Below are 144,179 nucleotides of genomic sequence, written 5' to 3'. Positions count from 1 at the left end.
AAGATGGTTGCCAAGCAACTAGCGACACTTCGTTTTCACAAATCTCCAATGGCTGGAGTGAACCTCCACTCTCCTCCATGATGAACCAACAGGATTGTTTAATTTTGTTCTTATTATTTCTTGTGGGTTATATGTTTTAGGCAGCAACAGGAGCAGCATCTATTCCACATCAGGGAATAGAATGTATGCTATTTGGAATAGAGTAACAGGTCTTAAAGTTGGAAATAAAAATTTAATTAGTAAAATAATTATTTCAAGGCTGGGATGAGCAACAAAAAGTGTGCTTATCTCTGCTTTCATGTGCATGTAGGACCCAAAACTGTCTAAACTCTGAATAAGAATTTAAATTAGCCATGCTACTGAACAAAATTTACAGAGGTGAAAATTATTAGTATGATTAAAATTCTAAGGTTACAAGTCTCTGGTTGAGCATGATAGTATATTATATTAGCAATTGTGACAGCGGTCCTCTTAGTTGAAAAAAAGTTTGCTAGGATGCACAAATTAATAATGGCTTTGGGTTGAATTTCGAACCTCACTCAGTCTTTTGTGGTTTGTGCCAATAAGAGGAGACAGTTTTCTAGATAATTGAAGTAGGAGAATGTAGGACATCAACCTGGGGGGAAGTGATTAAAAGTGGGGAGGTAGGAAATAGATATGGCAGGCAGGGAGATGGTCCCAGGGACATTGTTATGAGAAGTGAATCTTCTTCAAGACTGTTAAAAAGTACTTTGTGTGACATCTATAAAATCCCCAAATGCTTGGTGCAAATGACATTTGTAGCTCATACTGAAGATTAAGGACTAAGATTTATATTGTATCACTGTAGATAAAGACAAGAAAAGGAGATCTTAGACATCAAGAAGCAGAGAAAGCCAGAACATCACATAAGGGAGACTTAGTTCTAATATAATAAAAAGGACAGAAAGGGAAAGCTCTTGATGTAGGTCATGGTGGCTATGGAAGTGCTTCACTTCTATCTCTTTCAAGGGAATCTGCTTCTGCGAGTATAACTGACTGATGGCCTCCAGCTAAAACCTGGGCTCTTCCAGCCATTGATGGATCACAGCAAGAGTGTTATTACTGGCCCACCCCATCCCAACATGACACTCTTTCAACAGGCAACCTTCACTCAGATACTCCACAGAGGCCTGCCAAAAACTTCCTAGGAACGAAGCTTTCTAACCAATTCTTTTTTCCCTCTCTCTATCCAAGGACATGTGATTAGAGGCTTCCTTTGACTTTCTGCCCCCCTCCCCACACTTTACCTTTTACAGGAGTTTGCCTAATAAATCTCTTATATATTTGTTCCTACCTTAGCGTCCTCTTCTCAGAAGACCGAAAGTAGCAGAGGTTATTACCCTTGAGTCAAAAAGTTGGCAGCTACTGTAAGTAATTTGCAGAGCCAGTGTTTTGGTTCTGTTTGTTTATCTCTCTGTGTGTGTGTGTGTGTGTGTGTGTGTGTGTGTGTGTTTTAGCAAACTGTATTCTTCACCAGAATTAGGCAAGTAATAAAAAATTATGCCCCCAGACACCAGGCTCTGTCCGAAAGGATATGCCTGCATAGACGGTGAGATTTTTCTAGGGTAGATTGTAGCTGCAGAGGGTTATTGGGGTAAGACACTAATACTGCTCCTTTCTTTTCCTTCCTGTCCATACACCCAAATCAAAGGGACTTTTTTCTCTATCTTTTTCATGTCTGGTATTCATTTGTTAAGTCAATTGAAATACATAAGTAGCTTAGAAATATTTAAATAAATAATTCTTTTGTGTTCATTTTTTTCCTATAAACTATTCTGTAACATGGTAGCACACATTTCTCCCAGTGGAGAAATCCCACCAGATTCTAGTTTCCTCTCACACAGTTCAAATACATCTTTGTCAAATAGTCTCAGCATCAATGTATTTCCCAAGGTCTGCTATTCAGTTTTATTCATTTTTATCTTGTTATAAATGTATAGAATAGATGAGGGGATTTTTTTTTATTCTACTCAGTACACTGAAGTTCACTCCTTTTGAAATACTCTCTGCAAATATTCCAATTTCATTTTTTATTAAAGTGCATGTTAAAATATAAAAACTGTTTCTTTAATATAAACTAGAGACAATTTAATATATTAAAATATGAACCATATAAAATATAAACTATATTTAAATGTAAACTATAAAATATAAACTAGAATATAAACTATATGGTTTGTAAAATATAAGCTATATTTATTTAAACTATATGATCTCACTAAAAGTTCAAAACTAAATGGAGCTTTATGAATAATGGAATAAAGAAAACATCATACTCAATAATTCCTTTTTGAGAAAGAACTGTATGGTTTGGGAATAAATATTGTGACAATATGCTCTGGGAGTGTACATACCACAAAACTGATATAATACTAATGACCTTTCAACTGCCTTCCAAGAGAAATAGAAACACCTTTGTCTGGCTGAGTACCTAGAACTAATTATACTACAGAAGTATTGGGATTAGGAACTGAGTAAGGACTGAGTGGCCCTAAATATCAAAGACAAGAACATGAAGTATTTAAGTGGAAAATCTAGGATGGAGCTAAGAATATATATATACAAAAAAAAAGATTCCGCATTGGAAATAAAACAGGAAGAAAAAAAATTCTTGATAGCTATGCAACCACAAGGGACTTTGGAAAAAATAGTGTTTAATTGAGCATTTTTTACATGTATCAAGTGTGTGATATAAAAAAATCCACCCAATTCCCTTTCAATGCCTGTAATAACAATTTTAGTTAGAGTATCATGCAAAACAAGGTAATTTCAGGCTGTCCGTCAATGTTAGGCTCTTTTTTTTCCTGTAAGAAATCATAATTTATTAATTAATCTCATATAATAGAAGGTCATTTAAAGAATTTATCATTTAAAGAAAAGAAAAATTTTAGGAAATCTGAGCTAACACCAACACCTAGCTTCACAGAATCAAATATATATGAAAATCAGGAACCAAAAGTCTCAACACAGTTCTAGAATTCTCTTTATGTATCTTCCTTACATCAGTAGATTTGCAATCTTTGCCTCTCCTTTCCTTTGCTTTCTTCTCCTTCCCTTCTTCCCTCTCTTCCTCTTGTTCTCTCAACACACACACACACACATAAGTAGCATTCACAAATTTATTTAGCGTATGTGTTGTTCAATACCCACCTCCAGTGCTTCCAGAGCCAAAATATAACAATATAACTCAGAAACAGAGTTTGGGAAAAAGAGGAACAATGCCTTTATTGCTTTGTCATGTAAAGGAAGCTGAGGCAAGCTAAGTCCTTCAAAAACTGCAAGCCCTCAGGAGGAAGGGGGTGGAGTGAGGGGTCTTATAGAAAATAAAGGGTCTAACTGGTTTTGACAGGAATTGAGCATCTGCTGCTAGCCTTCTTTGCCAGTTCTTTCGGGTGGTATCATGTTCCTGAAACAAAAGGCTAAGAGGGGAGGAGGGGAGGTCTGCTGAAGAGAGGAAATGGTTACTTCATTAAGCTTCAGTGACGCATAAGTGCAGCCATTTTGATTTCCGTTCAACTTTATGCTTTTAAGTGGTTTCATATGCATATTCTTTTGTATTTTCTTCCTTCTTTTTCTTCTATTAATTGATTCAAACTTTCTTCACATTCCTCATTTTACCTTTTTTTTTTTTTTTTTTTTTTTTTGAGAGGATGGAAATCTAATAGTATTTGCTAAAAGTTACCATCATGTTAGGCAGATATTTTGAAACCAGATCAACTTACAATTTGTTGTCCGAAGAGATGAGGGCCAATGGTTAAAAAAAAACAAACATGGCCAACTAAAACCCCAAACTCTTTAAAGAATTCAAGATGTGACAGTTTACCTTAAACGAGGAATATGGGGATAAAGGATACCATTATTGAGAAGAAAGGGGCATTGCTCAATGTCATACTGAACTGATAGGAATGAGAAAATCTTGAAAGGTAGAAGTACTGTCTTCTTCTGAAGCAAAGGGTAGACATGCTTACTGACCAGTATAATAAATATAATATGTCCTTCTGGAACGAAAGACAGTCAAGCTGAATGCCTGTTACCAGAGATTCAGGGTTCCTTCCCTGTAATACACTGCACTGTGTGTGTAGGGCTCGCCTGGCCCTCTTTATAACACCCTCTGGGAATTGGAGCGTGAAGAACTGGCACAATGATACCCTAATACTTTGGATATGGCTGTTAGTGTGAGTAATAAAGTCCTTTGCCTTTGACCCAGCACTCTCCTGTCTTTTGCCGTCATTCATGAAACTGCAGCAGCCTGATGTGTTAGCTTGTTGGTCAAGTAGATTCTCGGTCCTCCATAGTTCTTAGCAATTTTGATCACAAGGATGCAGTGCTGAGAGGGACGTGAATTTCTAGAAGTGAAGGGTTGAGAAACTCACGGGCTGATTGGCATAGCTTGAGGAAAGTCCATGAGAACTAGTAGTAAACATGTTGACCAAAATGTCTAGTCAGTCAGGTAATAAGGTGTCCTCTTGATGAGAGATGTGAGAAGGTATTTCAGAGACAGTGAACTGCATGTTGTCCTGCTTGTTGTTCACTCCCTTTCGGGTGAGTGAAAGCCTCCTCACCAAACTTCCAGGTGGCCCCAGGGTCTCTCTATTTTACCAACAGTGGTAAGACTCATCCTGGGAGCAGAAAGCTTCCAACTCCTTTCAGAAACAAACATTAAATAGATGAGCGCCGAGAATGGATGGAAACTTGCAGCCGCTATGGGCAGTAATCAGGTGCATTATTAGAGTTTTGTCTGGTTCCATAAAGAAATGAGACAGTGAGGGGATTGCTGCTTGTTATGGAAGAATGGCAACAGTGAGGCCATCTTATGGCTCAGCCCCTCCTGCAATCTACCATGCCAACCTTAGATCTACTTGCCACTTACAGTAAAATGTCTCAAGACCTTCTTCTTCTTCTTCTTCTTCTTCTTCTTCTTCTTCTTCTTCTTCTTCTTCTTCTTCTTCTCCTTCTTCTCCTTCTTCTCCTTCTTCTTCTTCTTCTTCTTCTTCTTCTTCTTCTTCTTCTTCTTCTTCTTCTTCTTCTTCTTCTTCTTTAATGAGTCTCTCAGGAAGATTTCCCAGAAACACACAAATTTCTACGTAAAATCATCAATGACTAGCCATTGACTAGTGTTCAGCCTTGCAGTTCTGTGGATTGTGTTTACAATGCTGATGAAGGTGAGTCACTGGCAATTGAGAAACTAAACCCAAAAATTATACATAAAATGTTGCTGTTGATTTGACTCCTCTGGGAAATTCCCTCAGCTCTTAAATTGAATCCAGGCATAAATTTAAGAGATGTTATCATGCTAATAAGATAGCAGATGCCTCAGATTAATGTGCTAATGTGAGCTCCCCAAAGAACAAGGTGAGAGTCACATACAGGATATCTAGAGGGAGCAAACTCCAAGGTCCTAGGGGGAAACTGTGGTGTTTTTGGCTGTGATTGCTGAGTCAAGGGGCTCCTAAAGGTAAAATACAGCATGTCTGGAATGACGATGTTACCACCCACCTACCCAATATATGGGTCTGGAAGCAATAAAAGCATTAGAAAGTTGTTGGCTGAGCTGCAAGCAGCCACCATGTTGCCTACAATTGGAAGCGAATCCAGGTTGCTCACTGAACAGGCCTGCTCTCTCCCTCTCTCCGGTGATACTGCCCTACCTCAGCTGCTTTCAGGGAAAAGACAATTCAAGGTGAGTCTAAGGTCTCCTGTGTTCATGATGAATTGAAGGCTATAAACATCCATCCCCTAAGCTAGGGTAATTAGATGTGGGGTAGAACTGAAACTTTTGTGGATTTGTTGGAAACAGGTGTATGATTCCTCATCCTACCTGATCCTGTTAGAAGTGAGGTGACTCATGTTCAGTGTACTAGGGTTTGGCAGGTATCACAATGGGGAAGGGAAACCAACATGACAGTTATTGCTTCTACCTCTAAAAGTAGAGTAGGAATTGATACATTCTGTGCTTATACTTCCCCATCCCATAAGTTAAATATAAGACTAGATATTGTGGTTTAGTTTATTATATTTTATATATATATGTACATATATATATAGTTTGTGTGTATATATTCTCCAGCCCAATAAAAGTAAAATAAAATGTCTAGTTTATTTGAAAAAGGAAACATATTATATGCTCTCCAACCAAATAAAATATCTGTTCAATATGGAAATTGAACAAATAAAAGATTAACTTAAAGTGTCTTGTTAACTAGATGGCTGGCCTTCTTTTTAAAATATATTTAAATAAAACCAAAAACCAATCCCTCAGGTCATTGTATGACAAAGGTCTTCAAATCCTCTGCTAGTTCATAATACAGACCATTAGGTTCTCAAAATATAGCTGGTCAATAAGCATTCAATAATTATAAAATAATGAAAAGGAGGTCTAAGCTCACAGGGGATAATTTATTGAGGTAGCCGCTATGCTGGCAAAGCTCATGATGACTGTACATCTGGCATTACTTACTGTGGGAAGCTTTCCCTCACTCACCACAGAAGTTAGTGCCCTTCCTCAGTGCTCACATATGTCCCTGTTTAAGTATTTATGACTCTGTCTTGTGATAACATTTCTCCTTAAGCAAACAGCTTCTTAATGACAGGGGCTTCTTCATATCACATAATATTTTGCCACAGATTTATGCAAAGCTTAGCACATAACAGGTGACACTTCTCTTTTTTTTCTGGAGGAATAGTGAAAAAAACAAATATGTTTAGGAAGAATGTGTTCTAAACCACCTTGAAAAAATATGATTTGTCAAAGTAGCTGAACTACTGCTCCCTTACAGTCTATTAAATCAGTATTAGATGGGTTCCTCTATCTAGGCAAATATCTCATATATATGTTAATACAGAATAACAGCTATATCCCAAAAAGATATTAACAGTAAGCTTGACTTTTTGAAAATAAATGTAATAAAAAATTCAATAGGTTTATTTCGATTTGCATTTATGGAAACAAAACAAAACAAAAGTCTTTGTTTTGCTGTCAGTAAAAATGATGTCCTGCAAGTCTTTGTAGGCCACACGGCTGCGTCTTGTTACATTTTGAAGTAGGAAGCTTGCTCCTCGTCACTTTCAATTTGACATTTTACAGGAACTAGAAACATAAGTCATGTAGGAAAACATGTTACATATTGTTTTTCCCGCTCTAGCTGACTACCAGTAATCTTAAAAGTCAACAATGTCAGATTTCAATTTTGTTGTTCACTGAATTACCATGCTGTGGATTGAAAAACCAACCTCCACTGCTTTTATTGTTCTAAATCTTTCCTATGTGATGATTAAAAGAAGAAAGAAGAAAAACTTAACTTGCTTGACAGCTGGTCTTATTTTACCTCTGTTTAAACATAACATCTTAAACTCCTTATTGAGTTAGACAGATACAGCAATCTCCTGCCTAATATAATATGTAGAACCGAAGAAGGAAATCAACGCTCTTGATTGGCATTTATTCAGTGATTTTTTTGTTGTTGTTGTTGTTTTTAGATGCCTCCTATGTAAAATGTACTGTATGTGTTGTGAATTGGTTATAAAAAGTGGATGGCATAAATGCCAGTTCTGAAGAGTTTCAACAGATCCCCAAGTTTGGGAAAGTATTAGCTATATTATTGTTCATGGTAAAATAATACGAATTTCTTCCCCAAAACATGTTGATGTTTACTATGGGAATTTATTTCTAAGTTTATAGGAAAAAAATACAAAATGTCTTTTTTCATGCATTTAATTTGCAAGCATTGCCTTAATCATATGTTCGATTAAATCTTTACTAATATCAACAGCAATGACTTAGTAAATCTCTATAAATGTTCACACATTATATCCAATTAACTAAAATGCATAATTAGATTCAGATGTGATGTAACGTCTTGTTGATTCATTGAGGCAAAGGTGGAAAATTCTCTAGAAAGAGATTATATTATGGCCCAAGCCCCCCACCCACAACTTTCACTTATAATTTGTTGTACAACCACCAGATAGCAGAAGAGTCCTGAAGGAGAACACTCAATAGAAATGCCAAGAAAATAAGAAATATAGCATCATTTATAAAAACAGAACTCTTGTGTTGAAAATAGTAGTTAATTATAGGAACAGCTAGATTAACGAATGTGGGACTCATGTTACTAAATTGCTTTACAAAGTAATTGGTGTTAAAAGAGACAAATATTCGGAAAGTATTTCATTCATTTAAGTATTCAGTAAATATGTGTTGAACACTTAACAGGTTTCCAGGCACCACCCTGACGTCTGGGGAGAATGAAGAACAGGAGAGAGGTGGTTCCATTCTCCTAGGGATTACATTTCAAAGTGTGTGTGTTTATGGGGGGTGGAAGCAGGGACATTAATTTATGATTATTTAAAGAATTAGTAATCATAAGTACAGTACTCTGATAGAGCATAGCAGTGAGGGGCTCTAATTCACAGGGTGATATTTAAACTGAGACCTGGAAGAAGAGGAAGAAATAGCCAGAAAAAGGGGACGGAAGAGTATCACACCAGGAATTCCATGAAAAAAAAAAAAAAAAACAGGGTTTGTACCCAAAACTGATTTAATATTTATTAAGAGGGCGGCCTGCCTGGCAAGAATCTGATCATTTTCTATTATGAGACTACCCCTGACAAACCTTAGCCTTTAGACAGTTCCTTTAGAAAGGCAACAAAAAGCAGTTTCAAAATAGATAATAGAGGGTATTGCTAAAAAACAAAAGTCAACTGAATACATTTAAAGATCAAATTGGCTTTATTCAATGATTCATGAACTGGGCAGCATCCCATTGGCAAGTAGAAAGGAGCTCTGAAAAGCTAAACAAAATGAAAGACTTTTATCGGCAGAACGGGGCGGGGAAAGGAAAGAGCAGATTCCCTCATCTTTCTTTGGGAGTTGAAAGGGGTCAGTTGGGTGAATTACCAGACTTGTGCTGATCAGGAATTTCCAGATTTAATGTTTTAAGATTCCATTCCTGGAAGAGGTTAAAACTACAATTAGGTTAGGTATTAAGTCTTGGTTTGCTGATGTGGGGCTTAGCACAAATGACTCCATTTTAGGCCTGTTGTCTTTTTTGTTTAAAACAATGTCTGCCTTTTGATCAGACTTTCAGCGTAACTGAGAGATATGGTCACAATGTAAGGCGTTAGCAGCTACCTCTCTGGAGTTCTCACGGTTTTTGTGTGGTATTCACAGGTTGTAATGATTTTTCCTTAATCTCTGTGATCTTCACAGGCCATAGTTTTAGGTTCACAATTTTAAATCAGTCATTCTCTTTGCTCCTTTTATGACATTTCCGTCTTAGGGAGATGTTGCTCGGTTGTTAACAGCTGCAAACCTCCATTTAAAACTTTTGAGAGAATACGGTATGCCAGGGAGACTAATATGATTATTGTAAGCAGGATAATTCTCAATGTTTGGAGTGTACTTTGGAGCCATGGTCCCAAACCCCAAACCAGTCAAAATTAAATAAGTCAAAGAAAAACCCCATCAAAAGAGTTGCCTTTTTCATCCAAATGGCTTGCTCAGTGATCTTATGGAACTGAGTTTCAACTTCCCTACAAGTGTTAACCCAGGTGCAGCAGATTGTGTTGGCTATAACAGAGACAGCTTCTTGCTCAGCTAAAAGATAATTAAGGGTTGTTTTATTATCAAGAACAACTTTAGCCAGAGAGTCTAAGTATTTTTGTTGAACAGCTATTGTTTTACCAGCAATTCCCACAATGCTTTCAAAAGTTAAGGAGAGGTTCCTGATTAGAGCCTTGTTCGCATTTATTCCTAGCCAGTGGAACAGTGATCTACCAAAGGAAACTAATATTGAATCATGAATGCCTCCTGGTAATTCCTATTTGAGTCTATGACTGAAGACTGGAAAGGTGACAACCATGGAGTCCAGTAAAATTTAAGGGTCTTTAGACCACACAGGAAGTTTAGCTCTGGTTATCCTTGACCATATTCCTTTCTTTGTACAGGTGCAAATTTCCCCAGGTTTAGGGTTGCTAACGGAGACAGGGAAATGGAACAGGGGGTCTCTAGCATCATGGACAGATCAGCATTTTTAATGAAAAATCTAGCAGTCTAAAATGTCCCCCCCCCCACCTTAACAATGGCCTTGACATACAGATGATGGTATCTTTCAGGTAGATGCCAGTGTAAAGAAAAGAAATAGAATAACAAACAGTTTCAGGTTTAGTTATAATATGAAGTCTTGATACAGTGTCGCAGTCTACATCAATGTCAGCTACTTCTCATCCTTGTCAATTTGATTTGAAGGTCTCCAGTGTTTGCATAGGACCAGATGTCAGGCCAAGTCTTCTTTCACTGTAAATTATGTGTCTGAGGTTCTAGTCCCTGAAGTTTGGCTGCTCTCGGGGTAGAGAGGAAAGCTGGTGTAGTCCTTTTTAAGGTGTATAGGTAGTCTTTGTTCTTAGTGATTGAAAATCAAAAGAGTGGAAGAAAATTGGAAATACTAGTTTGGGGATTGTAGCCAAATATTGAGGAAACTGGAAGAATTCAAAATCAAGTTCAGTTTACAGGTATATTACAAAACCTCAAAGACAATTAACAGGATTAGAATCTAGTCTCTACAAAGGTATAAACACAATATCTCTCTCTACAGTTAGCCCCATTTTCCCCAAAGATAATCACAGCAAAACTACTTTGGTTTGCATTAAACTTGGCCTGATTATTTATGTAAATGCAGCAAGAACAGTGATTGACCATATAACCTTTTTTTTTTTTTTAAAGACTCATTTGCTGGCACTTCGTGAGCAACGTAGCAGGTCAGTTTTTTCCAAGGGATTTTATTGACTCCATAAAGTCAACCTTAGTTCTTTAAAATGGCCTAGTTATATCTGAGTCCGTGCATGTCTCTCAATCATAATATTCCAGTCAAAGCCTTAGTAATATAAGTAGTTTCCAATTGTGTCCTGTTATATGGAGAAGAGATTCTCATTGAATCTACGTAAATAACTATTTTGCCAAAAATACTCTAGATTTTCTCAATTGTGGAGAGGTCAGGTAGGGAAAAAAAGTAAATGTTTCCTCTTTGTTTACACGGGTATACTTACTAAATTGTTGTGAGACATACATAAAGAGAAGAGATTTCCTTAAATTTGGAAGAACAAAACATTAAAGATCAGCAGTGTTTCAAACAAGAAGCCACAAATATTATATCCTACTCTTCAGTTCATTCAGTCACATATTATTAATTTTTGTTCTGCTTAAAACAAGGTTTTCCCATAAGCTCTGGAGATTTTTATCCAGTTTATTTTATGATCTTAAAGGACTCTGTTTGCCAGTGTCCTTTCCAAAAACTTCCTTGAAGAAGCACCTTTGCAGGAATATTTTTGCAAAAAAATCTAAGTAAAATATCACTGTCTGTATGTGACTAAAGGACTCTTTAAAAAAAGTCTATTATTAAATATTTGATCAAAGTTCATTAGAATGGACTTGACAAGGAACTTGGTTATTTTTGTGACACTTAACATTGTAAAATAACTAGAATTAGGCTGATAACCTTATGCTAGAACATATTGGACTTTAGGAATTTCATCCAGTTTCTGGAACACAGGTATCTATTCAAATACAACCACATTCCACCACACAGTCCCCACAGCCATTAGAGAGGTCAAGGTGCAAGTAATATAGGTAGGTTTAAGAGCTATTCCACAGTGCATGTGAAGATACAGGATGTGTCCTAGGTGGGCCATTTTTGGCTGGAGACATTATCTTTGGGGAAGGAATATATGCAGGTGGGTTTATATTTTTCCCCCAACCAGTCTATATATTGATTGAATTGAACATTTTTAATCCCAAGATTTTATAAAGAAAAAGTGTCTTCTTATATCAAAAAAAAAAAAAAAAAGAAGGAACCAGTGACACCAAAACCCAAACATTTAAACATTTAATTTTTTCCCCTTCATTCCAGTTTTAGGTGTTATCCTTTAAGTACTTGAGAAAATGCTAGCAGCATCTCCAGGATTGAGGCATTAGGGTTATTTAGAATGGAAAAGATGCATAGCTTAGATGGTTATCAGTCTCATACAAACAAGCAGGGTGTTCACAGCAGTGACTGTCACTTTTGTCATCAGAGTTCCATCCACATATAGTATCATCCCCCTCCCTGACCCCAATTCTATTTTCAGAAGCACCTGCTGAATCTTGCTGTTATATTTCCAAGTAGTTTTACGACAGAAACAGGTATATAAATTCTCATTGACTTATTTACTCCTAAATTCCTCATTTTAGAAATATAATACTAATTGGGCTCAACAACGTTGTCTAGGGGGATGAAGTTTAATAACATTGAGAGCAAAACAATTTATTATTGGCTTCTAATACAATAATTTGTATGGGGCTTTAAGTATATCTTTCGTATCATAATTGAAATTCCTGTTCAGTTTCTAATTTATTCTGCTTTTATTATTTATCAGAGTAAGAAAACACAAACAGAACTCTAAGAAATTCCCAGTGTGTCGCTTATGAATTTTTGGTTAAAAGCAATTTAGGGGAGGGGGGTGGGGGAATGGGATAGGCCTGTGATGGGTAGTAAGGAGGGCACATATTGCATGGTGCACTGGGTGTTATACACAGCTAATGAATCATCGAGCCTTACATCGGAAACCGGGGATGTACTGTATGGTGACTAACATAATATAATAAAAAATCATTATTAAAAAAAAAGCAATTTAAAATCAATGTGGTCAATATAAGGGGAAAAAAGAAAAAGATGGAGGGAGAGGAGCAGCTAGTATTTATAGGAATAATAACAGTTATCTTACTGAAAAGAGAGAGCTGACCAGGCAGGTAACAGAAAGGACAGGAATTAAAGAATTATTCTAGATTTGGCATAAGGCACAATTTCTAAAGAACAATAGGTAATTAATTCCTTCAGGATGGCAATATGCAAATGAATTAGTTTAGGGTCTTGAATCATTATGCCGATGCTATAAATTCTAGACAGATAATCTGATTAATATTTCTACCAAAATTAAAAGCAATGTGAAAAATAAAAGTATGATTGAAGAAAAACTTGGGTGTTAGCCAAAATGAGAATGAGAATGAAAAATCAACATAACTGTCTGCCTCTGAGCCATACTCAATGCCTTAACAGTTTATTACATGCACCCTAATGTGATTAAAAAAAAAATCACTTAAGAAAGTCATTTTAGGCTAGTTGTGTTTTAAACCTTAAGATTAAACCTCAATGTTTAACCATACTCCCTTTGTAAATATTTTAAGTTATGAATTTCAGGTGACAAAAAATAAAGAAATTTATGCATACTCGATTTATTTCTATTTAAAAAGCGTATAGTATAATATAATACTGATAACAGTAGATGGGATTCAGCAGGCATTTTTGACATCCAAACTCAAGAGTATCCGGTCTCAAGAATCTCTGCCGCATTGACAAAAGCTGTGAAGGGTCAGATGTGTTGCCATACGTGAAGGGTGATATGTTAGACTGCCTCAGGTCCACAGATGCTGGCAGAAGACATGAGATCCCAGGGTCAGAAATGAAAGACAGTATAATAGCCACAGAAGTAGAAAATCACTTCCAATAAAATGAAACAAATAGGGCTAGATGATGCCTGCACACATAGTGAGCTGGGTTACAGGACAGGATCCCTGCATTTAGAGAATCCAAATCTTATACAGTCAGTAGTAAGCATGCCTGACCTTTAACCTAAAGAAAAGCAATATCTTTATGATATTGGACATCAAACAGCCTGTCTTTTACTCCAGAAGGAGACACTATTTCTAATGTACAAGGATGTTTGCCTTTCAAGTATCCTTGAAAAGGTAATCCAGAACAGAGGCAGTCTTTGCAAGATGTGCAGAAACTTAAGACGTCCACAGAGAATGATTGCCCCTCCTCTAGTCATAGAGCATCTTGTGCATACCCCAGTCAAGAAAACTTCATGCACTGTGGTGCAATTTTCTGTTTCTTTGGCTTTGTTATCTGCAACTACTACTTATGTATGTCTTCTTTATTTTCAGCTAAAACCCTGACACTAAGTGGCTCTAATTAATATCTTTTAACAAGTTAATTTAAAAATGAGTGGTGGATTAATACTTGGCAGGGGAAAAAAAGCAATATATAAACTTGCATTCTCCATGGTGTGTGGGGGGATACTTTTGAAAAGAGGAATCCAGGCTACTAGTGAAAAATTTAAACCATAAATTGTATATAGTCTCAATAAAAGTAAATTTTTAGCGCCAAGTCTCTGGTGATAAAAGACAATCAATACTTTCAATCTCTTTTGATTACAAATACATTAGCAAAGGCTATGTTCAAAGATACAGAAGTCTTCAAAGGAAAAATTCGGTTTCAAAGAAGCATACATAGAGAGTCTTATTTAAGGGTTTTCAAGTTTTGGATGAGTTTCATAATATGAAATCAGTCTTTTAAAGTTAGTGAATAAAAGGGAAAAACCTTAGAAGAGAATATGTGCTTTGAAATGCCCCAGAGGGGTACCATAATGCAATAGTAGTAAAGTATAAAATAGGACATTCCTAGAAAATTTTATTAAATAAAAAATATTGAATGATTTGACGAAGGTCTGGGACATCACTTATTTTTTTCCTTCTTTATATATATTTAAATATCTCAGCAGAAATAACAAGACAATGGACCCCAAACAGTTTCTATACAATAAGACCTTGTTAGTAGTAACCAGTGTACTGCCAAATCCAAGAGTTTTCGGCATATGCCGCATAGCGCAAGAGCAAATTATGCCACTTGTTTATAAGTGAAAATTGCCATTAGTATACTAGTCCAATTTTGAATATTGATTAAGTTTTCTATGATTAAACGTATTCATCCCCTGCATTACTTCATTTCCTTACCAGAGGCACTTGTCTGAATGTCACGTTCATTATGGCCAAAGATAGATCAATGGATTTGGGTTGGTGGGGAGTTATTTTTAAGTGCCAGTTGCTATTGGAATCTATAAAAATTGGGTACAATATTTCAAAGAACGATCTTCAGAAAACTGCATTTTTTAATGTACAGTAAAGAAAATGAAGGTAGGCTCATTTTCAAACATGCCTATGCTAATGTGTAAAAGTGGTTAGAGAAGACATAGCTGACTGTGCATGACATGCTCATCGTCAGCACAGAAACATGGCGTACACATGTACTTTTCTGATAGGGAAGACATTTCACTTTTCAATTTGCCCTTCAAAAAATAACACAAACAACTCAAAATAATTCAAAACCCTCCACACTGAAACATATATATTTTTTTGTTCCTTATGTGTATTCTGGTGCTTGATTTGGTCAATATTAGGAAGAGCTAAGGGAAATAAGATTTGAGCTATATTAAAGGAACAGTCATATTGTCCAAAGGAGTCTTAACCAAGTCAATCTGTGATAAAATTTCCGGAGAAGTCAAAAGAATATAACTGTGTGAGAAACCTCTGTCCCCATAGACTTACTTATCCTTGGATCGGGAGCTCCTATATTTAACCCAGTGGAGAAAAAGGTGACGATAAAATCAGCTATCACTGGCTTTATCTTTCCCAAACTTATGGCTAGTTACTTTTGAACATCAAACATTATTTTATGTATATTTGATTTTTTTATAAATAAATCAACATACATAAAGTTTATTATGCAAATGGCCATCCACCATTTTCAAATTCACAGCTCAGGAGGTTTTGAAATATTTCCATTAATTTGGAAGTCTCTTCTACTCTGTCAGAGTTGTTTAATTTTTTCTGAGATTATGTCTTATTAAATTAAAAAGGTAGTCACAAAACTGAACAATTTTTTAACCGGAGAATACTACCCCTCTCCTGGCTCTCTTCAATAAAATCCCATATAAAAATAGCTTTAGGGTGATGGAGAGATCTAAAAGTACATTTTAATCATTTCAAGCAGTGACAACTAATAATATATTAAATGTTATTTCCAAATCTTAGGCCTGAATTTGTACTATTTTAATACACATGCACACACACACACACACGCACACACAAACACACAGATGATGGAATGGTATTAAGTCAGAGAAAAAACAAAATTCTACCATTTGCAATAACATATATGGAATTTAGGGCAATATGCTAAGTGAATTAAGTCAGTCAGAGAAAGACAAGTACTGTATAATATCACTTACAGAAGAAAACTTTTTAAAAAGAAATCTAATTCATAAAAACAGAGTGGAAAAGTGGTTGCCAGGGGCAGCTGGGAAATGGAAATGGGGAGATGTTGGTCAAAGAGTACAAACTTCTAGTTAGATGATGAAAAACTTCTGGGGTAATCTAATGCACAGCATTGTGATTATAGATAACAACAGTGTACTATGTACTTGAGAGTTTCTAAGAGTGAAAATCCTGAATATTTTTACCACAAAAAAGAAATAGTAGTGATGTGAGATGAGGAAAATGTTAGCTGATGCTAAAGTGGTAATTATATTGCAATATATAAGTGTATTAAATCAACTTGTTGCATACCTTAAATTTACACAGTGTTGGACCTCATATCTCAATGAAGATGGAAAAATTATATGCTTTATCTCATTTGTTTTACATGAATGTCTAAGTTTAGAGATTCTAGGCAATAATTACTACTAGGTCATACAATTTTTTAAGAGTACAGGATAGCAAAGAAGTTGTATATTTATGTTATTTCCCCAATCCTCATAAGTTTTTTTTTTAATCATTCAGGGAATATATTATTTTTAAAATCTAAATATTGTTTATATGTTTACCAGGGATAGATAAAGGAAAATTTCAATATTAAAAGGCATTGAAATAAAAAGGTCTTTGGGGACCTGGGTGGCTCAGTCAGTTAAGTGTCTGCTTTCAGCTCAGGTCATGATCTCAGGGTCCTGGGATCGAGTCCCTTGTCCGGGCTCCCTGCTCAGCAGAGAGTGTGCTTCTCCCTCTCCCTCTGCTCCCCCCCTCCGCCCCCCTGCTTGTGCTCTCTCTCTCAAATAAATAAATAAATAAATAAATAAATAAATAAATAAATGTCTATGGGGAAAGTTTCTTTTGCTTTCCATGTGCGTCTGCCGGAATCTGTGCTAGAAGCAGGCTTGTATTCAAGGACACTTCATTTGACTGTGAATTGGTGTCAGGAGCGAAACTTGATGTGCTCTCAAAGCTCTAAATAACCTCTGATTACCAGATCACAGGTCTTCCAAATTGATAGGAGGAGCTTTTTTTGTTGTTGTTGTTCTTTTGTGTGAGGATTCTTAGCTGTTCCAGAGTGAAAACTTTAGGGTATAAACTGGGGGTCTCTATCTATGTGATTCACCATGAAGAATCAAACTTGACCAAAAAGTTTTATTATTTTTGCACTCAAATTAATTACTGGGGAATCTTAGCACAGAGACTCAAAATCTAATGAAGGATTTGGTGGGAGAAATAAATGTTTTTAATAGAAATACTATTTCTATTGAAGAAGAAGAAATAGTAATAAAAAATACTTTGTTTCACTTCGTTTATTTTGGTTTCTGTGGCTTTCAACTAGAATACACACGATATCTCTAACACTTTTTGAGAATCTGCTGTTGGAGATTTTCTAAAAATTAAAACTCGTGAGGGGCGCCTGGGTGGCTCAGTCAGTTAAGCATCCATCTCTTGATTTGGGCTCAGATCATGATCTCAGGGTTGTTAGATCAAGCCCCATGCGTCAGGCTCTGCGCTGGGTTTGGAGCCTGCTTAAGATTCACTCTCCCTCTCCTGCTCCCCCCCCCCCCCGCCCCAGAGTGTGTGCCCTTGTGTTCACGTGCACTCTCTCTCTCTAAAATAAACAAATAAATAAATACAACTTGTGGTGCCTGGCTGCTCAGTTGGTAGAGTGTGCATGTCTTGATCACAGTCATGAATTTGAGCCCCATGTCGTGGATAGAGTTTAGTTAAAAAGATTAAAATTTGTGCCTAATTTTCACAAGAATAATAATGAGTTTTTCAACATGAGGAACACACTTACACTTTGAGGGGCTACAATTAGAAACTGGGACCTAGAACACTATAACCATGCTATGTAGAACTCTAAATTTCTCTTGAAATGCAATGTGAACATAAATAACCAAAAATGATAGACGTTTTAGTACAAAGATACTACAACCAGCTAATTTGTGAAACTACTATATTTCATCATTGTTGATTTCATGCAGAGAAACCTATGTTTTCCCAGAACAGAATAATAGAGTGCATAGACATACATACACACACACATATGCAAACTAGCACCTAAAGTCATCAATTGTCTTTCTCTCACACAGACACTTTTGTACAAGCATACATACAAGAGGTCATTTATTTAAAAAAAACCTGACTTTAATTCTTATGGTCCTACAAAAAAGTGTAATAAGTACACACGCATACACATACTCACCAGAGGAACAGGTATATGGACAAAATTAGCAATGGAGGGCCAGAGCTGTAATTGGGAAACACTTGGGAAAATGGAGGAGCAGAGTGACAGAAGCCAGATTTCAAAAAAGATTTTATTACAAAGCAAGAAATTGGCCAAAATGAAGCAAGATTCAGCAATAAAATGTGTGGAACACCAAGCAGGCTGATATTTTGACAACCTAGCTATTGCTATTTGAATGCTATCCAGCACTGCCACCTCAGAAGTGTGTATGTGTCTTGGGAAGAATCAGAGAAGACAAATCTAAAAGAACTGCCTTCTAAATTGAGTGACACCGTGCACCCTTTCAATAGGGAGACATAAAGGAAGGACAATTATTCTCCTGCTCAATTTACCATAGTTCTGGTCAGTGTCAGCATTGAAAGTCATGGTAGGCATAATGACTAGCAAGGATCTGAACTTTTATTTTATATTTTTTGCTCAGAACTGTGGAATCAAGGAATAGTCTAGGTTGGGGAATTAATAGGAGACTGGCGGGAAGAAATCACGTACTCTGGTTCTAAAGCTCCATTGGACTTCCAGAAGTCCTAGTATAGAGAACATTGAAAATTGCAGTTATCCAATGCATTCTGCTCATTAATTTTAATTGGACTTCATTAGTTCCTGGAGACTAGTAAAGCCTGAGTATTTATGAAGACCCATCTATAGTAGTGCAGAAAACCACAACTTCAGTCCAAAGCTTAATGGTTTCCCCTTAGAAATTAATATCTTAACGTCGACTTTGAGAAATAAACAGGTGGCATGGCGGCATAAGTGTAGAACTCATTAAAGGTTTATGTCACTTTGGTAAGTTTTAGTGGCTTGGTAGCCTACTATTTAAAAAAAAAAAAAGTTATGGGGTGCCTGGGTGGCTCAGTTGGTTAAGCGTCCCAACTCTTGATCTCTCTCAGCTCAGGTCTTTATCTGAGGGTTATGAGTTGTTCGAGCCCAGTGTTGGGCTCCACGCTGGAGCCTACTTTAAAACAAAAACAAAAACAAAAACAAAAAAGGTAGGAAGTTTTGTAGAAATCTATGCAAATGATAGATGGATCTTCTAGAAAGAGTTCCATTACTGAAGATTCACTGTTAATGGGTATGCAATCTAGTAATTCTTCCTATTTTGACAAAAATACTACTTAAATCCTAGACCTTTGAAACAAATAAATTATGAAACTTTATAACTTAGCAAAAAGTATGATCATAGAACTTAGTTAGGCATCAGAAAGTTCTTTAGTAAAGAAATAAACCACCTTTAAAGTATGCTTTTTTTCCTTCTTTTTTAAGATCTCAAAAGTCAGGAATTATGGAAACTCTCTGAAAAAGTGTACATATCTAAGTCTGGAAAAGTCTGTGTGTAGAAAAATGTAAACAAAACAAAACACAACTTTCATACAAATGTGCACATGCACACACACACACATACACACATCCCAACCCAGACACTCATTTCTTTTTAATCTGTGCATTTCGGTCAGGAAATAGGACTAAGAAAGAACACTTTCAAGAACAAATTCAAATAGAGAAAAAATTTTAGTTTTTGGTAAAATTAATTTCCTTAAATATACTAAATATTTAACCAGGAAGGTATCAATACTTTTTTCTCTCATGGTGTAAGATTGACTTAGTGAAGGAGCTGTGCACTAATGACTTGCCTGTAGCAAATGAAATAAAAGTAACTGAACAGAACACTAATACTCTTCACCTCAGGTAATCAAAAGGTGTGCATGGGACCAGTTAGGATTGTTCTTAGCAGACTGGTGTTCTTTGTTTATAGAATAGAAGATGTATTCTTCACCTGAACAGGAGGGCAGGAATTGTCTCAGAAGGTGGAGAAGAGGCCACAGAGATGTATGTGTCTGTGCAAAAAGAAGGACGGCTACCTGTCCAGAAAGTGGAAGGAAGTGAGAGCATGGGCTGGAGGTTTTCAGTACCTTTCCAACAAGAGAAAAGCCCAAAAAGCTTTTCAAAAACAATTATGAAATTATCTAGAGGTCATGAAGTATTCCTTCTTGCAGAAGTGACTAATATGCATAGAATAGTGTCTAGTGTATAGGAAGTGTTTAATTTATATTTGTTAATGAATGAATAAATGATTACTAAATATATATACTATGTTATATATAATATATAGTGCATATATGTCATATATATAACATATTACATACTATATAACATATTAGTATATAAAATACTTTACATAAAGTATACATGTGTGCATATATATAAATACATATAACATATATGTAGTATTTAAAACGCATCCCAAGCAGTTTTATTTAAATCAAATCTATTTACATTAGATTTATGACAAAAGCTCTATAAAGAACTGCCCCCATCTGAAAAAGTGCCTTACCACCTTTCATTATAAATTAGTAATGCATAAGAGGAGGGGTTACAGCTTCCATTATTACCTATAAATTTTAAAGAAGTCTGTTTTCCTAGTTGTTACTTATGATGATATCATATTTTCTTACAGTTGTAGATATGGAGCATAACATTATGAAATGTCAGAACTAGAAGAGTTCACAAAGATCAATTTGTCCAAATCTGTAATACAATTAAGAAACAGTTATCAACCCATTTTCATTTTGGCTGTTCCATACTATACATGACAGAGCGAAGTTTGTTAAGTTCTCCTAATTTTTCAACTACCCCAGAACACTGAATAAAGATTTTCAAAAATATTCAGACATATCCCATTCTTAATCTTAAAAAAAAAAAAAAGAAAGAAAGAAGAAAGAAAAAGAAAGACACTTCCTTTAGAAAAGAGGTCCTCATTTCATTAGGGAAAGCCGAGATTCATGTTTTCACTTCCGTTTATACTTTGGAACAGTGATCTCACCCACAGAAAGAGGAACATCACTGCAGTATTTCCAAATGCAGACTCTTTCTATGTATTTTGTTAGGATAGATTTTTCTTCACTCCCTCATGCAACTCCACCACTAGATAAGAAGCAACCTGAACAATTTCTCTCTTCTTTTTCATGTATGCCATCCAAAGTATTTCTGTCTGGTTGTGGTTGCTGTTTTATTTTGTTTTAAACCTATTAACCTGCCATTCTTGCTTATATTCACTTTATGTTTACTTATATTTACTTTAAAATTTTGTATTAGTTGGAATTCAGAATCAATTGCTAATGAATGGGCCCAATTATAATGACTTCAGAAATCACATTTATTCATTTATATAAAGGGAGTCCAGAGGTAACTGGTCAAGGGCTGGTATTGCAGGGAACTCTGTGAAGTTGTGAACCAAGAAACTTTCTATTTTTCTCCTCTGATATCTTTATTATTTGGCTCACAAGGCAAAGGTTATCCTCTGATATAAAATGGCCACTGGAACTCAGGTCAAGTCAACTTAAGGACCATAATTACAAATTTTCCTAAGCCACAAGAAGAAACAAAGAATTTTGCTGCAGAATTCTGGATTTTATTGGATATGTATCATTTTGCGTTACAGATATGTAGTCTACTAATGAGACTCAAAGGAAAAAATGTTAAAAAGCAGAATGGTAAAAGTAAGATTTAAATAATCTAATTGTGTAAAATTATTTGTTGCCTTTGAAGGACAGTAAATCACTACATAATGCAATGTAAGAAGGGTTTTTCTTTTTTTGTTTTTCAAAGACCAACAAACGACTCAAAAATAAACTCAGTAAAGATTGAAAACTAGGCTTTTGGCAGACTCAGAGTTCAGGTAGATTGAGCAGCTTCAATAAAAGGGAACATGAGCACTCTTTTCACAAATGAGCTCAAGTGTGAAAAAAGAAGTGTAGTCAGAAAAATATAAATTGAAATAAAATTTACGATTTGGAAAATAACCAAAATTTTAGAGATCCTTATTAAAAAGTAAACAACTTTTAACTCTAGAGAAAACAACCAGATTATGAACAAAATAAAAGACCAAATTTCCTGTTTTCTAGAAATTAAGAGCCAACAGATGAGGATACATGTAAATTTATTGCAAGCAAATGGCTATTAGAAAAAAAATCCAGTTTATGATATTGATAAGAAACACTTGAACGACCATCAAAAACTATTCAGTTATGTCCCTTTGAGGAAAAAAAATAGTACTCAAAGAACTTCTTGTCATTTTTCTAAACTTCCAAATGGCATTATCTACAAATATAGGTGTACGATAATATACTCATAAATTTAGAGTTCACACTGTCCACAATTAATATGCATTTCATAGAAGAGTGTGTTATTTAAAGAATATGTTAAGATTGTTTGGGAATACTAGGAATGAAGACAAATTGTGATAAGTATAAAAGGAGAAAATAGCGTCATTTTGTTTTAAAGTAAAACATCTGTTTGTACCAGAGAATACAGGAAAACAGCAAGTGACAAATTTTTATGTATAGAAAGTCTGGGGAGAAATGAACCTGTAGACGGTAACTTCATTGTCTCTAGTTTACTAGAACCACTCAAGTAATGGAACTGTCTAACAATCCTAAATTATTTTCAATTTCTAACATGGACCTTCAATTTGAGGACTACTATCAAAAGAATATTTCTTTCTTCTTTTTGATATAACCTGTAAAAATTTAATAAGCAGAATTTACTCTGCAAATAGAACTGCCAGATAAAATATATTAGAACTTCCTTTAATTTATCTGCACATAATCAGATTATAGCTGATCTAGGAATTAGAATGCTTACATTATGCATGAGACAAAAAATAATGAACAGAAAATTACCCAAGATCCCAGAATCCCTATTGGGAAAAAAGCTAATGGGACATAGATAGAATAATTGGAACAAAAAACCACAAGAATCCAAATTGATTCTTCTTAGATTAATGTAAATCTTTGATTTGCATGAATATAAGGAGGTTTAGATTATGCTTTTAGGACATTAACTCCAGGCCCACATCAAAGACCCATTGTCTGTGAAAACTGACCCCTGATCCAATAGCCAAAACTTCCACTTCTGGCCTTAGAGCAATTACAGTCCTCCACTAAATTAGTTAAAGCATTCTCGTGTCTTGTACTAGGATCATCTTTAAATCCAGAGCTTCTATATTTAATGAATTTCTCTGGCTATTAAAACATGCACAACTTTTTTTCTAATTAATTAATTAAAAATGATTATTACATTTTTCTCCTATTGCCATTCACTCGTGTAATACTCTTAATCAAGCAACTCTGTAAATCTTACACAGTGAAGAAGAATCTCATGATTGTGATTTCGTAGAGAGCTATCTTGCCTGGAAAAGATGTGTTCGTCAGCACACCAAATGAGTCTTATAGCTTTTCTTCATGGCAACTATCTTAAAAATAAAATGAGTTGATACCAGCCTGGCTACACATAGTTAGTCTCTTGTAGATTTCCCTTCCTAACCAGGAACAAAATAGGTTTGAATCAGAAGTTGCCCTTTCTACAGTATGTCCATTTGCTGTAAATTAAAGGGAAGTGTATATACTGAAAGTAAATACATTTGTAGTAATAATTATGTGACGATGCCTTTTGTCATTAATGTAAAGGTCAACAGTGAAAAAGAGAAAAATGGAGTCTACACACAATGTTTTTAGCAGATTTTCATGCTAAATAGGCTACTCTAAGTCCTTATGCAAGAAACTTTTATAGAATATAAACACTAACACATGGAAGGGATCACAAATTCCATCATAGATGTATGAAATGTGACCCCTAAATTTGAAATGATTGTGTTGTAAAATCCATTAAGATAAGATCGGGCAATGATAGAATAGCTATCTGATTGCCCCAGATTAAACCTCAAATTGACATTTGCTGAAACCGTCCTTGAAGCAACACAGTAGACTAATTGTAAATTCTAAGTAAACACTGTGAAATATAATTTTTCTGAGAGCAGAGGATAGGAGTTCATGACTTTACTGTGACTGACATAATTCAGGAAAAAGTAAGAGTGTACTGGAGCCATGTCCTAAAAGATCTTTTCAGCCTCTTCAAATAGATTTTATATAATTTCTTTCTTTTATGGTTATGGCAATATCCTAATAATAGTTTATTATCTGGATTGGTTGGACCATTTTTCTGTAGAGTCACAATGCTCACAATGGCTAAACCACCCCTCCCCTGCTCCCAGAAGAAGATTTTGCATTTCCCAACTGGGGCATTCAAATATATCTACCCAGGGATAGAGGAACATATTTTACTGTGACAATTGTTTATGAACTATGAAAAGATTTATCACTGTCTCACAAAATTTGTTGTCCCACTACTCCCAATACTAGGGAAAAGTGAAAAAAATAAACATTTAAGCTTAAATTAGCTACCTGATCAGATACCATTGAATTTCCATGGCTTAAAGGACTACCCTTAGTTCATATGATGCTGTGGTGTTGCCTTTCAAGCATTCATTGATTGTCTCTTCATAAGTCAGTCAAAAGCATGCCCCTGCAATAGAAATATTGCCACTCATATTAGATTCCAGCAACTTAAATATTGATCTTGTTAATCATTGTAGAGGGGTAATCAAATATAATTGGTACTACCATTAACAGGTATAGGTTGCCTTTCCTCAAAAATCACCTAACCAGCCCCACACATTACCTAAGACCAGGTGAACTAATATCCTGGAGAAGACACAAGAGAGAGATTACCTTCAAAACTGCTGAAAAAGACCTTATCAATGACTCTTATCTCTAACACAGAAGTCAAATACTGAGAAGTTATTCCTTTAATACCTATTTCTCAACTAAAATGACCACACATCCAACAAGAATTGGAAGTTGCACCTATTCCACATCTTAAACTTGTTTGGAGAAGTTTCAGAAGCAATTGGTGCGTAGAAATGAACTACTCATGCAAGGTATTTGGAAAATGCGCAGGAGCACCACATAGAGTTTCCCCCGAGACCACTGGGAAAGTATTCTCCTCTATGCCACACCCTCATTTGCTATACATTTTTTTAAAAAGTATACCTTTAGTCATACATGACCTCTTTACTGTCCTAAGATTATATACTTCTGACTTTGCCTTTTTTTCACATTATTACTAATTCCTTCCTTAGGTTTAAGCTTTACTAGAGAAAATCACTACAGTAATTTCACTTCCCTGAGCTATTGTAGGCACCAAGATTAAAAAGAATCTAAAGTTAAGTTTCACTAACTTTACAAATAATGGTATATTTGAGTTAACGCACAAAGACACGCTCTTGATCTACATAAAGGGAATACACTGATTCTTGGGCTGTCATGCAACGACCGTCATGATGACATCAAGAAACCATACATTATAGCTCCTAAAATTAATTGCATCTCTTTTTCAGCTTCTGGATTATCTATGTGGGAAATTAAGTTCTTCAGTGCAAACTCAGGATTAAGGAAAGTTGTTTTGTGGAGCTAGTTGCTAGACCACTCCAGCACCCTCACAAGGAATCCAAAGGGATGAAAGCTTTTTAATGAAATAACAATTGGTGGAAATGATTTGTAAGAAAATCAATTTTATCCATAGTAATGACCATGAGACATCAAACATTTAAAAGAAATGGGGAATATGTGAATGAGTACAAAACTGAGAACCGTTTCTTTGTGTGTTAACTCAAAAATATCATTATTTGTAAAGTTAGTGAAACTTAACTTTATATTATTTTTAATCTTGGTGCCTAGCAATAGCTCAGGAAAGTGAAATTACTAGAACCATCTCTGAGGATAAGAGGGAAGAACTTGTTTTTTTAAAAATTTTTAGTATATTAAGACCCATAGACCGAGTGCCCCATGAACCAGAACTGATTCTGGGGGCTTAGGGTATAGAAATCCTGCATCCATATCAGAGATTCTATTTTTAGTAAATGGGAATCCCTTGACTTCTAATTATCAACCAGATCTTTTTACCCATCAGAGCACCTGGCTGTGTCCTGGAGCCTGCTCGATTGACACGAGACTCTTCAAAGTCAATTATTTGCCCTAAAATGGATTTTTCTTATTCTTTTTGTAACACTATCCAGGTTGGCTCCTAACTTACCAAATAAAACCTTGCTTCTGGCCTTGCATTAGACTTTTAAGAGTTGTTTTCTGAGAACAAAATGAAGTCATCACAGGTAAGAACCTGCAAGTTTTACTTTTACAGAGAGTCAGAATGTCACTGGGAAAAGAAAATTGTTTAATTACTTCCTATCAAATTTGATAGTTTAAATACTTAAATAGCAGATGCTATTTTAATGTATTCTGTAGTTTTCTCTTGGTATAGTTTGCTGATCATGATTTTTATGTGTGGGGAAAAAAGCAATTATAATGAAAGAAAATTTAGTTATCCTTGTGGAAGGATTTCACTGTTACTAGTTTCACATGAAATTTCCTCTAGATAGTGTTAAACTTTTAAAGTGGAAAATGATTGCTAATAAACTGTAATATCCTTCTACATGTTTTATAACAAGAAAGAGCTTTGGAAGAACAGAAGGGTCACCATTTCAATGGTATCAATTATACATTCATGACCATCAATGCATGTTAAATATTGAATTGTGACATTCACTTTAGGGCTTCATGGAAATATGAGCAGCTTAGATAGAAGGGCTCAGAAACCATTGACTGCATCATGATTACCTATAAAATAAAGGTTAAAGAAATGTGAAAGAGATTGTTTCTCTTTTCCTTCTGTGGAAAATGCCTTTAAATATCTTTGATATGCTTTGTAATTTATTTTGTCCTTTAATGAAACTCAGTAATATATTTTAAAATTTGGAGTATGTCACATATCCCCAAATCTCTGATTCTTTCCAGGCCAGTAGCATGCCAGGAACTATTTTTTTCAAAAGGTGTACAATTCTCTATCGTGGATGGCATGTTCTAAATAAAAAACTCTCATGGTCGATGATGTGAATTATTCCATTAGGTTTTACTACATGTGGCATCTTTTCCCATCATTGATAACATGGGGTCCACCATATGGTCCAAGCTGCTGTATAGACCTGCTGTGGAGTGCATCTGGCTGTCAGCCTTTCACATCACCCACCACATAGGTCAGGACACACATCTAAACGTGAATCACGATGTTTCCAGAACACGAAGAAGTCTATCAGATAGTGTGCTTCCCTTTTATTTGTTGTGGGAGGTTCAGGATACAATAATTTGTCTTTACACCTCTTGGTTCAAATGATCAGGTCACCAAAAGTTTCACCGTCACACGTGCATTTTAATTAACAGAACTCTTGGATTCGTAATGCTTTTATAGACTTCTGAACACATTCCCTTCTGAAATTAAAATGGTAAAATAATAAAAATGTATTTAGGCAAAATATATTTAAAAACTATAGTAGTTTCTCTATAAATTTATAAGTACAAATTTCTGTCTTTAGTCTGATTGTTAAGTCTAACCCCTTTAACTTTCTGGAGGTCAATGGATAACTGATAAACTTAATGTGTATTAGTTCTCTCATTGACATGATAAAAGAGAATCAGAATTTTGGAGATGATCAAAAAGCTTTATGCAAGAAACAGTATAAACTGCAAAGCCTAAAGGATATTAAAATATTTGTATTGTGAAATTAGACAAAAATTAGATGTATTATTTGTAATCTATAAGGTTCTGCATTAAACTGCTAATGATAAAGGGTGCAAAATAAACAGGGAGATATTGTTTCAACTTGCATCCTCTGGTGAATATGATTGCTTGATGGAGATTCCAAAAATGATTGCCAAGACACAAAATATTTGGATAATCTGGAATAAATTTAATAATATATTAAATTCACTGATGGTTAATGCAAATACTAACATTTTTTATTTAAAAAAACACTAAAAACAAGACTTTAGTTAGACCAGTCTACTACTGGGCTTATGCCATAATTAAGCAGAAATGGTATGAGAGTCATTTCATTTGACAGAATGATTTGTTCTGTATTGCAGTTAAGAAAAATGATTAAAGCTCTTTGATTCAGTTGTCAAAGAGATTTTGAAAGCCTTTCAAATTTATTCTCCTGTTTTGTGAAACTCCATAGCTACTTCCTGTAATTGCCCACTAGATTTGCATACTAATGTGAGAAAACAGTAAAAACTTTCAAGTTAGATCATCCAGACATCTTTAGTTCTAACCTCGATATATTTCCTACTGAACTTCAAAATTGTTATTGATCACTCAATATCAATAACAATGTTGCTGCCTTTGTCTTACGATGAAATTACTCTTGTATTTCAGTAGACTGAGTTCTTCCTCTTATTCTTTATTCTTCTTCCTTCTTATAAATAACCTTGGGTGCATATTATTAATCACAATAACAATTCTTATTTTATGACAAATTCGTTATTAGTCCACACATATCCTCTCTTTCCTTCTTTCTTTCCCTTCCTTTCTTCTTTCCTTCCATCTTTCCTTCCTTCCCCCTCTGTCTCTCTCCTCCTCCCTCTCTCACTCCCTACTCCCCTTTTTTTGTTCCTAAAATTAATATGCTGAACATCTGAAACCCATGGCCTTGCCCAGTACTAGAACATTAACATTAAATTATGTCTGGTTTCCTCTTTTCTCTCATTCTTTTACTCCTATAATATTTGAGGATTAACTAAAGAGAAGAGATGGCAAGTGTAAAATGTTAAATTTGAAAAAGTATCAGAAGAGAGAATATTTAGAGGTAAAAGATGAGGGTGAGCTGGGCAGATGAAGAGGGAGAAATGAGATCAAATCAAAACAAAGAACAGAATGGACAGAGGAGAAATGAGAGGCAGAGAAGGGTGCGTTTCTTTTCTCCACACTCATTTCTATCTGGGCAAGTACTGATCAGAGAGTGTGAGCCTGAGAAGTGAGAGCTGACAAGTGATTCAATTTTCTGGTTCTGGGATGGGTTTTTTGAAAGATCTCTTCCAGCTGAGATAATACTACTCTTATCACTTCTAAATTTCTACACCTCATTGTGGGGGGGGGGGTGTTATTTGGCCTTGTGTGACTAGCTAATAGGAAAAACTAGTGAAAGAGAGGAGTTTAAACTTTCCCTGAATGTCAGCCTGGCATTTGCTAGGCTCACCTAGAAATAATGATATCTCTAAGGCTTTTCCTAACTTGAATCTTCTTTAGGATGGGATTCACTCTTGAAGTAACGGACTGTAGTACCCAGCCAGGTTTAGAGATATTTAAATTTAAAATTGATTTTTCTTATTCATGAATTTTGAATGAAATTGAGAGAAAAATTGTGTACCTCATTTTCTTCATTTCTCATTGATGATTATTAGTGTATGTTGGAAACAATTCATTGGTGCTGTCTCTGAATGATATTGGTATGGCATTCTTTATTTAAACTTGAAGCAGATCCCATACCTTTACTTTCAAACACTCTGACCTTGTTTTTCATCACCTACTAACATAAAACATAATTTACTTACTTGATCTATTGCTAATTTCCCAATCCTTTAGAATGAAGGCAGAAATCTTTGATTACTAATATATTCCAAGTACTTAAACTTCTCACAGGTAGTAGGTGCTTCCTTCATATTTGTAGAATGAGTGAATGAATTCTATTTAGAAATCATGTATATTTCCACTTTAACAGAATCTAATATTTTAATACATAATTTCTTTGGAACTTTTCCCATAAAAAGAAAAAAAATGTCCTCAACTACGTTTTAAGGAATAGTTTTCCAACCTTTCATTACCCATTACTCATTAACACCTGTTCAAGTAAATATCAGGTAGCAATTTGTATAATTGAATACAGATTAATATAATTGCTTAACTATTTATAAGTTCAGATGTTTTTGACCACTACATTCCTTATGCTATTTTCCTGATCTTATAAACAATACGTAGACGTTAAATTTTTATTACTGAGTTTGCAGTTTACAATCCAATATCAGATCATGTATTAGTTCCTAATTTGCACACCAGAATCCTTTGAGACAGAGAGGAGGGGGGAATGGAGAGGTAGAGGGGAGAAAGAAGAGAGAAGGAAGAGTGGCAGACCTCTTTTAAAAGCAACACAAAAGGGGCAGCTGGATATCTCAGTAGGTTAAGTGTCTGCCTTCAGGTCAGGTCGTGATCCTGGGGTCCTGGATCAAGCCCCACATTGGGCTCCCTGGTCAGTGAGGAGTCTGCTTCTCCCTCTCCTTCTGTCCCTCTCTCTGGCTCGTGCTGTCTCACTCGCCACATAAATGAGATCAGCAGTGCTATCCTTGCGGTAAAAGAGGGATACAGGTTTACAATCCTTGTCCAAATACCTTGCAGCCAGATTGACTTCAGAAGTGCAAACGTTTCACCCTTAGAAAAGTAATCCAATGCATATATTGTTGTTTTGTTACAACTCCAGGAAGGTCTAAGGTAGTTCCCTGTAATCAGGTGCATCAATGTATCTGCAGCAAAGGAATATGATTACTAATTTTAAGTGGGATCGACATTCTCTAATATGTAAAAGTACAAATATAAGTGCATTGTGCATGCATGAATTACAAGTACAGAATCTATTACACTTCATATATATATATATGAGATTGTTAATCATTTCTTATTATCTCTATGGATGCATATTGCTTTGTAAAAATATGTGCTATGAATAAACAATTCCTCAAAGTTTATTCAATTCAGTGAGGGCAAGAATACTAGATAAAAAATTAGAATGACCTGAATTGCTGAGACCTATGAACAAGTTAAAAACTCTCAAGCATTGTATGTATGTATATATGCATGTATTTATTTATTTACACCCTCAAGGATTTTAGAATGTATTTGGAAAAATACAATATATAACTTAAAATAACAACAAGGAGGCCATTAGACTGGCGTGGCTCTAATGCCTTGGTAGACTACCTAACCAAACCAAAACCTAAGCCACCAGAGTCAATGCTTTCAAGAAAAGAAAGTAAACATTAATAACCAGTCACAGTCAACTAGTCTTTCCCAAATAAAGCAAATGCATAAACTATAGACAATCAGATAGGGTCCCTTCTTTGCTTCAGTTCATTTCTGTGAAAACTTCCCCCCCTAACTCCAGTCCCTGGGGTGCCCCTCGTCATTTTCCATTTGGTGCTGCCTGTTTCAATGTTTGCTAAAAAACTACTCAAAAGTTTTATGTGCCTCAGTTTACCTTCTAAAACACACACACACAGACACATATATAGATAGATGATAGATAGATAGATAGATAGATAGATAGATAGATAGATAGATAGCTATAGATCAGTTTAACAATCAAATGTACTATGGGATTAAATGCAAATATTAATGGTACAGATTATAAATGGTATTATTTTCTTAGAGGTTGATTAAGTAAGTGGTTAAGATAGGATAGTAAGGAGAATGTACAAAGTGAACTGGATAGATTAAGCATCAAAAGGAGAGGTGTTAAGACCAGGGCAAAGGGATCATTTCTTGATAGACTGAGTCCACGTGCTGCATAGGGGAGAACCCAGACTTTTGCCCTAATGCATGTTTATGTTGCTATTTCGATACGGCTGGGTCAAAACGACCCTGCCAAAATGAAATCATTCGGGGATTTAATGCACAATCATGTATGAAAAAGACATTTTGATCCTTATTTCACACTAACTTCTCCCATTACAGCAGACTTTGCTTCCCACAAAATTCATTTTAATCTTTTTGCTTTTATGAAGATGTTGCTTTTATAATTACAAAAGACCCAGTTATGAAGCTTTTCATTCCTCTTTCACCTAAATTCCATTACTAATCCACCACATGTATTATTAATTAAAAGAGCATTAGCATAGCAGATTGCAACGAAACAACAAATCAGAATATATGGGTTATTCAAAACATTTATACGCTCAGAGAATGAGCGTTTCTTTTTTAGATAATCAGAAGAGGCAGGTAAGTCATGATTACATCTGACTACCTGACAGATACTGCCAAATCTCATAACACTTCTCAGTGTTCTCATCCACTTCCCATAGGTGATCCTTTACTGGCTCATACCCGGTGGGTAATATTCAGTATATAAGTCATATAGGTCTGTAAAAAAAAAGAAAAAAAATATATATATATACATACATATATATATGCTTTATAAAAAGATTTTAAAAATATACCATACATATTATTAAGCTTCTTACTAAGTGGTAAGTTATAACACAAATTGTCTATCATTACCTCTTAAATCACTTAGTAATTTTTTAAAAAAATTGTGCATGTAATCTTTTGTATGACCTGGCTGTCACTAGCAAAAGACGATTGTATCTGAGGTATAGGTTGGTATAGGTAAACACATTAAATTTTTTCCCAAGATTTCCACATTGCACTTAGAATGGTTAGAAAACAAAATGTCTTAATGCAAAGGATAATTCCCTCATCATCTGTGTTATTGTATTTTATAGAATTATTTCATATTCTGTAAGTATAAGACACATACATTATTACAGAATTACTTGTTGTATAAATATCGTATTTTATTACATTATTAAGAGCTGAGTCTGCCCTTAGTTTCTTTTGAAATAACAGCGAGAACACACAATGTGTATACTGTGTGTAAATATACTTGAGTGTTTAATATTTCCATCATTTACTAAGTCACAAAAATTATATTCGTGAGAGCCTTTTGTTAATGATTGTCTTAGTTTTAATAAATTTTTTCACATTATACACAGGAGCTCGTAAACATCATTTTGTTAGTCTTAGGACTAAGTAAAATGAAAGAGCCTAAATATTTATTAAAATGTACATGTGTCTCATGAGACAATGAATGTATTTTCACATAATATTAGCCAACCTAATAGCTTTTTCTTTCTAAACTGTTTTCTTTTTTTCCCAAGCATATCTTATTTCCCTATTTTCACAACTTCTGCTTTTCTTTTCTTTTAATTAGTTGTATAGATAGCCAATCACTTATCGGGTTAAATTGATTTTGAATAAGTGAAACATTATTTTTTAAGTAAAATAGATAACTAACTTTTTTAAATGACAGTTGTTAATTTCTTTTTTTTTTTGGACTGTTCTTAATTTCTAAAATTTTAAATATATAATCTTAGAAATTAAGCTTTCTTAACTATATGTATAATATATAATTATTTATAATACTTATGCACATATTTCTGCAAAGTTTATTACTCTGATTTCACATTTTCTATTAAAATATAAGGTAAAAGAATGTTTTCAAACTGTTTTTGCCTCTCTTGATTATATAACTCTACTTGAGATATAAACAATCTTCAAATTTATTATTTCAACTGTCAACTCTTTGGATTTATCATTTAATAATCTGATATTTACTTGATGTGTTACAGAAAAAAATGTACAATTTGTCAAGATAGGATTTTGTGTGATTTTTCTGATTTACATCTTTTATTGAATGATCCATACTTAATTGATCATCGTATGGGAGTTAATGCCAAATTAAAAGATCCATTTTTTTCCCTTAAATACAAGCTTTCTTCTGTCATTACATCAGCACAATCTATGAAAATGTCATAAGGACTTTATATGAATATTTCATATTGAAACATTTGTCTTCAGTCCTAACAATATAGTTTCATCTATTATTATATTATCTGTTCTGGACACAGGAGTTAAATAAAAATAAATACAGTTTCCATTCTTCCATAGATTCAAAAGATTTATTTTTATGATACTTTAAAGAAATACTCATAATCTTATCCAAGCTTTATTGCCTTTTTATTCTGTGTTTTAGTTTTTAATATTTTAGATTTCTCGAATTTATACATTCAGAATGTAATAAATTGTATTTATTCAAGAATTGCCACATTTGCAGCAATTTGGAAACGAGAACCATGACCTGTTTTGTGAATAGTAATACACTGACAGTTCTCCTAAAGCAGTGTCCCGAAAGAATGAACAGCAAAACAATACTTCCCATATTGACCCCACAAACTCTCTTGTAATGCAGAACAGAACACATACTTTGATATAGCTGTGACAGAGGACCTTTATGGGGTCCCTGTGACATCCACATCTGTTACCATAAAATACATGTTCATTTGAGAGTTTATTTCATTAATATTCTAGCTTAGCACAGGTTACTGTTGTTTTTAAGTACAGGCATGGATTTCAGCATTTTTAAATTGAAAGAGCCATGTCAATGGGTACTAACTCTGTTCATCAGCGATGTCCCTAAAGGAAAGGGGGTAAATTGGTGTATAAGGCTCAGGGTGTCTTGTGAGTAAAGTGACAATGTGTCTTTTGCTCCTGGTAACTTAAAAGGATAGAAAGGGGGATGCCTGGGTGGGTTAGTGGGATGCCTGGGTGGCTCAGTTGGTTAAGCGTCTGCCTTCGGCTCAGGTCATGATCCCAGAGTTCTGGGATCGAGTCCCGCATCCGGCTCCCTGCTCAGTGGGGAGCCTGCTTCTCCCTCTCCCTGCTGCTCCCCCTGCTTGTGTGCTGTCTCTCTTTCTCTCTCTCTCTCTCTCTCCCTGGCAAATAAATAAAATCTTTTTAAAAAAAGGATAGAAAGGAATATGAATATAGCTATTTATTCCCTGGCAAAACCAAATTTTCTCTTCATTATGTCAAAATGTGCTTGGTATTAAAATGGCTGTGTCAGAATATCAAATACCCATAGGAAGTGTGAAGAGATAAGATCTAACAGGTAGGTCAAAATCAAATAATATAAGTCCTTAGAGTGCGTTGTAATTAATTCTATAGGACAAGAATAATTACTGAGATTTTTGTCAGGGGGATGGTATGGTAGAAATGGTGTTTCGGGAAGATTAACTTAATCCATAGTTAAATGGTAAAATGGAGAGTATAAAAAAATGGAGAGAGTTTAAAGGGTATTTTAAAATGGAGAGTATAAAAAAAGTTTAGTTAATAACTGATTATCATTATACAGGGTGAAAAATAAAAGTCAGATAGGAGTGGAAATGAGAAGAGCTATTTCAAAGGCAGAAAACAGAGGGTTAGGAGAATCATCATGCATTGGAGCTGTAGAAAAGCAAGGAATATTAAATATAAAGTTCCAGTTTGGTTTTTTCTCATATAAAAAAATTCAAATATGGTCAACCTGGGCCTGGTACAGCTGTACAATGTTCCTGCCACAGACCTTGGTTCACAACTGCTTTCCAGACGGAAAGAAGAGTGAAGGGGAAAGAGCTGGAACAAGGAGCGTTGGTACCATTTATCAACAAAGGAAAATACTTGCACAAACATCTTTTGTTCCCCCTGATTTTCTCCTTAGATTTCTCCCTCATTCATTAGACCTACACCACACAACCACTGATTGCTGACCTCTGTGACCACAATGACCATATCGGCAAGCTCCCTTGCATCTTGGCATTTGTCAGATGGGGCGGTGGCAGGTGCCAGCAGGAGACTGAGAGACTGGAATACCCATTTTCCTGACTCTCCTGGGTGGGCCCCTGGCTGGCAGTGGTGAATCCTGCCTGCAAAGGCCACAGCTCACGTCAGGTGGCTCTCTCCTACGGCTTCAGCTCTCACGGAGATGTATGGCAAACACTATCCCTTCTTGTCTTTGGCTTCTCTCTTTGGGTTCCCTTAACCCTTTGTAAACAGTTCCTTTATTTTTATAGTTAATCCTTTTGTGACTGATACTATTTTCCTCCAGAAACCCAGACTAATATATGGGAAGAACAAATAATTTTGAATACAAAATTGTCTCAGTAAAATTGGGGAAAAAGAAGTCAATAGATGTTGGGTAAGAAGTTAACAAATAAGAAATCAGTTGGTTCATACAAAATTAAGAAAACTCTTGAATTGCATGAAAAATATAACCTAAGAAAAATTTTAAGCAGCCAATAAATTATTCTTCTGTGAAAGTGAATGACAGATTTTATGATTGTAAGGATTTAGATATAAGAGAGATCACAAAATCCACCATCAATGTGTTCATCCTTTAAAAAATACTTAAAAGTGTGTTCTTATCAAATGGACATATTGTGGGCTTTGAAATCAATTAAAATGGGTGTGATTGAAAATAACTGCAGGAAAATAGGATTACTAAACTTCATAAAATGTCAGTTTTTTTCCTGTAAAAACACATACTATTCAAATAATAGTTCAAAAACAATAATCAAGATTCCACATTTGAAATTATAATGACAGGACGAGAAATGAGAGGAATGTTGCTTTTGAAGAAGTTTTCAGAAGTCAAGTACTATCCTGTTTATCACAGATTGCTAGAATTATAATCTCACTTTTTAATCAGATAATTGATAAATAATAGAAAAAGAATCAATTTGAAAAAGTAAAAGAGAACCGCAGTAGAATTTAAAACATAATATTCACCCTCCAAAACATTGGGGAAACAAAAAGTAATGCAAAGGAAGTGTCTACGTCAAAGGATAAAAACAAAGGAAACCTAAAGAAATTATAGGTTACATAACTGTGATAAATAGTCCAGCTATAACAATGGTTGTAAGTAAAATAAATCTTCTCGTCAAACAACAAACAAAGAGACAAATAAGAAACTCTGACTCTGATGGCGTCAAACAAAATCCCAGTTCCTGAGACCCTTTAACCAGACACTAAGTGACACTAAGTGACACTAAGTTGCGAAAGGAACTTCATAGGCAAATCATATCAGGTAAATGCAAATAAAGTTCAGAGCAGAAATCATTAAGTGCTAAAAAAATTAGTCATTCCCAATCAATAGATTTCATACTATAATCAATTTGTACTGGAACTCTGCGAAAAATGAAACTGAAAGAAATATGTAAATTCTAAACTGTTAAAAATTTAAAGTAAGCCTTGATATAAATTCAGAAGTTGTAGGAAATAAATTGACTGTCATGTAGGTTAACATGTAAAACAGTATACAAGTCTGAATATTAATTTTATGCTATATGGATTGTGTCTGCAAGATATAAGAATATATTAGTATTAATAAAATGCATTTTTGAGCTTTTGTAACAGGAGACTAAAAGGAAATGCCTGCACTAAATGACCTCAAGTGCTCTTGGAGTTCCAAAGAGTGAATCAATTTTTTTTCTCTGCTGTATTCCCAAACTGATGCATCACTTGGCAAGTTACTCCCTGGATGGAAGTGAGTGTTTTTCTTCTTTGCCTTCCTTTTGAACATGCATCATGTCTTCCGAGCCACTTAGCAACATCTGAAAAATTATCACTTCAGTGACTCCTCATAGAATGTACTTTTGAGTCTTACTTCCTGTACTATATTCTGGGAAACTGCCAGAAAATTACAAGACTCTTTCCTTGTAGTATTTTGTCATTTTAGGCATCTAGTCTCGGCTGAAAATCCAAAGAGGTCAAATCTGTTAACATTGAGGAATTATAAAACTCGAGGTAAAAGTTAATTCCCAAAGCTCTCATAAGAAGTAAGCACAACAGTTATGTCTTGACATATAGGTCATACACATATCAGTGGAACAGAATGGAGAGCCTAGAAATAAATCCACACTGACACTGTCAATTAAGTCGAGTTTATTTTTAATTAGCCAACCAGGTTTTGTTGACCCAAATTGTCCACTAAATAAGATGCATTAGAAAAACCATTGAAATCTTAACAAAAATTACTTTGTAAAAAAATGTGCATTTTTGTTATCTGCAACATTTCCCTCACCACCAGAATTTCCTATTTCTTACCTTTGTTTGCAATTTTAGGATGAAAATATGCTAGAACAATGGATCTAAGTGTGGCAATAAGTGTTATCCATTAGAATAGTGTACCCTCCTATAAGTAAATCCAATAAAAAAATACAAAAGTTTATGTGGTTGAATTATGTATAATTATGGCTATTCAAAACTGTGTTACTTATTACATCATATAATTAATTTTTTCTGTGATTTCCCCCTTCTTTTATATCTAATTCTAAAATATTGAAAAATGTAATAGATTAGTAAAGTACTTTTGAAACAAAGCATGGAAGGTGCAAAAAGGAACGATAAAATCAACTGTACTGAAACTTAAGATTTTATATTTATGAAATATCACCATAAAGAGTATAAAAATACTAGACAAAAACTCAGAAAAGTTATTCACTATCCTTAAACTGACACAAGATTTATGTACAAAATATATAAGGAAGTTCTATGCCTCAATATTAATAACACAACAAAATTGTCCAAAGTCTTGAAGAGGTTCTTCACAGAAGAGTAAACCCAGACAACCGTGAACATATGAAAGGAAAGATGGTTAAACATCTCACCAAGAGGGGCACCTGAGTGGCACAGTGGCTAAGCATCTGCCTTCGGCTCAGGGCATGATCCTGGAGTCCTGGGATCGAGCCCCACATCAGACTCCTCCGCCGAGAGCCTGCTTCTTCCTCTCCCACTCCCTCTGCCTGTGTTCCCTCTCTCGCCGGCTGTCTCTGTCTCTGTCAAATAAATAAATAAAATCTTAAAAAAAAAAAATCTCACCAAGAGAGTCCAAATAAATACCTGATGAGATATACTTCAATACTCTTCAGTTTGGCAAATGTAAAAAAGTCTGGCAATATCAAGTATTGTGAGGATATGGAACAAGACATATTTAAGACATACTTTCTTTGTTGCTGGTGAGACTACCAATTACTGCATGTGTCTTTGGTAACGTTTTGTTTTAGCCAGTGTGGTTGAATATGTTTGATGTCCTAAGATCCAGATATTGTATGCCTATATGCCCTCAGGAAATTCCATACAGTGCTCAGGGAAACATGTTAAATAATAGTAATAAGAAGATCAACAACAAAATTGCAAATAATACTTGTATAAGGCTTATAAATGCAGAAGCTAATTTTAAGTGTATTATAAAAGTCACTTAGTCCTCAAAGTTATCTTATGAAATAGGAAGTGATCTATTCCTTGTTATTAATAAGAATGCATATGTGGAAAAACGCAGAAAATAAAATAAGATAAAGTAAAATAAAATGATAAAGGAAAGATTTAACATGAATCATAATAATGGTTATATGTTTAACGGTCAGTATGCGTGTGTTTTAGATGGTGGTGTAATGAGGCATTCATCTAACATACTGCAGTGTTCTATATTTTATTCTATGACTACACATATTTGCTACTTTATGGTTAAAAATATATACTGTATGTTCATTTTATACATGTTCTGATATAAAATATATATTCTAAACGTATAAATGAATACATGTTTGTTTGTTTTTTTTTAGACATAACCAGAAATGAAAATGCTAGTTAATGGAATACACTCTTAAAAATGTGTCTGACTTTTTTTTCAGCTCAGATCATGATCTCAGGGCTGTGAGATTGAGCCTTGCATCCAGCTCTCTGCTGCGTGGGGAGCCTGCTTAAGATTCTCTCTCTCATTCTCCAGAAAAAAGAAAGGAAGGAAGGAAGGAAGGAAGGAAGGAAGGAAGGAAGGAAGGAAGGAAGGAAGGAAGGAAGGAGGTATACATCAATTCACAGTAGTAAATTGCCTCTGGGAATATGGAGAAGAGTCAGGAAATGAAACTTGTGTAATGTTTAAGAAAAACATTAGTTTGTAAAAGTTTATCTTAAAAATCAGAAAAGGATATACAAAATTAGCTTTTTAAACTTTAGGTGGGGAGAATATGAATGTTTGTTTAAAGATTACATGCATATATACCTATATGTGATATATTTTTATAAGTATAGCATACACACACACACACACACACACACACACACAGAGAGAGAGTTTTTCCTTCTACACTTTACTTGAATGTGATCCCGTCCCATCATGGGCAAACCTTATTTGAGCTGCAAATAAATAGAACAAATAAATTTTCTTCTTCTATATTCCATGTTCCAGGGATAAATGGAGACACCTCTGGCTGAAAGGCAGGCATAAATCATATCAGCAAGTAGTAAGTGCTGAGAAGGCACTTACAATTTGTTTTAATGGCACAGTGGAGAGAGCACACAGCACTACTCAGAGATCAGGAATCAGAAGTGCTTCACGCAGAAGAGGGTAGTTACTTTGGGGCTTGGAGGATAATTAGAAAACCTCCAGGTGGTAAAAGACGGCATGGAACACTCATCCTTTTAACAAAATTCAAGAAGGAAAGATGAATAAGCAAGCAACCTGGAAAGCTCAGGTATGACTTAAAGGTAGGAAGTGTGTGCCAATGAAAAATTCATCTTTTTTCAGGACTGAACTACCCCTGTTGGAATTAGTTGCCAGGGAGGGACTCAGCTTCTCTTGGACAACCTTTGATGAGGGACGGACTTTTTATTTGATGAACAGCATTTTAATAATATTTATTTTTTGATTATGTCAGGACTGTGGTGTTAAATCTATCTGCAATTACCTGACATCTGGTATGATATGTGTAGTGTTTTTAAGGAGAGATTTTTACTTCCTTCTATAATTTAAAAAGAATCTGTCTAATCGTGACTGCTACTAAGTTATTTAAGAGGGTTGCCTGCCTACTTCTTACATTGTAACCTCCTGAGGAGTCCTTAGAAAGCCATTAATTATGTCATAAGAAGTTGGATTCAATTTTCATCACATCAGCAGATATTTCTTCTCTGCCATTTTGCTGATAATAATCACTGAACAACAAGCAATCACCCAGTCATCTCGACGTTCAGAAGAGACTCAACCGAAGAACGTGCGTGTTATACTAAACAGCCTGGAGCCAGCTGTTTAACAAACACTCTCCCAGATCAGTGGTTTTTCTAGCTCATGCCACAGACCAATGCAAGTCCGTAGCTTTCCCCATGGGACAGGAATTCAGTGTTTTTTCCATTCTGTGGCTCTGCCATTTGAAGTCCTTCACTTACAGTTACAAGGATAAGAAGGAGAGAGGGAAGACATGAGGATTGTGCAGGCCACTTTAGGGCCCAGGTGATTATTTCTCTCTATACTTCATAGTCTGAAACCCAGTCACAAGTCACATTGCTCACATTTTATTCTGATGGAAGTTGGGGATGTTCAGAGATGTGGTTCTGATCAGAGAAAGGAAATAGAATTGCTGAATATATATGTATTTGCCCCAAACTATTACCAGTAAGTTCAGCATCTCTAGAGGAGAGGCAGAAACACAGATATACATCCCTCCAACTCTAGAAAATTAATTGTCTTAGATTCTCAAAAATACACATTTACAAAAGAAAAAAACCTAATCTTTCATCCTTCATAAATTGTTACTATGTTTGATTTTTATTTAATTTGCTCAACCATAGATGTGGAAAAATTAAGAGTTAACCCAGAGAAGAAATAGTTAGATTTTAAGAGAAATACAATTATCATTTTAGGAGTTACCTAATATGAGTTAAATAAACAGAATTACAGCATATTTATTTCATTGTAAAAAGGCTATCACTTTAACTTGTGGTTATATACTAGATATTTGATGATGTATGTGACTACTCATGCCAAAGAGTATTCTTACTTATAAACCAACAAATTCCAATAGCTCAGAAGACTCAAGTTCTCCAGAAATGTAATGCAATACAAACCTTAACCAGCCAAAATTTCACTCACTACTACCAGTACACAAGAGGCATTTACTGAGCTAGTGAAAAGCATAAGAAAATGATCTTCAAGAACTATATAAATTCAGTGCCTAAGACATAGAATTTTAACATAAGCAAACACTGATTATACTGGTGATTTGAAATCCTCATTACAGATGCCTTCATCAAGCATCAAAATTGCTCAACCTAGTTCAAATTACGACTGTGGTTTCCACTTGTCCCTTCAAAATGTCATTCCACAGAGTAGAGGAAAGCAGCTGTTGACTGGGAGAAGGGAGGATGAAGGATTGCTTTCTGCATGGGTTCTGCAAAGTTTGATTTTACTGTCGGGTGCTAACCAGATGGTGCTCCTTTATGGATAAAAAGAGGTTTGGAGAACCAATGAGTGGATTAGGTGGGAAAAGTGGACCATAAGCTGCATGTTTACGTAAATACAGCTGGCGTGGAAGAAATTATTTTCTCTGTCAGTCAAAACTGTCCTGCTCTGTGACCATCATTATCCTAGAGGAAAATTACCATGCTTTTAAATACTTGCCTTGAAGAGAAAAAAAAAAAATCGGCACACATTAAAAAAATAAAATACAAGTATGTTGTGTTACCTAAATGTGCATTTGATTAAGAACTTGAAATCGACATACATGAAATTTTTAGACATTCAGAAACGGAAAGAACAAGTAAGAAAAAAATATATATTTATGGAAAAGAAAGAATGGGTATGTTGGATGTTCAAAAGTGACTTGGTCCTTGAATAAAGGCTAAGTCTTGAAAAGATGTAAGTATTCTGTACTTGAAATTAATAATATTAAGCTTAATTTAACATATTTTGTGTTTTTACTTTCTAAGTGACTTAGGCTGGCTTTCTTTCATAATTTCCCCAAATATGTGTACAGGGAAACTGTCATTTTTTCTAAGAGGACTAGAATGGGCAAAATTATGTTTAAAAATAGGTTTAATAGCAATTGTTGTATTGAAGTACACAGAAAAAAGTAAATGCACATATTGAAAAAGGTAATTTGTGGACTTCATTAACATTATAAAAGTACACGTTTTCAAACAATGCAAACACACACCCACATTATTTAATGTATCCTTTGTGTCAGTCTTGCTTACAATAAAACTGACTAGGAGATACTAGTATTCTCACTTTACAGATGAGGAAAATATGGCTCAAAATAGTTAAGTAACTTTCCTAAGTCATATTACAAATAAATAAAACAAGTACTATATTTTAGGAATGCCTAACTCCTAAGATCCAGATCTTTCCTCTACACAGGGCAGCTCAAATATTACCCACACTGACATGAATTGCATCATTCCTCTGCTTAACAAATAGCCTTTCTGCCCTAGAGCCATTATGGTATTATAACATTCCCTATATCCAAGAAACCTCCCATCAGATGATGAATTTTTTTCTGTCTTCCTAAAAAATCTGGGCCTAGGTTATAGCATCTCAATCAACATGTCAGTGGTGTCTCTTAAAAGAACAAATCCCCATGTTGTACTGGAGAGGATCTTGACTTTGTACCAGATCAACCCGGGCTTCTATCCCTGCCTACCATTCATTGGCTTTAGGACATGGTATAAGTTGTTTAGGTTTTCAAGGGCATTTTCCTAATTTTTGAAAACAGAATAACAATATATACTTCACTGAACATGCAGAGCTTAAATCATCTAATGTATGCACACCATCCTGCACATAATTATTTTCTTCCATTACGCTCAAGCGTAACTTGAGTGCTGTGATCCACAGAGCCAGAAAGAGACTTCCCTGAGCTGTGCAAAACTCCTTATATTACATGCAAATGTCTGTAAGAATCTTTGTCTGGCTACACCTAAGTAATATTATATCCATACATAATTCAATGCAATTATAATATATATTCAGTTTAAAAATACAATTTAAAGTATCTGAGGGAATATAATTACTGTTATAAATGAAATGTATCAAATGAGATTCTGAGTTGAATTTAAAGCTAAACTGAATGAAGCGTGTTTATGATACGTCACGTTAATAAAACAATGGTAATCTGTATCTCTAATAGTTGTAGGTAGTATTTTTATGTACATAAAGTTTTCTTTTAGAAAAAAAAATCACACTGCTAAAAAAGTAATGTTTGATAAATATTAGTTTCTTTTTATCTATGTCCTATCATACTATGAAGATTTGACTGTTTCATATTATTCAGAAATGAGATATAAGTGGTCAATAACTACAAAAATCCATAAGCAGTAAAAACAATATAAATTTCAAAATTTGCTTCCTAGGGGATAGAGACTGTGTGTATCATGATTGTTTTCATGGCCCCAATATCTAACTTAATTAATATAAAATGGTCTTATAAATTATTTTCTCGGCTGACCCTGATGTGAAGTGTAAGTTTTGAAGTTAGCTGATGTTGCCTTCTGTTTGGCATGAAAAAGAGACTGAAATTTTTATTTCTCTGGCACCCAGGGAGGGAGGAGATGGAAGAAGTTTTCTGTAAGGAGACAAAGTTGGGGGCCAAAAAAGAATCTCTTATTCAATACCAAGAGAAGGCAGGAGAGGTGAGATCTCTCTCACAAGGATCCTTAAAAGTAGAAAAGGCTGACAGAGGAGGGAGAAGTTGAGAGATGGCAATGTGAGAAATACATAACCCAATGTTGATGGCTTTGAAGATGAGGAAGTGGGGACGTGAGCCAAAGAATATAGGCGGCCTCTAGAAGCCTGAAAATTGCAAGAAAACAGATTCTCCCCTTGACACTCCAGAAAGAAATAGAGGACTCTATTTTGTAATACCACCTGTATTTTAGCGCAGTGAGACTCATTTCAGACTTCTCTATAATCGAAAGAGAGTAAGTTTATATTGTTTTAGGACACCACGTTTATGGTATAATATGTTACAGCAGCAAAATAACCTTATACATCCATGTATGACCCAAATTCTATGAACACAGAAAAGGAACTCCCTAGTTCTACTTGGATGCTTAATGAATATTGTACAGAATCAAAAGTCATTCATGAGCAGAAATGTTCTATTATTTAGGCATGATGTTATGACGATTTCCACAATTACAAGCTTCATTTCTCATCACATATTAAAAGATTTAAATTCAAGTAGCAACAATTTATAGATAGGTAATTTGTATAACTCATGTAGCCTCTGGTTTTCTGCATGAGATGATTTTATGAATAAACTTCATGAAAATAAAAGCAATTTGAGCATGTCTTTTAAAAAATGTTTAAATAAACATTATGATTTAACAACTTCTGCCAAGCACTGTCAAAAGAAGCAAGAAACATGAACACTTTCTAATACCAGATGTGAAGTAGTTCCTCGTAGCATGAAGTCTAAATACATTAGTGACTCAGCGCAGGGACAGTCAGCACCCTGGAGATTATCTCTTTAAAGTGCAGAAACAAACTGAGAATATTAATGATGTGTTCGTGAGAGAGTCAACCTAAATATCTGCATATAAATATGACAGTAGTATTTCCTTGCAGTTATGTAGTCATATTTTCAAATTTGTTAAGATAATACAGTAAAGAATGCTATTTTTGAATCCCCTGTTTGGTATTGCCAGATGATCAAGGCACCACATACAGTTTTGCCCTGTACCAGAATGCTTGAATTTTTAAAATCATCTTAATATTTCCATGCCTAGAAGGAAACACACACACACACACACACACTCACTTCAATACATCTTGATTCTGCACACTTGTGAAAAATTATCACCAAACACAAATTTAATAGAATATTTTGAATTTTATTTTCCCAACAAAGATCCACATCAGAAAAACACGAAATCCATTTCTTTTATTGAAGTATAATTTAAAATATACAAGATTAATATTTGGAACTCACTACTGATGAGGGATTGAGGATAAATTTTAAAAATACAAAATCACTGGGGCATCTAGGTGGCTCACTCAGTGGAGCGTCAGACTCTTGATTTCAGCTCAGGTCATGACCTTGGGGTTGTGAGATGGAGCCCCAGGTTGGGCTCCGTGCTGAGCATGGCGCTCACTTAAGAGTCTCCTTTTCCCGCTGCCCAGCCACCCCCCACCCATCCACCCCTTGCTCTAGTGCATGCACACTCTCTCTCAAAAAAAAAAAATCACTTTATGTTAGATAAAAAAAGAATTCTGTAAGGTTATTGATTTACCTCAAATTCTTTTCTTTCAGTCCTGTCTGGGTACCGCTCTAAGACTGGCTTTTCCCCTACAAGTGCTATGAAATCAAAGCACAGAGGTTAAGATAGACATTAACTTCTCTGAGAGACATTGTCATTTATCCCATCTAAATTAAGATGAATCGACAAACAAAATGCAAGTTCCTCTGTCACATTAAAAACACTATCGATATATATGAAACTGATTTAAAATGTGCTCATGGGAGTTTAGTGTGAGGATTATAACTTCACTCAGTCTTTGGTTAAGGTTAGAGAACAACAAAAAAGCAAAAACTGTAATATTTCCAATACTAATTGCCTCCATCCATGATTTCAGTGAATAATGTGCATAGTTTTTGCAATCTTTTTTTTCATATCGTGTGCTTGATTTGATTATTGGAATGTGATTTTATGTCTGTTAGGTCTAATAATAAAATTGTTTCTGTTTCATTTCTCTTTTATATTCAATTTTTCCAGCAACTTTATTTTTTATATTTCATATTTCATTGTATTTTACAAAAACGTAGATCATGGACATTTAGAAAGTGAAAAAGCAAACTGTCCTGTACCACAGATGGCTTGAGAAATACAGTGCAAAATCCATTCCATATTAAAGATAAGGGAAAAAAACTAGAAAGATTAATAGTTTTTCACAGAAAAAATCAACTTGTGTTGGAGCTAGATGCCCTAAGAATGTTAATAAATATCAAACTACAAAGTGGAGTAGTCTTTAGAGAAGTCTCACAGTGTGTTGGCGTGAGCCCTGTCTTGTTAAAAATTTAATTAATAACCGGGAGGAAGACAGACAAGGGCATGGCTCTAAGATTTGTAGATGGCAGCAAGCTGGGAGTGATAACTAAAGCATTAGAAACAAAGTTAAGACAAAAAAATGGTTTTGACCATCTGGTATGCTGGGTAGAACCCAGACAAAATTTTATAGAAATCTAACTGAAGTCTGGTACTTTTTAAAATTTGGTGGTTAATTTCAGAAAAAAAGGAAACCTTAAAAATACCCCCAAACCCTATAGATTTGAATTGGACTTCTATGGACATTGTGATTAGCAGCACGAGGTCCTAAAAATTCTAACAGAAAGACACCCAATGTGCAAAATAGGTTAATGGGTGTTCTATTTCTATTCTCCTGGCTCAAAGAACATCTTCAAACTATATTTTTATTTCTGCCTTTGTCAGATGGAAAGGATGTTTCTTGCCGTCGCAAACAGCTCTCAATGTGTCCAAGTCCTAAGCCTAATGGCCTGTGGCCGCAGGTGTGTCCCAGACCTTCAGTGCTGTTTCCTCCAGTCAGGAAGGGCCACGGGCTTCCAGGTGCAAGAGGAGAGCAGGGCGGCATGCGTGGGGCACAGATGAGAGCCTGCCTGTGCCAACATGACGCTCGACAGATGACAGGCTGACTCTGGATGTCGGCTGTTCTCCAGGAGGATAGTGAGAGTGACAGCTTGGTGGCCGGTCTCCTTCCACGCCTCTCCCCTTGTTGTGACTGAAGGTCGGTCGGCCTTCGCCACACTGGAGCTCAGTTCTCCATTTTTTTCTCTTGGATTCTCCACCTCTTCTCTTTTCCTTTTCCGTTCTCCTCTCCGTCAGCTAACAAAACAGGAATCATACTGAATGCACTCCGCACAGGTGTGCAGACGCGTGTGTTGCGCAAGGGGAGGGGACCTCCCTGCAGCCACAGCGCACCTGCTACCTCTCTTGGTTTCTCAATTTTTACTGATTTATTTTTCAGAGAATGTCTCATGACTATGATAATATTAATAATAATTCATAATCTCACTCTTAAAACATGTTTTATTATAGTATATACATATGTCATATATATTATATATGATATTTATTTGTTTTATTGGGTTTAAAGAAATGTGAAGGGTGCACAGTAAGCAACCCCAAGTAATCCGTTCTCGTGCCTCCATCACCCCATTTCTCAAATGTGGACAATAATAGCATCACACCGCGTCTTTATATCCATATTACTGGTTTATTCAGATGCCATGGTTCAAGTGCCCTGAATTTACCTCCGCCTCCAGAGGTTGCCAGCAAATTCCGGGAGCTCCGCAGAAAGCCGCTTCATGTGTGCGCAGGGCTCGTCCGCTCATGTTCTTCCTGCCACTGCTGCCTCCGCTGTGACCCCCTCGGGGACAGCACCGCTGTGGGGAGGGGTACCCATCTGTGGCATGGGACCCCTAGTGCCCGCACTTGAGGCCCCGGCAGAGCCTGCGACTCTGCCCCGGGAAACTGGGTGGGCCTGCCTAGACCTGCCACCGCCGGGTGGGCCCGGGCAGAACTTAGTAAGAGGACATCGGGACCCTTGGGAAAACGAGAAACCCGCCTCGGAATCTCGGAGGAGACCCTTCTTTAGAGACAGCCTGGCTCAACGTGACACCCCCTTCCTTTCTGGTTAGGGAATGTTCACACGAAGCCACTTTATGGCCAACACAATGAAGTCTTTCCTCCCACCCCTAGGGACCCAGGGTTCACCTTGCCCCAGGATGATCCGGATGGAAACAAACAATCCCTCAAGCAGAGAGCTTCCTCGCCACACCGTGCAGAACCGGGAAGCCCAAGGCCCTGAAACACAACCGTGTAAGTTCCGACAACACACAGCTGTAAGGGAGGCCAGTAAAATCCGCAGGTGTGTCTCTTACCAGAGACCCAAAACTCCGCCTCACCTATGAAGACCTGTATGAAAACGAGGAAAGGTATGTAGAAACAGAGATGAGTAAATGAAGTTTTAGGAAAAGAAATGTCTAAAGAAATCATTTACGTTGTGACCATTCTTCTGACAGAACAATAAATCCCAGGCTTGTTATAAACATAGGCTAGTGTCACAAATACATGTTTCTTTCTAAGGGCTACTTTCCTTCATTCAGATCTATTTTCAAATTTCTGGGTAGGTATTTGTTTTTACTTTTACATAAGAAAATACAGAATGTAAAATAGTTTGGAGATTCTGATAAATATAAAAGAATGTAGGACATGCTTAAAAACACACATGTATTTTTCTACTGAATGAGATGTGTCTCGAGGGTAAATTCCTAGAATTTGGATGGCAGGATCAAAATGTTAACATCTATCTAGTTTGGTTAGAAATTTCAAAATTCTCCTCAACGAGGATTTTACCAATATCCATTTCCTACTAGATATGTAGGACTTCACATTTCTCTATACTCTTGCTAGCAGAGTGTGTTGTTGTAGTTCTTAATTTTTGCCATTCTGATAGGTGTGCTAGGTTTTGTGTGCGTCTTTTGATTATGAATGATTTTGAACATATTTCCATATTTTCAAATCACTTTTAAATGTTTTAAATAAATTATCTATGTTTTTTAATCCATTGTTGTGGAGGATGGGTTTTTTGTATATTTTTCTCACATTTTTAGAAGTTCCCTGTTACTGGGGTATTAGTCTTTTATCAGTGATATAGTAATTTATATTCTCATTTTCCATTTTTCTTTGCCTATGGTTTTGGTGGTTTTGCTATGCAATTATTTTTTTTAGTTGTATGCAGTTAAATATATCACATTTTAATTTTATTATTATATGAATTCCAGTACATTAAGAAGGCAGATGCAATAGCAGTTTATTTTGTGTGTGTGTGTAAATATATATATATATATATAATATATATATTATATTATATATTATATATTTAAGAAAAAGCCCCAAATCAATACAGCTTTAATTGCATCTTTGAAATATCACAACTAAGTCTGAAAAATCATCTGGCATCTTAGGTCTTATTCATTGGCCTGTGAACTGTTCCTTTTCCAGAAATATATACCATTTGAAAATTTTCTGATATCCTTATTTTTAACTGCTGTGATTTACTGAATCCAAGCAGCTGAGTTTGATACAAGTTCAAGGTCATTTCCTTCAAGAATTAACTCATCCTTCTGGGCTTGAAACACTGGACAAGCAACACCTGGTCTCATCCGAGCCCTGCAGATATATTTTTCACCCAACAAATTTCAGATTTCAACAAGAGAACAATTCTCCTGAATAAAATAACGTTGATGGGGAAGTGAACATAGACAGACTCATCTGGTAACAGAAGCTCAGTGTAATGCCCTTGACCATGTTATGTACGTGACTGCAGATCTTGTGGACAGTAGCCAGTTCTTTGTTATTTCCCACCATTTGTCAACTCAGAGCCTCTTCTTTTTCTTTCCAAGGAGACAGCTCTGCGCTGATGTGACTGAAGTCCCTCTAGAGGGTTCCTCTGGGGCCCTTCACAATAACAGTGCGTCCCTTCAGAGTGAAGTTGACATTTTCCGGAATGTCAGCAGCCTGATGGCTGAGAATGGTCTTCATTCTCACAGTCGATGCGGCAAAAGGCAATAGTATCTTTGACGGTTTTCAGACCTTCTTGAATATATGTTTCCATCTGTTTCATTTACTTTCCACCTAAAGTACATCCTTTAACATTTCTTGTAGCTCAAATGAGTTGGAGAGCATTTTCTCAGGTTTTGTTTATGATACAATATCTTCATTTCTTTTTTCCTGAGACAACTGTGAGACAACTGTTTCTTTTTCCTGAGACAACCCTCAGGCTAGAAGTGGTTTATAGAATTCTGGGTTGACACTTTGGGTTTTTTGTTTTTGTGTGTCTTTTTTTTTTTTTCATTCATCACTGTAAAGATGTTGGTCCAATAGCCTCTAAAATCCATTATTTTTGAAACCATGAATGCTTTGAAATATTGTTCCGTTGATATGCAGTGTCATTTTCCTCTCACTGCTTTTAGATGTTATCTTTATCTTTGATTTACTTTGTTTTGACTACGGTGGGTCTATAACTAGTTTTCTTCCTTATTTAACCAGGTTGAGGTTTCCTGAAGTCACTGAATAAAAATTTAACTTACAATAAATTTGAGAAAATTTCAGTGATTATTTTTCTAATATCTTTTCAGTTCCATTCTTCCTTTTTTTCCCTCTGGTACTATAAATATGTGTATGTCATTGCCCCCAAATATTACTAATGTTCTGTTCAGTTTTTCAATCATTTCTATGTATCTGTCTTCAGGTTCACATCTTTTGCTGTGTCCTTTCTGCTATAACGATATCAGACAATTTTGTTTGGTCTTTTTTAATTTCAAATATTGCCTTTTTTAAATTTTATTTATTGACTGAAATTTTCTATTTTTAAAATATTACAGAATAATTTTCTTATATGTCACAAAGCATGGTTATAATAGCTGCTTTATAATCCTTGGAGGTCTCAGGGCATCTGGGTGTCTCAGTTGGTTAAGTGGCAGACTCTCGATTTCAGCTCAGGTCATGATCTCAGGGTTGTGAGATCTAGTCCGCACTGGGCTTCGCAGTCAGCGTGGAGTCAGCTTGTCTCCCTCTTCCTCTGCCCCTCCCCCTGCTCCCATACACGCTCTCGCTCTTATTCTCTCATTTTCAAATAAATAATAAATCTCCCAAATCCTAGTCTCCTAATTCCAAAATCTGCATCTTCTCATGGCCAGTCTCATATAATCGTCTTTAGTACTGAATTTAGGTCTCATCTCCTTATTTCTTCATGTATTAAGAATTTTAGATGTATCGTGTACTTTGGGAAAATATTTTGTGGGAATCTGGGTTCTGTTATTTTACCCCAAAGAGACTTTCTGCTTTGTTTGTTTTTAGTAGGTAATTAACTTGATTGTTCTCAGATTGAAAGTCAGAGATTTGACTAGCAGGCCAACTTCGTTCAGCTATTGTGTCTTCGCATATGCTACTAAGACTCTGTCCTTGGCATTTGTGTTTAGGGTTGGCCAGGTATTTAGGCAGAGTTAATGCATAGAATTTGTGCCCCAATCTCTTACACTCCCCTTTCCCAGTTTCCTTGTTCACTTTCCAGTGAAGTTTCTCTTGTCCTTGTGGTAGCCATGTGCAGTACAGGTGAAGCCTGCCATCTTGGCTAGAAGTGGTGAGAACAACCAACTCACCAAGCCATTCCCTCATCCTTTCTTTGAAAGTTCTGCTAACCTTGGATCAGTCTCCAGTGTCTTCCAGTGGTTGTGTGCTTGTTCACTTACCATTTATTTTTGTAGTTTCTCTGGAGTTTAAAGCCGCTATCTGTAAATGGGTTGATAAAACCAGAGCTTACTTGGTTTTTATGAGAAGTGAACTCAAGCATGGATATCCAGGATAAAGACAAGATTTCAAAGTAATCAGATCATTCTAACTAGAAGAGATTTATCCTAATGCTCTCTCACATAATTATTTTCTCCAAGCTTTCATTGCCTTTTTAATAATTTGCACTTTGTGTTTTTATTTTTTTCCCCAGGTTTCTTGAGGTGTGACTGAGTTTGGGTAATATGAACATTTTAACAATATTAATTCTTCCAATCCATGAACATGATAAATCTTACCATTTATGCATGTCTCTTTCAATTTCTTTCATAAGTGTTTTCTAGTTTTCAGTGTATGGATCTTTCACCAGCTTGGTTAAATTTATTCCTAAGTATTTTACTATTTTCAGTGCTATTGTGAGGAGATCATTTTCTTTATTTCTTTTCTCAGAAATTTCATTGTTAGTGTATAGAAATGCAACAGACTTCTGTATGTTGATTTTATATTGTGCAACTTTACTGAATTCATTGATTATTTCCAGCAGTTTTTACTGGAGTCTTTAAGGTTTTCTATATGTAAAATCATGTCATCTACAAACAGAGACAGTTTTACTCCTTCCTTTCACTTCTTAATTTTGCCTGATTGCTTCTGACTAATACTATGTTGAATAGGAGTGGTGAGAGTGGGCACCCTTTGTCTTGTTCCTGCTCTTAGAAGTAAAGCTCTCAATCTCACCATTGAGTATGATGTTAGCTGTGGGCTTGTCGTATACAGACTTTATTATGTTGTACATTCTTTCTATACCCAATTTGTTTAGAGTTTTTATCAGGAAAGAAATTGAATTTTGTCAAAGGTTTTTTCTGTATCTATTGAGATAATCATTCTATTTTTTATTTTTTATTCATTCTATTAATATCGTGTATCAATTTATTGATTTTCGCGTATTTGACCATCCCTGTATCCCAAGGATGAATCCAATTGATCATGGTGTGTGATCCTTTTAATATGCTGTTGAATTCAGTTCCTAGTATTTTGTTGAGAATTTTTGCATCTATATTCAGGATATTGACCTATAGTTTTCTTACAGTGTCCTTATCTGACTTTGGTATCAGGGTTATGCCGGCTTGGTAAAATGAGTTTGGGAGTATTCCCTCCTCTTCTGTTTTTTGGAAGAGTTTGAGAAAGACTGGTGTTAATTCTTCTTCAAATATTTGATGGAATTCACCAGTGAAACCATCTGGATTTGGGCGTTTCTTTATTAGGAGTGTTTTTATAACTAATTCAACCTTCTTACTTATTTTTGGTCTATTCAGATTTTACATTTCTTCATGAAGTAGGTTGTATATTTTTAGAAATATATCTATTTCTTCTAGGTTGATCAATTCATTGGTGTATCCTTTACAGTAGTGTCTCATAATCCTTTGTATTTCTGTGGCATCGATTGTGAATTTCTTTTCTTTCATATCTGCTTTTATTTATTTGAGCCTTCTATTTTTTCTTGGTAAGTTTAGCTAAAGGTTTGTCAATTTTGCTTATCTTTCAAAGACGGTATTAGTATTAGTATACTTGTAACTTAGCCCTGTTACTCTTTTCTATTGTTTACTATTCTCTCATTTATTTCTATACAAATCTTTTATTATTTTCTTCCATCTACTACATTTGGGCTTAATTTCTTCTTTTTCTAGTTCCTTGAGATGTAATGTTAGGCTGTTTACTTGAGATCTTTCTTTTTTTTTCTTAATGTCGTCACTTATAGATATAACCTTCCTTTTACAACTGTTTTTGATGCATCTATTGTTTTTGTATGTTGTGTTCCAGTTCGTTTGTCTCAAGATATATTTTTATATCCTTTCTTAAATTACTTCTTTGATCAATTGTCATTTCAGTATTGTGTAGTTTAATTTCCATGTATTTGTGAATTTTCCAGCTTTCCTCCTCTTATTGATTTCTCTTGAAATCAATAGGTGGGCGGAGTCACTGGCTGGTACCACTACAAGCAAGAATGCCGTCCACCATGATCTGAATACTGGTTTCTCTTAAGTCTTGTCTCTTTCCCTGATTACCATTTATCGAGCCCCACAGATTTTCCAGTGATCTCGGCAAGGCAAAACCTGAGTGAGCCTACTGGGAAGCAGCTCACAATGCGGGGAAGCTGGATACATATCTTGGGCTCTCTTTTGCCAGTGGACAACCTACAGCTAGGGGGCCCCACTTGGTGTGACAATGTGCCAGCCTTGGGGATGGTGATGAGGTCAGGATGTAGCCTCTCCTCTTACCCACTTCTAATGCTTTTCTCCTCCATTTCTGGGGTCCAGAGGGGTGCTGCAGCTTCATCTCCAGGTTCTGAGAGTTTCATAATGGTATCTTGTCTACAAATCATTGCTAGTGGTTCTTCCTGTGAGAAGGACTGCAGTCAGGAATGACCTATGTCACCATCTGCCTTGAGGACTGATGTGTGATGCACTGTGGTAGAGATTCTGGACACAAATCTGGGTAAGGGTCGTTCTTGTCCTATGCAGCCTGCTGCCTTACCACTGCCCTGCATAAGAAGGAGCTGAATTTCCTGAAGGAGAAGCTAGGGGCAGTTCTGTTGGCAGAGCCAGAGCTGGAGCCAGAGCCAGAACACCTGTTTTTGGTATTGCAGCTGCCACCAAAGGCTACCATAGTTTTTCATGAACTTTTAGCACAAAACCAATATCATTCATTAAAAAAAAAATGAATACTTTTACTGCTAGTTGCAGAAGTTCAATCAGTCACCTGTTAATATTTGAAAGTAAGTTATCTACAATGCCTTATAAAATAATATTTCATTGACTGTGAGACATATCATAATTACAATAGCAAGTAACCTAGGTTCATCTTTACTGAAAAACTTGGGTAAAGTAATACTTGATCAATAATGATCTGGGCTCAGGAGAGGATGTATACATCATGAATCCTCTAAATTATTCAATTTGGAAGTTACTCTATCATTTCTATGAAAGATAATAAAGAACTAGGAACAAAAGTGGCAAAGTTAATGATAAGACCTGGGATTTATCCTTTTTTTGCATTAATTGTCCCAGTTCTTTACTGAAAGTGTGAGAATAAATACCAAGGAGGCTTGTGTAAGTGGAGTCTGTCTGAATAGGATTGAGTCTCCATGCTGAATGGTCCCTATAAACTTCAGAGTACATATCATTAGCATATCAAAAGTCTTCCAAATTGTTCCAATTCCTTTTATTGTAGGTTTTTTCTGGAAGGGGCTAGTAAGGAGTGTATCCTGGGATATGAGTTTTATTTCAAGGTTATTGAAGAATCACAGGAGTGCAATCAAATGGAAAACTGATGAATAATACCCAGAGGGCACTGCTTAGCAAGAGAACCCCATAGTTACAAGACACGTGAAAAATGATAAGGAAGCATTTTAAATCTAGTCTGTTGCTAGTGAGAATAAAAATATTTTCTGACAGACAACCAACTCTTTTATCCAAGTTTAACTATAAATTGTAGATTTGTAACCTTCCAATTCACAATGAATAGCTATCATTTTGCAGTAATAAACTGTCGTGTTCTGGAAATATTTAGTCTTTAAAACGGATTTGTTGCCTAAAATAATATAAAATAAAATACATTTAAGACTATTTAGAATACGCATGTATTTTTGTTTAATAGTAAGAATTTGGGTGATTTTCAGGATGTTTTTACATACCAATTTTACAAAATGACAATGTATCATTTGGAAAGATCCCTCTGTGACCTAGGTATTATTTTTTGTATAGCCAGACTGGGTGATGGCAAAGATTCCTTCCAACTCTAAAATTATTTCTTTCCAGTTGAACACTCTATTATTGACTGTTGTCTAGAAATTAAAAACACCCAACCTGATAAAGTACCCTTAAGATACACTAACTCATAAATATACACAAAATAATATACATGAAAATGTGAATAAACACGTACTCATCAACCAACTAAAGAAAACAAACATTATTTTATTTTATCTTTGGAGACCCTTGTGTGGATCTAAGAAAGTTAGTCTTACATTCAGTGTGTAAGACAGCCAGAAAAACTGCATGCTTACCCTTTTGAGGGATGACAAGATAGATGTCATGCCTACAACTGAATTGAGAAAATTAGAGAGAGAAAGAAGTACAGGAAAGAAAACCATGGGAGAGCAGGACAAAATTCTGCGTATAAACTCTGGCCAAATTTCTGGCAGATCCAAAGACTAGGATGGTACATAAGGGCATGCCAGATAAGGCCAAAGGAACTAAAGGCATATTTCAGCCACTGTTGACAACAGAGAGGCAGAATTTGTGGTTCCCATTTAGTCAAGCTAACCCTTTAAAATAAAGGTTTAAATACCCATGTGAATTTACTCCTAGAATAGGAGGGAAAATATATCTGAAGATCAGTGGACAAAATTTCTCTCAGTTTGATGAAAGGCATACATTTACAGATTTAAGAAGTTCTTCAATGTCAAGCAGAATAAATACAAATAAAACAACCCACAGGCAAATCATAATAAACTGTTGACAATCAAGCCAAAAAAAAAAAACCTTTCAAAGTAGAGATTTAAAATGAACACTTTAAAAGACATGGGGGAAATGGTATGAATGATTGATGACCTTTCATCAAAATCAATAGAAACCAGAAGATACATTTCAAAATTTCTTTCAAAATATCCTTCAAAAATTAAAGGAAAATGAAAATATTTTCCAGTGGGAGAAAGAGTGAGAGAATGCTTTCTCAGCAGCTTTGTACTAGAAGTTTTAAGGAAGTCATTCAGGCTGAAGGGAATAGGAAGGATATACATTATATGAGCAAATGATGTAATTGACAATTATAAAATATTTCACCTAACAATATCAGCATATTCATTCTTTCCAAGTGCACAAAGTACAGTTAACATGATAGACCATATTCTAGGGTTGAAATGATACTAAGCATCTTATCTACCCACAAAGAAATAAGATTATAATAAAAGAAATAAAAGAAAGGAAACCTCTAAATATTTGAAAACTAAATGCACACTTCTAACTGTCCTATGATTAGATAATAAGTAATAATTAAAGAATAAAAAATTCTAAAGGCTTATAATCATTTACTCCTAGCCATGTCTGGTTCTGCTGCAGTGTACCCCTCTGAAAAGCTGGAGTGACATAGAATAACAAGAATTAAAAAGTGTCTCTGAAGAGAATTCACCACCATCCCATTCACTGTCATCACCATCTGGTCTAAGACGAAAGCTAGGACTCTAGGAGAATCCTACCGATAAGGACAGAATATGAAATAATAAATCAGGAGTGACATGGTTGACAATGATATTTTTGATCTATTTCTTTTTCATTCACAATACCTTAAAGCAACAGTCACCCAGTTCATTTTCAAAGTTTGGTGCTGACCGCTTACTCTGCTTACTACTGACTATTAGACAGGCTAGGAATTTGGTTGAGTTGTTCTCTGACCATTTTATTTTTTTAGCTGTTTCCTGGAATAATCTGGATCATGTCCTTATGAATCTTTCACTTTACCTGGTCATAGTTGTCATTTCATAAATGGTCATTAAAGGAAAAGAGGAAGAAAAAGGAAAAAAAAGGAAAAAAATTAAATGTGTTCCTATTTCTGTAAATCATAAAAAGAAAACTTCACAAAATAAGTCTAATTAAGCTTTAAATTATGTCCTCTGAAATATGTTTTAAGTTAATGAATTAGATTTATTTGGAACTTAATTGAGCTGGAAGCATTGAATGAAAGGCTATTCACATCTTTTAGGCTTTAAATATCTACTGCCATTTATTATTCATGAAAATTCTGTGAACAGCAGCAGTATGTAAAAGCATTTATTTTATTTAAAAAAATAAAGTCATCTGTTTTCAAAATAATTTATTGTTTTGGGGCAAAAAGTCTGATTTCAAGTTGTCATAACTTTTGAGATTGAACAGTTATTCATTTGCTTAATAGCCATTTTAACTCAGTTTCTAAAATTTGTATTTAATCCTCTGAGAATACCTTTTTGGGGGGGAATACTTTAATATGTTTTTCTTTACATTTTCAATTAGTTTCTTCCATTGTTTTAAAACAATTATTCTAATAACATCACAGATAAGCATAAGGAAAAATAAAAACATTCATCTGAAATTTCGATACCCAAAGATAACCACCGCTAACATTTGACCCATAATAATCCAGAAGTATGTGTGTATAAAATATGACTGTATAAATAGATAATTCAAACACAGATGGATATAAATATTAGAGTGAATAATTTGAAATTACTGATATTTAATCATTGTTGACTTATTAAAATGACCATCTGACATAGTTCAGTCTAATATAGAGATATAAATTTGTTCAATATTAAAATAAGATTCTTTTACAGTTGTTTCTCACAATTAATTAATAAAAATTATCACAAGGATTTTTCTAGTAAGCTACTATATATCTTCATTGATCTTTCTTGCCCCTTCAGGAAGTTTCAATGTCTTGTTATCATAAAGGACACTTGTAATGACTATACTTAATATATACATCTTTCACGTTTCTTTTTTGTTTTCCTATGGAATAAGATGCTTGAAATGGGAATTCTGGGCCAAAAGGCAACATGTGGTGGTGAAAGGGAAGATCTTTAAAATACCTAGCATAGAGCCAAGTTGCTTTTAATAAAGAATATATACTTATATTTCCAAAGCTGTAGCTGGTACTTTACTTTTTGCTATAGCCATCAAAATGGGTGTTCTTTTTCTTGCTCTATAAATGAAGATATAATATTGATTTCTTCTTAATTTGAATTTATCAAATTAATAATGGCATTGATGGTGTTAATATTTCTTGGTCAGTTGTATTTTTTGACTTTCCGAGTTGCTCTTTATCCAGGCAGAAGATGCATTCTATTCCCACACTGTGTAAATCAAGAAATAAACCAAAGAAACACAGTTTTAACATAACTGTAGTGTTAACATAAATTGGTGCCTATTTGCTTGAGACAAAGAAGCTTTTGTGGGTTGAGGAAAGGAAGTCCCTCACCTATGGTTTGGGACACCAAGCTAGTCACTATGATGACTGATTTCTTTACTGAAGGACCCAGGACATTTGTGAAAATGCAGTGACCTATACCAATCCTTCTTTTTCAAAACTTAAAAGTAGAGAGACCTTGATATTTGGTTCAGCGTGACCCCCAAAACTACTGTGTGTGCAGAAAAGGACAAGAAAATACCAGAAATAAGATTACCGTGAGAGGGGATTTAGACTGGTGATTCAGGCTCAACAGTAGTGCCTGGTATTTTTGTTGTTGTTGCTCAGGGTTGAGGAGGGATGGATGGGTGGTTTCTGCATGATATGTACCTAACCTTGCCAGCTTTTCTAGACCCAATAACAGTGGTCCCGTAAGTTATGCTTTTGAGACTATAATTAAGAAAAAGGAGAGAGGGTGAAAGCTAAAATGAATTGGACTTTTGTGCAAGGATCAACAATGTGAACTGCACAGAAACAGTGTAAGCATGCAATTCTAGCCCCTGGAGACAAGTGTCAGTTGTTGGGTTGGACAGGACCAGTCATCTGTAATGACACTTTATACCAGTGAGAAGCAGGGAAAGTTTTGGCCACACGGGATTATAGCTCTTTCTTCCTTTTATGTTTGGAAGTAGTCCTGAAACCTTTTGATTAAATCCCAAGGAATTTTAAGACATTTTTTCCTGTATTTAGTAGTGGGAGAATAGTCCTTAAGGGGAAATAATTTGAAGTTTAACGTATGAACTGTAAAATAAAAGGAAAGTAACCGGATTTGTACTTAGAATTGGTGAAACAGATTATCTGCTTTAAGCATGTTTTATCACTTTTAAGTTCTCTGTCTTTTAAAGTTGCGATAAATCATTTTTTGCCTACAGATACGCAGATCTTTTTCTATATTAAAGACTTTAACTCTTTACTTGTTTATAATGAAATTGTGTTTTCTAATTTGGTGTTCCTTTTTAATGCTCTTATTGTTATTAGTTTGTTTTTTTGACATAGAGAAGATTTAAAAATATTCATGCAAATCTCTTGGTCTTTTCTTATCTGGTTTCTGTCTTTGATATTGTGATTAGTTAGTCCTGCCCTCTTTGCCCACAATATTATATGAACAATTATTTCCTCTTTGTCATTTCAAATGCCTGTGTTTACACTGCTATCATTAATGCACCTGAAACATATTTTAGGGTACTTGGGGAAAAAATAAGATTGGTTCCTATTACAGACAATACACCTCACCCTCTAATTACTGAATTGGATGCACTGACAACAATGACTTCAGAAAGCCATTGAGAAGGATAAACTTGAAATATACCTAAAGAAATTAGCAATTAGGTCAATAGTTAGAATTAATATTACTGGGCCTACATTTACTTACTAATTGAAAATTAGATTCAAGTTAGATCCCAGTTCAGAACACTTTATCTTTAAAAACCTGAAAGTAAAAGGACATGGTCAGATGTTAACAGAAGCTGATTTTCAGTGAGGGATTTTGGCTGTTCTTCAAATTTGTCTATGCTTTCAAGACTTTCTGTAAAGAATACATTTTTTAAAATCGGAACTCCCCTCTCAATGCCTTATTGAAAATAAAGAATATTACTCTTAAAAAGTGCTGAAAAATGAAGGGAAGGGTAAGTTAAAGACAAACATGTTCATAAAGTATAGAAACAAAGAGCCGGGCAGAACCTCTGGTGATGTTCCAGTGAGTCAGGAGGCACTCAGGTGCCCGGAAGTGGGGTGGCCGTGGAGGCCATTTTCCGGGCAGAGATCCCTGGAAGATCAAAGAGTCGGATTAGGAGAGAAAAGAACTTGAGATACAGTTGATCCTTGGTATTTGCAGATTCTGTGTTGGCAAACTTGTTTACTCTCTAATCAATGATCATGACGCGTGTCGTATGTGGATATGTACAGACGGGCAAAAAATCGGGAGTCGCCTCCTGTGCGCCCCGCTGAAGTTCAAGGTGGGGCTGTGTCTTGTTCCGGCTCCCCTACCGTGAACAAGTGTACTACTGCTCTTCACGCCAACAACCCCAAGACTATGACGTTATTCCTCTTTGGCTAGACTCTAAAACCAAGTGATACTGTTCAAATCTATTTCCGACCCTTCTCTGGCTCCTGAAAACTTGGCGCTGTGCTCTCGGGAACTCAGCACGTATTTTCCTCCGCATCCCCCTTGTCTCCTCTGCACGTGCCTTTTCCTCTCTTGTCTCTTATCTCAAGTGTTTAATCTTTTGATTTCATTGTGATTATTCTTCTGCTTGGATTTATTTAAAATAATTAGTATGTACTTTCTGTTTATTTATTGTCCCCGCTATAAAACTTGGCTAACCCCAGAATGCGTTTCTTCTTTGAATTTCATTCAAGCCTTGTCTATGCTCTCTTTCGCTCTCCTCCTGCCTGGTTTGAAGGTGCCCCAGATTTTATCGTAAGCAGTAATTTCCATGTCTCGGTCATCTCAGTTCCAAGGATCTCAGTCTTAAAGTATTGCTTCCTACTTTACCAGTGAGTGTGTTCCTGACAAAAGTCTCTGGTGCCACTAGAATCTAGGGTCCTTTATAATTCTGTGTCCTAAATCTCATTTCCTCATGAGTCTCTCTCCCTACAATCCACCCCCACACACGATCTCACGTCATTCTTTTATCCTATTTCACAGTGACACTGCTACTTTCTGGTCAGTCCAACGTTCCAGTGTTTTTCACACCTGCATGGGTGCAGCTGCACAAGGCTGGGAGAAGCTGTGTGTCTAAATGCAGGGCCATTCCCGTCAAGGGGGTCCTGAGGGCTGCGGGCAATGGTGCGACACTTCCCCTCCCACCTTCTTTATGCTCTCATCTCCTACGCGACCATGCTATACCTTCTATCACCTCCAACCTCTAATACCTCTTCCCCCATACCATTCTCAGCCATCGATCTTGCTACCGATTTCACAAAGGAAACAAATAGTCAAAGAGTTTACCGGGGTAATGGATTCCAAGTGCTGTTAACCTAGGACTGTGTGCACAACAAACCTATGTGAGTGAGTGACAAAAAAAGACAAATTTTTAGGCCAACAAAAATTGAGAAAAATATTAAAATACACTTAAAATGGAAAAAGAATAGATACAGATGAAAAACTTTGACAGTTAGATGGCATAGAAAGGGAAAAAAGTATATACATGGATAATTATAAACAAATACTCCATATTTACTTTTCATTTTGCTATAAGCCTCAAAATAATAGAAATAGGATACATTGCTTCTAAACCAGTAAAAGGGAGGGACAATTGTTTCAAAATAATTCAAGAAAGAAGAAAATTAAAAAGGAATATAGTAAATAAAGGTATAAACAGAAAGTACATACTAATTATTTTAAATAAATCCAAGCAGATGAATAATCACAATGAAATCAAAAGATTAAACACTTGAGATAACAAAAATAATGATTTTTAGAATAAGAATAAAAATCCAATTACGTTCTATTTACAAGATGTAATTTTAAAAATATAAGGCCGCGGGCCTGGGTGGCTGAGTTGGTTAAGCATCTGACTCTTGGATTCAGCTCAGGTCGTGATCTTAAGGTCTGGGCATGGAGCCTGCTTAAGATCCTCTCTCTCTTTGCCCCTCCCCCCATGCTCTCTCTCAATAAATAAATAAATGACCAAAAATGTTTTAAAACATCAAGATGAAAATTACATGACAGGCTAATACTAAACAAAGGGGAAGCTTGTTATCTAGTATCATCCAAAAAACATTGTTTAAACCAAAAGCAATGCTAGAGAAAAGAGGGTCACTATATTAAGGCTCTATTCATAAAATGTATAATAAATACTAAATATAACATACATATGCCTTTAATGACATAAAGCTTTTATAGTAATTGAAAGATTAGGAAAAACTCATATGGATACACATGTTTGAATAAGAAAATTGTCAAGTCAGAGCCAGCAGATTTTCAGAATATCTTACCCAACAAGTGGAGAATATCCACTATTTTTACACAACACATAGACCATTTATAAAAATTTACCAGATACCAGTCCATATCCAGGCAGAGAGCCTTACATTTGACAGAATTAGTGCCCTACAGTTCATAGTTTCCTACTGCAATGTACTGAAGATAAAAAGTGACAGCAAGAGGTAACTTAGAGAAACTCTATAAATACAGGAGTATGCATGGTTGTAGAAGAGATCACACTGGGATTCAGAAAATGGTTAGAAGGGATAATGGGAAACTACACATTAAAATGTGTGAATACAACCAATATGATTTGACAGGTAAATTGGTAGTCTTAGATTAACATAATAAAAAGAATAAATATTTTTAAATGAAAATCAGAAACAACTCTGAGCCTCCAGAAGCTGGCCTGCTGCCATTGGTGAGGTCTGGTGTCCTCCTGTTGACCATAAATTATTTCAAAGAGCAGAGCAACTCTGTGACCAAGATAGATCAAGACAAAAACAATACCACTCCATAACTGTCTGGACCCAGAAAAAACATGAATATTTTCCAAACCATAGAATACTATACACATCCCTCTCTTCTAGATAACAGGAGTGACATCTATTTCTTAACTAATTACAGAGTTGGCCTCTAGTTTTCCCTCCTTCTAGATAAGATTTATTCAGATACCTAATCATAGAATTACCCCACTTCGTAGCAACAGCTAATTTAGAGAAAGGTTGTACTATTTCCATCCCTTTTACTCTAATAAACAATTAATCCTCTTTGTTCCTGGTGGTTTTCGGGTGGTGGGCAAAGTCATATGATTAAAGATACAAAACAGAACAATAACAGCAAATTAGAGAAAATAAATAAAATAGTTTAAAGGGAATATGTAAAATCAAGAGCCAAAATTATGCAATATCAAATAAACATTAAATAATAAGCCAAAAAAACAGCCAAAAGTTAGTCTTTGAAAAGACTTATATAAAAGGCAAGCCCTGATAAAGGAACAAAATAAACAAGGCACACATACTAGGAATGGAAAAAATTTGTGTGGGGGTTGGAAAACTAGAGAGAAGCAGAAGAATGCATTTTGAGCAAATTTAGGTCAATATATGTGAACATTTAAAAGGACAAATTCTTCTGTCCAAAATAGGCTTCAAAATAAACACATGACCTCAATAAAATAAGCCAAAACCATCAAATACAGTTGTATACATAGTCAAAATGTTTCCACAAAGAAAACACAATGACCAGTTGGTTTTACAAATAAGTTCTAACATTCTCAGTGTTTGACCATTTCAATCCTAGGCAAACTCTTCCAGAGAATATAAAAATAGGACATCCTCAATTTATTTTATGTGACAAGTAAGCCGACTTCAAAATTAGATAAGTACAGTGTGAGAAAATCACAATTACAAGTGTTGATGTCAACATTGTAACTTAAATATTGACACAATCTAGCAACATATAGAAATATAATGAATCATTCCCAGGCTGGTTTTATCCTTGCAAATCAAGTTTGGTTTAATCTCAAAAGAAAAAAAAAAAAAGATATTTTCACATATGTGTACTCCATTAACAGATAAAGGCGAAGAAACACGTGGCTATCAAAATAAATGCAAGAAAAGCACTGAATAAACCTCATCATGCACTGATAATAAAAGGTCATTTCTCAAACTAGGAAGAGAAGGGAACACCACACAGTGAGAAGGTGAATCTTCCATGTGCTCAGTGGTGAAATGCAAAAGCATTCCGTCCACATTAGGAACAGTGCAAGAACATTCACTATGACTAAATCCATTTAGTATTTTATAAGAGGCCCTAACAAATGCACTAAGGACATTAAAAAGTTATAAGAAGGAAGGGAATAAAATTCTCATTAATTACACATTACACAAGCCCCTATGTAAGTGTTTTGAAAGAATTTACAGGTACATTATTAAATTTGTAGGAGGATTTAATAAGTTCCCTGATACAATAGAAATACACAAAAATCAATTGCATTTTCTATATACTAGCAGCAGTTAGGATTTATAATTAAAAATAAATATCATTCACTGCAATAACAATCTATAAAGTGCTCAGACTGAAATCTATCAAAAGATTAACAAATGTAGTATTATATAAAGGAGAAATATCATGCTCCTGGATAGGAGAATTAAGAGGTGAATTCTCCAATATTGATGTAATGCACTTACAATTAATGTGTATTATTCTTTGTTTTGAGGAACGTGCAAATTAACTCTAAAATGCATATGGAGGGAAAAGAAAATAAAACGACTTGTCTTGCCAGATCTCAGGCTAACAAAAAGACAATAGTAATTAAGACAGTGTGGTATTATCATTGGCGTAATCAAATTCGCCTGCAGAATGAGATAGAGAGCTCAGAAATAGACTCGCACGAAACATAAGGACCTGATGTGTGGTAGAAATGGCATCAAAAGATGGTGGGAAAGAAAAGGTTATTCAATCTTTTCAGTCTAGGACAGCAGATTACTTATACGGGGAAAAAAAATAAAACCTCAGAATCAACACAACAATTAATGTAAAGCAGATTAAATATTTAAATATAAGACAAGATCTGTGGCAAATGGACTCTAAAATGGCTCCCAATTACTGCATCTCCTGGTTTGCATGTCCCTGTGTACTCCCTTTCCTTAGGCTGCGGGTGGCACCTGTGCCTGGGCTCCTAACCAAAAGTGGAAAGGGGTCACTTGGATTAATATGCTACGTGGTTAGCACTTTCCCTACTGATGCTCTCTCATCCTGTCTTTTGTGAAGGAAACTGACATACGGATAACCCCATATGGTAAATGACTGAGGACGGTCTCCAGCCAACAGCCAGAGAAGAAATGAGGCTTTTAGTCCAACAACCCACAAGGAACTGACTCCTGCCAAGATCCGTGTGAGCTCGGAAGCCCGCGCTTCTCCAGGTGAGTCCCAGGTGCGAGGCCCGTCCTAAGCAGCACCTTGCTTGCAGCTCTGTGAGAGACCCTGAGCAAAGACCCAGGTAAGCCATGTCTGAATCCCTGACCCACAGAAACCGTGAGACAGTAAATATGTTGTTCTAAGCCATTATATTTGTGGTAATATTGTTTTGCAGCAATAGATAATGATTAAAAATTTAAAATGCTCAGAATAAAGTAGAGGAGAACAATTTCTGTGCTAAGACCTTGGAGAAGACTGTTTAATACGATGCAAAAAAGGTACATATAATAGAGAAAAAACACTGACATATTTTCATACATTCAAATGAAGAACACTTGTGTATCAAAACACATCCCAAAAGTTATAGTACAAGGATCATGAGAATATAAACTGAAAAGCTAGTCACAACACAGACAACCAAAAAAGGGTTAGTATTATTAATATATGGTAAACTCCATTGAGTTGATAAGAGAAAAGAATGAACTCAATAGAAAAATGGATGGAAGACATGAGCATGGATTTCATTTCACAAAAGAGGAACCACAAATGGAAATAGGAAAGAGTACTATCTATGTGTGTGTTCCCACACACCAGGTATATGTGCTGAATGTAATTAATAATCAAAGGACTGCAAATAAAAACAAAAAAGTGACACCCTTCACTCCCATCTTTGTCTTTCCACATCCAGGAAAAAAAAAAAATGTGACTCCTTTTCACCCCACCAGGACAGGAAAATATTTAAAAGGTTTGAAAATGTCAAGTATAGGAGAAAACTTGGAGCCACAGAAACTTTCCTATAATGGCTAGAGTGTCAAATTATACAGACTAGAAAAATACTAACTTGGCACCATCTAGAATAGTTAAGGATGTGCTTTCAGTCCTACACACACACACACACCCCAGGAAGAAGGTTGGAGTGGGGGTGGTTGGAAAGATTTGGGTACAAACAAAACACAGTAACAAAATTCTTACATAGGTGCATTATGGAGCATCCACCTTCAAACAACAATATGCATTAGACACACAAAATTTTGAGTAAAGAAAAGCAAATTGCATAAAAATATATGCAGTACGTTACTGTTTACATAATGTTTGAAACCATGCAAAAATATACATTATGTTGACAAGGATAGACACATATGTGGAACTATAAGGAAAAGCAAGGAAATAGTAAACACAAACAACACAAACCCGGGATAGATGTTCCCCCTGGGATCACTGTTGGGAGCAGGAGGATGTGATAATGGAAAGTCAGATGGAAGACTTAACCTCTAGTATAAATTGTGGGAGACAGGTACACTGTTACTAACTTTATTAATTTCTTTTGTATCAATATCCTTTGTGCCATATTGTAGAGTATGCGAGCATATAAATTCTTGCTCTTAAGTTCCAGCTCTGGCCACAGAAACTCATCAATAATGTAGAGGAGGGCTTCCGACTTCTCGGATAGGGTCAACACAACTTTTCAGTGTCAACATACTACTGTAATCTATTTTGCATAGCCATAATACCTACAATTTGGTAAGTGGGGGAAGTAGAGTTGGCATGTGCAAGAATCAACACAAGAGCGATTTCTAATTTGCATACAGTGAACCAACTTAGTAAGAGTGTAGACAGCAATACCCAAGGAGAACTAATCACAGAAATGGAATTCCTGTCTATCAGTGGTATGAACCCTACCACCATAGGTCTGTGGCAGTCGGATCCAATACAGAGGGGCATTCTCTTTCGCACTCATTGCTGGAAGGCTGGGTTTCCAGCTGGAGGCTCTGGAATTTGCCCCTGGGTCCCAATGTATAGCCGTGGAAGCAAGAAAGCATCTGAACTTACAAAGCATCCACTGTAGGATAAGGTACCTCAACCCAAGAATATGTGCCAATGACATGTGATTTAACAGAAAAAAAAATATTCTACACAGATCAGATAATCGTATATGATGCAGTCCTTGTTAAGTATGGTGTTAAGATGAACAGTCTTTATATATGTAATTTGGATATGGTACCTCCAGTTGGCTTCCAATTACATCATCATAGTTTATGGAGTAAACGCAGTGTTCACATATAGTCTTAAATACCTCAGCTTTCATGCTCATTTCACAATAAATAAGTGGAAAAAATAAAATAGAAAAAATAAAATGGTTACTATAAAGAAGATCACAATTATGTATCTATTGAATGAAGGTATGGGCATAAAGTTATACTTAATGTTATACAAATGGCACTTGTAATATGGAACATAATTTCGATAGCATCATACCTAAATTAAAAATGGTCTCTATCTCAATGAAACTCAGAATATGATATGCTGTGGGGAAAAAACAACAACAAACATGGCTCTGAAATGACAAAGACATGGAAGCTGAAGTAGGTGAAAGCTGCAATAAAATTTTTTCTTGAAATGTGAACATAAAACACTGCTTCGAATTAATGTATTAAATGTATAATTGTGATTTCACGTTTGTGTGACTCAACTGGTATATTAAATACTACACTAAAATAGATGCTACTTTAAATACTAAACCAAAATAAAAAGACCAGAGACTTGTAGGTGATCACAAAGAGGAAATAAGTACTGTTCCATTATTTTGTACATGTGATTTTATTTAATCCATGCATCGACTCTAGGAAAGTTTTACAGAGGAGGAAATGGAGATTTAAAATTAAGAAAGTTGCCCAAAACCTCACAGCTGGTCAGTATTTACTGACCTAGGGCTTTGTATTCAGGTTTTTTTCCTAATTCCAAAGCTCATATAATATATAAAAGTGTTATATAAATGTAATATTTTAACAGAAATGGCCCTCTTCAAATAGAGCAAGAAAATGGCGGGGGGGAGGTACAAACAAGGCCTGTGGAAGACCCCCAGGGGTCGTCCGTTAGTTATTCAGGAAAAACCTTATGCCTCTGATGGTCATGGAACTCTGCCAGGTTGTTATGTGTGTATACAAGCATGTTCTTTTCTTTTTTTTTTTTAAAGATTTTATTTATTTAACACAGAGAGAGACAGCCAGCGAGAGAGGGAACACAAGCAGGGGGAGTGGGAGAGGAAGAAGCAGGCTCATAGCAGAGGAGCCTGATGTGGGGCTCGATCCCATAACGCTGGGATCATGCCCTGAGCCGAAGGCAGATGCCTAACTGCTGTGCCACCCAGGCGCCCCAAGCATGTTCTTTTCTACTCATGTGTTCAACAATGGGATATTCTTGAGTTTTATAATTCGTGTTGGGTAGAAGACAAAGTCATAAATGAATGTGTGTGCGATTCAGGTTATTTTGGTAAATCTGGACAAAGAACCACAAGTATGTCGGTGCTCATAAGCTCACTGTAACATGCTGCGCGCTGTTAACATTGAACTAGCCACAGGGCTCAGGTGAATGTCTGATAATGAAAAGTAAAACCACCTGACTTGTATTAACTGCATTCTTTTTATGCATTTATCTTTTTATGGGTATCTTACGAAAGCAATTTCATCACTTCTTGGTTGTATTACTGTGTTCTTTCACATATAAATAAATCGCCCCTTCAAAGTTTTGTGAAATATCACATTAAGGCATCAAATTAAAAAGGCTTAATATACTTAAAATAGCCATATTTTAAAGTTTCATGTACTTTAAACAAATCTACAATAAAATTAATCCTTTGGAACAAAATGAAGGAATAAATGAATACATAATTAAAACAATAAATAAATACCAGAAAAACTGGGCAATATTCTTTCACTGTAGTACAAGGGTTTAGAGCATTATTTGCATCATGCAATAAATAAGGTAAGAAGTGTGTTATGCATTGTGCATAGAGGGGGGCCAGATTTAATGCAGGGATTACAGAGTTTACAGTTTATATTGCTCATGTTCTAAATGAGGAAAGTACAGTGATTAGGAATCAAATTGGTTTCCAAAAAAAAAGAAAAAGAATGAAGAGCTTCACAGATGTCACCTGTGTGTGAAAGTTTGCTCCTTAAACTATTAAGAACAATGTATATATTCAAACCAGAGAGGAAGACAACATATGGGAGAACATCACATATCTCAGACATTTGAAAACCTGAAACGTGTAAGTAGAATTTAACATCAGTGTTAATACACTTCAAAGAAAAATTACATTTGATCTTAAGAGAGCGCAATATAAAAATAGTTTAAAGAAATAAAACAGAGCAATCGCAGTATATTATGAAAAAGATTTGCTCAAATTATAATTTATCTTTTTTCTCAAGTTTTAACTACAATAAGATTTCAAAGAGATTTTTAAATAGTTCATGGAATAATTAACACAATTGTTATAGGAGTGATTCTTCTTGCACACCTTACTTTCTGTGTTCTAAGTCCCCTCCCCCTCCCCCCCCTCCCTCCCTTCCTTCCTTTTTTCTCTTTCCCTCCCTTCCTGCTGGTATTATTCACATGGTGGAGGAAAGGCCAGATTTTTTTTTCCTAAAATGAGTTCTATTTGACTATATTTGATTGTGGTCACAGATGTGACGCGAGTAGGCACTGCCATTGGTGTGGACTCTTTTGAGCTAGAAACATTGTGAAATGCAAAATGTGTTTCTTTCTAGTCCCCACCAGACTGTCAGCGCCATAGATTTTTCTCCTGATTGCATTCCCAGTATTGATAGCTGTGCCTGGCACTCTGGGTCTGGAGGCACTCAGAGAGGAGGGACAGGGAAAGATGCTATTGGCCAGCTGGACTCTGGATGAAAAACATGGTGCTATCTTTCTGTCATTACTAGCAATGATCTGTATGCACACCAGTCAGACCGTAGTCACATTTTCTTTTCTCTTCCAAACATCTCTTGATATTGACCAAGAACCAAATTTCTTAGTGTTGGGGTAGTTGAGTCAGTGGGAATGGGGAGAGTAAGTGTTGGTTCTGTTCCATTTATTTGCACTACCCTTTTGGAAAAGCTACTTATTAATGGGATGTCCTATGACAACCAGAGCCAAAACCTACTTAAGAAAAAAAAAATAGGTGGTGATCTCCATCCCAGTTTACCAAGCATAACTTCTCTAACTCAATAAATGACTCTCTTTCCTCACAACCACCATTTCAGAAATAAACAAACCACGTCTCCTGCAAAACAGACAATAGTTTTCGGTGTCTTTCCTTGGGTGGTAATCACTAACTGGCATGCCCCCCTTCTCCGCTTCTTGATGAATTCCTATCCACTTTAAGGTCTGGAAAGACTAACTCCTCACGCAGCAGGGTCAGTCAACTGATTTTTCTGTTCTTCCCTCACACTAGTCAGTATCTCAATAGTAGATACCAAAAAAGCATAGTGAATAAATGAACTGATGTATTGTAAATCCACTAAAAATTCCCTTACAAAAATGTATTTCCTATGGAGATAATAGGGGTTTCAAATTTATTTGTAAAGTAAGTACTGTATAGAGTTGTTGTGAGGATTATAACGAGACATATAAAAACCTTATGATTGAATGGGTAACACATTAGAGACTAATTCACTGTAGATCCTTCTCTTTAAAAGTAAAAGTCTTCCCTGTGCCAATGCTGTGAACCAAACTTAGAGGGTCTCAAGTAACCTTCTTCATGAGTAACGTGTCATGCAGCACGATGATCTTACGGATGGCAGCAGGGACTAGAGCACAGGTGCCTAGCACAGGGGACGTTCTTGCCATTTAGTAAGTGGGATGATGTATGCAGAAGACTGAAATGCGTCCAAGTCAGAGACAGAACTGAGACTAAGTTAGGGGATGACAGGCTAACTCATCACTGAAGGGAGCACGTTTTGTGGCTGAAATTCTTAGGCTGAATGTCAGCATTCAGTGTGCCCCCCATTTCAAGTGCCTGCCTTCTCAGCTCCACATAAAATCCTCAGTTACCCGAAGATCTAAAGAGAGCTATTACAAAATTATCCCAACCATAGCCAAGTTGCTTTTAGCGTTTTATTTATTAATAGTGGAGTCTTGTACATATAGTTCCAATAAGCTAGTTTATGACCTTCAGTCTATCTTTTCTTTCACACTAACTGTGTAAGTGTGAAAGAAAAACAAAACAAAAACAAAAATGAAACTCTCTATGGTTCAGAAGCCTTAGCTGAACCATCTTTGGAAACAGAATTAAATATGTATACTTTATGTGGACTAAATATAACAAAGCTCATATAAATAATAGCTCAAGCACCTACAAATTAGAGAATGTTAGAATCTATTGTTCGAAGTTCCTATCATCCTTTGTGCAAAAATTCAGTAATTTAGTTCTTACAATATTATTTGAATTTTTCTGCCAACATGAAGGGAATAATGACACCGGTCAGATAATGGAAGAAATTGCCTTAGCAAACATTTTTTTACATATTAGACATGCTTTAGCTAAAATTTAATAAGCAGTAAATAGCCCACATACTAAATTCCTTGACATAGCCTATATTAGGCATCCTTACCTCTGGAAATGGTATTTATGTATTTTAATGCCTTCTATTTACATTTTTCCTAAATTAATCAGTGAATATTTTTCTAATTATCATCAGTTAATCAAGCCAATCAAACGCACTGATTTAAAGCCACTGCTAATGTCTACTCACAGATTAATTGGATATCCTTTACATATCAAGAATGGCTGGGATCTTCAGTGATGCCCCCAAAAGTGCTAATAAACAATGTTAATCAAAAGTAAGTGACAAAGGGATAACATTTCCACAAAAGGAAAAATTTTTAAGATGCACTAGTGTGGGCGGAGGGGAGCTGCTTCTTTGAATACATTTGCTGAAGGTTTTGTGACAAGTCGTCTGCCATTGCCTGGGAGTTGAATATCCTGTTCTTATCAGGCATTTACTAATTCTTTCCCGTTGGTTTAAAAAGACAACCAATCAAATGCCTAATAGTTGGGTCTAGAGCTAATATGTATTTTTTTTAATATAAGACCTTTATTTTTTTTTAAAGATTTTATTTATTTATTTAACACAGATAGAGACAGCCAGTGAGAGAGGGAACACAAGCAGGGGGAGTGGGAGAGGAAGAAGCAGGCTCATAGCGGAGGAGCCTGATGTGGGGCTCGATCCCAGAACGCTGGGATCACGCCCTGAGCTGAAGGCAGACGCTTAACCGCTGTGCCACCCAGGCGCCCCTAAGACCTTTATTAACAAGTGCTTGCCTAATCATTTGCTTAAAACTTATGACTCTAGGTTTCTATCAATTAAATTTAAGTATATTCATAAATTCATCTTGCTTTTCCTGAAGAAAATCTCCCCCTTCCTATCCTCTCCAGAATTTCATTACGGTAAACTCAATTCTAGATATGGCCTTTTTCTTTCATCCTAAGTGAGTAATTTGCATTTTTTCAAACTTTTGAGAACCATATCACCACTGCATTTGTTACTCTTGTCAGCACAATTGTCTTTTTTATTTCCAGACTTAAATTCTATTATTTTAATAACAGTTTTTATCCCAATGAGGCCTAAGTTTAGGGAATTTAATAAAGAAAGGGGTTAATTTTACAGAGAGGACAGGTGTTTCCTTTAGAAGTGTCACATAGTGACAATCATCCCTTTAATTATTTTCCAAGATGACAAGAATAAGATGAAGTGTGGAGGCTCTTTGAATTTTTCGGAAGCTAACAGCCTAAGGACGCAGGACCCAGATGTTCTGGGAGTTAGTCACGTCAGGTATTATGATTAATAAGGCAAGGGTCCCAAGCATGAACATCTGCATGCAGACCCAACAGCTGGGTCATCCCTCACCCATAACATTCCTCATGGGGGAATCTGCAAGTAGAGGTCTCTTCCAGCAGACTTTCCCTTGGGGTGGAGGTGGGTGAGTACAGTGCCAGGGAAATTCATCTTGGCATTGCTGTGTGGGGGTGAACGTTAGGACACACTGTGAAGATCACTTTGGTAAATATGTCCCTTTCTGGAGCTATCAGTAACATGTTCCCATGCTCATTCATACAACTTTCTTTTTTATTTTCCCCACCTCTCCTCCAATTCTTCCACATTCGCCACCTGGTGCTCTGCTTCCCCGGGGGCGGGGGGTGGGGGGGTCCGCAATGTTAAAAGGCAGTGGTACAGTGTGTGCAATTCTTACGTTGGTCAGACCTGCTATTACTGCCAACCCAAAGCCTTTTGATTTGATCTGATTTGAGATCACGCATCCTGGGAATTGAAAGCAAACACTGAGACTATGACCAGTAATGGAAAGAGTGTTATCATCCATGTAGCAATTTTACATGCTTGTTGATAACCCTGAGACAGGCAGAATAACCTTCCTTGAGAATACTGGGTAGATTCAGGTCATCAGCTGCCCTCTCAACCTACATTAATACCACACGATTTCATTCATTTGGACACTGCAGAGAGAAAGCAGGGAGAGCAGTGGGAAGGAAGTAGATCTAAGGAGGAGGAGATGTCTGCACTCACACTCTAATGGAAGAAACATGACAGCCAAGTTAGGTTTAGCTGGAATGTAACATACCCACAGCTTTATCACTCTGGAGGCACATTTTGACATAATAACAAACTACTGAGAAAGAACCACTTTTATCTAGGTCAGAATGACAGACTCCCAAGTGTTCGAGAGCTTGGGGAAACTGCAGTTTGAAACGTCAGGAAGACTGCAATCCATACAGAGATTTTCATCAGGTCTCGACACTGCCTAATGGTTTTCCAATGCATTGTAATTACTCCACTGGCTTACAATGGCATGGCATTTTGATTTCAGAGCCTACCAAAATAAAATGAACCACATTTTATGACGACTACATTTATAATAAGATGCAGATGGTAAAGGAAACAGATGCCTCTGACATCATCTCCCATTTGCCTTTAACTTTTGCAGACACTGGCAGTCTGTAAACTCATTCAAAGGGATGCAGGCAAAGTCAGGCAGTTTTCCAATTCGGTTCCCAGTCTAAAAAAACACTGGCAGCAAGCGTGGCACTGCCTTCTCTGAGTCAAAAGTGATAATTCCACAAAAAGAAATTTGATTCTAAGTGTCAGGCTTTAATGCAAAATTAATCATCAGGAGGAAAAATCCCCACAAATGTCAGGACTTCAACAATTAGTAACAATGGATTATTTTGCATGACAGTGACAGAAAAGACAGGGTGTGTGAGTGGTGTGATGGGAACAGCTGTAGCTTCAAGGAGGCAAGAAAGAGAGTTTTAAACAGACAAGCAAGTCTAAAATACTCTACCAGCCCTTGGCACCCAGATTGTTCAAAGACTGACTCCTTATTACTTCTAAGTAAAAAACTTTAAAGAGGCCTTTCAGGTCACTGTTGCGGACCTCAAAAAAAATGTTCATTCTGTATTTCCGTCTGTATTTTCCAGAAGGAATTCTACAGTTCTGATAGGAGCTTTCACCATTTCCCCAGTGGTATCACTGAACATTATACACAGGGAAAAAAAAAAAAAAAAACCCAACCAATTTTTTTTTTTTTTTTTTTTTTTTTTTGGTGCAAGATAAATGTGTTAGAAGATCTTTTAAAAAAGATAAGGAACTTTTGTAGTCCATCTTGAAAGCAAGAGATGCTTGGGCAAAGCAGCAATTGAAAGGCCTTTAGCAGTGTTTGAGGTTCCAAGATAGATCAGCACAGTTACAGGCGAGGGAGATGGCTAGACAAAAACCTGTAAGATCTTCTTACCTCCCAACCGCCATCATATAACTTCAACTACGCCTCTGGAGCAGGAACATTTCCGCAGAAAAAAAATTCAGAAACAAAGGCAAGGAAAGTAGTGACATAAAAATAAATCCTGCTAGGCCAAATATGGTGCCTCTTTTTAAAATAATCTCTGTGCAAGTAACAAACTGAAAACGCGCGCGCACGCACACACACACACACACAGTACAAGAATAAACAAACTCTTCGCATCCACAAACCAGGCTGCAAAGTATTAGTGCAAATTCCTGCTGACCGGCAGCATTTAGTCCATAAACTTTGGATATCCTAGACGCTCCATCAGCGTCCAGCAGATGTTCTCAATCAGTTTAATTTCATCTCTAGGCAAGTTCTGTTTCCAAACATTAGTATTAGTTGGTGATATTTCCCCTTCATAGGGAAGATAGAAAAGGTTTGTGGAGGTGGCGAACAATATTTGGTTTAAACTAGCAGGAGACAAAGGTATTCCAAGAAAGGCAAAAATCCTTTCAGTGGTTTTCTGAGGAAAATGTACAATATCTTCAAACTTGATCAGCTGGTAGCTGGTAGGCAGCAAATCTGTGTTTATTCTCAGGGCTGCTGCTGTGTTTGCTAGCCACAAATGAGACAACAGGGAGACTGCACTGGACTTGGATTTTGATAATTCTTTCCTCAACGATTCATACTCGACAGCATAGCCTGAATTTAAGTTACATTTGCCTTTACCTCCCTCTACTTTAAACAATTTAGCTAAGTGCTCTGGTACATTTTTCAAAGAGTAGAGACTTGGCTTACTACTGTACAGCATTGAATAAATCCATGCCCGAGGGTCCCTTACTATGTACAATGCCCTCATAGAAGCTCCTAAAACTTCTTGGAAAAAATGAAGCTTTAAGGTCCAGCTCCCGCTGCTTAAGCTGAGCACAGGACGCGCGCTTGGGTAATAGACCAGGTGTCTCCTCAAAGCCCTAATGTATTCAGCATCTCTATCAAAGGTGCCTTTCATTCTACTTTTTTGCTCTGGCAAAGACTCTCTCCTTTTCAATTTTCTTTTTTTGTCCTTATTTGCTGTAAAATATTGGGCCAGTTTACCCCTACTGGGTTCATGCAGATGGATGTTTTGCAAATGCAGCTTCGTGTCTTGAACTAAGGACTGCAACCAGCCTCGGAGTAAACGGAAATGCACACTGTGGATATCTGATGCCTTCCATTCACAGGCATCTACAAATGAGTCAATTTCAAATTCGGTGTCAGGAATATCGATGTAGGTTGTAGGAACTCTGATGTAGAGAAAATCACTACTGTTGAAAAAAAGTTGTTTGAGAATTTCAGCTCCTGAACCAGGAAGTGAGGTAATGACGACATCAGGAAGATCGAGGTGGTGCCCTTCGGAAGACAAAGACTTTGGGCTTGCCTCAGCCTCTGTCCTTGCCCATTTTGCACAGAGGGGCTGCGTGCAAGTGCTCCACACATCCAGCAGCTCAATAAACCACAAGGCAATAACAAGGATTAGGATCCACCGCATTAGTTTTCTAAAAGAAAGGTAAAACCGCCACTGAAAGGTTAAAATCACCAAGCTAATGCACAAAATCAACCCAACTGCTATATTAAACTTAAATCCAAAGGGGAAAATAACCCTATCTTGTCTTATGGGCTTTGCTATTGCTTGAGTGCCCAAACCAAATCGGGTTATTTGGCCCTGGTCAGCGACATTGGCAAAGCCACCAAAACCCAGGTAATCGAATCTTGTCTTCAGGTTATGGTAGTCAGTTACAACGGACACAACATGTTCGGTATTATTGACATTGAGAGAAATCTGAAGTCCAGAATTGGAATTATCAATAAATCTGCAGCTGGAAACATTGACATATGGCCCATAAAAGACATAGGCAATTCTTGTGATTGTGGATTCCATCTGAAATGTAACATTAACAAATTGAGTCCACCGTTTCTTAAATTCAGCAGCTTGCTCTGCTTCTTGTATACTAGCAATGGGACTATTGCCACGATGATCAAACCAGAACATTCTGTAGTGGGCATCCCACACATCCATCATGGCGCCATTGTACCTGTTCATAAACCTATACGGGATGTACTTAAAATCAATGTCCAGATTATGAAAGAAGGCACTGACAGATTTTATTGGGGAATTGTCTTGCCTCTCAACGTGATCAACAACTAGCAAAGTTTGAGAATTTAAGAGAAGCAAAGCACGGTACACACTTTTCAGCTTCATTGCTGAAGAGTAAGCAGACACAGCTTCCCCACTCACAAATATCATTTCTCCATGCTGAGAGGCAGTAATGATTTCCCCTGCCGCATCACCAGCCTCCTCACCGGTCCACTTGAGCCACTGTGCACATTCTCCCAGTTGACCTTCCCAGGGCTTATTACACTGGCTTGTGGGTGATGGAGCAAACACCAGTACGTTGTTAAGGTGGCTCAGCTTGGGTCCATAGAGAGCTTCAGAAACAAATACTTGCCCATTGGGGGCAAAAGTAAATGAGTTCTGATCTGGATGTTCATGTCCTGGGTTAAAGCTTCTCCACCCATCAATCCAGGAGTATGGCTGAAAGTGAACTATGTCATACACTGCTCGCCCCCCTAGCTTCCCAGATTTAAAAGACACAAAGGTATTGGTCTGTGTATTTGGCAACCCAGCCCCATAGGTGACAACACCCCAGTTAGGGAATGTGTGCATTTTTGCAGTACCATATTCAGCAGGAGGCTGTGGGGTGAGCTGGGGATCATACCAGATGAACTCAGTATGAAGAGTACTCCACCTCTGGGCAGTGGAGGGGACCATTGGTCCATCTTTAGGTCGGTGCCTTCTAATTTGCTGAGCTAACCAATTCCCAGCTCCATTCTTTAAGATAAACTTATCCAAAAAAACTAACTGGCTCTCTGGACCATAAAACCAATTATAATTGGAATCTGCTATACCCACAGTTCTTTGGAAGCCTGGTAAAAGGGTGGCATAATAGAACCAAAAGTGCATTTTTAACCAGTTATTATCCAAGTTGTTGATATTAAAATGACGCTGGGCTAGAAAGACATACTGTGTGACTGATTTAGCTGTGTAGCTTCCATAGGCCACACCTTCATCCAAGGAACCATCAACAATGTGATTCAACAGAAACATTGTCTTTTCCATCACATCTACTACAACCTGTTTCCATATATTTGCTTTAGATCCTTTATCTACCCCAGTCACCAAAGCCCCGGTGAGTAATGCTATCATGTTAGTAGCTTGGTGATTATGGAGAAGTTGTTTGCCCCATGAACGGACCTTGGAATACTCATACATTTCCTCAGTAACAGCCCATATTTTTTCCAGGTATTTTTGTCTTCGATGATCATCTAGTAAGTTATACAAAAAATCAAAGGCAGTGGCAAAACCCGTTAAGGAATGGCCAACTGGAACCTCATCCCCTGGTGCATTCTCAACTAGCCAGTCTTTGTAGCCAACCATCCTGTCCATATATTCCAAGACAAACTCAAAGGCAACTTTGTCTTCTGGACATAACAAACAGTACAATGCTAAAGGAGGCAGATTGTTACCATAAATTTCATTCCACTTGGCAGCAAAATCAGCATGCTTGGGTGGAGGTAGGTAGTATGTGGGGTTGGACAGCATAACTGTTACTGCACTTCTGATAGCTCTAAAGAGATGCAAATGGCTTGTACGAGACTTCTGTCTCATTGCCTGGATTTCTCCAGCATCAAAATATAAACTTGGATGAAGCATACTTTTCTTCGGCTTTTGATTCGGTTTGAAATCTTGCACTTTCTGTGTCTTAAACGGATCTATATCATCTGTGAAAACTGCCCAGTCAGAGTAATTGCTCACAGATTCCTCGAAAGTAGAGAAAGCAAACATCACTAATGCTAAAAATAAGAAATGTCCTGTAAACATTAACGCCATGATCCATCGGGGAGTTCCCTTCCTTAGGCATGCATGTCAAACACAGTGCTCAATGTATTTCCCATCTGCCTAGGATAAAACATACATTTAAGGCCTTGATAACACAAAGACTGTAAATCATATATGCTGTGAAATCCAGCTAACATTCGGTTCATTCAAAGCAAGTAGGGCTGCCAGAAAGAAAACTTACACTGTCTATCTGTGTCCCTGACACAGATTTGCTTCCAATAAAATTTCAAGGAATGTTAAAACCTCTAATGTTTCCATATCACACAGCAAACAGTGATATAGTCAAACATATTATGAATTCAAGATTTCCTTCCTTTACATAAATCTATCTAACATGAAGAGTCAAAACACACATTGGAAAAAAAAGAAAAAGAATAAGAATAAGCACTCCAAAATCCGAATTAAAAAGTCGTTCCTAGGATAAGAAACCATCTCTAGTGATAAAATCACCCACATGTGGGATGCTTCTGTGTTTGCCCAAAGGAGTCGATGATGTACTGAAATTCTTGAAGTCGACTTGGTTGTTACTCACTTCCACTTTTTACACTTTTGCTTTGAAAATTTTTTCTTCTTCCACTTTTGGGAAAAGAACATCCTCAACAAGTGTTCAAAGTCCTATTTGGTTTTTAAAAATCAAAATCTCTGCTCTCATTTCAAATCTGTCTTGTTCAGGCTTACTTCCTCATTGCCCATTATGAGCCAGAGAAAGTATTTTCATGTCTTCTTTTATCAGCTTCATTGTACAACTATAAAAATCTAATCTCTTCAGCCACCTAGGTACTTCTTTTCCAATCATGAAGTAACCACCAACTGGGAAAGAAAACTCCCCTCTCACCAAAAGTGACGGTTCTTTTCTGTTCCTTTTTCATGACACTCCTTTCTGGAGGAAAAACAAAAAGAAATTCTCTGAGGCTACAGATATTCTGGGAGTGGACATGAACTGATGACTTAAATGTTCTACAATCTCTTGACAGAAATTTTAGAATCACGATAAAATCTGTAATTGAATACAATATAAGTCAGCTCAAGTGATTCTTTTTTTCTTATACTTTTAAATGCACATATTCGGATAACAATGAATGGTGGCAGATGACAAGTAGCTGCAAGATTCAACTTTCCGGCAGCATTTGTTTTAACTGTGGCTTGCTTTACTCATTTAACGTGTTTTTTATTCAAGTGCGGTTAACACAGAGACGAGTCCTGCTATCATTCTTGTTTTGGCTGCATAGGACTCAGGGACAAAAGACAGGAGTTGAAAGGACCTTTTCTGATTTCGGTTGAGGGATCAGCTTTTATGGGATCAAAAGGTGCCTTTGTATGGGAAACTACTGAGACCAGTCACGTTTCTCAAAGGAGAAATCATGACAATGCGTGGGAGCAAGCAACGGCGCTCCAACCTCACCTGTAGCCTCGTCTTCCATCCTTACAAGAGGCCACCAGAGGGAGCTCAGACCCAGACTAAGGTGCAGCGTCGCCTCTGCCCGTCTTCGGTTTTGAAGAACCTAACCAAGTTTCAGTCTTGGACAAGTCTCCTCTCCGTAGGAAACATTAACGCCAGAGTTTCCTGAACCGCCCCGCCTGTTGCATTTTTTTCGTTCGCTTCCTACGAACGTGCCGCCCCCATCCTCCGCTCCCCAGCCTCGACCTCTGGCTGTGATTTGGGGACAAGCGACCCCTAAATGGCCAAGTCCTCTTACCTTCTGCAGATGTGGACGGGGTCTCCCGGCAGCGCTGGGCCCCAGTAAGGAGGAGGTGGAGAGTTCGAGAAAACTGCTCCGCACAGGGAGCCCGGCCGCGCCGTCCCCCGCAGAGCTCCCCGCGCTCGGGGCAGGGCACCCCCCCCCGCGCTCCAACAGGCTGCGGCCCCGTTCTGGTCCCCCGCCCCGCGCCGCGAGGACACGCCCGCCCTCGGGGAACGCCGGACGCTCCGGGCAGCCCCGCACCGCGGGAGGCAGGTCCCCGCGCGATGGGCGCTCTCGCGGGCGCCGAGTCCAGCGGAGAGCTGGCGTCCCCAGGCCGCGATGCCGCCGCGGCCGCCGCTCCTCCGTGCCAGCTCCGGCCGCGCGGCCCGGGGAGGGCAAGAGACGGCGACGCGGGCCGGGGGCGGGGCGGGAAAGAGATGGGGGCGGGGCGGAGGCGGGGCCTCAGCCCTGAGAAGGGCGTGGGAGGGGGGAACGCGAGCGGTGGGCGGGGCGAAAACAAGACGGAGGCGGATCCAGGGGCGGGGCCTCGGGACCTGGGAGGTCTAGAGACCGCGAGCCGAAGGCGGGGCGAGAACGAGGTGGGGGCGAGGCCTTAGGGCCCGGGGGCTGTAGGAAGGAGCGAGATGGCGATTTAGGAAGCCGGGCGGGAGGGCGGGGCAAGAACAAGGCTGGGGCGGGTCCAGGGACCCGGCGAGCGCCCCATCCTGGTATCCGAAAGCGAGTTGATGGGTGTCTCCCGCCGCGCGAGTTCCGGGCTGCGGTGGGAAATCGGAGCCGGAGGAGGCGGAAATTCAGAAGTGCCAATTGTCTGAAGACCTCGCCCCGCTGCCTGGGTCCTGCTGATATTTACCCTTTGGTTATGTGGGGGGAGATAGAGGGAGGAGGACTGGTGAGCTGGGGCCGGGAGGGGGACAAGAGTTTCTGGGTCTGATTACAAATGCTAGCAGAAGCGGGGACAGGCGGGATAACGCTGTGGGATGTCAGGAATTACCCTTAGGAAGAGCAGTGGATGAGGAGAGAAGGAATGAGAGGCAGCTTGGTTGAGGTTGCTGTCATTTAGAAAGGCAAAATCAATATACCAGATTAATGTGAGCATGACTTCAGGAGCACAGATGCTAAAGATCAGAGGAAAACAAAAAGGCTAATCAGTTTTATTGATTTAAATAATTTATCCGGCAGTATAAATATGAGACGGTGTGGGGCAAACAAGGGGAAGGAATCTTTTTCTCATTAAAGAAATGAAAACCGAAATTCAATAAAGACCCACAAAGAGAAGACAGTGTGCCTCAGTTAACTATGACACCCGTGTGCAGTTCCAGGGTTCAGATATGCTAGAGCAGCTGGGAATCCTGTTGTATTCGACATATGGGATTTCTCACAGATATCTAAAATTATGCTTCCGTGTGAGCCAACCCAGGGTCTGACCTCAACTATCACAGTAAATTAGTAAACTTAGGAATCCAGGGAAACATCAAGCCTCACAAACGAACAAGCCCATCTCCAGTCGGGGATTGGTAACACCTTCATTTCCCTCCAACTCCTTTCCGTTTTGGTAAAACGAACAGATTCATCCATTAAAAATGAGCGCCTTGCTTAGATCACTTCTTGGTAGGACTAAATGGTAGACCATTACTAGCAGAATAAATCTCAAATAATTTATCTTGGAGATGAAATGTGGCTTTTACCTCATTACTCCTCTACTTGTCCTCTTGGGAGCCCTACCACCCCCCCACCCCAGTCCAAATGGCCAAACTTGCTTTTGCTTTGGCACCCCCATAAATATGCTCATCTCATTCTTTTCCCTGTGGTGTCCTCTGCCTAGCTAACCCCAGTTCTTTTATCATCCTCTTCTCAGCGGAGATGCTTGAATTCCTCTCTAAACACCTGTTAGGTTTCCCTAGTTAGCATGAATTACTCCAGCACTCTATGATTTGTATCTGTATTCTAGTCCTTAGATCATTTGTTCTGTGCTTAATATTTCACCTGACTCTTGTGCTCTATTCAAAGTTCCTTCAAGTCATTAGCAGTCTCTCAATCCTTTCTGTAAGCCCTGCATCTGTGTTTGAAATGAGTTGGACCTTTAACAGTTGGGCTCCCATAGAGCATCGCCTCTGCCGCTGAGGTTCATTCTCAGACAAGGGTTCTCCTCTCAACTCCAAAGACAGAAATTCCTGCAAATGTCTGGATTGTCCCCTATGTGACCCAGAGTGGCTTCCAGCCTCATTTATGGGAGAGAGTAGAGTTGGGGGAAAGAGGAGCCCAAATGTAGAGATTCCTTTAATTTTTTCCAAAAGGGAGCTCTGGAAACTGCCAAGGAATTAGTGTTAGTAAACATACTGAATAAATATGCCGACCATCTCTCAAAACAAAACATGTGGATGGGAGTTCTTTCATTCTGTGGATCCAAATTTCTTCATGATGCTAGGGCAAAGTGAATCATGGGGAATTATTATGCGCTCTCATATCTGCTAGGCGAATATTTTAACTTCCGTACAATTTTTTTTTCAAGTTTATTCACATCAGTATGATCATTTTCATTTTGTAGATGAAGGAATTAGGTAGAGACATTGTGGTCTTTCAGTCTTACCCCACGCATCTGCACTGAAGCAGGATGCACCTAACTTCTCAGTATTTTCAGATGAGTTTTCAGGCTAATTCACTTTCAACAGGGCACCATCTCCCAGTTCTGAGTGTGTTGAGATAAATAAGAACTATAGCTAAACAGTTCAAATCATTGGCAGAAAGGGTGGTAGGTAAATGGCACTATGAAAAATAAATAGAGTCTTGTTTCCTGTGAACTAAAAATGGATAGCTCCTATTATTGCTTCTTCCACGCTTGAAGATGGTACAAAGTTAGTTAATTATAAATAATGCATCCAACCATAGAAGAGATGAGCTCTATGTTACGTTATTGCACGTTAAAAACCTTTATGAGTGTGGCAAGAGACACATATGCCAACAGATGCTAAATTCAGAATCCTGGAGCAGTATCTTATTTTAATATAAGTGGGGAACAGTATAGTCTATCACTCTGGGAATTTCCCGCTATATAACAGGTTCTTAAATCTACATGAGCTTTTGCTCGCAATTTCAAAGAATTTATGAAAATTTGTTTTATTTATTTGAATCTTCCAGCCCTATCCCCAGCCACCCTACTTACAACAGAGATGACGCTTCTGGACTAGATTCCCCAGGGCAGGAGCCATTCTGCTTGCCTGCCTGCTTTCCTTCCTTCCTTCCTTTCCTTCTTTTCTTTTTTCTTTTTTTAATTCTCATCCCCTAACCCTAACCCAGATCCCAGCACTTTGTCTTAAGTGTGTGTTGAATGTGGAACATGAATTATCACCTTCATTTTATGGCAGAAGAAGAAAAAGTCATAAATGTCTACAGTGGGTTGCTGAGTTCTGAGCAGAATCAGAAACTCTTTTTCTCCAACTGTGCTGAGAAGCTTGTTACCACACAATCAGTAGTTGGAGCTTTCTTGGGGTGACTTAATTCAAACGAAAACTAAGACTGGGAAGTTGGCCAACATTTTAAGGAGAATTTCTGCAAGAATTTTATATCTTAAGATAGGTAAATTCCAAGTTCTGAGCCTTAGAACATAAGGTAAATACTATATCGCCTTACAGGAAGATAAAATGCAGGCAGTAAAACAAGCCAAGACACTACACAAAGTCCCTTGACTGAAATCTTATTTGTCCATGATCTATTATTCTGGTGGACTCTTAATAATTGGGGCAAAGATATGCAAGAAGCAATTGCTGTGCCTTCCGCAATTGACCACACGCAGATCCCCAGTGTGCGGGCTTGCTCGGAAAGCAGGCATTCGAGTCCAGGGATGGCTTTGTTATTCTTCCCTAGCATAGCCCTTCCTTGAGATGACTTTGGCTATGAGAGCTCAGATGCAGATTTCTTGAACCACTTACCAAGGCCAGATGCATATTATATTGATCCATGAGCACTGTTAGAACTAGTGTTTTCCCCAGAGTTCGGAGAGATAGCAGCTGTGATTGTATAGAAACCGACACCAAACTTAAGCTGCAAATTTTATTGCACAATTGGCCAGCAGTAATAGGCCACACCAATAATAAAGACAAAACCACAGATTTAGAGCAGGCAGTAGAGTCTAGAAATACTCTTTCTGCAATTGCTTTGAATACAAAACATCTCAAAATGACAGGGAATTTGCCTGCAGAGTTGCTAATGAAGATGTGGCTGTGTGTGCCCTGGGTTTGTTTATCTGGCTGTACAAGAGTCTGTATGACAGTAACGGGATTTATAAAAATTTAAAAATACCACAGCCACATTCTGGGGAAAGGAGTTTCCCCGTAAGTCCACTAACACCCTGTAATCAGAAATGGTAGGCTTCCTTGCTACCACATCTGCGTACGTACCGTTTTGCTTTTACTGTGAAGGAAGATTTTAGGCAAAGTGAAGCTTACAAGGGGAGCACAAGATGGGGCTGTTTCCCTCTCCCTTCCCCCTCTCTCAGACCAGTCGTTCTCGACCTGGGGCAAATCTGACGATGTCTGGAGAAATTTCTGATGGTCATTGTTGGGGGGCAAAGGACCACTGGCAATCAGTGGAGAGAGGCCAGGGGTGCTATCAGACATCCTACAATGCACAGCCCCACCCCTGACCCCAAATAAAGCACTAATCCAGCCCAGAATGTTGATACTACTGAGTTTGAGAAACCTCGTCCTGGTCAACTGACTCCAAAAAGTATGTGCATATTATTGGTAGTTGTTCAAATCAAGTCTTAAATTATACCCCGGCTTCCTATCATCTCTTGGCAGTTAGTTCCAGAGCCAGCTGTTACCCAGTGGTTCACACATGTCTTTCTATTTCCTAGATACTGGGTCTGTTTCTCTTCGCTTGACCCAATACACCCCTAAGCCCAGCTATCTCACCTCAAGAAAGAGCCTGGGCTGGACTTCCAGGCACAAGTGGCAGTAAGTCAATTACTACAAAACAGTAAGGGGAAGATGTGGCTTTAGGGTTGTGAGAAATGCCCTTCGGCTGTTAAAAAATTATATCCCTTTGCCTACACAGGCGCACATGCACGCCCCAAGCACCTTCATTATTATCTGAAATATTTCCTCCGGGACAGTGCTTTCAAATTAAAATTCTTGAACCCCTATAGACCGGAAAGACCAGGGTGTTGCTTAAAATGCCAGTTTTTCAAATCTGTCCCAGCCCTCATGGATTCAGAATCTCTGGGTCTATGACCCACGAATCCCACTGTTCAAATGCTGTGAGGTGCACACCAAACTTTGAGAGTCGCTGCTCTGAGACAAGAATTCTCATTCTTTTCTTGTCCACACACCCAGGGGAATATCTCTGAGGGTTTATTTGAATCTGTGACCGACCCATCCCCAGGCTGACAGGAGCACAGGGCCTAACCAGGGGTAAGAGTTGGTGTTGCGTAACAGCCCAGAGACACGGAGGTAAGTATTCTGCAGCTAGCTTGATTATTTTACATGCTAATTGTTTATTCACACATGAGTGAGTGAAGTAAATAGAAGGTATAAGATGGGGAAGGGAGAAAAATTAAGACAATGTGGAAACAGTGGGACTTGTTTTGCACATTTTGGGGGCAAATTCATTGAATGAAAGGTAGCAGAGAAGTTCATCCTGGGTCGGTGAGTGGCCAACTTGCAATTCTTTACAGATTCCCCAGAAAACAGTGAAAGTTTAGCTGTGAGCAGAAGGAGCAGGTCGTGCTTGTATGATGTCAGCCAGTAACCTTCCCTAGTAGCTGCCAGCTTGTCAGATCCAGCCGCCATGTTTCCCAGTAGACGTCCTCACTGGAAAGCCACTGGGAAGTAAGGCTCTTCTCTCCACACATCCAAGGCCAGGAGACTCCTCTCTCTGCTTTTGAGCCTTTGCTTCATTCTTCAATTTTTACCAGCTCTGTCATGGGGATAGGACTAAATATGGCTGTCCCTCAGCACAAGTCTATATCGCCTTGATTCTATTATCAGGCAGAAATAAATTATCCTTTTTGAACTGCAGATTCAAAGTCTCAGGAAAGAAAAGATGACTACACAGCATGGTCAGGGTTACATCATGACTCATACAGTGATGGAAAGAAGTTCAGGGTTAAGTAGTTCAAACATTGCTACGGGGGCTGACATTTGTGGGTTTGGGGTATCAGTCATCATCAGAGAACAGAGCAGGCTCATATCGAAAAAGTATCTACTGTAAAATGACATATCAGAGGGTCGTGCTTCTCCTGAGAGGCATAGAGAAAACAGTGGATTTGGTGGTGGGTAGTAGAGGTGGGAGAGTTTGAGGTGGGGCTGGGATAGCAGGAGGTAGGGTGGGAGGTTGGCATAAGTGGTTCACAAATGTCCACCAGCTGCATAATGCAAGCTGACTCCTCTTTCTCATCCCTCTTTGAAAATTATTTCTTTGGTAGGATTTATTAAATTTGCCTAGTTATAGAAATCCCCTAGAAGTGCTTATTAAAAATACACAATATGAAATCCTATCTTAGAATGATGGGTGGGGAAGGGGATGCAATGGATTCATATTTTTAAATGCCACTTTGATCATGCAAAACTGGCAAATTACCCTCAGAGAGCTCACCTTTTTAAAATATTGCCGGCCACTTACAATAGAACATAAATTAGTTTCCAATCCAGAGAGCAGGTTGATGGAGGATAAAAGGTATATATGAGTGAAGTTAGAGAGCTGTGTTGTCCATAGTAGCCAGTCACCGCATGTGGTTACTTAAAATAAAATTCATTAAAATGAAATAAAATAAAAAATGTGGTCCCTTAATTGCGCTGTCCACATTTCAGACATTTAATAACACTCGTGATTAGTAGCTATAATTTTAAATAGCACAGATCAGAGCACTTTCTTTGTTGCAGGAAGTTCTCTCGGATAACGCTATAGAGAAAGGAGGGAAGAGGGAGAAAGATGCTATAATATTTATAGCAGAAGTCCCCAGCCATAGGCCTATGCAGAGTGAGTACCTAGTGATCGTAATGTTGAAGATGATATTGATATATTAATGACAGCGGTAACAGTGACGCTTACTGAGCATGTGTCGTGTGACCCTTCAAACAGCCGACACGCTAACCACAGCACCACACCGTCTTACTGGGTGATGTATGTGGGTGAAGTCAGCAAGTTGATTGCTGTCATATGGAATCTAGGGCCCCAAGTAGCCAGATAGTCTGATTTTTGCAAAGAAAGCCAGAAATCTGGATTTATACATGAAATAGCCTGATTTTTTTAATGGCTTAATTTTTTTTGAAAACACCATGAAGGCCAACTAAAATATGAATGCAAGATGAATTCAGATCATACAAGAAAAGGTTTTGACTTTTGATTTAGAAGCTGGATGCACTGAAAATTAATTTCCTGATTTTATCTTTGTTAGACCAATTCTATCCCAGGAAATCAACTTTCATTTTAATGCGGGAGAGAAAAGTGCCGTTCTTTCTCTTAAGTGATCTACTGCTACGACCCCTGTCAGTCTGGAACAGTCAAAGATTGATGATATATTAGAATAATAATATTTATATCTGCAGAAACGTATTAAACTTTATTTCCTGCACTTATTCAACAAACATTCACTGAGGGCTCAATAATGCACTGTGCCAGGCACTGTTGGGGGAGAACCTCTATGGGAAAATAATTACTGGCCAAATGGAGCTTATCTAATCTTATGCACAGAAAAGTCATAATGAAAAGGCATAATAGTTAGGAATTATTACTTCAATTGTTTTCTGTATTTTAATCATTACTTCATAGGGTTTAAATATCTTTGAGGGATCCTCTGTATCTTGCTCACTGCCCATTATTTTCAAAAGCACATTTAAATTGATGAGGATGGAGAGATTAGTAATGACTCAGGAACTGGGAAAATGCATAAAAATCAAAACGTTGTGAGAAATCTCTAGGATGTTTGCACTTTTTCAGAACTGCCCCCCTTCTGTTATAACACCCGAGTCCCGCCAGGCACTGAGCAAGCTGGCTGACTACTGCAGAAAGGAATCCTGGATCCTCTCTTGCTGACCTGTTTCCAGACTTTCCAGCACAGCTAGCCAGAGATTTCCTATAGACAATGAGGGAATTCAAAAACAACGAATGTGGTAGTTCAGTTATTTATCTAGGGACCGCTGGGGATGAAACTGAGCCATTTCCTGGCATCTGGCCGCCACACAGGCCATCAAGAAGGCTCAGGAAGAAAGAATGGGGCCATCCCGCTGACACATGCCTCACCCCGGGCCAGAGCTTTCTATCAGAAGATGCAGTCAAACACAAAAAGCAAGATGAAAATCATCTCTCTTGTTAGCGATCATTTTACACATAAGAAATTGGAAAAAGAGATGGACAGAACCCTGTTTTCCGAAGTCTTTGATGATGAGGGCCACCCAGGGCACTTGACAATTGCTTGTGCTGGGAATGCTGATTCAGGGGCTGGGATGAAATCAGAAACTTGGAGTTCCCGGTCTGTACATCAAGTGATTGTTATCACCAGACAGGTAGGATAAAAAGTGATTCTTTCCCTGTAACAGCCTAGACTTTTGAGTGAGGTGGTCCTGGGTTGGAGTCCATGCTCTGAGGCTCTGTGTGAGACATTGGGCTAGTTATATAACTTTTCTGAATATAGATATCTTCATCTGTAGAAAAGGGGTTGGAAATTTACTACTGCAAAGGACAGTGGTGACGTTTAAGTGAGAAGAGGCAGGCAGGCCTTAGTCCAGAGCTTGGGGATCACTCAAGGAAGGCTCTCTTTGGTTAAAAAGCAATTTTACATAATTTGTCTCATTTCATTTGTTTAACAATCATGTGAACGATATGTGATTCACTCAATTTTGTATGCAGGCATATCTCATTTTATCACTCTTTGCTTTATTGTGCTTCACAACTATGCATTTTTTTTTACAAATCGGAGGTTCAAGACTTCAGTGGAGGAAGTCACTGCCAATGGGGGGAGTAGCAAGAGAATGAGAATCAGAAGTGGAGCCTGAAGATGGGACCGAATTGCTGTAACCTTGTGACAAAACTTGAACAGAGGAGGACTTGCTTCTCATGCACGAGCAAAGAAAGTAGTTTCTTGAGATAGAATCTACTCTCGGTGAAGACACTGTGAAGAGCGTTGAAATGACAACAAAGGACTTACGAGAGTCTATAAACTCGTTGATAAAGCAGAGCCGGGGTTTGAGAGGATTGACCCCAATTTTGAAAGTTCTACTGTGGGTAAAATGTTATCAAACAGCGTTGCATGCTGCAGAGAAAGTGTTCGAGAAAGGAAGAGTTAATTGATGTGGCCAACGTCATGGCTGTGTTATTTTAAGAAACTGCCGCGGTCATCCCAAACTTTAGCAACCACCACCCTGATCAGCCAGCAGCCACGAGCACTGAGGCAGGACCCTCTGTCAGCAGACGATTATGACTTGCTGAAAGCTCAGATGATGTGTAGCAATTTTTAGTAATAAAGTATTTTTTAATTAAGGCATGTGCATTTTTTTAGACGTCATGCTATTGCACACTTAATAGAGTATAATGTAAGCATAACTTCTATGTGCACTGGGAAATCAGTCAATTCACCTGACTGACTTTACTGAGGTATTTGCTTTATTAGGGTGGGTGGACCCCAACCCTCAATATATCTGAGGTCTGCCTGTATTAAAAAATGGAAGAAAAATTCAGGGTAGAAAATATCATCTCTTAGGATAATGTGACAAAAATAGTACACTGCTGTCTAGCAACTTGCTTTCTGAATTTATCTAATTTTAAAGACCGAGAGTATTTTAAGGACACAGCTAATCCACTTCCCTCATTTTACAGGTAAAGAATCTGAGGCCCAGTGAAATAGAATAATTTGTTCAATGTGTGTGAGAGAGAGAACAACAACAGCTCGGGTTTTTTAATGCAGATCTGCTATTGCATTGTTGAAAATGTGATTTATCTTTAAATAAATCCAATGATACATATTTTAGATTTGTTTCTGCTGATATTAAATTAACTCCTAAAAAACCATCCTATATGCTTCTTAAAATAAAGCAGTATTTCAAGGAATTATCTGGTCTACATCTGTACCAAAATTCTTTCAGGAATCTTTTAAAAACCTGAATTTCTGTGTCCATTAGAGATTATTTTGGAATCAGAATCTTGGTGGGGCATGAGAATTTGCATTTTATCAAGTTTACCAATAACATTTGAGAACTGGCTGATTAAACTATTATGTCCTTGAGACCAGAAATTGTGCTTTTTTTTTTTTTTTTTTTTTTTTGTATTCCCATCTGTTCCAGCCAGAATTTTAGGCAGGCACTTTTCACTCAGTTAACTCTTATTGACATGAACTGTGGTGAAATCAAATTATGACAAAATGTTTTGATTATATAAAAATCTGTGAAGCACATGTATGGATGAATCATTTCCAAAGATCTCATTTATAAAATTTTATCTGAATTAGAAACATAATTCTCTTGCCAGATATATTCCTCTTTCTGGAGAATATATGTGTGTATATATATATATATATATATATATATATATGAGAGAAAGAGAGATTGGAGAAAATTCTCCTTCAGAGAAATGGAGTCTGGTTTAACAGAGAGGGGGTTAAAGCCCAAATATCAGGCCAATTTTGAAGAATGTTAGCTTGGATATTGCTATCCATCGCTGCATAACAAATTATCCCAAAATCTGGCAGCTGAAAGCAAACAAACGTTTCTTTTCTCAGACAATTTCTGAGGATTAACAACCGGGAACAGTTTAACGAGATGGTTCTAGCCAGGGTTTCTCAAGAGGCTGCAGTCAAGATGTCTCCGTTTTAACCACATTACCCTGAGTGAGGGAGGGTGAGGCCCACTCAGATCAAGAGAGAGGAGTGGGAAAGGTTTTTTTTTCAATTTAATTTATTTTTTTTAGATTTTATTTTTTTATTTATTTGCCAGAGAGAGAGAGAGCACAAGCAGGGGGAGTGGCAGGCAGAGGGAGAAGCGGGCTCCCTGCTCAGCAGGGAGCCCGATGTGGGACTCAATCCCAGGACCTTGGGATCACAACCTGAGCCAAAGGCAGACGCTTAACAAACTGAGCCACGCAGGCGCCCCTGGAAAGTGTTTTAGACTTTTATTACTCCCAGCTCCCTGGGGAGAACACAGTATGCCACCCAAGGCCACTCAGGGGAGGCACCAGGCCGAGTCACAGGGCAGATGGAGACAGAACTGAGGGCAAAGCCCTTCATTGTGCTTTTTGAGGGAAGAAATGAGTGACACAGGGTTAGCCAGTTTCAGATTGGCCAGTTTAAATAATTTCCCTGGGTTCTGGGCATTGGAGCTGTCCCTGGTTATCTGGTACCTGTCCCTGGCATGATTAAGGTGGGTGTATAGTGTTCCGGAGTGTGAGATCCCGATAAGGGGGTAGTTGGAGTGTAGACATAGTCAGCCACTTAAGAAAGGACTGACTGGCCTCTAGCCAGGACCTCAAAACTGACTCAAGATAGCATTTTTTTTTTTTAATGTTATTACAGTGGGCTAGGGCTGGCAGTCTTCTGACTTCAATGGGGCTCACAGGGCTACTCTCAAGAAGGCTCACCCACGTGGCTGCTGGCGTGGAGTTTCCGTCCCTCACTGGAGGATGGCTGGAAGTCTCAGTTGCTCATTGCACGGACTTCTCCACAAGGTGACTTGATTTTCTTAACAATATGGCAGCTAAAGTCCCCCAGGGGAAGTGAGTCAAGAATGAGAGGAGAAAGGAATTAAGTGTTGGTCAGTATTATGATTCCATTTATTTTTTGGTTTTGTTTTGGGGTTTTTTTTGGTATAAAAGTCATGGTTGCAGAACAAAAAAGGTGATTTTTTAAACAATTTCCTAAGTGATCAAACTCCAGAACACTATGGCTTGTCATTATATCAAAACAGCCATTAAAAAAAAAAAAACAAACAGTATGTATACTGATTTTCCCAAACACATTTTCACATTTATTCATTCATTTATTCAACAACTATTAATAGAGTTCCTTTCACGTGCCCAGCCCTGTGGTAAGCACCGCTGCATAACAGGAAGAAGAGAGATGTGGTCCTAGTTGTCACTGCGTTTACATTCTGGTACAGGAGAAAAGGTTCCATTGACATATTAGGGCTAATGTGTATAAAATTTAAAACTGAATTACAAGGAAACATTTGCATGGTACTGTGAAAGTGGACAAAGAATACAGAACAATAGTAAAGAAATCTTTCTGGAGAAAGTGGCAATTATTCTTTGGGCTGGATTCTGAACAGTGAGCTGTGAAGGCGATGAGGAAACCAGACCCTCCCTAATCGGTGGAACTTTACATCAGATATTTTAAAAGTTAAGCAATCTCAACTAACAAAGAGATCCTCGGTCGTTTACTATCTCAAATAACATTACCCTTTAGAAGACCTTCAATATTTTACTCCCTTGTCCCATTTATAATTGCTTTATAAATTTAAAGGTCTCAGGGGCACCGGGGTGGCTCAGTCAGTTAAGCGTCTGGCTTCAGCTCAGGTCAGGATCCCAGGGTCCTGGGATTGAGTCCCACATTGGGTGCTCTCCCCATGGGGATCCTGCTTCTCACTCTCCCTCAGGGCTGCGCCAACTTGTGCTCTCTCCCTCCCTCTCTCTCAAATAAACAAATAAATAAAAATCTTTTAAAAAAAATTTGAAGGTTTTTGTCAATAAATACCATGACTTTTTTTGATATATTATCAGAATTTCTCACTTTTGCTTCCTGAGTATTATGGGGTGTGTCCTTGCCTGGGGCCACAAGGAAAATACAGGGAATCTTGGTTACACACACATGCTCATGAAAACCTGTGCACTTAGGACTGGGAGCCCAGTGCCTGTATAGGTGAACTCACCTATACCTTCCCTGCACTGCAACTACTGTATGTCATAAAGGCTTTAAAAAAAAAAAAACAAAACACAGCATCTGTGTTGTGTTTCCACGGCAGTGAACAGGGGAGGAGATGTGTTTCTTGTGGAAGAAATAGCAGGTGTAAATGGCCGTAGTAAAGGAAGCAAGCATATAAGAAAAACAGAAAGAATTGTGTGTCTGGATAGGAGAAAAGCTTAGGACAGTGTGATGTGGAAGGAAGCGTGGAGATGTATAAAGCAGAAAAACCAAGTAAGGTTCAACGTAGGGTAACACTCAGTCCCATTTTGCCCAGGGCTGTCCCGGTTTACATTAACTTCCTCAGCATTAATTATGAATAGTGCCCCTTATCAACCTTGAAAGGCTCCTCATTAGGTGATACATTTTATTTTTATTTTTTAAAGATGTTATTTATTTGAGAGAGAAAGAGAGGGAGAGAGCACGAGCAGGGAGAGGGACAGAGAGACAGGCAGACTCCCCACTGAATGTGGAGCCTGCTGTGGGGCTCAATCCCAGGACCCCAGGATCATGACCTGAGCAGAAGGCAGACATTTAACCGACTGAGCCACCCAGGCACCCTCGATAATACATTTTATGATCACACTCTCTGTGTTAAAAATTTTGGTCTTTAGCTTGATAATGATAGGAGGCCATTGAGACTTTTGAACATAGAGTTACATGAATATCAGATTTGTGTTTTGCACATATTTCTCTGACCATACCGAGTAGAACAAAATAGCAAGCGGTCATAGAGTGCCCAGGGAGACAGTGGGGCTCTTACTGCAGTTCTGGCTACATACGGCAGCTGAAGCTAGACCAGTGGCAGTGAAGATGGACAGAAGACATGGGCTGTCACCTCTGCCTTTCAGTCCTTCTTGGTCAACTGGCTTTTCCTTTTTCTACGACTAATGTAAGCCTTTCTCATTCTTTCCTAGACTGGGACCTCACTCCCACTTCCAGACAGCTTCCTCCTTACCCTCAGCAGAAGTTATTTCCTCTTCCTTGGCAGTTAAAACAAATACGCTGGTTCTCCCTCACGGGTTAGCGCAAGATTTACACGCTACGCACAGCGGCACGAAGCCTGTCTTCTCAGATTACAGTGTGGGAGGGATCTGCTTCTGATCGGGGTCCTGCGAATTATCCTCTCTCCTAGCGCCGCACTTAATGTCGGTTTTCTCACCTCTCACTCGCTTATAATTCCAGTCCATTCTGGTTTTTCTCTTGCCGGTTCCTGAAAGGGCTCACTCCGAGGACACCAATCACACTATGTCGCTAAATCCGACAGACCTTCCCCAGGTCACATCTTACCTGATCTCCCAGTGGCATTCGATGTTGTTGTGCACTGTCTCATCTTGGAACAATCACCTGCACGGGCAACTGTCCACCTATCCCTGCTCCCTCTCAGCAGCCGTTACATGCAGAAGTGCTCCAAGCCCCTGGACCATCTACTCTTCTTACTCTATCCTTCCCACTTGTATAACCTTGTACATGATTATGTCTTTAATAGCCATCCATAGATTGTTAATTTCCCACATTTATGTAGCCAGGTCAAGGTAACCAAATGTTTTCTTAATAGTACCAATTGCATGTCTTGAAAGCGAACCAAAATTCACAAGGCAAGCTCGAATTTGTGAATGCTTCCTGCCCCAACCTGATCATCTTCCATCACTTGTACGTTAGAGAGTGGCCCAACATGTAGTCACATAAGTCAGAATGGCACTTATCTCTCCTGCCTCCATCTCCCATAGGTTATCTGGCACCCATTTCTGTCAATTCTATTCCCTGAATATTTAAAATAATGGCATTTGCTTTATTTTCTTATTCTCTACAGAAGGAGCGACTTGTGTGGATACAGTCGTGGACAAAGCTGATCATAAAGTCAATCTAAGGTTAGATTGGGCCTTGAACACATACAAGGAGACTGGTATTTGCAGCAGTGCTACGTACATCATTAACCGAGCTGCACACAGAAGGAATTATGAATATGGCACACATATAGACCGATGTTCTGGTATAGATTTAAAAATGGCCTTAGAGAAATAGCTGCACACGTGAGCTGGAGGAAGAGGAAGTGTTTCCAGAAACAAGATTCTTTCCTTTTCTCTCCTCTTCCTCCATCACTCCTACCTCTTCTTCCTTCTTCTGTTTTCCCTTTTTGCATTGACATTTTTTCCCCTTAATTCTAGCTAGGTTCAGTACTCAAGGTAGGCGAGGGAACCAAACAGATAAAGCCTCTGTTCCCATGGAGGCTTATTATACCTTCAAATGGTACAATAAACACACATACAAATAAGCATATAATGTTACATAGTAAGAAATGCTAAGAAAATAAAGCCCATTAAGGAGCAACTGAAGCCCTGGAATGCTAATTTAGAGGCCTCTCTAAGGGGTGATGTTGGAGCAGAGACCAAAAGAAGTTGCAGAACAAGGCAAGAGAATGTCAGGCCAAGGGGTCAGCCAGTGCCCTGGTCCGGAGACAGGGCAATGCTGAGTGGGCTGAGAAACAGCAAGGGACCAGTGAGGCTAGGGTGCATTTGGAGGATGTGGGGCATGGGGACTTGAACACGTAAGCAAGCACCACACAGGGCATGGCTTGTGGCCGCTGGGAAGGACGCGGATTATATTCTTGGTGTGATGGGAAGCTATGAGGGTATTTTGAGCAGGAACTGGAAAGTCCTGAACTGTGTTTCCAAAGAATTTCTCTGACAGGCAATAAGTTAGGGTGAAACAAGATTGACACCAGGAAAATGAGAGCAGCTGTAGAAATCAGTAGCTTTATGTAATGGAAAGTTTCCAAGTATGACTATAGGTAGAGAAGATTAGAAGTTCATTGGGATGTGGTGCTCAAGGAGCCATGGAAGTCTCATCCCAGTGGATGTGTCAGGAATTGGGCTGGAATATTCCACAAATCAGGAAGAATCACTGTGAGAAACTTGAGGACAATGGGAGAGAAAGAACGTGATAGCACTGAATAGCACGTTTTACAGGGAAGGTGTTTTTCAAGCACAGGAGGTACAATCATAGAGCCAATGATAGATTTTACGTGAAGCTGAGATCAGAGGCATATGCAATATGCATATGCAAAATGCAATAGCATTTCCAAACTGAAAAAAAAAGAGAGAGAGAGAGAGATTTAAATGATGAACAGTGTTGAAATATGAGGAGTACTGCCTCTTTAGAACATACACTTCCTGGGGGGGAAGAAGAGACAGAGTTGGGACCATTTATTTAGATGCTAAGAGCTGAGTCACTGGTTAAAAATAATTCCAGTTATGTTACTGTTTTATTAAGTGCATTTGCTAAATTTTTACATCACATAGTATATTTAAATTAGATTAAATTTTAGGGTTTTTTTCCTTTAAAAATGAAAATATAATCCTTATGCAAAAGAATCCTTGATAAAGGATGTTGCAAATATTAGCAAAACATTATACTCAGAACATCAAAAAATTAATTCAACTGTTTCTCTAAAGAAGAGATAAGCATTTAGTTTAGTAACTGTTCCGTAAACAATGCTACTTCTAGAAAATGAAGCCACCTTATGTAGATTGCGTTTATTATTTCCCTTCAAGTCAATTTTAATACCATCTTTAACATCATTTAAAGTCAGCATTTACATTATTCGTACATTTACTATTTACTCTCCTGTCATTAATTAGTATACCATGTAAAGGGATAGGAATACGAATTTAACAGAAAGATTTGAGGAGCACCAAAGTTTTCTTAACTTGTGTAAAGGAAGTTGCTCTGCTCCACAGTAAATTATCATTACAGTCACTGCCAGAACCTAGTAACTCATGTTCTGAGAGCCGATCAGGATTCTGCTTTAGAGAGCATGCTAATGAGAGTTTCTCCATGCTGAGGTCACCAGGATGGAATGAAAGGTCATTGTAAATTCTAAATTTTGAAATTATTTTTCACATATCTCTTGTTTGTATTTTTTGTGGAAGTACAAAGAACATTTACCATGGCAAGAACTTTACACCAACAGGAAACCATTTCTTTTGAACTATGCTGTTAGTTACAGACTTCCTACATCTCATGAAAAGCAATGCACTTCTTGAACTGAAGATATATTCTTCTCCTCCTATCTTTGAACTGTTCTTCTGTGTTAAAAAGCAATTTAAAATCAGGCTTTAAAAGCTTCTTAAATGTATAATTTAAAATGCAAGTCTTGGAGCACCTGGGTAGCTCAGTTGGTTAGATGGCTGACTCTTGATCTCTGGCCTTATCTCAGGGTTGTAAGTCTAAGCCCCACGTCGGGCTCCACGCTGGATAAAGAACCGACTTTTAAAAAAATATGCAAGTCTTAGAGAATTTTTTAAATGGATCCAAATGGCTATCTTTTTTTCATTCAATTGACTTAATTTCTATTATTCTTTCCAGATTCCATTATCTTTGCATTTCATCCTTGTGCTATGAATATTGTTCAATGTACATTTAATTTGGACTTACTTTTGCTTCCTAAGTATGTATTATTTTTTAAACATGAAACCCAGTATACTTCAGTAACTTCAAATATTTCATCTCAGTTTTTTTAAGTTATTGTTTAATTTTTTTTTTTTTTGAAAGAGAGAGAAAGAAAGAACGTATGTGCACAAGGAGGGAGGGACAGAGGAAGAGGAAGCGAGAGAATCTTAAGCAGGCTCCATACAAGCCTGTGAAGGACTCGTTCTCAGGACCCTGAGATCATGACCTGAGCCCATCAAGAGTCAGCCGCTTAACCGACTGGGACACTCAGGTGTCACATTACCATTTAAAATTTTAAAGCCTTTTGTATTGTATAATCAAAAGACTGCCAAAAAAAAAAAAAGGCTGCAATAAAGGAAAAAAAAACCCGTAATTTCCTCATTTTCTACAAATATATTCTTGTTTTTCTATATAGTATATCTGTGGCTGAAGCAAACACTCTTCCTTCTCTATATAAAATACTTGTTCATTTGTAATCTAAGTGAATCACGTGATCTATATATTGTTGATTTAATTACAAACACTGCTTCTGTGAGGACCTAAGCCTTTCGGATATCAATGGAATTAGATACATTGAAAAAAGCCAAGTGTATTAACAAAAAATAAAATAATTCTTCAGGGACCCTTGAAGAAAATTTCACCCACACCTATTTTCTTCTTAACATTAAATAAAACTCTTTACTTTTCAGACTATCGGCTTATGCCGAAACCATATAGATTATTTGGAAGCTAAAGGAAAGAACTTCATGTAAGTAGATTTAGTTTTAAAAAGTGCTTCCATATAACTCCACCAATTGGCTGGTATAATATGACTACGGTCCTCCACTTTTCACACATAATGAACTTAAAAAGAAAATAGTTTAAAATAACATTTACAAAATAAGAACCGTGTACATGTTATATTTTACCTAACAGCCAAAAATAAAATTAAATGCCTATAAATATTTTGTATTTAACCTGTTGTTAAACAATATAGGGATATTTTTTAAATAAATAGTTTTATATCATTATCATTTGGAATCTTTTGCTTTATAGAAAAAGGTTGACATATTCAAGTTACCTCAAATGCTAAGACCTTAGTAGTAGGATATATGAAAACACAAAAGTAAAGACAGTATTTAATAAAAAAAAATTTTATAAACTTTATAAGCCCCACAGGAAATTATAATTTTGTTCAAGACATCTTGAAGGTGTAGAACTTAGATATATTGACAATTCTGACCTCCACTTACTGGTTTTCTGACAGTATTATTCTGCTTCTATGGCTCTTGATCCTAGCAACTAACTCAATCTCTCTACAATGGCGCATACTAAATGAATTCCTAACTCAGTCCCTCTACAATGGCGCATACTAAATGAATTCCTAACTCAGTCCCTTTACAATGGCGCATAGGAAATGAACTCCCCAACCACTGGATTTCACTGACTTATTTTGCATGGGGGACTTTGAGAGCACTGGCTATGTATGGGGGTGCCAGTCTTGCTGGCCAGTCTGCTGGGGCTAAGTGGGCAGAGTTGTGCTGTCAAAAGCATGACTCCTTTGAGAACTTTCTTGGAAAGGGCCTGGATATGCACGTTTCTTGTAAGACATGTATCATACGCTAGTTCTAGCACTTTTCCTGAGCTTTGATCCTAAAATTGTTGACCAGGAAAGGGGCCTTCGTGATAATATAAGCTAACCCCCTATTTTGTACTGGGGAAATGATTACTGTTCCCCTCGCTTATTCCACTATTTTAGAGAATTCCAAAATTCTAAACTATTAGTATTCCAAATACAACCCTTGCAATGTAAACAATAAAAAAAAAAAGATCATGAAATGTAGAGAACTTCAGGAATAATAGCAACAGTAGACTTTCAACTTAAGCAGTTTGAAGAAATTAAGAAGAATCCGCTCATACATGATGTAAACATGACATCACAGTTAGCATTCAGTAAGAGTAGCAGCAAAGGAAGGAAGGGCTCAAACCTGTGGAAAAAAACCATCAGGTTCAGCTTAAGGCAAGTGTGCTTCTGGACAAAGCACTGGACTCCTCCTAATGCTATATATAGCTGTGCCCGATTAATGCTGTTAGGATAATAGAGGTGAGTCTATTATAGGAAATTGTTCCTTTGGAGCTAATTGAATTAGAAAGGGAAGTCATGCTAATTATTACGATTTATGAGATTCTAGAATCATTGTGAAGGTGGTATTTTTTTTTTTTTTACAATAGATCCATTTCTTAGCAAGGCAAATCAATTTGCTGAGTGAGATTGAAGAAGGAATGGGAAAAGAGATGAATTGCCATCTGATTTACATATGTGCTATTTCTTTCTTTCTTTCTTTTCTTGTTTAAATAATGCCAGAACATCCTTTTGAAAGAAGAAAAAGAATGAAGAACGTATTGGCAATTTTGCATCAACAATGTAAACTTGTGTTTTTGTTTGTTCGTCTGTTTTGTTTAGCTTTTTCCCCACCAAATTGACCAGATGTGGGTTTCTTTCTTTCTTTCTTTCTTTCTTTCTTTCTTTCTTTTTTTTTTTTTTTTTTTTTTTTTTACTCTAGAGAAATTGTCTATACAGCAACACATATTCTAGCCAGATCAGTTCAAACAAAGCGCCAGTGTGTGCAGATGCCTGAAGTGGTGGTAAGAGAACAGTGGCTGAGTTAATTTAACAAATATTTATTGCTTGCCTAAGATGTTCCAGACAATGGAGTAGCTTTGTTATCAACAGACTTAGAGACTCCCCAAATGTGAAAGTCACAGTTACTGTCCTTGAAAAAGTTACAATGTATTCAAGAAAAGGAAATACAAAAAAATAAACACAACATGTTGAAATAGTGTATGTTACCAAACTAGACCCAAAGTAACGAGTTAACTATTGTGCTTTGGGATTTAATTTAGGTATTATACATGAGGAAGAAGGATGCGAAGACAGTAAATACAAACACTGAAATTAGGAGCAGCTTTTCAGCATTTATAAGCACAATAATACCATTTACTAAATGACCAGTTCATGGATAAAATCTATAATTGTTGTCAGAGAAATTTAAAAAAACACAGCCCCAAAGTGACAATCATTCTTAACGACAGAGTATGGACCAGCCAAAGAAATTTATAGATAAAGGAAAAAATAATGAAAATTTATCATTTTGGAAAGAAAGAAATTGAAGAAGCATGACATTCACTTACTCGTTTGTTCCGTTTTCATTCATTTAATGTTGCTAAAGTACTTTAGAGAACTCATACTTTCAGGGGTCAAATAATTAAGTGTTCTAAGTGATAAGAACACACATAAATTGTGTTCCTTTTCAAATACTCTGCTGGCCAAACAGAACAGGCAATCTTTGACCTGCGGGCAGGCAATTTTTTGTCCTCGGATATATAATCTAGAAAGTTAAATAATATAAATGTTATAAAAAAGGAAATCTAACAAAAGGTCATATGCAAAGATTCTTCTTGTTTTATTAATGGCAATAAACAAAGGGAAGGCATTATACTGGGGAGTGTAAGGAATTTTAGAAAAAGTGGAAATCGAAAGCCTTCATACGCATGTTTACAATGGTGTCAGATTGTGTGTTGAAAAACGTCACGGTACGGGTACGAAGTACAAATGTCTAACTCGCTGCCTCTTGATGCTTTATTAAAGTTCTGAAACGAGAATTTTGTTTTAAAAACCCACAAGATCAAGAGAATTAAAGAAAAGATAAGAAAAATACGGTTTTGAGATCTGGAAAATAGAGAGATGTCTTACGTATCTGAGAAGGTGGTCGCCTAATTGGCAGTGGACGAGCTGAGAACAGTTCGTGTTTCCATGGCTGAATCCTTAAAGTTCCGAGAATCTGAGGCAGAAGTATCTGACTTCCTTGTTTAAGATGTTGGTTAGCTGTTTAAGAAAGTCTTAGTTGAAACTGTGTTCAGGAAACAACCTTAGCCAAGGAGGAATTCGCATTTGGAATAAGACACTTGTACGTAATGGAACAAAACCCAGTCAGTTCAGTTCTCCAGGGAGTCAGACTGTGCTTTGCCCCAATGAAGGCAAAACAACTAATGACATTTAAGTAAAAATATTTTGAACTTAGTATGTCCCTGTCATACACCTTTCTAAAACTATTATAGGTCACTTGTATAATTTGTTAAAGTTTCAACAATTCTACGGGTATTAATAACTGGATTATGGATGAATCCCTTTGTGCGCGTGCAAAGGTAGATTGGCTTGTGATTGAGAAGGTTTTTGGGTCCCAGATCAGGGTTTGTGTTCTGCAGACAGTCGGGAGCCCAAAGCTGAGGAACATGCTTGTACGTTCTCTCCGGGCCGTTTGCATGTAGAGGTGGTAGCTACACAAGGGCTCCATCACAAAGCACCATGTTGGAGTAAATTGAATATAACTTCAGCATTCAGGAGCCATTCTGTTTTCACGTGACACCTGTGTGCTTGCGGTCATGTGTCTTAATTTTGAAGATAAAGATACTAAGATTCTGAAATTTTATTTATCTAATATCAATTAATGTTATGGTTCGCCTGGAATTTGATACTTTAAGAGGAAGATAAAGGCTACTTTTGTTTAATCAAAACACTAACTCTGAAAATGTCTTCTGCATATTTGTGTAAAATTTTGTGTCTACTAAGCACTTTGACATCAAGTCACACAACAATGCCCTAAGGTAACAAGGGCAGGAATTTTTCTCCCCATTTCACAGATACCGAACCTGAAACTCTGGGTCTGAGGTCAAAGTCACACCCACAGTGCAAAACAGCACCAGGACTAGGTGACTCTATACTACTTAGCACTACCTTGTTATATAACCCTTACATGTGGAATGTCACATTTTCTCTCCACGTATGGAAAGTATACTATCTTTAGAGAAATCCTTAAAATGTCCTTATGCTTAGATTTTGGTGGGGAGATACACACCCAGCATAGCAATTGCAGTGGAGCCCTGGAAAAGAAAAACACGATAGTGCGGGGAAATCAGAGGTAGCCTCCTGAGGGAGGTGAGAGGGCCTTGAGTCTGGAGGAATGCACAGGATTTAGTCAGGAGAATTGGTGAGGGCAATGCAGACAGAGGGACTCGTGTGGACATCGCTACTGAGCCCCAAAGCTGCTTGTATTTTGAGGAAACACAGGTCATTTGCTGAGGCTGGATTTCCTTATGTGAGAAGAGTTAGTCAGAAGGCTAAAATGGTAGAAATAGTCAGAAGCATGCAGGATCTTCCCACCAGCACTTCTCAAACTTACGTATGTATCGCCATCACTCGAAGAGCTTGCTAGAACACAGGCCCAACTATCCCCGACCGCGTGCAATTCCAGGTAAACACACTGTATTAGCTATTTCTCAGTTGGTTGAGGAGGGACTTCTTACAAGCCCTCAGCTGACCCACGTGCTGTCTTTCCATGGGCAACACTGCTTTACATCATGCTAAGAAACAGAGACTTTGTCCCATAGATCAGGGGTCCTCAAACTTGACACACATAACAATGTGGGCTTCCTAAAACCCATATTGCTGGGCCCAGCTCCCAGGGTTTCGGCTTTGAATCTGGGGTGGGGCTGGGTAATTTGCATAGCTGACAGGTTCACAGAGATCCTGATAACTGCTGATATCAGAAACACACTTTGAGAACGATTGCTACATTCAGGATGCCAGACTTGGAATGATTTTCAGCCTGTTAATATTTTAGATATTTCTCTCTGGCTTCAGGGTGGAGTTCAGTGTTGATGAGAAAAAGAATGTACTGAACAGGGAATTTTAGAAGCCCCAGACACATAAGGAAAGCTAGTATCTTGTCATTAGTAGTGAAGGGGACAGTATATATTCGATAAAAAAATTAAGATGTGGGATTCTCCCACAGGGGAAGGGATGATACAAATCAAAATCCTAGACTCTGGCAAAGATAAGAAGGCAAAACATTAGGCATACTAAGTGAAGAATATAATGTTAGAGGAAGAGGTGGTTTCTGGGAAAAAAATAAAACTTTGGTGGTAATATATGAAAAGATTATATATATGTATATATATATATACATATATATGCTCATTCAAATATTTCTGTAATTTCAAAGAATGTATAAAATATCTAGATTTGCTGTTCCTATTTATAAGAAGAAAGCATTTATACCCTTTGGGGTTTTTTTTAACTTTGAAAAAAGTCTTTTTTTAAATATTTTGAGTATGTTTACGTGTAAGATAACTAAAATAGGTAAAATGCATTCGTGAGAAGAACGTACTTTATTGAAAAACTGTATTGTGTTTGTGGATCCCTAAGGTGAAGGTCTGGGAGCAAAAAGCACGTGGTTTAAGGGAGACTGATTCAGTCCCCTTGGTGTGCGGATTAATGCGCGCCAGCGGTAACCTCCTGGCAGTGCCTCCAAAGTGGATCGAAGCAGTACGGTAAAGGCTGGGAGACAAATTTTGCCAAAAGCCGCTTTGGTTCTTTTGTTTCCCCCGTTCCTGGGCAGCCGCTCTGTTACTTGTTCTCTACGAGATGCGTCACGCTGTGGAGACATGAAGGGCATCAGTCCCCTGTTGGCATTGGCAGAAAGAAAGATTTTTGTTCAGGAATGTGTTTTCTGTCTCTCTGTGTTTCTTTCTTTCCATGGCCTAGGCCTCCCTCCCTCCTATTGTATGCTAGAGAAAGAGAAGTGATAGATACTGAAGGACTTAAAAATAGATATTTAATGTCATTGCTTATACAAATGTTAACAAAGTAGTTTTTTTTATATCTTAAATATCTGACCTTTAAAAATTAAATTTGCATAACTATTGCTGAATCAATTGTTGGGGTGGAGTACGTTCCCAGGGTGTGCACGCGCGTGTGTGTGCATGCGCGTGTGTGTGTGTGCACACGCGTGTGTGTGCACATGCACGAGTGTCTTAACGAAAAGATTCCTGAAAGAGTATGATTCCATTTTCCAGAATTCTGTCTTCTGTTCCCCGGATCTGCAAAGCCGAGAACAAGACTTGGGACCACAGCCAGCTGCTCTCCCTACATAAAAAGTCTACCTTGTCTCTCTTTCACTATAACAGAGCTTACAATTTTAATTCCCCTGGCAGTGTTTTTCTGCATGTAATTTCCACAGAAACTTAAATAGAAGGAAATATTAAAATTGTAATATTTATTCTTAACTTCCATCTTCAAAATAAGGCTTAAATGTGCTTGTACATAAGTCTTTGAGATCCATTGGCATTAATGCTGTCTAAGAGGAAACAGTAACGCGTACACTAGAGAAGCAGGTTTTCCTAGAGAATCCTTCTTATATCTGTTAAAAAGTTCGATAATGCTTTTGCAAAATATTTACTTTTTCTACCCATAAAAAAATACAGCCAAATGCTCTTGGATGCTCTGTGAAATTTCTTTTGTCGATGGAATATGAAAGTAAGAGGAAGATTTATTAGCCATCATTTCGAACAGTATCTATCGTGCATCTACCCCACATGCTTCGTGTCAAGCTGAAGTAGAAAGTGACTCATGTTTAAAGTTATAGGACGTGAAGTGCAGCATCCCTTGATAAAAAACACCTATAAAGTTTCATGGGAAACTGAATATTCTAATTATTCTAGATAAGCCTCACTAACTTTGACTAAATTGACTCATTAATTTAAACTAACAACCTGACTGAATATTTTTCACTGTTGAATGGAACAGACTTTGGATTAAATAATTCTAATAATTCAGTCACATATACCAAGCAATATAAATTAGGTTATATTTACTATATACATATATATATAGTACATATATTACATATTACTATATATACTTATTATTGGAATGTCCATTATAACACTACCCAACTGGAATATTGCATTACTGATTATTTTCTGATGTTTCAATATTGCCAAATGGCTTTTATATTGGTTTAGCAATATTTAAATAAGAATTAAATGGATTGAATGAGAAAATATGGCCAATTTTGAATTACCTAACAGATTTAATTTGAAAACTATCTTTGGAAATCAGATTAGCCAGTTTTATATTTAAAATACATACTTTAGGGGTGCCTGGGTGGCTCAGTCATTAAGCATCTGCCTTTGGCTCGGGTCATGATACCAAGGTCCCGGGATGGAGCCCCGTATCAGGCTCCCTGCTCAGCAGGGATCCTGCTTCTCCCTCTGCCTCTGCCTGCTGCTCCCTTTACTTGTGCTCTCTATCTGTCAAATAAATAAATAAATAATCTTTTAAAAAATAACAAAATACATACTTCTATTGTATATAAAATTATGTCATTAATCAACTGTACTTTATAATGACACTTCACTATTATAATCATAATAGTTAAATTGTGAATATCAAAATTAAGAGGAGTATGCATTACCTAAACACAATTTATACTTTATAGAATTTGAATGGAGGAGAGTTTGCAAAAAATTAATCTTGCGTATCGCAATGACATTGAAGGCACGGATCTAAAATATTTCTGATGAAAACACTTTTTTACAGCTCTTTTGACCTGCCAAATTCTTAATCTGAAAAAAAAGAAGAATGAGTTTTAAAAATATGAAAACCCGATAGGTAAAACTGATTATCAGTTTCAATATGCTTGTTGATACTCTGATGCCTTGAGTAAGGAAATAACTTGTTCCTTATGTCAATTTGGTAGCAATTTCGCTCCTGTGGAAAATGGCTGTGCCTCACTGGCTCTGCCATAATTGAGTCTGCAGGGATTCTGGTGTTCTCAGCACCCTACAGAATCTTGTACTGATCCACTATCGTACATCATCTTGACCCGGAGTGCATAAAATCGGAAATTTCAGGAACTTGTCAGTGTCTACCTCCAAAGTTAAAGACAGGATGCAAATTCTTATAATCCTCACCATATATAATGATGCATGAAGATTGGTAGCTCACACTAAACCTTGGAGAAATATTATATCGCCATTTGGATGTCCTGCTTCAATCCCTTTATCAAGCGTTCATAAAGGCTCATCTATGAATGAACGTAAGAGAAACAGAAGGCTCTTTAGCCAGTGCAGGCTGCAATGCAAGCAGCTCGGACACTTCGTCCCCTTACACCAGCAGACCCAACGTTTCTTGGGGTATCTGCAGCTGCTGAGCGTGCTGTAGGGAACCTGTGACAAAGTAATAGGTTTGCTGCTACACTGTGGGGCTAGAGAAGATTATGTCTTTAAATCAAAGAATCCTAGGAATGCCTCTTATTTTTGCTATGTTCAGTGGTAATAGGTAATGCAAGAGGTCAGCAACCTTTGCAGACAGGACAACCACGCATTCAGATCCACCAATAAAGGGTCCAGGAAGTGGAAGTGTGGAATGGTTGTTGGAAGAATTAAATTACAAATAACAACTACGATTTTCTGATAAACCCATTGAAGAAATAACCATGACACTTCCTGCCCATTTTTTCCCTCTTTTCTTTGCTGTGTGTTACACGTACATATGCACGTTGACTAATAGCCTCCCCACTCTTTTCCCCTAATTATTATATGTAAGGTTAAATTTTCAAATTTCTTTCATGTTATAGGATAGCAAAGTGCTAACATGATAGAACTAGATGAGGAAGAAACAATTAGAAATCTGAACTTGAAGCGGATCCACAGTCTGATGAGATGTGAGGCTCTTCATTTTGGTAAGAAAATGCACTTCTTTTCATTCTTAAGTGAAATTATATTTTCCTAATAGTCCATACTATTGAAATCAAAGATTAAACTTTCTGGAACTATGCTGATATTATTTAAAAGTGAAAAAAAAAATACCTGAAGTCTCACAGGGAAAAATAAAATTTAGATATTTAACAGACGCAAACATCATGGTATTCCACAGTGTGATGGGAGGGAAACGGCCACGCATGACCCCAAGTGAGTTATTTAACGTCCCTCAGCCACACTTCTCTCAACCATGAAACTAAATGGATCTATCAATAAATACTTACGGTAATTATGTATGGTCAAGTACAAGCAGAAGTGCTTAGCGATGATCCTGGAAACAGTGTGTGTTCTATAAATGTCCGTCCCTTATCATACCCCTTAGGATCAATTAATAGTTCATACCTCTACTGCAGTAGATTAATTGGCATGAATGGTAGGCCAACATAGAGAATATATGAGTAAAAGAGAACATGAGATAACATTTCTTCTGATCACGTACAAAAGGGATAGTGTATCCTGAATGCAAAAGAGACACTGTATATGAAGTCTTGGTTTTCCTAGTGAACTGCATCAATTTTGGCAAGTCATGCTATTTCATAGGTCTTCCTTTCCTCTTCTGAGAAGGGAACCACTTGGGTCATCTGAAGCCAAAGTCTCTTTCAGCTTTATGGAATTATATTTATTAGTAATAAATATATATTTCTCTATATTTACTTGGATTTACTTCTTAGAATATGAAGGTATAATTTAATTCTTATGTTTGTTTTGTATTCTTAAAACCTGATTTTTGTTTTATAAAATTTAAAAAATCAAATTTACATAATGTAGCTCAGAAGTAAGTAATCCATCTATTCTGTGTTATTTGGAGCTAGCCTGAATTAAAAAAAATTAAAAGTCTTCATTTTTCCTACTTTTTATATAGAGTAATGCCATTATATGGTCCTTTTATAATGATTTCTTCAAGTTCCTTGCACAATGAAATCAATAGAAATTTGATAGTTTCTGTTCTGCCCTTAGAAACCAAGTAGCTTATTCCTTCAGCACATGTTTTAAGAGTAACCCTTCAATATTTACCCTGCTTTCGAACTGGGGGGACAGCCTTGCTTTCTTCTTTATCAAGTAAAAGAAAGCTAGCTGCAAAGTACTTTAACTTTTTGTCTAACCTCTTTTAAAACCCTGTCTGCATCTGTCCTATCTTTATGTCGTTTCCTCTGGTCCCAGAGCATCTTCCTGTCAGGACAAATCATTATATGTGGCTTGCTCAATCACATCTCTGGGATTTCATTGGTTACTTCTTTCTCTAGTGGGACACAGTGGTGAGTTTGTTAAGAACCCAGTTTCAAAGTCAGTCTCCACTACTAGCTGTGCAAACTTGGGCATAATTTAGAATTCTGTTTTCTCAGCTGTAAAATGTAATAAAAATATAATTTCCCTGATATGGCATTTGGTGAGCATTAAATGAAAGACTTCTAAAGTATTTAGAAGGCGGCGTCAATAAATCTTGGCTATCAGTCTGTCCTTGACCCGTCCTTCTCTACTGGGTCTGTAACCTGAATGTGTACACATGGAGGTTTCTTTCACTGTAAAAATGATGTCACTTTGCTTTTCCTTTTTTATTTGGACACTACTTTAAGTCGTTCCTTTTATTCCCATCTATGAAAACTTTACATTTACTGGCTTCACCCAATCTACCACGAAATCCAACTGATTTTACCGCCCATTTCTAAAATGAATCCTCTCTGCTCTATGTCGCTGCTCTAACTCGTGCTTTTATTATCTGTCACGCAGTCTAGGCCAAGAGGCTGCTTTGAAATAGAAGTGCAATTTTATCCTAAAGAAATAAATAATTTAGTAAAAGAAAAAAAGAGTCACAAGAAAATGAAGATATGGCCATACGCATCTACGATGATGTAGATTTAATTTATAATAAAAAGTTAGCACTTTATATTACAAGTTTTGATGACCTTCTATTATGGTCAATTTTGAAAAAAGAAATATGATGACAGATTCAAGTACTGGAAATCATTCCATCTTAAAAACTGTTTATTTAGTAACCCAGGAGACACCATGGATGATCTGATAAGACTCTTCATTAGGGAGACACGGTGCTTCCAAACATTTTAATGCAATCTGCCCTTAGAACTAGCAATATTTATGGGGCGCCTGGGTGGCTCAGTCGTTAAGCGTCTGCCTTCGGCTCAGGGTGTGATCTTGGTGTTCTGGGATCAAGCCCCACATCGGGCTCCTCCGCTGGGAGCCTGCTTCTTCCTCTCCTGTGTTCCCTCCCCTGCTTGTGTTCCCTCTCTCGCTGGCTGTCTCTCTCTCTGTCAAATAAATAAATAAAATCTTTAAAAAAAAAAGAAAAAAAGAACTAGCAATATTTATACTATTTTTCTTTTTCTTCATTAAATAATATTTATTCATTTCATAAACAGACCATTTATTTGGTAACAAAATATGCTTTTGTAACTCTTTACCATAACGTCTAGTAGTGAAGTCAAAAAATGGCTGGCATTCACCAGAGGAAGATAAACAGATGAATAAATTATGATCTTATTAATAGTTCTCTTGTAAAGAATAATTTTAATTTATCTAGAAGGTGTATCTTTTATAATAACTGCTTCAATGTCAGATGTATGTTTGGATTTTCAGGCCTTGCATTTTATCCAAATGTCTTAGAATCATCCTTTTATTGCTATTTATTGGTTCACATATACGCACACACAAATTCTTAAAGTTAGTGTTCTATATCCACTGACTCTATTTTTCTCCAGCCATGCAGTAAGCCTTTGAAATATAAATTTATCTTCCAACAGTCTTGTAAAATGGCTCTGCTGTATTAGATTAAGTCATTTAAATTCTCTCTCTTTCTTGGGTAATATGAAATCATGTCTCCCTGATTTTGTCCTATCTATCCTCCTATTACTTTTTGATTTCTTGATGTTGGCATATTTGAATATTCCTTATGTTCTCAAAATCAGGGTCAAAGAGAAGACTAACCAATTATTTTCTAACACAAAATTTAATATTTCTAAAATTTAATTCGTAATACATCCTACCAACTGCCATATCTTTCCAGGTTTTCAGTAAAATAAGTTCAACCCAGGAATCACACATGAGCACAAAATCCATATGAAATTATTAAACAATAAATTCCCAGTAGCTTCAAGCAAGGATGGAGGGGGAATGAGCCATTTGGATATGTAGGAAATAATCCAGCGTGCGTGGACTTTCACTCTGTGCAGAGTCAAGGTCAGGCCCATTTTAGAAGCTGTTTCTGACAAAAAACCAGGAACCATAAAATCATCCCACCCACAAAGAACCACTCAAGGACAATTTTGAGGTAACTGAAGCGAGGACAATAAACAATGCGAAGAAACAAATCGAGGTGTTCAGGGAGATGACACACTGCCGAGGAATATACAGAACAGAAACCCAAAGCACACTCCAAGTACACAGAAGCGACTCCTCGGTCAGGAGGAGCTGGCAGCAATCACTCCAGTGTGAGGATTCCACTCACGCTGTACTTTAAAGAAAAGAGGCACTTAGAACTTAAAAATACAGCCGATATTGAATCACTATGTTGTACACCTGAAACTAATATTATATGTCAACTACACTTCAAGAAAAAAATACTGCTGATGCCAACTGTAAAGTGTATCTGTCAATTACAGCCAGAGATAGAATTTTCTGTAAATAATAACAAATATTCTCCTCATTTGGTATTCTTAATGGGGAAGAACAAAATCGACTCTACCAAGATTAAAAAGCAAGTTTTTGTGAAAGGAAACTGGTGAGTTCACAGAATTTCCAGAAAAGTCAGAGAATCAGTTTTCATGCTATTCAGTCCAGAATAGTGGAGCCAAAAGCCGTGAACAGTGAGAGGCTATTCTAGCAAGACACCATTGCTATCACTTGGCATTGACAAGGCTGCGACCAGCTCCCAAAGAACCAGACGTTGCACCATGGTGATTGCCCACATATCAACTGACGTGTTTGTGGCCGTCCTTCACGCTGCCCCTCTCGACCCAGTTCCCCTTTGAGTGCATCTAATTGGGCATGTCTTCTCACTAGACAACATGTCTTCTCACTTCAAGGAAATGTACAAATTTAGTATTCGGATATCTATTTTGGGAGGGTGGGACACACCCCGTATGAAATTATTACATAAAACAAAATATTGAGGGAAGGTTCAACAAGAGCTGGGCAGTCGAGTATAACATATGGCCACCTTATTCCTGACACAAGAAAATTGTCATTCTTGTGAAAAGTGCACCAAGTGGACAGAAGTCAACTAGATGTGAACAATGAGAGAAATCAACATAAATTAGACTAGTGGTCGTCAGTCCTCTGTGTGTGGAAAACACAGATTGCTCGGCCCCAGCCCACAGTGTCTGCTTCAGAGGCCTGGGATGTGGTGGGAGATGATACAGTTGTAACAGACTCCCAGGGACCTCGATAATGATCATCCAGGACCATATTCTGAGAACCACTGGACTTCTAGATCATAAATATTTCCTTCAGTAATACCTGGTTAACATTGACACAAATTCAGTCTTCATCAGTAGTAAAAGCATAATATGAGTTATTAGTAATTTTATATTTTTAAAATAAATATACTTAAAGGTGTGCATTTTTTCAAGACTTTGTTTTTAGAGCAGTTCTAGGGTCACAGAAAAATTGAAAGAAAAGTGTAGAGATTTCCCAGCTGTCCCTTGCCTCCACACATGCACAGCCCCCCATTATCACCATCAGTCACCAGAGTGGCACATTTGTGATGGTGGATAAGCCTACATTGATACATCATTATCATCCAAGTCAGGAGTTTGCCTTAGGGTTCACTCTTGCTGTTGCATATTCTATGGGTTGTGACAAATGTATAAGGACATGTATCCACCATGACAGTATCATTCATAGTAGTTTCACTGCCCTAAACATCCTCTGTGCTCCCCTGTTTATCCTTCTCCCACCTCAACCAGAACAATGATCTTTTGACTGTCTCCATAGTTTTCCTTTTCCAGAATGTCCTATAAAAATCAGATAGTATGTACCCTTTTCAGACTGACTTATTTTACTCAATAACATACACATAAGTTTTCTCCCTGTCTTTTCATGGCTCAACAGCTCTTTTTTTTAGTGCTGAATAATATTGCACTACCTAGATGTAGCACAGATTATCTATTCACCTACTGAAAGACATCTTAGTTTTGACAATTATGAATAAAACTGTAATAAACATCCATGTGCAGGTTTTTGTGTGGATGTAAGTTTTCACCTTTGAGTAAATGCCAAAGAGTGTGGTTGTTGGATCATATAAGAATATATTTAGGTTTGTAAGAAAGCACTGAAATGTCCTCAAAAGTGGCTATAACATTTTGCATTCCCACCAGCATGAATGAGCGTTCCTCTACATCCTTGTCAGCATTTGGTGTTGTTGGTGTCCCAGATTTTGACCATTTTATCAGGTGTATAACGGTATCTCATTGCATGTTAATTTGTATTTCCTGGATGGCATGTAGTGAACCATCTATCATTTTTTAATTAAGCCTCTTGCTATCTATGTGTATTCTGGGATTGAGAAGTCTTTCAAGGAAAGCTAAAGGTATACGTCTGAACCAGATGTGTCCCATCTGACAGTAGCTTTCAAAATTCAGAAGCATAACAATAGTAGACAAGGTACATAGTTCTATTGGTTATATTAAATATTATAATATAAAACTTCAAAAAAGTTTGTTAATTAGGGTAGATTTTAATAACTCATAAGAGAAATTGGAGCCAACAGGCCCAAGTGTTAATTTTACAGGTCTTACGAATTTTGGAAACCATGTTATTGGGGGAGCAGGAATATTTAAAGACAATGTACCAGGGGCACCTGGGTGGTACAGTCGGTTAAGCATCCAACTCTTGGTTTCAGCTTAGGTCATGATCTCAGGGTTGTGAGTTCAAGCCCTGCATCGGGCTCCACACCCAGCATGGAGTCTGCTTGAGATTCTCTCTCCCTCTTCTCTCTGACCCTCCCGCTCATGCTCTCTCTCTAAAATAAATAAATAAATAAATCTTATTTTTAGAAAAAGACAATGCACCAGATGGAAATGAATATGCTCTATTTTCATTTTTATATTTTGTAAATAAAAGCTCATATATCTATCTGAGATTCTCTAATGAAAATGAAACATTTCTATTGACACATAATATTCCTAATAGACACAGAAATCTGTGTCTAGGGACTAAAATGAGGCTATGATATAACAGAATAGTATTAACTATTATCTTTATTATCATTTTCCCCCTCTAGCTTATGCAGTTCAGAAAGAGGAAAACAACCCATTATGGTGAGGATTGCTGCCTATGTTTTGACTGGTATTAGCACATATTATTATAATTGCCCTCCCTACTTCCTAAACAGTAATAAAGCTTCAAAGTCACAAGCGACTTTTTCCCAATGAATATAATATGTCCTCTTTTTTCACAGACATTATCTTTCCGACGTTAGTTATTCTGAATTGAGTGCAATTGTTTCAAAGCCAAAAAAATCCCCCATTGAAAAAAAAGTTGCTCAATAAATTTTTGAGGTTTAAAAGTTGTTTTGTTCACAAGTTTGAGAGAAACATGCCATTTCTCAAGGCAGAGAACTCTTGATCAAATATAGTTCTTACTGGATACATTTGAGTTTTCAATTAGGTACACAGACATAATAAATTATGCATTCATATTACCTATAATGCTGAATTTCTGCACCTTGAGATAATGGTTAGCCCCTGGTGATAATTACACAACAGATGGTTCTTCCTGAAGCAGAACAACACATATCAGACGATCTAACCATGAAGAAAATGAAGAGAAGGGTTATAAAAATAAATGGAGATGGGCATCTGATTACGGGACAGGGCAGAACAATATGTTGAGTCAGACGCAAATAAACATTAATTCCCCCCCCCCCCCGTAAACTTGGCTGATTTTCACAGCAGCATCACAGGTAACAATTTAAACAAACCTCTCTTGATTGTGTCTGTCGTCCTGTGCAATATGTACTTGTGAAAATCCAATATTTTGCTTTACTCTGCTTCTTATGGTTTTCACAATAAGATTTTAGCTATTTTCGGTTACTTAAGCGTGAACAATACCTCTTTGATGGAAGGGACTCAAAAGATATTCGTTTTGTTTACGAGGAAAAGTCAAATGCCCTCCTTATTTTTTTTTTATTATATTCAAGATTTATTTATTTATTTTAGAGAGAGAGCACGTGCTCAATTGGGGAGAGGAGCAGAGAGGGAGGGAGAGAAAATCTCAAGCAGACTCCCTGCTAAGCATGGAGCCCAAGGTGGGGCTCAGTCTCATGACCCTGGGATTGTGACCTAAGCCAAAATCAAGTGACCGTCACTCAGCTGACTGAGTCACCAGGCGCCCCTTAAAATACCCTCTTTTAACAGCTTTTTTTTTTTTTAAAGATTTTATCTATTTATTTGACAGAGATTGAAAGCACAAGCAGGGGGAGCAACAGGCAGCGGGAGAGGGAGAAGCAGGCTCTCCGCTGAGGAAGGACCCTCATGTGGGGCTCTGGATCGCAGGGCTCTGGGATTATGACCTGAGCTGAAGGCAGACATTTAACCAGCTGAACCACCTGGGTGCCCCATTAACAGATTTATTGGGAAGAAGTCGTATACCATAAGTTTCACTCTTGAAAATGTCCAATTCGGTGCTTTTCGGTGGCTGTGATACCCACAGTGTTATACAACCATCGTTACTGTCTGTCATCTCAATCCCCAGAAGAAACCTTGTATGCATTAGTAACCCCTTCTCATGTCCCCACGCCCTCTCAACACTTCTCCCCTCCCAGTTTTAGAGAAGCAACCCTATACTTTCTGTTCTACAGATTTGCCTCTTTTAGATATTGCATATAAATGGAATGATACAATATTGCTTTCTTGACTAACTTCTTTCACTTAGCACATTTTTTAAGGTTTATCCATGTTATAGCATGTATCAATGCCTCACTTATTTTTATGGCTGACTAATGTGCCCTTGAATGGATACACCAAATTTTATCTATTCTTTAGCTGCTGGACAGTTTGAGCTATTATGAATAGTACTGCTACGAATATTAGTGTACAAGCTTTTGTGGACATATGTTTCAAACTGTCTTGGGGATATAGCTAGAAGTAGAACTGCTGGATCTTACAGGAACTCCAGTTTAAAAGTTTGAGGAAATGCCTTTTTTTTTTTTTTTCCAAAAGCCTCTGCACTGTTCTAGATTTTCACTCACAGTGTGGGAGAGTTCCAATTTCTCCACATCCTCACTAACACTAGTTACTGACTGTCTTGGATTTTAGCCATCCTTGTGGGTATGAAGTGGTTACTCCTTGTGGTTTTAAATTGATTTCCCTAATGACTAATGAGCATCTTTCTATGTGCTTATTGTATACGGTGCTTATACACCATATATTGTGCTTATTTGTATAACTTCTTCAGATGACTGTTACCTTCAAACGTTTTGCACATTTTTGAGTTAGGGTTTTTTTTATCTTTCTGTTGCTGAGTTGTAAGAGTCCTTTATATATTCTAGATACAAGTCCTTTATCAGATACATGATTGCAAAATTTTTCTCTCATTCCGCATGCTGTCACTGCACTTTCTTGATGGTAGTCTTTGAAGCAAAAATTTTTTGATTTTGATGAAGCCAAATTATCTTTTCTCTTTTGTTGCCTCTGCCTTTTGGTATTGTTTCTAAGAAATCAATGTCTAACTCAAGTCCACAAAGATCTACTCCTCCGGTTTTTACTGAAAATCGTATCACTTTAGACCTTATCTTTAAATCCGTGATCCATTTTTTGAGTTAATTTTCATGTACATATGCGATAGGGATCCATCTTGATTTTTTTGCTTGTGGCTGTCCCATTATCTCAGCACCATTTGTTAAAAGGCTGTTCACATTCCTTATTGAATTGAAATTGCATCAAGATAGATGAAGTTTAAGGCTTCAAGAGTTTTTATGTAGAGAATAGTGAGTATAGAACCTAAGTAGAAAATATAAAATGGCTGTGCATAATCTTGGCTTTTTTGTTCCCAGATCCAATCCTTTCTTCTTCCTTATGATGATTATTATTTAATTCTATTATTAATTATTTATTATTATTATTTTTATATTGCAGCAGGGCTGAGGCTTAGTAGTTGTGTCTTCCAGATTTCCATGGCTAGGTATACCAAAGGCAGCAACATTAGACCATAGGATGGCAGGAAAGGACCAGCTCCCACTCAGTCCTGGGAGGCATCTCTAGCAGCCATTCTATCTCCTTTATGTTCCAGGTCTTGACGAACAGAAGACCTCTGATTCCAACTTCTTGGTTCTGGTAACACTGAAACTAGTCCCTTAGTTCTAGTAATAGCTTTTCAGCCCAACAACGGCAGCAGCTTTTTGCTTTTGTTAATCTTTAGGTCACTTCCTTGTCCCTATTTTGGAGTTTTAGCTCTTCCATGACCTATCTAAGCAATACCTTATTCTGAAATCCTTCTGCTTGAAAATTTAGAGTCGTTGTCTTTTCTTGTTTATTTCCTGATCATGCTGACCTGCCAAAAGTGAAACAAAGGGCTAAGTTAGAAATGTTACAGGATTTCTTCTCCTTTAGTTCCCGTGGTTCTTGGTCATGCCGCTTCGAAGAATGAAGAGGTAGACCAGATGAAGAGTGGTGGGCGGCAAAGCAAAGTTTACTGAGCGATAGTCAAGTTATTAAGCGATAGAGCAAAGCTTCCGAAGAGGGAGAGGACCCGATGGGGTCGCCACCGGAGTGTCTAAGTCTAGGGATTTTTATGGGCTTCTTGACAGGCTGATTTAATCTGGTTAAACTTCTCTGCACCTATCACCCAATCAGATTTTTGTCATCTACCTATCTCGTGGGAAAGGGTAGAGGGCTCCTTCCTTATAAAATCCTTTTAAGGGTGGTTTCCTTGGGGGGGGGGCAGCATGTCCCTGCCTGCCTTTCTTCCAACTATCCTTCATCAGAAAGACACGTTTCCTCATATGTCTATGTGATTTTTTTTTATCCCTCTTTGTGTCCCTTATCAAAATGGATCAAGATGGAGCCATACGAATTTTAACTCAGGCTCAGTGGATCAACAGAGTTTGGTATTGATTCTGTCCAGGGTTTAGGGACTGAAATAGTCTGCTTAAAGACTAAGGAAACTCATTTCTGTGTCAAGTCCTAGTTCCATTTCAACTTCATCTTTACTTCTTTCATGTTCCTGATACAAGTCTTCTCCTAACCAACAGAAGTTCCCGATACATTTTTCCACTTTGTATGCCAGTTCTGATACCCAACTGCTTTTTATACCCATTGTTTGTCCTTAGTCTTAGACCTTCATGAAGTTTTCTGTTAGGATAACACTTTACCAGTACTTCTAATTCAACTTGATTTGATTTGATTTAACTCAATTTGATACACATCTTAATGCATCTAACATATGCCAGGCTGTGTGCTTAGCTCTGGGAAGCAGACAGTTATTGCTCATAAAGGACCCACAAAATAGTGGGAGAGGTAAAGTAAAAATTGCAAAAATATTTTATACTACAGCAGGAATAAATAAATGACCTATGCTATAGAAAAGTCCAAGATTTAGTGAAAGCCACTTGTCCCTTAACAAATAATTATCAATACAGATTTTTAACTCATGATCTAGACAAACTTCCATCCTTTGTAGCTGGTAACACTTCAAATCCTGCAAGCCCTCTCTCTCTTTCTGTATATGTATATGTGTACAGCTACTGTACAAATACATAGAGAGAGAGCGAGATTGTCAAGGCCAGACTTAATTAAGAAAGAAATTGAGTCCTATGGAGCCAAGTTAATGATAAAATTCTAAAATCAAGCCCACGTTTGGCACCTACATTTACATTTAACACAGATCTTGCTATGTAGTAATTATGAGCACATTAAACATAGAGATCATAGGTCTTTCAAACCTGCTTCATTTGGACAGTTTCATTGGAGGGTGTCTGTTTTTATCCGTTATATTGAATGAATATCTTATGCAAATGATTTATTCTTTTTAATTACTATTAAATTGCTGTTTTCTTCTCCAAGGGTAAATCTCTTCAGGTTAACAGAAATTTTTCAACTTAATGGGGGGCATATGTTATCAACCTGGATGTGCACATTTTTCATGTCAAAATGTACTGACTTTTAAACTTAAGTTGCAACTCTACGTGTGTGTGTCCTTTATGATGTGCATCCTATAGATGACCTTCTACAAGAAATAGCAACTTCATGCACTAGCGATCCAACTTTTGGCTCTTCATTACAAATAAAATATAAGGTATACAAAAGGATTGCTTTCATTTTTACTAATTTAATATATTTACTTCTCATTCATTTTTAATTATATAGTTTATATTTGATTTATATCTTCACTATCTTAGAAACATAAAAATAAAAAATAACATAATTTTTACCATAAAAATTAATATTTTTAAAGTTATGAAAGGGCATAGTGATTATTATAATTATTATCATAAAATCTGTGATCACAGTTTGAGATTGGAGTTCAAATTATAAAATTATAGGTTTTTGTCCTAAGGTTATACATTTTAATACAGAAACCCTACTATTATATTTTATTTTTCCTTTTGATACTTTTAGTACTTCATAATTTATGCTAATTATAGCTTTAAATATTAAATACAGCTTTAAATTTCTTTCTTTCCTTCTTTCTTTCTCTTTCTCTCTCTCTTCCTTTTTTTCTTTCAGTGATTCCTTTGTAGATAACAGCAGGCAGCCTCAAAAAAATCATTGACAATTGACTTTTTTAAATTATTCTAAGAAACTTCTTTATTACAAGTGTTCTTAAGCACTTCTTTCCCTGTTCTGAAGAATAGGTATTACAACTGACTTGCTATTCAATATCCTTCCAAACTATGCCTCTGGAAATATATTAGGAAAAAAAATAATTTTAAAAAAACAAAGGTTGTCTTTAATTTTCTGATCAACCTACCTGCTCTAAGCTTTAGAGAGACTATTCTTTTTCAAAGACAGAACTCTGTGAAACATATAAACATATTTGATTTTATACCTTTAAATACAACCACCAAAAATATAAGCAAAGTAGGGTGCGCCTGGGTGGCTCAGTCAGTTAAGTGCCTGCCTTTGTCTCAGGTCATGACCTTAGGGTCCTGCGATTGAGCCCCACATCGGGCTCCCTGGTCAGTGGGTAGCCTGCTTCTCCCTCTCCCTCTGCAGCTCCTCCTGTGCATGTGCCCTCTCTCAAATAAATAAATAAAATTATATATATATATATATATATATATATATATATATATATATATATATATATATATAAAGGAAACAGTATTTTCCTCCCTGGAATCTAAGTGTAACAATAACAGTGCATTTGGAAAGCCCACTGCTTTTTTTTTTCTTCTTTTTTTTAACGAACCAAATGATCATTTCACATTAGAATTTGTAGTTGATTAGAAATGCATTCGACTGTTCCATTGGTGAATAGGCTCAGAAGAGATTAGGAAATAACTGCTTTAAATGTGCTAGTAGATGTTTCATTTAACTCAATAATAGGTTTATAAACCATTAATTTTATATTTCAATCAAGTCTTACAAGATGCTCAAGGATTTTAAAGAGGTGTTAATGCCACATTTATGCTGTACCCGACCCCACCTCTGGCACTTACATAGCTGCTTTCCTTCAGGTCATGTCTTTAATTCTCAAACCTTTACCTTGAATGAAAGATTTGACATTTATTTATTTGTTTGTTTGTTTGTTTATTGTGTTTTTGCATTCTTTTGAATTCCACTAGGACCAGCTGTGCTAATAAATAAAGAAATCTCTGGAACAGAGACTTTAGGTGATTTTCCAAAGTGGAGAACTGAAAGTCATACATCGATACACTGACAATCCTGACTAAAATTCATGCTTCCTGACCTTTTCCCTCCCACCAGACTCTTCAGACCACACTATTCCCACTGTGTGAATATCTCTGTCTCTGAGCAACATTTCACCTTTTGTTATTTTTAACGAGAGTTTTTCACTTCACCCTAAGCTTCAAATGACAGTTTCTACTCTGACTAGAAATTTACTTATCTATCTACTTAGGAAAGTTTTAATTATCCTTTGAGCTCTTCAGTTTTTCAAAAAAAATTTGCTAACCATTAAATATGTTTGAGGCGCTGGAGACAAGATTCTGAAATATGACAGCAATAGTTTTTGCAGCCATAGAGCTTATGGTGTAATATTTGTGTGATTAATTAAACCATTCATTACACAATAGATTTATTTAAGTGCAATCGTCAATAATGCTATGAATGAGAAATGAACGGGTACTCTGAGGCTATGTAATCTACTCTGGGGAGGTCAAGGACTAGATCCCTGAGGAGTGATGATTGAGCTGAATTTTAAAGGAAGAAGAGGAATGTACTAGAGAAAGAGGGGGAAAAGTCGTTCCAGGGAGAGGAAGTGGAGGCTAGAAGGTCAAGGACTTGCAAATATCTTACGTGTTTGGAGCACAGAGAGTAAGGACAATTTTGCAGGTCATGATGCCACTACTGTGGTCCAGGGTCAGATGCTTGAGAGCCTGGCAGGATGTGCTCAGTATTTGGGTCTTTAAGAGCAAAGGAAGTGATTAAGCAGGGAGGCACTTGATAAGACCTGAACTTGCAGAAGCTCAGCTTAACTGACCTAAAATGGATGTGTGAATATTTATCTCACACACGGATAAATATAGCAATTTGACTAGAATAGTGGAAGTTCACAGGGATGTATGCAGATGACTTGTAGAAATAATCAAGAAATGAATTTTACAGCACTTGCTGTTAGAGTAGATATCAGAAGACACTAAGTGGTGAGGGTGAAAGAGTACTCCCCAGGTCCCAGCTGGATGAGTGCCATTCATAATAATATGGTGCGGGGTGGGGGACCAGGGCGGTACTAATTTCATTCCTCCTTTGTGCTTCAGGGAATGTGTGTCCATGCACTTGACGATTATTTAAATGTAATTTTATTAAGGTTGTACCTTTGTGTATATGAGATTAGGGTCATAGAACAGCGTGCTGCATGATGTCTTACAATTTGTCATCATTCAAGAAATACTTATCACTTACATCAGAGAGGTGATTAGAAATAAAAGCTAGGAACTCTAGCTTTGGAGTTTGATATATATACCAGTGACTTCCCACCAGTAACACTAGTAAGTAGTTTAAATGGGATTTAAATAGAATATATTTTTCTACTTAATGGCAAGCAAGGAATGAACATTTTCCTGGATTTTCTTCTATAGGCTGCAAAGCTAACTTTTTCTAGGACTCCTGGAATTTTATCAGCTACTACCTTTTTCTCTCTTTCCAGTCTCATACTTAACAGCTGTGGTAGGCTGAATAGTGGCCCCCCAAATGTCCATATCCCAATCCCTGGCACCTGAAGGGGTATTACTTCCCATGATAAAAGAGACTTTGCAAATGTGATTAAATTAAAGATCTTGGAATCAGAGGATTAATCTAGTTCATTAAGCTCACCCAATACAATCACAAGTCTCCAATAAGAGCAAAAATGCAGTCAGTAGTTGAAGATGTGGCATGACACAGAAGCCAGAGGTAGGATTGATGGTCAAGGTCAAGGACCAGGGAATGCAGGTGGCCTCTAGAAGCTGAAAGGGACATGGGACAGATTCTCCCACAGAGCCTCAAAAAAGAGCTAGCCCTGCTGACCCCTTGATTTTTCCCCATAAGACTCATTAAGACTTCTGACCTTCAGACCTGTAAGAGGATACATTTGTGTTCTTGTAATCTGCTAAATTAGTGGTAATTTATAAGCAGCCATGGGAACCTGATACAGGCCCCTCTACATCTTTAACTTATTAGTTCACTGGACCATGTAAAACAAAACTTAGCACCTGCCCCTCCTATCTACCACCACCTTAAATCAACAACCTTTGCAGGTTGATACTATCAGGATAATTCCTGGCATTATCTATCAATGGCACTACTCATTCAGAGTTATATTCATGTTTTCTCTTTCTCATTTCATATTCCCTACTCCAGTAGTTGGGAACAGAGAATACAAACAACTATATTTGCTGAAATTCCCTTCTCGTTTTCCTACTTGTGATTTTGTACTCAAGGCCAGTATTAACTTGTTTCACAAAGATTCCCTTCTTTAAGAGCCGAGGTATTGTCTTGTGTTGTGTTGAGCTTTATATTGTTCCCATTATCTGTATTATTTGTTCCTTATCCAATTTTCAGTTCATGATGATTTTGCCCTACCTGCTCTCGAGCCATGTTTGGCATTATATTACACACAGATGACAAACAAATAATTGGTTGAAAAAAAATGAAATTTCTTCAATACAAAGTAGAAGATTAATTTCTTCCAAGATGTTTCCTCTGACTCAACATATTGATTATTTCATAAAATAATTATTAGCATTATTATATATGTTTGCCAGCTAATCTTTAGTTTGTTTACGTGTCAGCTTTGAGAAATTTTTTCTTTTCTCTCCAACTTAGCTCTTACAGGAGGAACATACAGAACATACATTCATATTTTTCACCCTAAATACATTTATTTATCATATATTGTATGACGGGCACCAAGAATAGCAATAAACAAGACAGAGACCATTCTTTTCCTCATGGAATTTGGGGTGTTTGTTTTTCTTTTGTTCTGTAACTTAAGAATTTATATAGTGTTATATTAGTTTTCCAGGGCTGCTTTAACAGATTACCACAACAGGGTGGCTTAAAACAACAGAAATGTATTCTCTCCCAGGGCAGGAGGCTAGAAATCCAACATCAAGTCATCAGCAGGGTTGATCCTCCTGAGAACTCTGAGGGAAAGTCAGTTCCTTATCCCCCTTGTCATTTCTGGTGGTTTCTGTCAATCCCTAGTTGCTAGGCTCATAGCTGCACCATTCTAATCTCTGCCTCTGTCCTCACCAAACATTTCTCTGTTCTTCCACAGTGTTCTTCACTCCTTACGCAGACGCCAGTCATACTGGATTACGGGAAGTCTCATCTTAAGTTGATGACATCTGCAAAGACCTTATTTCCAAATAAGGTCACAGGAAATAAGGTCACATTTATAGATACTGAAGGTTAGGACTTGAACATATCTTTTGGGGAGACACAATGCAACCCGTAAAATGTAGGTAAAACTTTTTAGGAAATAGAGTATATGAAAGTTTATTGAGTTTGGCCCAACAGGAGCCAGGGTAGAAAGCCTGAGAGTACCCATTGGCATGAACCGGTCTGAATTCAATGCATGTTCTCAGGCATAAGAGCAAAGTCAGTGAACACTAAGATATTGTCAGAAATGACAAAGGCCGCCATTTAACTAAAATGGAAATACACATGTAGAGACCAAAAGTGAGCTGAGGTGTAGGAGTCATAGAATATGATATTCTGACAAAACTGGATGGAAAAGTCTTTGTTCTCAGTGTCCTACAACTTAAAGCAATTTTGATTTTTCTCAACTCCCAAGTTGCCAGTTTTATGTTATTTTATTTTTTTAAATTTTTTGTTTGAGTACAGTTGACACACAATGGTACATTAGTTTTAGGTGTGCAGCATAGTGATTCAACAACACTATACGCTATGCTATGCTCCCCGCAAGCATAGCCATCGTCTGTCACCATGCAACATTATAACTAATTTTAAATTAAACTTCTTTTTAGGTCACTGTCTTGTCATACCTTTTACTACCTGCTCCTTTTCAACTTCCCGATGGGACTTAATTCAGGCTATCAGTATTTGCCATGTAGAGAGTGTACTGAATGGTCCCTCCGCTTTAGTTTCTTCCCAATACAATTTTCTACTGTGGACAGGGTGGTGTTTGGATTTCTACATTTAAAAATGCATTTATAGTTAGTAGTCATTGGTTCTATATGATTTTGAAAGCAACATACCTTAATTATAAAAAATCATAAAATAAAGAGTACTTAATTTGATGTATACGTTTCCAAGTTTTTCTCTATAAATATCTTATACATATAATGTATACATGTATATATGTATATATAATATAAGAGGTAAACATATCTACACACATACATACATGTACACAAGTACAGATGCATATATATATTTCCTATATATATTTATTTTATATAGGTTTATGTTTTAAATGTTAATGCTAAAACTTAGGGGAACTCATTTTCCACTTTACAGTATATTTATTTTATACAATTGAATCTTCTATAATACTATTTGAATTACTACCTAATATTCCATTACTTGAATATACCATAATTTATTTTACCACTCCACCATTTTGAAATGTTTGGTTTGCTCCTATTTTTTATTATTGAAAACAGTGACAGACAGCTTAGAGCTAAATCTTTACACAGAGCGGTAATTATTTAATTAAGACACATTCCTAGGGCGCCTGGGTGGCTCAGTTGGTTAAGCAGCTATCTTCGGCTCAGGTCGTGACCCCAGGGTTCTGGGATAGAACGTCACATAGGGCTCCCTGCTCACCGGGGAGCCTACTTCTCCCTCTCCCGCTGCTTCTCCCCCTGCTTGTGCTCTCTCTCGCTCTCAAATAAGTAAATAAAATCTTTAAAAAATTTTTAAAATAATTAAGACACATTCCTAGAAGGGGAATTAATGGCTGAAAGAGTTTGTGAAATTTTCATGCTATTGGTATAAATTGCTAATCTGCTTCCAGAAAGACAGAGACTCATTTTCTAACAGCATGAAATTCATTACTTTCCTATACCTTTACAACATATTATCATGAGAAACAGAAACTATGTTCATGATGTACTCTGCATCCCTTTGACAACTGATAAGAACATTTAGTTGGGTTTCTTTTTTGGAAAACGTTTGTTCAAATGATAGCCTCATCTTATAAAACAAAAATCACATCATATGTTTCATTTCCCTTTTGCAGCAGCAGAAGGTCCAAATTCCTTACTTTTCTATTCAAAACAATCCGCATATAAACCCAACAAAATCTGTTTATTTGTGTTTTTCACTTACTCTTGCTCTCATGAGCTACAAGTCCCACCCTAAATATACAAGTTTCCTGCCTTTCTCAGTGTTGCTCCCACTGCTCTGCTTTTCCTTTGTCTTTGAGTTGACTATCATCACTGTTCTGCCCAAGCTAGAACAGCGTGAGGGTCCGTTCCTCTCTCTGCCTCTGCTCACATTTCTGCTCCCGAAACTGACCACTACTTGCCTTATAAAGGTCTCCTCCTTTACTCGGTACATCTACCAGGTCATCCAAAATATTTTTCCATAGAACTCTTCTTGTAAGTTCAAATACATTTTTTTTCCTGAAGCAATCATATTATTTTATCCAGATTCTACTTCTCCTAGAAACAGAAGTCCAGGACATGTGGATAACAACTATAAGAATGTTTATCACAGCATTGCTCATAGAGGCAAAAAATATAAAATGGTAAGGGTCCAATAATACATCTGTTGAATAAACGTGGTCCATTCAGACAGTGGAAAATTGATCATTCACTGCAAACAATGCATTAGAACCAGCTGACCCAGGGTAAAAGGAGAGGTAGCAAAGTGTATAGACAGTATACTCTCCTTTATAAAACAGTGACAAAAAATAACCTTACATACAAGCCAGTTCATTCGTTTATAAGTTTGAATGTGTATTGGAAAAAATGAGGAAGGCCATAAAGAACAGGTTTTTGAAACTGATTGGATGCTTGGCAGGAAGCAGGGCAGATGCAATTTAGAGAAGCAGGTGGTATGGGGCAGTTGAAAGGAAGGAAGTACAGATTTTAGGCTTCTCTTGTAGTTCCCACAGCATCTAACATGCAGAAAAATGGATAAAGTATCCATGGCATGGTATTTAGGTTACCTGTAGAGTGGAAAATTTTATCCACAATATTATAAACATATGCATATTGAGTATGCCCACTGAGAAGTACTGGGTGATGACAAGTTTAAATGTAAACTAATTTGATTTTAAAACATATATTGTACAAAACATGTTTTTATAGCTTGGCTATTTCAAATGAACCTGTATAATGACTTACTTTCTAAAGAAAAACAAATATCACAATACTCGGGCAGATAATTTAGCTGTGGAAAAGAAGTCCCATAGGAACCAATTAGCTTTGTTCTATTCTATGGTGGAAAATTTTACCAGAAGACTGAGACAGTTCTGATATCTCACTGCCATTTGGCACAGGGGAGAATTTGTGAGAGCAAACGACTCAAAACTAATCCTTCACCATGAAAAAAGAGTAAAAGGGAAGAAGGAGAAGCAAGGAGAGAAAGCAAAAGGAATATCAAAGCAATCCACCATGATGAAGATCAAAGCTACTGGCTGAGTACTGAATATGTGCCAGCCCGTGTTTTTAAGAGAAAAATGTGTGCTACCTAATTTAATCATCCTCTCAAGTGAAAGTGTGAATTAATGCTATTTATCTTACTTATTTTGCAGATGAGGAAACAGAACTATTCAGTTTAAGTAACTTGCTATACGTCAACAAAATCAGTAAGATCTAGAACAGGGTTCCCAGACTATTGAAGCTGAAGTCTGTGGATTTATCCATCATTCTCCACAGACATTGCCTCAGTCTCCTTCCTATGTTTCTTAAGCTGCTTTTGCACTTTCTTAAACTGGCTTATTTTTGAAGTTTATACCTTAAAATTTTCCTATAGTTCCCACAGTGCACATACGCACTCGTGCACGCACACACACACACACACACACACCCCGTGTATTCCACACCCTCCTTTCTCACAACCAGCAATAACTAGTCTCAACATTTTAGGGTATATGCTTCCAGTCTCTCTCTTTTTTTAATCAGTAAGTGGTTAGAGTTGATTGGCCTCCTTGTAACTAGCTCTTACATCACAGGAAGCCAGGCCCAGGAAGCCTGACGAACAATAGACACATGGTGGAGATGTACAGCTGAGGAAGAGCCCAGAGTACTAGGTGCTTCCAGGGAAACACAGCGTATGAGTGTCTTGTAGGGAAGGGAAGGTTGAAGACTGCATGAAAGCACAGGGTAATGGGGCAGCCGGACACTAATATGTGGGAGAAAAGGGATCATAGATAAGCGAAGTCTGGACAATAATTCTGCATGTTTTCCAAAGAGCTGCCCTCACTTTGCTCAGACTCAATCTTCACCACTGTTATGCAACCAAGTAGCTAGACCCAAAAATGAACCACAAGACTAATGAAACTGACTGGTGTCTTTGTCCAAGAGTACTTTTGTTACATTTTAAAGTTTAGAATTTCTACATGAAGAAGAAAATCAAATTTTCTCTTCCCCTACTTACTCCGTCCAATCTTAAGGAAATTCATACACAATGATGTCTACTTTCCAATGGCAGAAAGCCAATGACAGCAAAGTTGCAAACAGGACTCTTAATTCCTTGATCAAAAGCAATAATTAATTTAAAAGAAATCAAATGTAACCCTTGTATTGAGTTTTTCACTGGCATAATGGTTCTTTTTTATTTCTCAGGAACATCACACTTCTTTGGACAGAATCTGTTGTTTCTGAAAACATGCCTTTTAGACTACAATTTAGTTGTTTGTTTGTTATCAATTTGACTCTTTTCTCTTTTAGTCCCACCTCTGTTCACTCGCAGGATATCATTTGTTCTACATCCAAAATGCGTCTCATTCATCTGCCCACCACTCCCTCTGCTTCCTTCCAGAAACCCCAGGGAGCTCCAGTAGCTTCCCGACTGTTCCGTCCATCTCTCATTGTTCCCTGTTCTGAGCATACTTTCCCAGAGCTGGCTGCTGATTGACTTCCTAAAGATAACTCTCTTGTTCAAATTATTTAATGTCTCCCCATTGCCTATAGAATGATGCCCATATATATTCATCATTTTTCTGTGCTCTGAACCCAACAACCTATGTAAGTGGTTTTCTCATCACTTGTTATTATATTAAGCACAGACCCTAGTCATACTGAACTATAAGTTATTTTGAATCAAAAGTGAAATTTTTCTGTGTGCTTTTTCTCCTCCTGTTCTCTTTGTCAAAATGTCTTCTTTCCCTTAAACTGTAATGCGGACTCTTCCCTCTCTCTAATTCAAATTTTGTATTTACCACAAACTTTAATTTATATCTGAACTGAAAACGATAGGATCCTTGTTTGGATTCCCATGTGCCTTAATCCAGACTCATCAGAGTACATAGATCTAGCTTTCATTATGATTAGTATCTATGTCTGTGTATATTATTTAGAAATATACCATGATTTTTTACGTTTATATATCATAAGCTTGAAGACAATATAATTCACATATGTGCTTTATTTTTGTATCCCTTAGAATCACCAGCAAAACACCTTGTGCAAATAATCAGCCGATATTTGGTGAGAAACTGAATTATCAAGCAGGTGAACATGCCAGCGGTAACTACAGTGGTCACAGTATGTCAAATAGTTTAATTACGTGCACAGAAATCCAATTTGCGCAAGCTTTTACACAACAGGCAAAACACAGAAGTCCACCGTTCCATAATTCTACTAGTTTTGCTGATCATTGACCCTGGAAGAATCATCACATCAAACAAAGACCTGAGTGTTTTTAGCTCAGCCCTTTGCTGCTTGGAAGACATGTAAGAGCACGTTCCCAGGTTGACCGGAATCCCTCCTGACAGGTCAGCACGCCCACGCTGGTGGCAGTAATGACGGTCGTATCTGATGTTCCCACATCTAATCCATGGTCCCTCTACGGCTTAATCAAACTCTTCTCTACTTACACTGACCCGCATTGCTGCCTCGGTTTGGTACCTATGGGCCTATTTTCTGTTTTTATTTTTTTCAAATAAGATGATAAGTGATTATTCTCGAACAAGGCAAGTATGAACACATTCAGAGAGGACGTTTTCCCCTCACAGGGAACTAGAAAAAGTGAGGCTTTGTTTTAGAATTTGCAGTATCCATTTTCACCATCAATTCTCCAAACCTCACCGTGAGGCGAGAACTATAAATAAAGAGAGATGAGCGTTTGGAAGATTAGTATATGAAATAGGGAGATGTAGATTGTGGCAGACGGATGGAACCTTGCAGAGAGATTTTTTTTCTTCCTAGGTAGCTTAGGTTATTTTTTAATCAATGGGGGAATTATTGGCTCTGATATTATGTTGTCTTTCTCCTTCCCGTGTCATGAGAGACCGAACGGAATTCTGGAATTATGAGAAACTTCACGGAGTACTGTCGCTCTTCCTCAGTGTTATTCTAGTCTAGGGACCAGTGAAGATGGGCACCCTGTGGGCCCTGGGTGGTACAGGCAGCTCTCCAAACGCCTTCTATCCTGCTCCCGTCCTCCTTCCGCTTACTCTTCCTTCTCTCGATCAGTTCAAATCCATGCTCTCCTCAGATGTATCTAGTGCTTTGCTGGTTGTGTGGCACATAAAACAAAAAAGATACCCTTTGGTTTAAAAATAGATACCCTGGAAGGGAAAAATAAGTTACCGTGTAATCACCTGGTAAAAATAAGTTACAATTAGGCTGCTGGCATCTCAAATGAAGCTGGTGTTTCAGACACAATCCCTGAGGGCTCGAGCTTATTTGTCAAGGGAAAACAATAGGAGGACGTAAGAGCCCACGGTTTCTTTCTAGCTGAGATGACATTAGGATCATTTGGGAGATCTATCTATCATCTATCAATTGATCGATCTATTATCTATCTTTCTATCTATGTATATGATATTTGGAGTATGTACACATGCATATAATATATACCATATATATATATATTTATGTATATATACACACACACACAGATATGGAGTCACATACTTCCATATGTACATGTGGTTTCATTTATGTGGATATTAAGTGTGTCGTGTGTATGTGTGTGTGTCCGTGTACAAGGTATATACAAGCTAATGGAAATCTGGCTAATAATACCATCAGATAACAGCTGGATTTACAATTGACACTCTCATGATCAACTATATTTTACAATGACGTCTTTGGGGTTCCTGAGTGGCTTAGTCAGTTAAGTGGCTGACTCTTGACTTTGGCTCAGGTCATGATCTCAGGGTCATGAGATCAAGCCCTGCAAGGTGTAGTGCCTGCTTGGGATTCTCTCCCTCTGTCCCTCTTCCTCCCACCCTGCCCCCCCACGTGCTCTCTCTTTTGCTCTCTCTCTAAAAATAAAATAAATTAAATGGCATATCTTTGCAAAGTGTAGTATTATAACAAATCAACTAGGATGATAACTGTTTTCTCATTTAAAAAGGTGAGTTGCCATTGATAATAGCAATTCTTCTATTCTATTTCAAATTACAGAGAGTCCTGGGTGGAATTGTGCCATTAAAAATGTATGTTAGAATCCTGTATTTTGATTTCTGAAATGCTCAGATGCTGACATTGGTGTTGAGTTAGAAGAAATTTTACCCTATAATGACTAAGACTTCTGAGCAGTCTCTGCTGCTTTGTCAGTTTCTATGATTTTTAAAAGGAGATTGATTACCTAGGTGCTAACTTTGAAGTTGGTCTTTCTGTCCAAAGTTAAATATATTTTGCCCTTCCTATTCTAACTCAACTTTCTTTGTCTTTTGGTTTTTAGTAAAAAATAGTCCCAGAATCCACATATCCCATCAGAGGGTGTTGGGACTCTCCTGCTTGCTTCCTCTGCTACCCACCGTTAGCAATTAGACCACGCGAACTGGTCTTTCTCCAGTTGTCACCACAGGCTTCTCACAAACTGGGATGTTTCAGAAGTAAAATGACCTTCTCAGTGGCAAGAGGACTACCGTTTAATCCAGGGTCTATCACTGCATTATCCATATTTAATTTGATTTTGTTTTACCTCGTTCTTATTTTTATTTAGTCATAAATTTATGGCTCTCTACAATGACTAATATTTTACCATATTATTGATATTAATCTATTTTCTTATATTTTGTTTAAGTTTTGTTATAAGGTACCGTGACACTGGATTTCCTAATTCAATTTGTTTCAATTCCAAATCCTTTCCTAGCTCTTGAAAACATAAGCAAGGAGACTCTAATCCTAACATATGTAACCAAATGATGTTATGATTGCCAAAGTGAATATATCTTCGTGCTGAAATTTGACTACTATGCCCAAGATCTTTACTCTGTTTTTATAACATAATTTTCTTTTATGGTTTCATATTCACTTTTCCTTTTTCTTTTTTTCTTAAATTATCCAAACAGTCTTTGTTTTGTCAGGAAAAAAAAAAAAAGATTTAAGTCTTCCTCTAATTGAGCTCAAGGCTTTGCTACAAATTTAACATATTGCTTTCTAACTAGGAGTATACTTGGTTAACTCAATTTATATTTTGTGTACTATAGAACAGGTGTTCCCATGATTACTGGTACAGAGAGGAAAATCTCTATCAAAAAGATAAATTTTTAAATTTGTTCTCTTATTTTTTTAGTGGAATCTTAGTGAAATTTTCCTAAAACCCAGCATACAATATTTGCTTATCTCTCAGTCTTAAAATGTCCTAAAATTTTTAAATGCAAAAAAAAACCTTATTACATTTGGATTAAGCCTAAATTACCATAAGTTGCCCTATTGCAATACATTTACTCTTCAAAATTACATACATTTTACAATAAATTTTGTATTTGAACTTGCTCAGAGCCTTAAGATTTAGTTTCAGTCAAACCATAAATATCACACTAGATAATACCAATGCAGTGCAATAACTGAAATGTATGACTGAAATCTGGCCATTGTTTTAATGAGGTGAGTCTCGATAAAACTGAAATCCTGGTAGCTTGAGACCACTGAGCTTTCTTCTAATTCATGTTACATTCTTGTTGCAGGTTGGCTCAGGCGATCAGTTCTGTATTGGTATTCAGGAACCAGGTATGATGGAGATCCGACAATATGGTAGCTGCACTCTCTGGAATATGTAGCTTCCTATTTGTGGGTCAGAAGAAACAGCTCGACGATCACAAGCCTGCTCTTCAACTCTCTAGCTTAAGAGCAAATGCATCTCGGGGCATCGGAGTGGTGCAGTTGGTTAAGCTTCCAACTCTTGGTTTCCGCTCAGGTCTTGATCTCAGGATCATGAGATCACATCAGACTCTGTGCTCAACACGGCATCTGCTTGAGATTCTCTCTCTCCCTCTGCCCTTCCCTCCTACGTTTCTTCTCTCCCTCATGCTCTCTCTCTTTAAAATAAATAAACATATCTTTAAAAAAAAATGAATATATCTCTTGTGACCACAGTCCATTGGCTAGCACTTGCCATGTGGCCCCACCTGAGTGCTGGCTGGACAAGGGATGTTGGTCTCTATCCAGTCCTCTCTCAGTTGACTTTCTCCCAGGAAATGTACCACCTAGCCTTGTACAGTGTCAGGCCTTCTTCCCGACAACAGCCTCTAAAGAATGCTTGGTGGCAGGGGAGAGAGAAAAGTCCCAGCCTCTGACTGTGACTGTAACATCTCTGGAGAACCACTGGGCTCCACAGCTTCAGAGGAAGGCTGGGGCCATTGGGCGTCTTCTCTCTCTGCTCACTTGCTCTTTCACCACAGGAGCTGATCCTGAGAGCATTTTCCAACAAATTTTCTGCAAGCAAATCTTTGACGCAGAGCTGGCATCTTAGGGAGCTTGACCCGTGGGTCGCCACCTATACTGCAATTATCAGCGCACTTGTTAAAACTGCAAATGACCGGTTTGGATCCCAGGCCTGTGGAATCAGATTAGCCATGGCTGGAGGCTGGGAATCTGCATTACTAAAAAGCACCCCAGAAATTATATTTTTCTCATGACAGTGGCACTAACAATGACAGTTGTAATTACTTTGATTAGATACAAAATTGAATACTTGGAGGAGAGGTGTCCAGAGAATTAAAAACATTTGTGTAAGATCCTCTATCAAAATCATGTATGCTAAAATTTTTTAAAAAGTCTATATGTCAACTCCGTAAGGAATAAACCACCTGCAGAAACAAAGGTTTTCAATCTACAGACCGTATTGGGCTACATGAGCCAAGGTAACATATTTTAAAAGAATTTTATATCTCACATCCTCGGTTCCTGAAATGTTTTCCCTTAGCCACTCCTTTTCTCCAGTGAGCTCCCGGGAGCTGAGAGCCTCAATGGCCAAATTGCCACTGCTGAGCTCAGAAGTCAAATCAGCTTTCGAGGCCATTACTTTACCCTGAGACTGACATTATTGAAGTGGATATGTAACTGATGTCTTTCTTTCACATTAGAGATTAATCCGTTTTCCATCTCCTTCTCTTTGTTGTTCAGATCTAGCTAGAAACTCCAAAGTCCTCCGTGTACCAAGAATTAACCCATTAAGCACCGCCTTGCTGAGACACATTACAGCAGAAAGCAAAAGGACAAACGTATGCTCCCTAGACATTTATCAATATATCCTCCCATATTTTAAAGGATAATATAAGCACTACAATCGACAGATATAAGGCCCACGTTGGCTAGCCTGTTTGTACATCATGGATGACACACATAACCCTGCCTGCCTGGCTCCAGGGACCACGGACGAATTGGAAATATCCCTGTTGCACAATAACACAAAGTCAAAGGACTGTTTTCACTGCACCATTATGCCAATCGTAGAACAAGCACACGATGTGATTTTATTTGCATTTTTATATTTTATTCATCATTGATTTTTTGCATTAATTTTGACTTTAAAGATATAACATAGGGGGCACCTGGGTGGCTCAGTTGGTTAAGCGTCTGCCTTTGGCTCAGGTCATGATCCCAGCCCCACATCAGGCTGCCTCCTCAGCGGGGAGCCTGCTTCTCCCTCTCCTCCCCACTCGTGCTCTCTCTCTCCCACTTTGTTGCTATCTCTGTCTCTTCCTCAAATACATAAATTAAATAAATAAAATCTTTTAAAAATATATATGGATTACTGTGTTTTTGATGTGTCCTAAAATTTTGTGTCTGAGAGGAGCGTCCCATTCTCTGACCTCAATGTCAGCTCTTCCACCAGGGATCGTCACTCTTAGGTACTGAAATTCACTGAGCTGTATGTATGAGCCGCGCATGACATCTGATGTTTGCCTTATTTAAAAGCCGTAGTGACGCAGTAGAAAGAACACAGAAGTGGGAGTGAGAAAATCTAGATAATGACTCCATCTCTGTAAATGACTAGCCACGTGAACTTGGAAAACCACAGACTCATTTACCTTCAATTTAGTTTTTCTTTAAATTTGTAAAATGGGAATAATTATAACTTGTTATTAACCTCACAGTATCTTTAGACAACTCGACGAGTTAAAGGGTGTGAAAGAACTCTGAAAAAAAAAGTCATCTATGAATATATATCTAAATAGGAATCTTTAACAAGATCGCCTACACTGATTCCCATGAAACCATTTCTGTACCACAATTTGAGTCATGCAGTTAATAGAGTAAGGTTTTAAAAAGTACAAGTCTACAGATGCAACTTAATCAGCTGTTATTCATCAATGCTTAATCAAATTCTAGTTTTAGTGAATGTGTTTGCTCCATAAGTATTTAAATTCTCAGTGACAAGAGTACTAGGTTGAACGTGGAAGCGTGAACAAGGCTATTGTTTTTCCTTCCTCTTCAAACTCCACGGAAGCAAAGTGAATGACAGAGACATAATCCCTATAACAAGGGAGCAAAAAGTAGACTGGGTGTTAGAGTATCAATTACAGACACACCTCCTTTTATTGCCCTCTGCTCCTTGGTGCTTTGCAGATAATACTTTTTTTTACAAATTGGAGGCTCAAGACGTCGGTGGAGGAAGTCACCGCAGATGTGGTGGGAATCGCAAGAGAACTAGAATCAGAAGCGGAGCCTGAAGCTGGGACTGAACTGCTGCAAGCTCAGGGTAAAACTCGGACAGATGAGAAGCTGCTTGTGATGGATGAGGAAAAAAAGTGATTTCTTAAGATGGAATCCACTCCTGGTGAAGATGCTGTGAAGACTGTTGAAATGACAACAAAGGATTTAGAATATTCCCCATAAACTTAGTTGATAAAGCAGAGGCAGGGTTTAAGACGATTGACTCCAGTTTTTTTTTAAAGATGTGTTTAGAGAGAAAGGGAGAGGGTGGGAGTGGGAGGAGGGGCAGAGGAGAGAATCTTCAAGCAGGCTCCCCACCCAGCGTGGAGCCCCACGGGGAGGGGGGGCTCAGTCTCACGGCCTATGAGATCATGACCTGAGCCAAAACCAAGAGTGAGACACTTCGCTGACTGAGCCACCCTCGCACCCCAGATTGACTCAATTTAGAAAGACGTCCTACTGTGGGTAAGATGCTGTCGAAGGGCATCACACGCTACAGAGAAATTGTTTGTGAAAGGAAGAGTCAGTCTATGCTGCAAACTTTGTGGTCTTATTTTGAGAAATTGCCACGGCCACCCCAAGCTTCAGCAGCCACCGCCCAGACCCGTCAGCAGCCGGGAGCACCGAGGCAGCATCCTCCGCCAGAGAAAAGATGATGACTTGCTGAAAGCAAATGACGGTTAGCAGCTGGGCTTTTTGTTTGTTTGTTTTTTGGATTGTTTTGTTTTGTTTTGTACCAATAAAGCATTTTTAAATTAAGGTGTGTATATTGTGTTTTTTTAGATATCATGCCATTGCATACTTAATAGACCATAGCATAATGTAAGCATAACTTCTGTATCAGCTGGGAAACAAAAAAATCATTTGACTCCCTTTATTGTGACATTCACTTTATTGGGGTGGCCTAGAATCCACCATATCTCTGAGCTATGCTTTATATCTCTCTCTTGACAATTGTAGTTCAGAACCACTGAGAGATAGGGGATGGGGATGGGGATGGGCATCAGCTTTGTTATGGAGGGAAAATAAAAAGAAACCATGTTGGAGGAGAGGGCTTCACAGTACAAATATAAGTGCCCACTCAGTCTCCATTGAGCTGACCGGGGCTCCTAGATGGCAGCTTCACACAGGGGGCAGACTGCTCCGGGACACCTACAGGTCATCGGGAAAGCACGTATGCTGTCTCTGCAGCCAGAAGGAACGGGCTGACCCAGGCACTCTCAGCAGATAAACAGCATTCTCTTCTGAGGGGAAAAGTGAAGTCTCCCTCCAGAGCACAGCATTGCTAACTCCAATGGGAGTGTTGTTACCCTAGTGGTGGCCCCTCAACTTCAAGACCTGAAAGCATCAGGAAGGAGCCCACTGAGAAAACACACACACCAGCCAGATGTTGTCTTAGCTGAAATCACTGGGTTTAATTATTGATCTAGCATCTTCCAGGAGACAGCTTGTCCCTCGTGGTAGGAAATTGTTGGGGGGGCAAAGACAGTCCTGCTCCTATCTTTGATGAGGCAGATCTATCAACATCTATCTTTCTAAGATATTGGGTGGATGATTAGATTTTGCTCGAAGAAAGACCTGAAATGGGTTGGGGGGTTACATTAAGTATACAAAATGCATATTAACTCAAAGCCTGCTCTATCCTCACGCTGAAATTTCACTCACTATTCTACTTCCAGATCTAATCCATCCATGTTGCCAATACCATCAAGTATTAAAGTCATTTCTATATGAAAAAGCCAACAACATAAAGATGTTCTTCCATATTTGAACATAAACTTCTGGGGAAATTTATCTAAAGAGGAGGTTCAAGACTGAAGATTAAATTCCCCTATATTAACCCCTTTTTTTCTTGAAGTAACATGGCCCTGAATTACACTGTAAGAAAAAACAAATACATCTGGGTTCCAGTGTTTCACATATCATTAAAATCAGTGAAGTGCCAGCTAGTTCAGGCTTGTAACACCTCCCTTCCCATTTCTGCATTCAGTCACGATACACTGATAAAACCATCCAGAGCGGCTATGTTTGCAGCATGGAAATCGTCAAATGCTATAAATAACGGGTTGTTTTTCTTTTTTCCCTGACAGCAAGTTTAACAACACACAATTAATTTATAAAACTATATTCTCATCTCCAGGTAAGTTTTCTTGCTGAAAAGTACTCCCCTTTCTGTGGGAAGGATGGACCACATACTATTCAATACATTGTAAAGCACAATATAATTACACGCTTTTAAAAAATCATTTTGCAGCTATTTCTTGTTGTTAGGAGCTACAAGTAAGGGGAAGATATGAAATTGTTCTCTTCCATAATGGGACAGTGGAGAGAGTACGTCTGTTTTAAAGCAACAGCTATAGTCCGGGAAAAGTACATGCGGCAGGCATCCCCACAGGCAGCGGTGAACAATGAATATGGTAACCAGAAGGGTGGCCAAGGTTAAGGTCCTATTCCCAAAAGCACTACATTTTTACAAACTCCTAGAGTTCAACTACTCTCCTCACCTCGAATTGGTCTTTTCTTCTATAACTTAATCTTTTTTATTTCCCACATGCTGAAGTGCTTGCCTCGGACCATGACAAAGTCACACAAAAAAAGTGGAATTTTTTCTGCTGCCCTAGGAAATGTGCTCTGAACCAAACAAGCTCCAACATGGACCTTGGCGGCCTGCTCTAAAGCTTCAGCCAACTATAATCTTGATTCTTATGAGAAAATGTTTCTGAGTCAAATCTGACTATTAGGAGATTTGAAAAATGGGGACATCCTCAATTTTTCATGGGGACAACCCCCTGAAAAAATATCTAGTGCATTCGCTACAGTATATGTCCCACGGAATTCAAGTTTTGAGGCGTGTTGAAAGGAAGAGGAGATGCGGAGTTAAACTAAATTAATTATTTTACAAGGTATTATGTGATTTAAAAAATTCACAATGAATAAAACTTTGGAACAGAGAAGAATTAAGTTGGAAGATTTCATGAACCACACTACCTTTCTTCATATTTTATACATCAAACGTTTATTCTGTCAGGATCTGGCGAACACTCGTTAACGGCTGCCACTGTGCGGAATGTTATGTTGCATTTGAGGTGTGAGAAGAAAATGCACTGAAAACACTGTGGAGACAGGAGTCGTCTCCTGTGCATCTGTGCCTTATGTTGTGATCAATGGTTAGCACACCCTGGTGTGTCTAGGTCGCACGCATTTGTGTAGGAGATGGGGAGAGCCTAGGCATTAGGTAATTAATGCTGTCCTATCACATCTATGACTGAGCATGGATCGTGCCTTCATGAATTGTTTGTGACTATGAAGTCCTACATCCATACGGGGCAGTTTTTATAAAGGAGAAGGAAGTGCTAATTTTTCTTATTCATCCTCGAATCTTTTTGATCTTTGGAGGCTCTGAAATGTCTGCTGATCTGGAGAATTATATGTAACAGGTTATACATATAAGGCATATGAAAGGTGATCTTGTCTAGTGGTTATCACACTTTATCTTGCCAGGACAATCCCCTTCCCTGTTTTTATTTCTCAAAGCCATAAGCAAAAATCCATTTCATAAAACGGATACCCAGACCTGTCCTCCTTGAGGCAAGGACCCTGTGGATGTGGCTTCCCATCCTCTAAAACCCCACGAATCTTGGTCATCTCCTAGCTCCTTACCTCTCCCCCGCATCCCTCACTCCAGGGTCTTACAAAGTATGATTCACAATCTTTTTTTTTTTTTCTTCAAGATTTTATTTATTGATTTGACAGAGAGAGAGCCAGCCAGCGAGAGAGGGAACACAAGCAGGGGGAGTGCGAGAGGAAAAAGCAGGCTCCCAGCGGAGCAGGGAGCCTGATGTGAGGCTCGATCCCAATACCCTGGGATCAGGCCCTGAGCCAAAGGCAGACACTTAAAGACTGAGCCACCCAGGCGCCCCTATGATTCACAATCTAAAGATCTAGAGAAACCTCATTCTAGAAATGCGGAAACTGAAACTCAGTGAAGCAAAGGAATAAATAGGGGGGTTAAAAGCATTTTTTCTTTGTTGATTCTTCCCCCCACCACAGATTTTCATATGTGCGGGGGTAGGGGGGGATCTTGAGGGAAGGAATAAATTTGACTCCAGTTGCTAACTTAGCCTTAAAGTTCCCCTCGCTGGATGAAACTTCAGACGGACTCCCTGATTCTACGCCTCTGACCTCCCTCTCTTTAGAACAGTAACTTTAGAAAACTCATAATTGTAAATCCTTTCTCTGCCCCTTTGAGATGTAATCCTTTTTAAAACCAGAATGTCTTCCTCAAGAACCTGGGAACCACCCCTTTGAAATGTCATCATCAGAGAAGGTAGTGCCCCAACGTCTTAGTCTCTGGGGTGGGTTGGAAGTAGGGGAAGGAGCTTAAGTTCAGAGAACTCCTTGCTCCGAACTGTAAAACTGCATCTTACCATAAAGCTATAAAGAAGTTTACTGTCCCTTTGGGAAGAACCAATTAGCAAATACATTGGGCTGATATTTTTCCTACCCCAGTTCTTAAAACCCTCCAGCCCTTCTGTGTTTGTGGAACTGAGTTTAGACTCTGTTTTTACCTCTCTCTCCTATTACAATAGCTTTGAATAAAGTCTTCTTTGCCTGTTTGACTTTGGTGCAAATTTATAAAACTTGATTCTGCTACTGAACTTGAAATTCTTGCAGCTCTATAAAATTAGGTCTGAAAAATGAAGATTATAATAGTACCTAACTTCAAGTTGTTCTGATGATCAAATGAGATAACACACGAAGTGTTTTTAGCATAGTGCCTCGCTGATAAATACTAGTAAAATTACTTAATAATTATAATTAATAATGTGTTTTTGCAGCATTTCTTTATCAGTGAGGACATTGGATTGGCATCTTTTTTTGTCTTGAAATAGCCATATAGTCGACTATAATAATGTTATTGATGTAATTCATTCTCTTTTCATTCTGGTGCTAACATCTGAGGTTCATTATGCAAATCAGTAAGTTCCTGACTATTTAGGAACATTTCGCTAACTCATGAGTCTTTTCACCTTTGATGTTACACTTTGCCCACACATAGCTTTTTCATCAACCGTTAGCACTTCCTCTGTTTGGACTACCACTGCCGGTTTATTAACACCTCTCCAAAGACGACCAAGGAAAAGGAAAGAGATAGAACCCAAAGACTCAGTTGCCAGCATTGCCTTTGAAGCACTGCAGTAAAGTGATTCGGAGCAAGGCAGATGGTTGGGGCTTCTACCTCTTGATACCACACCTGGCTTTGCGTTCTGACGGCTCATGACTGGTCCAGTGCCTGCTGCTTCTGGATCACAGGTCAGTAAACTTGTTTTATTTTATTATTTTATTTTGCCAGGGTGTGTTTGCGTGTGAGTTATTTTGACTCCCGCTCACTTGAAATGCAGCTCATTTCTGAAAGCAGGTGCTTGAGAAGCTGCACAGCTCATCGCGAAAGTAAACCACGTACCACGAGTTGAATAAATATGCCTGTTCAATGAGGCCATTTCAACTGGGCTTAATGGCACATAAATAAAGAGCTATTTTTCAACTTTGCCACAGTTTAAACTGATTACTCCCAGGTTTGAAAAGCCATAAGAATGCATAGATAGGCTTTCTAAGGCTCGATCAAAACGGCATTTTAACAATAGCATTTCATATTTTTTGAAATTTTAAAAAATACTTGCTTAAAAATCCATTTACACTGTGATGGTTTGTATTGTTTCAAAGCCTTTTAACAAATACTGCAAGCCAGCCCCTGCTGCGAATAGGTTAACTAGCGCTTCCAACATCAGTGGAGAAGACGAAGATCCTGAAAACCATTACGAGGCTCTCTGCACCCCATCTTTGTCTTAACTCCGTATTTGAGTGGTATTGAAAAAGACTGCCTGTCAGAGATTAGGACTGACGAGTAAGTAACCCATTTCAGCTTCACTATATTTTGCCTTCAGAAATATAAAAAATACATCAAAGAAGTATTTTTTGTCACTCTTTTGCCTTTTAATCCTTTATAGTCAAAGACGTATTAAGTGCATTTCACCTGGTTGTGCTGGTAAGATTTTTTAAAAATTACATAATATACAGGATAAGGGGTCAGGGAGAAAACGGTGATGAAAACAATACACTTTCCAGAAGGACCTGCCCGCCCTCGTCTGCCAGACGGGCGCTCTGGGTGGTATTTCAGGGAGGAGACCTAGATCCTCAGGGGAGGTTAGGCAGGCGAGCGGAAGTGTCTTTTCTTCCCCTTGGGGAATTCTTAAAGCTAGTCCTCCAGTTCTTAAAGCCGAAAATGACTCCATAAAGGCTTTTAGGCCACGTGTTTTTCTGGAGGATCTCAGTGTTCTTATGTAGTATTAGGAAAAAGCTGTGGTGAGTAAGCTTCGGTTATTTATTAGCACGGGAATAGCAACGGAACAAAGGGAAGTGAAGCAAACCAAAGACCTTTTTGCTTAAAAATAAAATAAAATTTGCCTCTTGCAACTCCTTACACAAAAGCCTCGTCGACCTCTGTGAGTTCTTAAGCATGTCCTTGGGGGATGAAAGACTATATTCTCCCTGAGTTGTGGTTATAGAACCACTTGGGCTTAAAGGGTGTAATTAAAGCTTTTCAATCATTCATGTCAGTCAGAGCTGGGCTTCTAGTGGAAATGCATTCTGTACAGAGGGACAGTGGTAACTGGCTGAAGTTTGTGAACTGTTAAAGTCATATTAAGGAGTTGCTAGAAGTTGCCATGATGAGAAATCATAATTGGTCACTTCTGCTCTAACAATCAGCTCATGTTTACAGGTCACAGACATATATTTTGAATGTAATTATAAACATATCGATGTATTGTGTAATATATAGTATTACTATATTACTCCTTTGTAAACTAGTTTTTTTTTCTGATTGCATTTTTAAATTTAATTATAAATAATGATGTCTAATATTCCATTTACAAGGTTTGTGGTATAATCTCTGTATTACTGAAATTATTTAAAAATCACCTCCAGTGATTTTATTTATTTAGAATAATCTGTATAGCTTTTTTGCACGTTTGGAATCATTTATTGTCTTCATAGGACTATGTTTATAATATACCCACTGAAGGTATCCCAAGAGACAAGACTGAATGAAATCAAGGAAAGGGTAGATAGGCAACCATATTAAAAATATGTATTCCTCTTTCTAAAAATATCCTTATTCCTTTACCTCATCTGCGCAGCAAACATCTTGAAAAACAAAAGGCCCTTTCTTCTGCTATGTTCTTACTATATAGATATATGCACTTGTTTATTTGTTTTATTCAATTGTTGGGAAGGAAAATTATTCCTCCACCATTCAAGGTTTTCCAGCAGGACTAAGATTTAAATTTACCTGAAACAGATTAACAGGAGAAAAAAGCCAAAATCGTATTGTGTCCACATGGAGACTCAATAATGAAGTGGAGGCCTAAAGAAATAACCACAGCTGGCAGTTTTTATACTTTTTAGACAAAGAGACAATACATCTATGAGGAATTGATAGGACAAAGACAACTTTGGGATCTTCAATTAGTAAGGAATTCTAAACAGAATTTGGGCTGTGGTAGTAAATTAGTAAAAATTAGTAAAAAGTAACAGCAGGTGTTTATATGGCCTTTTCGACTTCCAAGTTCCTACCTTTGGTGGTAAGGATGTGTCTTTACGTCCTGGTCCACGGAGGGTACCCTTCACATGTGAGATTTATTTCCTGTTTTCTGGTGAACAGAGGAGGGTTTGGGTGTCCTTTTTAAACAGAATGTATCTTAAGTGAGTTTTACTTAAAATAATCAGAATGCCAAAGTCACATCTTTTGGGGCAGCCTGACCTTGAACTCTGCACAATCAACATTTATTGGATGTCCGTTGTTTGCCAGACCTTATGCTAGATGTTAGCTATAATTAAAGTATTGAAATCCTTCAGCGCTCTTCACCTGATACTGTAATTCCTCCTTTGTCAAAAGAGCTCCATGTTCCAGCTTTCAGAAATCATTTTTATTTTTATTTTAAGATTTATGTATTTATTTGAGAGAGAGAAAAAGCAGGGTGGGGAGGGGGGTGGCAGAGGAGAGGCAATGAGAATCTCAAGCAGACTCCCCCCCCCCCCAGCATGGAGCCTGCAGGGAGGCTCAATCTCATGACCCTGAAATCACGACCTGAGCTGAAACTAAGAAACAGACACTCAACCCCCTGTGCCGCCTAGGTGCCCCTCGAAATACTTTTTTTAAGGCTAACTCACAAATGTGTGTTCTTCATCTTAACCCACCCATCAAATTTTCAAATCTGTATTTGCAAGAATTCATACAACTTTCTACAAGTATGAAGCCCACTACAAAGTAAGTAATTTTCACACTTAATTTACCATCTCGCCTCGGACTTCTTCCATAAGTTTAAGAGAAAGAGTGCACCCTTCTCCACCACAGACAGCACTGAAGGGATTTTGATTCTCATTCTTCATCACCCACAAAATCTACTCCATAAAGGTGGTTGGATTCCTTTCTACATTTTTAACTCCTCTGTCTCATCTTTTGTTATTTTGCATGAACTGCAGTGAATATTCTCTAAGGAATTTCTCACTTGGACCAAAGTATCCCTTACTGTTATCCGATGTGGGGGACAAAAGCAAAAGAAAAAAAAAATCACACTTCCTTACAACGTGCAGCCCATCGACAAG

General features: G+C 37.5%; 1 protein-coding gene and 1 pseudogene across 2 annotated transcripts; both read right to left on the bottom strand.

Moving 5' to 3' along the window:
- Window positions 1-45,668: 45,668 nt before the first annotated feature.
- Window positions 45,669-70,024, bottom strand: LOC148108451 (large ribosomal subunit protein uL6 pseudogene; annotated as a pseudogene). The gene is made up of 2 exons (XR_015727579.1): window positions 47,789-70,024; window positions 45,669-47,360 (listed from the first exon to the last, which is right to left on the bottom strand). The product of XR_015727579.1 is annotated as a large ribosomal subunit protein uL6 pseudogene (transcript).
- Window positions 70,019-81,264, bottom strand: DSEL (dermatan sulfate epimerase like). Its single transcript, XM_045790245.2, has 2 exons — window positions 80,884-81,264; window positions 70,019-80,066 (listed from the first exon to the last, which is right to left on the bottom strand). Exon 2 carries the CDS (start codon window positions 79,175-79,177, stop codon window positions 75,539-75,541), a length of 3,639 nt encoding a protein of 1,212 aa, XP_045646201.1. The 5' UTR covers window positions 79,178-80,066; window positions 80,884-81,264; the 3' UTR covers window positions 70,019-75,538.
- Window positions 81,265-144,179: the final 62,915 nt, after the last annotated feature.

This window comes from Ursus americanus, chromosome 19 (assembly GCF_024610735.1).
Source record: "Ursus americanus isolate L20-20 chromosome 19, mUrsAme1.1.p, whole genome shotgun sequence".
Lineage (NCBI taxonomy): Eukaryota > Metazoa > Chordata > Mammalia > Carnivora > Ursidae > Ursus > Ursus americanus.
This window is presented reverse-complemented; position numbering and strand designations above follow the sequence as displayed.

Excerpts from the sequence above, each read along its gene's own strand:
- DSEL (XM_045790245.2), bottom strand. The coding sequence starts at position 79,177 with ATGGCGTTAATGTTTACAGGACATTTCTTATTTTTAGCATTAGTGATG.